Below are 144,179 nucleotides of genomic sequence, written 5' to 3'. Positions count from 1 at the left end.
GCTACTTTTTCTCATTTTCAGTCATGCCATGTCAACCACAGAAGCTCCCCAAAGCTCTCCTACATCCACATCATTACTGTTGATTGTACTTTGAGGATTTAGTACTTCTTCAGTGTTATTTCATTGCCATTAAACTCGAGGGGTGCATGTTCCAGAAGTAGATCACCGGGTCTTCCTCCCAGTCCTTGTTTCTGGAGATTCTACTAAGACCTGTACACCATGGGTGGTCCTGCTTGTGTTTGAAACACTGGGTGGCAGTGCTTCTGGCATCACAGCAACATGCAAGCTACCACAGGACAACACTGAAAGATGGGTGGTGTCAGCTAGAATACAGGCTCCAGAAACATAACCAATATGTTTCTGTACCATAGTACCTTTCATATATACCTGTAAAAATAGTTTTCTCCCAAGTAGAACATTCTACATTTTTCACATTCCCAACTTTGTCTAGTACTTAGTTGTCTTTCATTAATGATTGATGAAATGAATACATCTGACCTCTAGCAACTGGAATTAGCAAGCCTTATCACATCTGTGGTCTATTGGTCTCGATGTCTCCCTTCTATTATGTTTGTTGTACATTTTCATGCCCCTCTTTATGCAAATACCAAATCTGTGCTCATTCATCACTTTCATATCCAACCTGATTTCTACAATAACTTTACTCTTTGGATTGTTTACACTGTTGTATTACTTCCAATGGGAAATAAACATTAAGCATAGTGTTTTATTCATATAAGAGGGTTGTCACTAAAGATCTACTTTGTATCAATGCATATTTTAAGAGACCCGTTGTCAATCAAAATGTTGAAAAGAGTCCATGTTCTTTTCTTTTATAGAAATCCACAAAGATGATGATCATTTGCTTGAGCACTTGCAATGTGAAAGATGCATAGACAGAACGGAACGGTGTTATAAATTTAATACATTGGAAATTATTGTTTCTCAACACCAAAATAATTTTCCTCCAAAGGAAAATGATGAGATGTTTGGCTTACATGAAAAAATCATAAAATCAGATTTAATCATTCCTGAATTAAATCAGAATAGAAGCAATAAAATACAGAAGTCAGTTGTGCTCAGTGAAGATGAGGAAACTTTTCTCCATGTTGAACAAGAGCAATATTGTACTGAAAAGAAATTCCCTGAGTGTGAACAATCCAGGCTCATGAAGTCACAATGCCATCAGCATCAGAAATCTGATGAAATTGAGAAACCACATACAGGTGATAAATGTGGGACAACCTTCATCGAGGAGTCTGTGCTCTATGAGCACCGGATCACTGATACACTAGATAAGAACTATGAATGCAGTCAGTGTGGGCAAAAATTCAAGAAAGTGTTCAAAATCAATGAACATCAAAAAGCCCATGAAGGACAAAAGCTAGGTAAATGCTTGCAATGTGGCAAAGCTTATCACAGTAAATCCTACCTCAAGGGCTATCAGGAAACTCTTGTGGCAGGGATGCCCTATATATGCAGTGAATGTGGGAAAGGCTTCACCAGGAAGACTGATCTTACTGCTCATCTGCGAACTCATACTGCAGAGAAACCCCATGTATGTGGTCAATGTGCAAAAGCCTTTATCAGGAAGATGGACCTCACTATTCAACAGCAAAGTCATACTGGAGAGAAACCCCATGTCTGTGGTGAAGGTGGCAAAGGTTTCAGTCGGAAAGCCCATCTCAAAAGTCATCTACAAATTCATGCAGGAGAAAAACCCTATGTACTTGGTGAGTGTGGTAAAGCTTTCAACCAGAAGCAGCACCTTAGAGCACATCAGATAATTCACACAGGAGATAAACCCCATGTATGTGGTGAATGTGGCAAAGCTTTTATCGGGAAGAACGTCACTGTTCATCAGCGAACTCATACTGGAGTGAAACCACATGTGTGTGGTGAATGGGGAAAAGCCTTTATCAGGAAGACTGCTCTCACTGTTCATCAGCGAACTCATACTGGAGAGAAACCCCATGTACGTGGTGAATGTGGAAAATCCTTTACTAAGAAGAACAAGCTCAGTGTTCGTCAGCAAACTCATACAGTAGAGAAACCCCATGTATGTGGTGAATGTGGAAAAGGCTTCATTCAGAAAACACAGCTCAAAACTCATCTACTAACTCATACAGGAGAGAAACCCCATGTATGTGGTGAATGTGGAAAAGGCTTTATCAAGAAGACTTCTCTCAGTGATCATCAGCGAACTCATACTGGAGAGAAACCCCATGTATGTGGTGAATGTGGAAAAGGCTTTATCAGGAAGGCTTCTCTCAGTGATCATCAGCGAACTCATACTGGAGAGAAACCCCATGTGTGTGATGAGTGTGGAAAAGGTTTTATCTTGAAGACTGTGCTCTCTAATCATCAGCTAACTCACACTGGAGAGAAACCCCACGTATGTGGTGAATGTGGCAAAGGTTTCAACCGGAAAGCACATCTTAAAACTCATCTACGAACTCATACTGGAGAGAAACCCTATGTATGTGGTGAAGGTGGCAAAGGCTAAATGAGGAAGACTGCTCTCACTGTTCATCAGCGAACTCGTACTGGACAGAAACCCCATGCATGTGGGGAATGTGGAAAAGCCTTTACCTGGATGGCTTTTCTCACTGATAATCAGCAGACTCATACTCGATAGAAACCGTACATATGTGGTGAATATGGAAAAGGTTTTATCTGTCCCATCCCGTGGGACATCAACAACGTGGGAACCTGAAAGAGGGACTGGGAATGAAGATGGGTAAGGGCGCGGAGAGATGGAAGCACGACAGGAATCTGATCAAGCCTCGTTTATTGAGTTGAGAGCAGAGGTTTAAATAGCCAGCGAAGGGCGGGCACCATTATGTCACATGTAAAGTAAGGTACAACTGAGGTAGCCAATAGTCGTGCATTGCCAAATAAGGAAGAAATGGCCGGCAACTGATCGAACAGGTAAGTATGCTAATGAAGCATACCTGGTGCCTGGGAGGTGGATGCCATCAGTCATATATTGACCAATGAACATAGCAGCAGCTAGTGAAAGAGCACCAATCCTAGCAAGGGTCAAGGCAGCCACCCTCTGGCGGGAATGGAACAAAGGGCAGTAAAATCTCAGGGCAGTTTGTATGGCAGAAAACTGAGAGTAAATTCATAAAGGTCGTACATGGCTTAAATCCAGGGTGGGGGGGACACACAGTTCCCTACATTTATCAGATAGAAGGACCTCAGTGTTCATCAGGGAACTCATACTGGAGAGAAACCCCATGTGTGTAGTGAATGTGGCAAAAGCTTCCTTCAGGAAGGAAATCTCAAAACTCAGCTACAAATTCACAGGAGAAAACCGCTATGTATGTGGTGAGTGTGGTAAAGCTTTCAGCCAGAAAACATACCTTATAGCACATCAGAAACTTCACACAGACGCTAAACCCCATGTATGTGGTGAATGTGGAAAGCCTTTTTCAGGAAGAATAAGCTCATCGTTTATCAGAAAACTCGTGCAGAGAGAGAAACTCCATGTATGTAGTGAATGTAGCAAAGGCTTCATTCAGAAAGCACATCTCATAACTCATCTATGAATTCTTCGTGGAGAAAAGCCTTAATATGTGTTGAGTGTGGTAAAGCTTTCAGCCAGACGTGATGCCTTACAGCACATCAGAAATTTCACAAAGGAAAGAAGCCCTTTGCATGAATTAAATGTAGAAAATCTTATATGTGGAAGTCAGGTTTCCTTAAACATTAGACAATTTCCAAGAAGAAAACCTTTCATTGGAGTTAGTGTAACAAAGCTTTCAAAACAGAGGAAGAGGTGCTAGAGTTTGGCCTGGGCAAGCGTGGAAACAGACAATTGTGACCATATGGGGATCCATGTTCTGCATTGCTGTCCCTCTACTGGCATGACCACCCTTGTGGGGAGAAGACCTTCCAGACTTCCACAGAGTTCATAGGTACCTCATTGCTCTTCCAACTTTCAGTACCCAAAAGGGAACTGAACCTGGTGTTTCTGGATCACAGCTATACCAAGCAGAGTGCCCACCAGATGACACGTGTACCTGCCCCACCTGCATGCACTTTGTTAGCTACCGGAGACAGCACAGAAGTACCATAAAATAAGAATAAAGAGAATAGAAGATGTATGGGGACAATTATTCCAAAGGAAGAATGGAACACAGTGAACCTCAGACTCCACAACCGTGAGACCAGAAGAACTAGATGGTGCTCACCTTCCACTGCTAATTACTCTGAAAGGAATCACAAAAGAGAGTCCTGAGTCGAGTGGGGAAGAAAGTGGAACAAACCAAAACCATAAAATAGATCAGGCTTACTGGTCTGCTGGAAACTTGGAATCTACAGATTGTGGCCTTTAGCGATGTTTCACTCTTGGACCTGTACTCACTCCTCTGCCTCAGCTTTCAGCCCAACAATATATAGACTTGGAGGGGAAGAATAACATACACTCCCTGGAAAATCAACCATACAAAATCAAAAGAAAAGCATTTGCTTATGGCTAAAAACACATAAAAGCTAGAAGAAACATGAACGAAGGATGTATAGTATAAAAGGACAGGGAGGGGGCAGAAGTGCGAAGAAGGCTGGTACATCTTGGGGACTGCAATCAATGTATGAACTGATGAATAGAAAACCAATTTATTCTGTTAAGTTTTAAATCATAAAAAAAACATTTAAAAAAATTTAAACGCTTATGTCTCATCAATGATTTCAGGTAGGATAGTTACCATGAAACTGCATTGAATGTGGGTAAAACTTTTACCTGTGCTTCTAAGTTTTCTTCACAGAAACACACAAAACTGAAAACATACAAAATTCACTCAAGATAGGAAACTACAGGAAGTCATGTGACATCTCATACCAGTGATCTCAATAAGAAGGAAAGCTCTGGCAATATAGTGACTTTGCAAATACCCTCTTTGGTTTCTCTCAGTGTGTCACTAGACTACATTGGGATTTTAACGAATGTAGTTCTGATTGGCTGGCCTTTAGCCCGAAAGGAGTCATGTGACAATAGAGGATTTGTACAGCAGAGAAACCATATGAATACAGGGCATGTGGCAGTGCGTATGCATTTAGTGATTGGCAGTTACTGCAGTATCCAATTATATTTTCTTTGATGTTCCCCAAAGCTCATAGGATAAACTGACGCAGTGATTGGACAGAAGGGCTGAACAAAATGTCTGTCACAGTGTATGACTGCAATGTAAATCCTGCAGGAAATCATGAATACAGCTACTGGGAAAGCCTGATAGACTCATCCTGTGTGCATATGTACCTTGATACCAAGACCAATATTTCATTTTACATTTGATCATTCCTTTGACCCATATTAACTACATTAACTGGAGAAATACTGTGACCATAGAACAGGAATGTGAATGGCCTTGCTCCCATGCAGAATTCTTTGGAAGGTGGATTATTCAGATGCAGTTAAGTTAAAATATGACCCTTTATCTTTTGAGAACCTTTTTCACCCATTTTAAATCTTGCAGTTTTAAACATTCCTCTTATTTTCAACTGAGCTTTACCTCTGTTTTAGTATGTTGTTTTTAAAAATATATTGCTTTGTGTATGAATTCCATGGTGTCTAATTGTGGTATTGTTGGATCAAATGGGACTTCAAGCTTTGGTTATTTTAAGTAGTGCCACATTGATTTCCACAGTGGCTGTATGTATCTCTAAGTCCACCGCCAGTATATATGAATCCCAATCCCTCCATATCCTCTCCAGCATTTGTTGTTTTGCTTCTTTGTTTTGGGCTTGCATTGCAGGGGTTAAGTACTATCTCATTGTGGTTTGAATTTGCTTCTGAAGGCTAGTGAGCATGAGCATTTTTTATATGTTTGTTAACCATCTGTATTTCATTTTTGGTGAAGTTAATCATGTGAACTTCATTTGCTTATCATTATTAATCATTTGTACTTCAATTTTTTTCATATCTTTTCCCCATTTTTTTATTTGGTTTCTTGTTATTTTCTTATTGAGATATAGAGTTCTGTATTTTTTTGTAATTATTCCTTTGGCTGATGTGTCATTGATTTTAAAAAAATTCCCTGTCCATGGGCTCTCATTTTACTCTTCTCATGCAGTCTTCTGATGTGCATAAGTAATGCAATTTTTATTTATGTCCAAATTGGGAGTCTTTATTCTAGGTGGTGGCCTTTGGGAGGATTCAAATCTCGGTTAAATTACTCAAAGCTGAAAATTATATTCAGGTGGGTCTATAAGGGCAAAAACCGCTGCTGGTTTGGCGATCAGGAGTGGTTGAGGCTATTACAAAGCTTTCAGTGTGTAAGCAGGGAAGGTTGGAGGTTTCACATTCCTTTCAGCACGCAGTTTACAGACACTAAGATAAGCGTAAATTTTTAACTTTGTGAGGCAGAGTGGAATGGGGTATGGAAAATGTGCACATTCTGAGAACAGGAAGATATTGACATTTGAATAATAAAACATTGCGATGGCGCAAAACTGGGTGTGGTAGACAAAGAGGTTACATACTTTAGTGATGAAAGAGGCCAGAACAGCATTTTAAAAATTCTAAAATGGGGCATGAGTTAAGCTTAAGAGTTCTTTACATCAATTATGTAAAGCACATTTGTACATTCATTTCCCTCATCATTCTCAAAGCATTTGCTCTTCACTTAAGCCCCTGGCATCAGTTCCTCATTTTACCCCTCACTCTGCACTCCCCCTTACTCATGAACCCTTTACAATTTATAAATTATTGTCATTTATTACACAGTCCGATGTCTCCACCCACTTTTCTGTTGTCCCTGCCCCAGGGAGGAGGTTATATGTAGATCCTTGTAATCGATCCCCATTCCCACCCTCACTCCTGCCACTCTCCACCCTCCTGGTATTGCCACTCTCACCACTGGTCCTGAAGGAATCTTCCGCCCTGGATTCCCCGTGTTTCCAGTTCCTATCTGTACCAGTGTACATCTTTTGGTCTAGCCAGATTTGTAAGGTAGAATAGTGATCATGATAGTGGGTGGGGAGGAAGCATTTAGGAACTAGAGGAAAGTTGTATCATCTTTCCTACCCTGCACCCTGACTGACTGATCTCCCCGCGATCCTTCTCTAAGGGGTTGATGTCCAATTGCCTACAGGTGGGCTTTGGGTCCCCACTCTGCACTCCCCCTCATTCACAATGACATGATTTTTTTGGTTTGGAGGAGAAAACAATGGGACTGACAGTTCCAGGGGGACATGGGAGAGGGGGAGGTTGGGGGAAAAGAAGTGGTGTTAACAAACCCAGGGACAAGGGAACAAGTGATCCAAATCGGTGAAGAGGGTGTAGGAGGCCTGGTAGGGCATGACCAAGGATAGTAACAGAGAGGAATTACTGAAACCAAAATGAAGGCTGAACATGATGATCGTTGGATAAGAAGAATGTAAAAGGAAATAGATGAAAGAGCTAGGAGGCAAAGGGCATATAGATTGGTCTAAATAAAAGCATGTACATATGTAATTATATGTATGAGTATGTGGAGATAGATCTGTGTGCATATATGTATAGGTTTAGTATTAAGGTAGCAGATGGGCATTGGGCCTCCGCTCAAGCACTCCCTCAATGCAAGAATACTTTGTTCTATTAAACTGGCATTCCATGATGCTCACCTTCCCGACACAATAGCTGAAGACAAAGCAGGTGCATAAGCAAATGTGAACAAAGCTTATGGTGCCCGGCTATCAAAAGCTATAATGAGTTCATTCTCAAAGGTCTTAGCCTTTCAAATGGGAATGCAGTTCTACACTGCACAACGGGACACAGTGAATCAGAATCACCTCTATGGAATCCAAAACAGTTCTAGATTGGTTTTGTTTTGTTAAATTGTTATGAGCATATAGAAACCCTGGGTGCACGGTGGGTAAGGCATTGACCACCTGAAATCCAGCATCTGGGAAGAATGATTAAAGGGTCTGCCTCCAAAAAATGTACAATCCAGACTCTACAATGCCCCTGAGTTAGAATTGACTCGGTGATTGTGTTTGTGGCCTAATTGTATGATTTGAGTCTAGAGAATGTTTCCTCCAATTTTGTGGAGCTGGTTTAACAGCCCAAAACTGAAACGATTTTCAGGAAATAAAAGCTTTTTTTCACAAAGCTTTAACCACTAAGTGAAAGAAGGAGGGGAAAGGACAGCAAATGAATTGTCAACGTCATTCCCTCTGTCCTGGGTGTGTGGCATTTTCAGGATGTGAGTTTTCATTGTTTCCTGCATAGTCATAGGTGACCGTGTCCTCAGACTACAGTTTGATAGATGGATGTGTTGACGGAAATGACCATGAAGGAGACATTTCCTTCTCTCAAGTCCTCAAGGAAGTGCATTGATACAGTGACTGCAATACCAGTCTCAAACATAGCAAATGTTTTGATAATCCTTTGTAATTGTTAGGGGTCCTGTAGTCAGTTCTGATTCCCTGTGAACCTGCATAGAACATTCATAAACGCTGCTTGGAGTTAGATTTGGTCAGTAATCCTCAAGGTGCACTAAACCTCCCAATATTCTGAAATGTGGAAATTGTTACGGAGTCGCGCCCAACATAGACCACTGACCCACAAGCAACTGCAAAGTAACAAAGCAAAATATTATTACAGAAAGACAAAAATACAAATAGACAAATCCGGATTTGGGCTACAGCATGGCCACACAGGGTCCAAAGCTGAAGCGTCCGGCAAAATTTTTCTTTCCCTTTTATACACTTAAAACCAGCAAGGCGAGGGGGGTAGAGCAAGGAATGGGAAAGGGTGTGTACACAAGATAAGAGGGATGTGGGTAGTTCCACACGTCCTGCTCAGCTACCTTAGACCAGATGATCTTGCAAAACTTTTTGCTTATATTTACAAACGAATATAAGCAAGGTCACAGTGACTTGCTTTTCTAAAATAACATATCTCTCTTAGAATGGGGGATGGCACTTAAGCTTTTCAAAATGGAATAACTTATTTTACTCTATTAAGCCTTAACATTCCCTCCTCTTCTAGTAACTAAATCAAATCCTTCATTCCCTAACTTTTTTATTTGCTAAAACCTGATAATTGGTTTTAACAACCATCAACTTGATATCTTGTAGCGAGTTCCGATTAACTTGAGAAGGACGTTGAACACAAACAGGCCCACAGTGAGGGCAAGTACGAACAGAATAAGGGGCCCAGCAATGGCACTAAGTAAAGATGTGAGCCAGGGATAGGCTGAAAACATTCGTTGCTACCAGTTTTCTTGACTGGTTAGGGCCTTTTCTCTATCTTGCAGTCGTTTTCGGAGGTGACTTATACTTTTTCTAATTACACCGGAGTGATTTACATAAAACAGCATGCTTCTCCTAATGCCATACACAAACCCCCTTGTTTATGAAACAGCAAGTCTAGGCCTCTTCTATTTTGTAGCACCACTTCGGCTAGGGAGCTTAGGGAGGTTTTAAGAGCAGTTACTGACTTTTCTAGAGCCTGGAGATCATGATTAACTTGCAGGCTGAGGGAAGTAAAGTCAGCCCCTTCTTTAGTCTGGGGTGATGAATCCAATGCTGCTTTCCAGCAACCTTTGACGCAGTCGGGGTACTCAGGGCAACAGGGTAGGGTCCTTCCCAGCATGGTTCTAGTTTACTTAATGCATCTCAGAACTTGGGAAAGCATAAAGACACAGTATCTTCAGAGAGTTACCAATATACTTCAGTTAAAACTCAGTGATTTTCTATAATTCCCCCCTTTTTATTTTCTAGCTAACACTGAAGAGTTTAAAGGCAGCTATCTGCTGAAGCTGTAGTTTTTCCCAAAAGCTGCAGGGCACAGAAGCGGTTAAGCTGAACTTTATGCAAGGTTGGGATCATCCTGCTTTTTATGTTTGTTTCTTTTGCAAACCTAGAACAGTTTTACCCAGAACAATCGCACCTTGCTTACCACCTAGAACATTCTCAGTTTCGTTATCACTCAGAATAATTTCAACTCCTTTATTACCTTCTCCATCACATCACATCCTCATCCCATGCTCTTCACATCCTTATCACATACTCTTTACATTCTTATCACATACTTTATCATTCTTTACTGGTCTGGGGGCATACTCAGTTTTTCTGACTCAGTTTGACTTGACCTTGCACAAACTTTAACTTTTTCCTTATTTCTGCTTGGATTTTCCTAACAATTTTAGTTTTGTTTGCAATAAAAGTAACCTTAGGCCTAGTCGGTGGGTTTTAGAAATAGGGAACTGCCGTCGGTTGGGGTTGAAGAGGGGCTTTCGGCTTTCCTTGTCACGGGCTGGAGTCTGGTCGGACGGCACGTTGTTTCTGATTGCAAGGCCTGTAATGACTTAACCATGTTATGCAATTTGATTTCGCTTAACACTTCACTTCCAATCTTAGGTAACAATGAGGGTGGAAACCCATACATTATTTCAAATGGAGAATAACCATGCTTTTGAGGTGTACATCTCACCTGAAGCAAGGCAAAAGGTAGGAGGCTAACCCAATCTCCGCCAGGTTCTAACTTTAATTTAGTGAGAACTTCCTTAATTGTTCTATTTGCTCTTTCTACCTGTCCAGAGCTTTGTGGTCGGTAACTACAATGCAACTTCCAATTGGTTTTTAGCACCCCAGTTAGTAATTTTGTTAACAGGGCGGTGAACGCCGGGCCATTGTCAGATCCTATGAACATGGGGAGTCCAAATCTGGGAATAATTTCAAAGACTAACTTTTTAACTGCAATGAGGGCAGTCTCTCTCTTTGTTGGATAGGCCTCTGTACAGCCAGAAAAAAGTGTCCACAAAAACAAGGAGATACCTGTAGTTGCCTGGTGCTCGTGGGACTTCAGTAAAATCTACTTTCCAGTGTTCACCTGGAGCTTTTCCTCGGTATCTTTGTCCTGGGTGATGAACTGGGACAGGATTAGCATTTACCTGGGCACAAACGGGCACCTTGCAGCTTCACTTCTGGTTAGCTGGTACAGTCCTTTAATTACATAATCCTTGTGCAGGAGCTCTGCTAATTTTGGCCAGTTCTTGTTCAGCTTGTGAGTAATGGGGAGGCTCGAGGCTGTTAGAGGGTTCTAGCAGAGGCAGGATGGTTTCGGAGCTGGCTGCTTGGCACGCAGCCTGATCAGCCAGTCTGTTGCTGTTAGATACTTGGTACTGGGTGATTCTGGAATTTGAGAGCCATCTGTCTTGAGGAGCCCGGAGGAGTTGCTCTACATTGTGAGGAGCAGTGATGACGAGGTTCTGGTCAAAAGTGTGCTTTGAGGCTTCTTTCACCAGCAGGGCGGTGGTTGCAATTGCCCTCAAGCAGTTAGGCCATCCAACAGCCTCTGGTTCGAGTCTTTTGGAGAGGTACGCTAAGGGCCGTTTTCAGGGCCTGAGAGCCTGTACCAACACATCTTTTGCTACTCCATTTGCTTCTGCAACAAAAAGGTGAAAGGGCTTTTCGAGGTTAGAAAGGGCTAGGGCAGGAGCACTTACCAGTGCAGTCTTCAGCTTCTGGAAAGCTTTTTCTTCTACCTCTGTTCATATTAGTTCAGCCTTTGCTCCTCCAGTAGCTGCATAGAGTGGTTTGGCTATTTCTGCAAAACCCAGGATCCACAGGCGGCAGTATCCTACTGCTCCTAGAAATTCACGTACCTGTTTTTTTGGTGGTGGGTTTGGGTAGAGCTTGGATGGCCTGGATTCTGCTATTGGACAAAGTCCGATTGCCATCCTTTAACTCATACCCTAGGTAGGTGACGATTTTTGCACACAGCTGGGCCTTTTTGGCAGAAACCTTATAGCCTAGTTGGCTTATTGGGTATTGTTTTTCTCGAATTGGAGTGGCAGAGCTCTGTAATTGAACTACAATGGGTGCCCGATGTTTAGCCAGCCCCGGGGGGTTTGTTTCTGCCCACACATTACAGATTGTGGCTTTCCATCTTTCCAGGAGTCCCCCAGGGTCTTGGTATTTCTTTTCGGCGTCTGCTGCAAGGAAGAGGCGAGACTCTTCTTCAATTGGAAACGAAACCAGCAGAGCCCTGACCCCGTTTGTACCTGCATGGAGTCTTCTTTGAAGGAAATAGTGGCCTTCAGCTTGCTGAGCAAGGTCTTGTCCCAGGAGGGGGGTAGGGCATTCTGGAATGACTAAGAAAGAGTGAGTCACAGTTCCTTTTCCCAGGTTAGAAATTCTAGCTGACGACCATGGGTATGTCTTCACTTTTCCCGTGGCTCCAATAATTTTAGCAGTGTCCTTGGAATGGGTTGCTCCGGTGTCTACTAAAAAATTGATTGGTTTGTTTTCCACCATGAGAGTTACCCTGGGTTTAGGTGGGGGGATGCTGAACCCCGGTCCCGTCACTCCAGCTCCTCCACTAAGACAGGGGTGGAGGGTTTCTTGGGTTTCCTTTGTCCTCGGTTAGGGCACTCGTTTTTCCAGTGTCCTTCTTCCTTGCACACAGCACACTGATCCTTTCCTAAACGCGACTGGGTGGGCTTTCGCTATCTTTGGCCGAAATCTCTTTTTTTTTTTTTTTTTGGTGGGGCGAGGCTCCAGGGGCGGCGGACCCCAACTTCTGTGGCTAGAAGCACCTTTGCCATTTTTTGAGTAAGAGCTCGGGATGCCTCAGCTGGATCTTCTCTGTTGTCAAAAACTTTTTGGGACACCGCCAGGAGCTCAGAGAGAGATTTACCCTCAAAGCCTTCTAATTTTTGTAACTTTTTTCTAATATCAGGAGCTGACTGTGCTACAAATTGCATAACTAGAGCCGCCTGATTAGCCGGGGCGCTGGGGTCTATGGGTGTGTACACCCTGTAAGCCTCTTGCAGCCTTTCAGGAAAGGCAGTAGGGCTTTCTTTAGGCCCCTGTTTAACCTCAGTGACTTTAGACAAATTGGTAGGCTTTTTCCCTGCACCTTTCAGATCCTTTAATAGAGTTGAGCGGTATTGGGTGAGGCTCCTATCTCCTGCAGAGGTATTAGGGTCCCAATCTGGTCTCGTTCTGGGGAACACTTCCTCTGGCCAAATATATTTCACACAATAGTCAACATTTTATCAGTCAGATAGCATTCTGCAGTGAAGAGGTCCACCAGCCTTTTTCACTATCCTGTGAATAAGTCCACCACCACTGATCTACTCTGTAAAGATTTCACAACACCTCATCGCCTCTTTCCATACGCAGTATTTGCTGGTATTGAAAACCAAGGCAAATCAAGTTCACTTCCCCTCAAACCTTCTACAACTTACCACATCCCCTCAAGTTGAGCTTTACTATCGTTCACATTCTGGCACAACCAGACATTCTACTTTAAGACAAAACTACTCTCTTTTCCCCTCTTTTAAAACAAAACAAAACAAAAAACCTATTACCAATCATCCTGTTTTCCCCCTTGCTTTTCAACCCATGCTACGACTTTCAACTCAGTTCTTAAAATGGTTTTCGTTCAGTAGTCTAGAATATACTAAGTCATTTAGAGACTTAGGTGTCCTGGGTTTCAGAACGAAAAGGTTCTGGGGAGGCAAAGGCAAACGTTTAAAACCACAGGGTGTTGGGATGCAGGTAGTTCGGCAAGTCCTGCTCAGCTTATCTTGAACCAGATGATCTTGCAAAACTTTTTGCTTACATTTACAAGCGAATATAAGCAAGTTTCTAAAATAACATACCTCTCTTAGAACGGGGGATGGCACTTAAGCTTTTCAAAATGGAGTAACTTAAGACAACTTATTTTACTCTATCAAGCCTTAACATAAATGATGGCAGAAAATATGATTCCAAGGAAAATACAATCCAATTGGATGCAGTTGTGTTCTGTTAATTGGCAAACAAGAATAAAAGTTTGCAGGATAAAATTCTAACTACTGTGTTAGTTTGGTTTTTCTGATCTTAACTAGTGCCTGATTGAAAAGCTCTACAGATGAATAGAGCCTTTTCTTCCAAGGTTGCTTTGTTTTAAGTCTGGCATGCTGTCCTGACTGTAATCTAGGAATGCATACAGGGCTGAGGGCCAGGACCTTGATCTAGAACCTGAATCTCTCCTTTGGACTGAGATTCCACCCAACATGGTCCCTGAGTGTTTCCTGAAAGTCATGAGATAAAGAAAGTGAAAGTTATATTAAAAGTTACTGATTTAAATTAAAATTATGAAATAAAATTATTTCGGTTAACATGGTCTACAACAGTGGTTCTCAACTTGTGAGTCACAACCCTTTTGGGGGTCGAACAACCCTTTCACAGGGATCTCATGATTCATAACAGTAGTAAAATTACAGTTATGAACTAGTAACTAAAACAAGTTGAACTGTGTTAAAGGTTTGCGGCATTAGGCAGGTTGAGAACCACTGCTCTAAGCGATGTGTAATGACAATGCAATTCTGAACAAGATTCCAGCATCCATCGTTAAGGACATGGAAATTATCAAGTTTAAAAAGAGAAATCAAATAGACCCAGGATAAGCAAGGTCACAACAAGCATTAAAGGATCCATGGGTCTTTGAATCTGCTGTAACCCCCTGCATCTGCCTGCCACTGACCTGATGGGAGACCCAGCACCATCAGGAGGACGAGAAAGGAGGCAGACATTTCTGTATCAAAGACTCTGACTCAGAAGTCTCTGGGATCCCCTGATTGCAGGGTGGTGAAGGTGGTGGCCTCATTTAAGTAACAAACTACAACAGGCATTTGCCTATGAGTGTTCCTGGCTGTGATACGAGTGAGGGACTATGAACAGTGTGCTAATGCGCAGGCACCACAGCTCCACCAGAAAGTGTCTCCAGAGCTGGTTGTTGAAACAAGTTGGGTGACAGAGATGGGAGTGATGTGACCCACAGGCATGCCTTGAATTAGTAGGCTCCATAGAGTCCAGTATTTTCAATTAGAAAATTATATGTTTGGTAAAGTGGAGGGGCAGTGAAAAAAAAGAATCCCTCTCTTAAATGGATTAAAAAAGTGACGGCAACAATGGGTTCATTCTAAATTGTGAGGATGGCACAGGAGAGTGCAGTGTTTTGTTCTGTTGTGTGCTCGGTTCCTGTCGGGTAGGGCTGACTCAATGACAGCTAACATGACAACAGCCTTAGAAGCCACGAGTAAACACTAAACACAAGCGTTTTTATTTTATTAAAAAAGGGAAGAGGTTTCTTAAAAGTTAAAAAAAAAAAAACTCAGAACAGACAAAAGTGTCAACAAGATCACTGAGGAATTCCTACCCCTCATTTTTTTTTTACATTTTATTAGAGGCTCATATAACTCTTGTCACAATCCATACCTACCCCTCATTTTATCGTTCTTTTGGAGGTGAGCTGGAGGGAATTCTGTAAGGTCCACACAGCATGCCATATGGCAGAGTACTATCACGAATGTGGACTCTAGTATAAGAGAAACACACTCAATTGTGCGTGGCCTTTTGTCTTTCAAGGAAGTGAAAATCATCTAGTTCTCTACACTGAGAGCTCAGCTGGAAGATCACAGAGGATCCAACAGAGCAAGGCATTGATGACAGTTGAGTGGGTTTCAGACTACTTTGAAGGTCTATAATCGATTGAATGAAAATAAAATTTCATGAGATAGATGAAAACTAAAAATAAAATTTCATGAGAGAGGATGAATAAACACCTTTTTACTGTTCTGTTGTTTAAATTCAAGTTATTGGGTTCAAACGTAACAATAGGGGTCCCAAGGAGGCTGAAGCTAAGGCTCAGAGGAAGCACAGCAAGAAATGCCAGTGCAGCAGCAAGGAGACCTGACTCCGTGTGTGTGTACAAGGTGCTCAAGTAGGTCCACCTGGACTCCAGCATCTCGTCCAGGGCCATGGGCACCGTGAACTTGCTGCTCAACAACCCACTGGAGCGCATCACCTGCCAGGCATCTCAACTGGCACATTCCAAACAGCACTCCACCATCATCACTGCCCAGCACATCCAGGGGGTCGTGCACCGACTGCTGCCTGGCCAACTGGCCAAGAATGTAGTGGCCAAAGGCCACCAGCTCCAAATAAACTGTCCTTCAGCCACATAGTACTCAAAACCCACTTCTGTTTTCATGCCACAGAAAGGTCGAAAAATTTGGCACTATCTAGTTTTGGGTTTGTTTGTTTCAGTTTGGTTGTTTGACTCTTTGGCACACAGTTTATTTAGTTAGTTTTTGTGATGGAGATCTTTTCTCTTTGAACACATTTTGGGGCACTTGATCCATACATTCCACAATTGAACAGTTCAAACAAAAATTGTACAATCATTAGAATTATTTCATACCATTGTCTTCTTTCCCACCACGATTAAATCGCCTTTCAAATGACCTGTGTAGTCACCTTCTGTTCTAGTGCTCAGTTCCCTCCTTCCCTCATTCTTTACTCCCCAAATCCCCTCCTCCTCCCCAACTCAGCAACCCCATCCCCACCCCACAGCTGACATGCCTATAAGCCCTCCCATCATTTCTTATCTGTAGGCATCCACTCCTTCGGTGCTCCACCAACTGATAAACCCAACAGAAACTAACGAAAAGAAACAGTGTGGGAAGGATAAAACCATAGTAATGTACCGACAAAAATACAACCAGTAAAAATAGGGCCACCCTCAACATCTTAAAAGCCAGGGAAGACGTCTTTGTCATAATAGATCTTGCACCTAGAACAGACTCTGGTCGGGTCCAGAGGGAGGTCACAGAAGCAAGACCCCGGGGCTCACCTCTGAGAGAAAAAGAGGTGCCAGGAATCTCAGGGAGGAGGCGGCGCGGTGTGGAAAGGAAACAATGGGTGGGGTTAGGAGACCCGCAAAGCGACGAATCTGGGAACCCCGAAACCCAAAATCCCAGACTGGGATTTTCTCCTTTCTCCAACAGGGATTCCCACCATGAACCCCAAGCAACCCAAAAGCTGACAAATAGGACCGGCCTCGGGGACACCGCCCACCTCTGCCCATGAGCGGGGCGCAGGCAGCGGTTGGGGGGAGGAGACAAAGGGTCCTCGCAGACCGCTATGTGCAGCAGGGTCACCCTAAAATGGCCTACGCCCACACGCACGTCCCCGGAACCCCCTACCTGGGAGGGCTGGCAACAGGGTGCTCAGGCCGTGGGCGCTTCTCGGCACCACGTGCAGCATCCAGGTCAGCAGAATCTGCGATGTGAGCTGCAGTCCCGGCGAGGACACTGCCACTTCAGGCCCTGTCTGGGCATAACCCGGGGTGGGAGGAGCTTGCAGGGTCAGGAAGGAGTAGGGTCTCCGCCTTCACTTCCTCTCAAGGCAGCTCTTGTCCCGCCCATTTCTACCGCTGCACAAACCCCAGTGCCTGGCGAGGGGTGGGCGGGGCCGGGCCGGGCGGGGCGCGGCGCCAAGGTGAGGAGGTCCAGCGCAAATGGGCTCAAGGCAGCACCCAGGGGTCGGAAACGAGAGATCTACATTTGTTTTATGAAAAATAAAATTAACCAAATATGTAGGAATTATCAACTAATTAAATTAATACCACATGCAAGTAAAATTTTGCAGAAGATAATTTAATAATGATTGCAGCAGTACATCAACAAGGAGCCTCCAGAAATGCAGTGTGGATTCACAAGAGAATGTGAAACAAGATATCATTGCTGACATCAGGTGGGTATTGACTGAAAGCTACCAGTTTTATTGTTGGGTTTTGTTGACTACGCAAAAGCATTTGACTGTGTGGGTCTCTGACAGGTATACTTATGTCACTTAAATCTGTCATAGATTTATGTCAACTTGAAGGTGTATGAAAATATAGTGGTGGAATACAACCCGTCGATCAGGTCACAGCCTGGTGATGCCTCCTGGGGGGTGTGCCCTTCTAATAATTAGAGAAACTTGGAACGTCCCTCTCTGCCACTCCATCTTCCTGCCAGATAGAACTCTGCCCCCCCCCACACACAGGGTGGCCCCACGTGGGCTGCTCAGCCTGAGAGCTATTTGTTTGATAAAGTGCTATCATGCCTTAGATCATTCACCTTCATGTCTTTTTATTCCTATCCTTAGTAATTAACATATCTAAAGTGCACAAGTATATGTATATAGTTCAATAAATTTTAGCTCTGTATACACATAAGTTTTCTATTGTTATGAAGAGTTACAGTTTTGGAAATTCACAGGGACAGTTCAACCTTGTCTCATAGGGTCACTATGAGACAAAACTGACTTGATGACAGTAATTCTTTTTTTGTGTACACATGTATGTATCATACAGTTCAGCACACCAAGTCCCCATGCATGTTTGAGCACTCTCCACAACCCCTCCCCATATTGATTATCGTCATCTGATAATGGTGTTATTCTGGGTTGCCTAGAGAAACAAATTCAGAGACTCATGTGTATAAGAGCTTTATGCAATGGAGATCCCCTCATAGAGGGGTTTAGGAGAGGAGACGGGTTAAATAGGGTGCGAGGTAGTACCGATGAAGAACACAGCTTTCCCCCAGATCCTGGATGCTTCCTCCCCCCAACTACCATGATCTGAAATCTACCTTGCAGGGCTGGATAGGGCAGAGGTTGTACACTGGTGCATATGGGAGCTGGAGACACAGGGAATCCAGGGTGGATGATACCTTCAGGACCAAGGGTGTGAGGGGCGACGCTGGGAGAATGGAGGGTGAGTGGGTTGGAAAGGGGGAACTGATTACAAGGATCCACGTGACCTCTTCCCTGGGAGAGGGACAGCAGAGAAGGGGGCGAGGGGAGACTCCGGATAGGGCAAGATATGACAAAATAACGATGTATATATTACCAAGGGCACATGAGGGAGGGGGGAGAGGGGAGGGAGGGGAAAAAAAAAGAGGACCTGATGCAATGGGCTTAAGTGGAGAGCAAATGCTTTGAGAATGATTGGGGCAGGGAATGTATGGGTGTGCTTTATACAATTGATGTATGTATATGTGTGGATTGTGATAAGAGTTGTATGAGCCCCTAATAAATTGTTTAAAAAAAGAGCTTTATGTACTATACAATTTGTATATTAAGAAAACATTCCAGCCCCATGCAAATGAAGACCATAAGTCCGATATTAGCCCGTATGTCCAGTAGCAGACTGTAAATTCCTCTTTAGACTCATGCAAAGCATGGAATGACGCTGAGTGCAAGAAGATTACAGGCCAGTGGGTTGAAAGTCTCCGAGATCCATGTCAGTGGAAGCATCTCAACGTTGGAACATGGCTCCTCCAGCTCCCAGACTCTACAGTAGGTCCATATGTCCTGTCAGTAGGAAAGTCTAGCAGGAATTGGGTGTGTGCCCCACTTCCAGTGAGCTATTTATCTCTAGCTCCTCCAAATGAGGTCATCAAGCTGCGACCCTTCACTCTTTAAGAGTCTCAAGTTGACAACAGATTAGGTAACTACCACACGCATTAATCAAGCTCAAGGTGGAGTTACCTCACCTTACCACCTGTGGCAATGACAAGGTCACAGTCCATGTATGAATGATCTATACAAGCATCCCCAGCTGTCCACACCATAGTATCCCTTTTACCTTGTGAACAGAAGACAAAACAGTAACAAAGCTAGAAAAACTAACCCAGCAAGTTGAAACATGAGTGCTAGTTCTTCAAACACCTGTGAGTAGAGCTCAGGGTGAGATCAACACAAACATCTCATTCAGAAGGGGCAAGTCTGCAGGGTGCACAGGATGGTTGAAACATACGAACCAACCCAGTCGAAGTAGCAGAGGGCAAGATCGTTATTGATAGTTCACTGAACTTGGAGTTATTCCCAGAAAGCAAGTATTAACATAGATTTATTTCCTATTTATTTCTGGAGTTTTCTTAACTTTTAACCAATAAGCTTTCATTACAACTTTATTAAGACATCATGCTTCCACCAGTAGACTGTTGTTAGCTTTCATTGAACGGGTTGCGAATCATAGAGACTCTACGTACAATAGAATGAAACAGTGCCTTGTCCTGCACCATCCTCAGTCTTTACAATGTCTGATACCATTGTTATAATCACAGGGTTCGTCCACCTTGGTGACCCTGTACTTCAACATCTATGAGGTCCTTTTCCCAAGAATAGTCCCTCCTGATATTGTGTCCAAAGTCTGTGTGAAAGAACCTTGTCTCTTAACTCCCAATGAGAATTCTGGATGTCCTGCTTCTGCAACAAGTCTTTTTGAAGATATTATTATTATTTATTTTAAGAGGGACACCACTAACTTCCCTTTCAATCTCTCCATTCAGGAACATTATTACTTAACATGATCACTGTTTTTTATCCATCTTAACATACAGTTTGGTGGCACTTTTGAAGACATCAGAGAAGACCACATTTTATTTAGTCTGTTAATCCAAAGACGACAAATCTGGGATGATTCCCACGTTCAGCCCCTTCGAACGCCTTGTGAATAATTGCCAGCCTGCCTTTAGGAACACAAGTAAGGGATGATTCTGGTAGTATATATATTGAGCTTGTATTCAGTTAGTTTAACTAGTAAAATTCGGAATCATGAAAGGTCATCATGTGCTTCAGTATTCCCAATATTTATTCAATTCATGCTTGTCTCATTCATATGCAATCCTTTTATGAATATCCTCTGTGAGGCCTTTGTATGAATTTGTGTAAGTATGTTTTGCAGGATAGAAGTATCAATGGATGTTGGTTTCAGCACATTGTGTTTGTTAGTCCAGGTAGATTAGAGAAACAAATTCATAGACACACATATGTGTATAAGAAAAAGCTTTATATACAAAACCAATTGGGTATTAAAGAAACATTCCAGCCCAGTCCAGATCAAGTCCATACACCCAATATTAACCCAGATGTCCAATACTAGTCCATAAATTTTTCATTACACTCATGCAGCTTAGCAATAATGCTGAATACAGGAAGATCACAAGCCAGTGGGTGGAAAGTCTTGTGGATCCAGTGGCGGTAGAAGCACCTCGGTGCTGGCAAGGGTCTCTACATGGCTCCTACATCTCCCAGGCCTCTGGCTCCATCAGCCTCTCTCCAAGGGGCTTGTCAAAAGTGAAGTCTAGCAGGAAGTGTGTGTGTTCCACCCCCAGTGAGCTATTTATCTCTTTAGTGCCTACAAATGAGGTCATGAAGCTGCGACCTGATTGACAGGCTAACCTCCACCCCTTCACTCTTAAGTCTAAAATTGACAACAGATTATGTAACTACCACATTGAGTGTGCTTTTTTGGGTTAGGTCTGTTTATTCATTTCCAACTTGTAACAACCCTGTATACAAAAGAACAAAAATAATGTACATTATTGAGCCATCTTCAATATAATTCCTAAGTTTGAGCCCATTATTGAAGCTACTGTGTCAGTTCATCTCCTCATGGGCCTTACTCTATTTGACTGTCCTCTACTTTGCCAAGGATGATACCCTTTTCCAAGTACTGGTCTCTCTTGATATCATGTTAAAAAAAATGTGAGAGGAAGTACCATCATCTTGTTTCTAAGGAATATTCTGGATGTACTATTCCAAGAAAGATTTGCTTGTTCCTTTGGCCAAACCAAAACCACTAGCATTAAGTCAGTGCTGACTCATAGCGACCGCCCTGTGCGTTTCCAGGACTGTAAAGGTTTACAGGAGTAGAAAGCCCAGTCTTTCTCCTGAAGAGCGTCTGCTGCTGGTGGTTCATCAGTTAACCTTTACTCTGCGATCCTCATGGTTGGTTCCTTTGACAGTCCATGGTAATTCCAATATTCCTCAATAGCACCACAATTCACATGCAATGATTCTTTACTATTCTTTACTCAATGCTCAACTTTCACAAGCACATGAAGCAATTGAAAATACCATCACTTGAGTTAAACTTGGTATGAAGACATATGGCAGTACATTTGATTTAAGTAAAGACATGGTTACCCAATTTAGCAATATTTTTGGTCATTTGTATGTTGTCTGGCCACACTAGAACATTCCATTGTTTAAATATAGACTAATGTAGGTGTCATGAATCAGAAGAGATATGGCCCTGGTTTGTGGTGAATATTTTCATTTCTTATCTATTTACATAGCCATTTATCCTCCTTTCTGTTTGCCTGTTTGTTTCTCTCTCTAGTGATGTCTCTACCTATCACTGGGAATAAAAATGTCCTCGATCTGTGGCTGCATATACCTCCCAGAACAGACTACACTCTTGTGTGGATTAAGAGAACGGGGCAGTGGATAAAGAGAAGACTTCAGAAAAACTCTGGATTATCCTAAAGGCACTGCCAGCAGCATTGAGTGGGAGGAGCACACCCAGGGTCCTCACTTCATCCTGTCCACCTTGATGAACAAATGCGCCTCCAACATGCTAATTCCTCTTTGGCAGCCAGATGAAGCCACAGCACACATATGCTTAACAATGCGCAGTCCTCGTCAGCCCGGAGAGCATTTTTTGGGTGGCATGAATCTTATCCACAAGAACATGAAGCATGTGCGGATTTTCCTCGTTCTAGTGGCAACTCTGGGTGGTGAGTGCTTCTGGGATTCCAACATCAAGTCTGTGGATGCAGCATCTGAGCACATGACTCACGGTGTTTCTCTTTATCCCCAGGTGTCCTGGCCCAGGTGCAGCTACAAGAGTCAGGCTCTGGACTGGTGAAGCCCTCACAGACCCGGTCTCTCACCTGTGCTGTCTCTGGATTCTTTTTAACTGGCTATTATGTGCACTGGATTGGCCAGGCTCCAGGAAAGGTCCTGGGGTGGGGCAGGGTATTAGCTTATGATGGGAAAACATACTATATATAATCCGTCTCTCCAGTCAAGAGTCAGCATCACCAAGAACACCTCCAAGAGCCAAGTTTATTTAAAACTGAGCTCTGTGAATCCCGAGAACACAGCCATGTATTACTGTGCTAGAGACACAGTGATGGGAAGTCAGTGTGAGCCCAGACACAAACCTCCCTGCATCAGGCCATGGTTCCAGGCCACGCAAGAGAGGAGTCAGGGATGCTTTCCGTTCAGAAGCTGCAGTTTCCCCCACATTTTCAGCACATCTCTAGGGATTATCATGTATACACTCTGGGGAAACTTCATGCATCTGAATGTCTTTTCATTGGAATGGGCTTTGTCTGTCTTTGACCATATATACAACAGAGTTCACAGTTATATGTCTTGATAAGATATGTCTGCAATTGACTGTACTAACTAGTATTTGTTGTCAAAGCCAGAGACATTCCAAAACACCAAACACCACCAGAGTCTATGCCAACTTACAGTGATGCTATTGTGAGTTTCCGAGACTATAACTGTTTACAGGAGTAAAAAGCCATGGAACGTCTGGTTGTTTTAAACTGTGTACGTGCAGATCTCAGCCCAAAGCATAACTACTTTACACAAGAGGGATCCTTAAAGAAACTTTAATGCTGGAAAAATCTCTCTTGTGAGTCCCAAATTTTCTCTAAGCAATCGGATGTATTCATTCATATATGCTCACACATGTATATTTATGCAATAATTTTAACTTACAGTGACCTGGATAATATTGTATGTGTTGATAGTCTTAGGTATGCTTGAATTGGCTTCAACTCACAGAGATCCTATGTGCAACACAATGAAATGCTGCCCGGACGTGCACTATGCGCACAATCATTCCTCTGTTTGGACTGATCACTGCAGCCATTGTGATAATCATCTCATTGATAGTCTCTCTCGTTTTCATTGACTTCACCAAGCACAAGATCATTCTCCGGGGACTAGTTCCTCCTGATGACATGACCAAATGAGTGCAATGAAGTCTTGCTCGAATGCTTCCAAGAAATATTCAAGATGTTTGGACAACAGAAAAGTGGATAAAGGGAGATGTCAGTGTAAAATATAACAAAATAATCTACAAATTATTAAGGGTTCATGACGGAGGGCGGGAGCAGGGTTGGAGGGGAAAAAATGAGGAGCTGATACCAAGGGCTCAAGTAGAAAGCAATGATCAAGACAGTGTGTTCTGTTACAAATTTCCCGTTGTTGTGTTTCCCCACATAAAACATCTCCCCTTTCCCCCGGCATTGTTATCCGACCTGAGAAGAACCTTGTGTTTTGATTTGTTATTGTTTTGTTTTTGATGCTGTTAAATGCCAGAGTGCATTCCAATTCTACGTGAGTCAATGGACAACAGAACTAAAGAATGCCTAGTTCAGCACAACAATCACAAGGACTCTTTTTGAGCCCATCATTACAGCCACCGTGTCAATCCAGCTCATGATGTAGCTTCTTCTTCACTGATCCCCTACTTTATCATGGAGGAGGTCTTTCTCAAGGGACTGGGAGGGATCATGATAATGTTGCACGAAACAAAGTCTCACTCTCCTTGATTCTAAGGAACTCTCTGGCTGTATTTCACTCGAAACAGATGTTTCTTTTATTGAAAGTCTGTCCACGGTACTTTCATCATTCTTTTCAACACCATAAGTCAAAGGTCATCATTTTTATGGCCTTCCTTATTCATATAATAATATTTAAAATTTTAACTTGGCTTCTAAAAGGGACATTTAAGAAGTCCTGTAATATGAGTCCTGTAATATAAAAAGGGCTATGGTGGTGCTGTGGGATAAGATTTGTTTGCTCACTACAAGGTCAGGGATTCAAACCAGCCAACGGTTCCCCGAGTAAGATGACATTGTTTATTGCTGTAAATAATTACAGTCAGAGAAAGCCTAATGAGTACTTCTTAGTCCTCTAAGGTTCCTATGAGGCAGAAAAGATGAAATCACAGTGGTTTGGTTTTAGAGAAAGAGCTTGTTCGTTTCCTAGCTCAGCTGCTTGCTCTATTGGTTTTCCCTCAATGCAGAAGAATGTCTGGGGTGTTTATAGCGCTCAGACCTCAGAAAGAATGAATTAATGCATACATTAGTGGATGCATATATTCAAACCAAACAATAATGCTGCACTGGAACTCATAATTTTCTAATTGCAAATGTGGAATCTATGGAGCCTACTAATTCAAGGTATGCCTGTGGGTCACATCACTCCCATCTCTGTCACCCAACTTGTTTCAACAACCAGCTCTGGAGACACTTTCTGGTGGAGCTGTGGTGCCTGCGCATTAGCAAACTGTTCATAGTCCCTCACTCGTATCACAGCCAGGAACACTCATAGGCAAATGCCTGTTGTGGTTTGTTACTTAAATGAGGCCACCACCTTCACCACCCTGAAATCAGGGGATCCCAGAGACTTCTGAGTCAGTCTTTGATACAGAAATGTCTACCTCCTTTCTACTCCTCCTGATGTAGCTGGGTCTCCCATCAGGTCAGAGACTGGCAGATGCAGGTGGCCACAGCAGATTCAAAGACCCATGGATCCTTTAATGCTTGTTGTGACCTTGCTTATCCTGGGTCTATTTGATTTCTGTTTTTAAACTTGATAATTTCCATGTCCTTAAGGATGGATGCTGGAATCTTGTTCAGAATTGCATTGTCATTACACATCGCTTAGAGCAGTGGTTCTCAACCTGCCTAATGCCGCAAACCTTTAACACAGTTCAAGTTGTTTTTGTTGCTAGTTCATAACTGTAATTTTACTAGTTATGAATTATGAGATCCCTGTGAAAGGGTTGTTCAACCCCCAAAAGGGTTGTGACCCACAAGTTGAGAACCACTGTTGTAGACCACATTAACCGAAATAATTTTATTTCATAATTTTAATTTAAATCAGTAACTTTTAATATAACTTTCAATTTCTCTCGTGACTTTCAGGAAACACTCAGGGATCATGTTGGGTGGAATCTCAGTCCAAAGGAGAGATTCAGGTTCTAGATCAAGGTCCTGGCCCTCAGCCTGTATGCATTCCTAGATTACAGCCAGGACAGCATGCCAGACTTAAGACAAAGCCATCTTGGGAGAAAAGGCTCCATTCATCTGTAGAGATTTTCAATCAGGCACTAGATAAGATCAGAAAAACCAAACAATAACATAGTAGTTAGAATTTTATCCTGTAAACTTTTATTCTTGTTTGCCAATTAACAGAACACAACTGCATCCAATTGGATTGTATTATCCTTGGAATCATATTTTCTGCCATCATTTCCACATTTCAGAATATTGGGAGGTTTAGTGCACCTTGAGGATGACTGACCAAATCTAACTCCAAGCAGCATTTATGACTGTTCTATGCAGGTTCACAGGGAATCAGAACTGACTACAGGACCCTAACAATTACAAAGGATCATCAAAACATTATTTGCTATGTTTGAGACTGGTATTGCAGTCACTGTATCAATGCACCTCCTTGAGGGCTTGAGAGAAGGAAATGTCTCCTCCATGGTCATTTCAGTCAACACATCCTATCTTCAGATTATCAGACTGTAGTCTGAGGACACTGTCACCTATGACTATGCAAGAAACAATGAAAACTCACATCCTGAAAATGCCAGACACCCAGGACAAAGTGAATGACTGACAATTCATTTGCTGTCCTTTTTCCCCCTTCTTTCACTTAGTGGTTAAAGCTTTGTGAAAAAAAGCTTTTATTTCCTGAAAATAGTTTCAGTTTTGGGCTGTTAAACCAGCTCCACAAAATTGGAGGAAACATTCTCTAGGACTCAAATCATACAATTATGCCATAAACAAAATCAAAGTCAATTCTAACTCATAGGAACATTGTAGACTCTGGATTGTACATTTTTTTGGAGGTAGACCCTTTAATCATGCTTCCCAGATGCTGGATTTCAGGTGGTCAATGCCCTACCCACCGTGCACCCAGGGTTTCTATATGCTCATAACAATTTAACAAAACAAAACCAATCTAGAACTGTTTTGGATTCCATGGAGGTGATTCTGATTCACTGTGTCCCGTTGTGCACAGAGTAGATTTGCATTCCCATTTGAAAGGCTAAGACCTTTGAGAACGAACTCACTATACCTTTTGATAGCTGGGCACCATAAGCTTTGTTCACATTTGCTTATGCACCTGCTTTGTCTTCAGCTATTGTGTCAGGAAGGCGAGCATCATGGAATGCCAGTTTAATAGAAGAAATTATTCTTTCATTGAGGGAGTGCTTGAGTGGAGGCCCAATGTCTATCTGGTACCTTAATACTAAACCTATCCATATATGTACACAGATCTATCTCCACATACTCATACATATATTTACATACATACATGCCTTTATTTAGACCTCTCCATATGCCCTTTACCTCCTAGCTCCTTCCTCTATTTCCTTTTGCTTTCTTCTTATTCAACGATCATATTCAGCCTTCATTTTGGTTTCAGTAATTCTTCTCTGTTACAGTACCCTTGGTCATGCCCTACCAGGCCTCCTACACCCTCTTCACCACCGATTTGGATCACTTGTTCCCTTCTCCCTGAGTTTGTTAACACCACTTTCTTTCCCCCAACCTCCCCCTCTCCCATGTCCCCCTGGAACTGTCAGTCCCATTTGTTCCTCCAAACCAAAAAAATCATGTCATTGTGAATGAGGGGGAGTGCAGAATGGGGACCCAAAGCCCACTTGTAGGCAATTGGACATCCATCCCCTTAGAGAAGGGTCGCGGGGAGATCAGCCAGTCATGGTGCAGTGTAGTAAAAATGAAACATACAACTTTCCTCTAGTTCCTAAATGTTTCCTCCCCACCCACTATCAGGACCACTATTCTACCTTACAAATCTGGCTAGACCAAAAGATATACACTGGTACAGGTAGGAACTGGAAACACAGGGAATCCAGGGTGGAAGATTCCTTCAGGACCAGTGGTGAGAGCGGCAATACCAGGAGGGTGGAGGGTGGCAGGGGTGAGGGTGGGAATGGGGATCGTTTACAAGGATCTACATATAACCTCCTCCCTGGGGCAGGGACAACAGAAAAGTGGGTGGAGACATCGGACTGTGTAATAAATGACAAAATAATAATTTATAAATTGTCAAGGGTTCATGAGGAAGGGGGAGTGCAGAGTGAGGGGTAAAATGAGGAACTGATGCCATGGCCTTAAGTGAAGAGCAAATGCTTTGAGAATGATGAGGGAAATGAATGTACAAATGTGCTTTACATAATTGATGTAAAGAACTTCTCTTAAGTTTGACTCATGCCCCATTTTAGAATTTTTAAAATGCTGTTCTGGTCTCTTTCATCACTAAAGTATGTAACCTCTTTGTCTACCACACCCAGTTTTGCGCCATCGCAATGTTTTATTATTCAAATGTCAATATCCTCCTGTTCTCAGAATGTGCCCATTTTCCATACCCCATTCCACCCTGCCTCACAAAGTTAAAAAGATTACGCTTATCTTAGCTTCTGTAAACTGCTTGCTGAAAGGAATGTGGAATCCCCCAACCTTCCCTACATACACACTGAAAGCTTTATAATAGCTTCAACCACTCCTAATCGCCAAACCAACAGCGGTTTTTGCCCTTATAAACTCACCTGAATATAATTTTCAGCTTTGAGTAATTTAGCCGAGATTTGAATCCTCCCAAAGGCCACCAGCTATAATAAAGACTCCCAATTTGGACATAAATAAAAATTGCATTACTAATGCACATTAGAAGACTACATGAGAAAAGTAAAATGAGAGCCCGTGGACAGGGAATTTTTTTTTTTTAATCAATGGCACATCAGCCAAAGGGACAATTACAAATACATACAGAACTCTATATCTCAATAAGAAAATAACAAGAGACCAAGTCAAAAAATGGGGAAAAGATATGAACAAAAATGAAGTACAAATAATTAACTTCACCAAAAATGAAATACAGATGGTTAACAAACATATAAAAAATGCTCATGCTCACTAGCTTCAGATGCAAATACAAACCACAATGAGATAGTACTTAACCCCTGCAATGCAAGCCCAAAACAAAGAAGCAAAACAACAAATGCTGGAGAGGATATGGAGGGATTGGGATTCATATATACTGGCGGTGGACTTAGAGATACATACAGCCACTGTGGAAATCAATGTGGCACTACTTAAAATAACCAAAGCTTGAAGTCCCATATGATCCAACAATACCACAATTAGACACCATGGAATTCATACACAAAGCAATATATTTTTAAAAACAACATACTAAAACAGAGGTAAAGCTCAGTTGAAAATAAGAGGAATGTTTAAAACTGCAAGATTTAAAATGGGTGAAAAAGGTTCTCAAAAGATAAAGGGTCATATTTTAACTTAACTGCATCTGAATAATCCACCTTCCAAAGAATTCTGCATGGGAGCAAGGCCATTCACATTCCTGTTCTATGGTCACAGTATTTCTCCAGTTAATGTAGTTAATATGGGTCAAAGGAATGATCAAATGTAAAATGAAATATTGGTCTTGGTATCAAGGTACATATGCACACAGGATGAGTCTATCAGGCTTTCCCAGTAGCTGTATTCATGATTTCCTGCAGGATTTACATTGCAGTCATACACTGTGACAGACATTTTGTTCAGCCCTTCTGTCCAATCACTGCGTCAGTTTATCCTATGAGCTTTGGGGAACATCAAAGAAAATATAATTGGATACTGCAGTAACTGCCAATCACTAAATGCAACGCACTGCCACATGCCCTGTATTCATATGGTTTCTCTGCTGTACAAATCCTCTATTGTCACATGACTCCTTTCGGGCTAAAGGCCAGCAAATCAGAACTACATTCGTTAACATCCCAATGTAGTCTAGTGACACACTGAGAGAAACCAAAGAGGGTATTTGCAAAGTCACTATATTGCCAGCGCTTTCCTTCTTATTGAGATCACTGGTATGAGATGTCACATGACTTCCTGTAGTTTCCTATCTTGAGTGAATTTTGTATGTTTTCAGTTTTGTGTGTTTCTGTGAAGAAAACTTAGAAGCACAGGTAAAAGTTTTACCCACATTCAATGCAGTTTCATGGTAACTATCCTACCTGAAATCATTGATGAGACATAAGCGTTTAAATTTTTTTAATGTTTTTTTTATGATTTAAAACTTAACAGAGTAAATTGGTTTTCTATTCAACAGTTCATACATTGATTGCAGTCCCCAAGATGTACCAGCCTTCTTCCCACTTCTGCCCCCTCCCTGTGCTTTTATACTATTCATCCTTCTTTCATGTTTCTTCTAGCTTTTATGTGTCTTTAGCCATAAGCAAATGCTTTTCTTTTGAGTTTGTATGGTTGATTTTCCAGGGAGTGTATGTTATTCTTGGATGTTATTCTTCCCCTCCAAGTCTATATATTGTTGGGCTGAAAGCTGAGTCAGAGGAGTGAGTACAGGTCCAACAGTGAAACATCGCTAAAGGCCACAATCTGTAGATTCCAAGTTTCCAGCAGACCAGTAAGCCTGATATATTTTATGGTTTTGGTTTGTTCCACTTTCTTCCCCACTCGACACAGGACTCTCTTTTGTGACCCTTTTCAGAGTAATTAGCACTGGAAGCCGAGCACCATCTAGTTCTTCTGGTTTCACGGTTGTGGAGTCTGAGGTTCACTGTGTTCCATTCATCCTTTGGAATAATTGTCCCCATACATCTTCTATTCTCTTTATTCTTATTTTATGGTACTTCTGTGCTGTCTCTGGTGGCTAACAAAGAGCATGCAGGTGGGGCAGGTACAAGTGTCATCTGGGTGGGCACTCTACTGCTTGATATAGCTGTGGATCCAGAAACACTAGATTCTGTTCTCTTTCGGGTACTGAAAACTGGAAGAGCAATGAGGTACCTCTGCACTCTGTGGAAGTCTGGAGGGTCTTCTCCCCACAAGGGTGGTCATGCCAATAGAGGGACAGCAATGCAGAACATGGATCCCCATATGGTCACAATTGTCTGTTCCCACGCTTGGCCCAGGCCAAACTCTAGCACCTCATCCTCTCTTTTGAAAGCTTTGTTACACTAACTCCAATGAAAGGTTTTCTTCTTGGAAACTGTCTAATGTTTAAGGAAACCTGACTTCCACATATAAGATTTTTTACATTTAACTCATGCAAAGAGCTTCTTTCCTTTGTGAAATCTCTGATGTGCTGTAAGGCATCACGTCTGGCTGAAAGCTTTACCACACTCAACACCTATTAAGGTTTTTCTCCACAAAGAATTCATAGATGAGTTATGAGATGTGCTTTCTGAATGAAGCCTTTGACACATTCACTACAAACAGGGTTTCTCTCTCTGCATGGTGAGTTTTCTGATGAACGATGAGCTTATTCTTCCTGAAAAAGGCTTACCACATTCACCACATACATGGGGTTTAGCTTCTGTGTGAAGTTTTGATATGCTATAAGCTATGTTTTCTGGCTGAAAGCTTTACCACACTCACCACATACATAGCGGTTTTCTCCTGTGAATTTGTAGATGAGTTTTGAGATTTCCTTCCTGAATGAAGCTTTTGCCACATTCACTACACACATGGGGTTTCTCTCCAGTATGAGTTCCCTGATGAACACTGAGGTCCTTCTATCTGATAAAACCTTTTCCACATATACCACATATGTACAGTTTCTATCGAGTATGAGTCTGCTGGTGAACAGTGAGAGAAATCATCCAGGTAAAAGCCTTTCCACATTCACCACACACATAGGGTTTCTCTAGTATGAGTTCACTGATAAACCGTGAGAGCAGTCTTCCTGATATAGCCTTTGCAATAGTCACCACATACATAGGGTTTCTCTCCAGTATGAATTCGCTGATGAACAGTGAGAGAAGTCATCCAGGTAAAGGCTTTTCCACATTCACCACATATATGGGGTTTCTCTCTTGTATGAGTTAGTAGATGAGTTTTGAGATATGTTTTCCGAGTGAAGCCTTTTCCACATTCACCACACACATGTGGTTTCACTCCAGTATGAGTTACTTGATGAGTTTTGAGCTGTTTTTTGAGAATGAAGCCTTTTCCACATTCATCACATACATGGGGTTTCTCGCCAGTGTGAATTCGTAGATGAGTTTTGAGATGTGTTTTCCAGATAAAACCTTTGCCACATTCACCACATACATGGGGTTTCTCTCCTGTATGAGTTAGTAGATGAGTTTTGAGATTTGTTTTCCGAATGAAGCCTTTTCCACATTCACCACATACATGGGGTTTCCGCCCAGTATGAGTTCGCTGATGAACAGTGAGAGAAGTCTTCTTGATAAAGCCTTTTCCACATTCACCACACACATGGGGTTTCTCTCCAGTATGAGTTCGCTGATGAACAGTGACCTCAATCTTCTTGAATGTGTGCCCACACTGAGTACATTCATAGGTCTTACCTAGTGTATCAGTGATCCGGTGCTCATAGAACACAGACTCCTCGATGAAGGTTGTCCCACATTTATCACCTGTGTGCGGTTTCTCAATTTCATCAGATTTCTGATGCTGATGGCATTGTGACTTCATGAGCCTAGATTGTTCACACTCAGGGAATTCTTTTTCAGTACAACATTGCTCTTGTTCAACATGGAGAAAAGTTTCCTCATCTTCACTGAGCACAACTGACTTCTGTATTTTATTGCTTCTATTCTGATTTAATTCCAGGATGATTAAATCTGATTTTATGATTTTTTCATGTAAGCCAAACATCTCATCATTTTCCTTTGGAGGAAAATTATTTTTGTGCTGAGAAACAATACTTTCCAATGCATTAAATTTATAACACCGTTCTGTTCTGTCTATGCAACTTTCATATTGCGAGTGCTCAAGCAAATGATCATCATCTTTGTGGATTTCTGTAAAGCAAAAGAACATTGACTCTTTTCACCATCTTGATTGACAACAGGTCTCTTAAAATATGCATTGATACAAAGTAGATCTTTAGTGACAACCCTTTTATATGAATAAAACACTATGCTTAATGTTTATTGCCCATTGGAGGTAACACAACAGTGCAAACAATCTAAATAGTTAACTTATTGTAGAAATCAGGTTGGCTATGAAAGTGATGAATGGACACAGATTTGGTATTTGCCTAAGAAGGAAGAAATTGAGACCAATAGACCACAGATGTGATAAGGCTTGCCAATTATTCAACTAAATAGACTGATACTGGCTCTTTTTAATTAGATAATCAAGTGGTTTATAAAGCTGAGATTGACAAATTAAAGAAGACTAAAATCATATTCATCATCAAAAAGTATATGGGAAGATCTTCCCTTAAGTGTAATTCTGTCAGCAGATGGTTAATATTCATATGCCTGCAAGTAAGACCAGTTACCAAAAGCGTTATTTAGATTTGTGCACCAACTGTTTAGCAAACAAAGTGTGGGGTCCAGTCCCAGAGTCAAAAGGCCCGTAGGAATAGCATGTGCAAGTAAGAAAGATAAAGCAGACAGCAAAAACGGGGTAGAGTGGCTTCATCTCCGATGCTGTAATAAGATAGTGAGGTCATTTACCAGTGAGTTTATATTGCAGCGAGGTGTGCGAGCCTCCAGAAAGCATGGACAACAGAACAGACAGATGTGAATATGGGAATATGTTGAACTCTTTTAGAACACTTCATGATAAGTATCAGGCTGTGGGAAACAAGATCAAGAAGAGATTGGAGGCAGACCAATTCTTTATTCTCAGAATGAAAGATAGAATTAAAGATTACAAGGCCAGGTATCTGGTTGGAGGGAAGCATTCACATTTGTAAGTTGGAGAAGAGCCCCAATTACATTCTCCTAATTAAAAATCATCCCCACAATATCCTTTCATTACAGTGCTACCTTAATGATACCTCATACAACACATGACTATTACCATCTGCGAGCAGCTTTAACTATAAGAGCAGATATGTTGTTATTGTTCTCCCTGCTCAGTGGATAGTTACTTCCCTCACTTGCCCTCAGCCTCAGCACTGGTCTTTAGTTGCTCACCCAATTACTTCAGGGACCTTCAGGGTAAAGCCACTGCCTACCTTGTTAAGTAGGTAGGCATCACTGTGAGTAAGGAGTGGGGGCGGGGCTGCATGCCCTGACACTATAAAAATTGGTGAAAGAATACAAAGCCTTTTTATGTCTGCCCTTCAATTATACAACCATCCCTTAAGACCCATCCAGAGGGAATTTAAGAGACAAAGTGATAATTGATTGCTTGAGTGATAGTAACAAAGGGAACCTGATTGCTTTTAAAGCTAGGCATCTTTTAGCTGAGTAGCAAGAAGTCAGGTCCCTGTAGGAGCTATATTCTAACATCTTACTGGAGAGCAGTTGTGGAGACCACTCTATCTGGAGATTGTGCATTTCAGCTCTAGCTTTATCCTTGGGGCTTGGAGGATTTCTTCTAACACTAGTACTGATCTCCCAAGCCATGAAGTCAGGAGTATAGAGGTAAGGTTGCTTACACTTTCATCCAGGTTCTGTTTTCCACGATAACGAAATTGAGGGTGGGAGAGGGAGGGAATACGGGCAGGTGATATCAAGGAATTCAAGAAGAAAATATTTTGAAACCATGGTAGTATCAATACAATTAACTAAATAAATATATATACTTTAGAAAATTTTGCATACCTTTTGCAGCCTGACATTGATCAACCATACATACAATCATGTACACAGATGAATGTAAAATTTGGGAACAATATAAGTAATTGGAAAATGCAGCCTTAGTGACAGAAATGACACACAAGTTTACCGATAAAATTTTGAGACTAATGATGAATTCAAAGCAAATTTTTATTAAACAAAAGAAATGGAAACTATACATATGGATGAACAAACAAAAATCAATTCCACCATATCCATAGAAAGAAATGGTGGAGAAGCTCATTAGTCAAAACACACCCAAGGGTTAACTGTGGAACAGATCATCAATTGCTCAAATCCAAGTAGAAGTTAGGAAAAGTAGCTAGATCACAGAGCTGAGAGACTATGTAAAGAATAAACTTGAGGAATAAAAGACTGCTGACAGATCCAGCGCGCTGGCTTCCCTCACAGTGGTCACCGAGTTCGGGCGCATCGCGGTGGAATTCCTGCGGTGAGCAAACCCCAAGATCGACGAAGGCGCCGCGAGGAAACTCAACGTGAGTAGGGACACCTTCCAGCATATTGTGGAAGGGTTAACATATCTCCTCAATGAGAGCTCGAAGCTCATGACTTCCGAACTGGATTTCCAGGACTCTGTGTTTGTTCTGGGATTCTCTGAAGAACTGAACAGATTGTTGCTTCAGCTTTACCTGGACAACCGAAAGGAGATCTGCGATTCTGAGCGAATTGGCACCAAGGCTCCCCAGTTACCACAGCCTTGAATGGAGATTAGATGCACAGCTCGCAAGCAGAAGTCTCAGGCAACAGATTAAGTCATCAGTGACGATAAAGCTACACCTCATCAGAATGGAGATCACACCACCAGAGTTCTGCAGACTGTACCAAGTGACCCTGTTCCATTTGGTGCAGCAGCTGGAACAAGCACTGGGAGAGATGAAAACAAAGCACTGTCGGAGGGTTGTCCGAAACATCAAGTAGCACCATCAAGCTGAAGACACGGATCCCTCTGCATCGTCGGGGAATTGGGGATGACAGTAATTACTCTCCAGATTTTTTTTTAATTGTTGATGGTAATACATATCGATTAGATGAGATTTCTTTCTGTGCCAAGATACTGAGGACGTGGTAATGAACTAAAGTTCCTTTCCTGGTGCAAATTGTGTAAGATCCTTGACCAATTAAACTCTGTTTTGTATTTTAAATGTGTAAATAGGATTAAATCAAGTGGAAATGAATCTATACTGTTTATATCTTCTGTATATTTGAATGACTATCCTGTTTTTGATACTTCTGTTGACTGGTTGATTTTCTTTATTATTTACATCCTCACTGACCAAAATTGAAAATAAATTCTGGGGATTTTTCTATTACTAAAAAAATAAAAAGACTGCTGAAAGAAGACTAATGACTGAGAAGAGATGAGATGTGGGACAACACGAAAGACATCTTACATATGAAAACCAAAAGGCTACTCAAAAGACAGAAGAGAGAGAGCAATATTGAATATACTATGCATTGTTTGAATAACAACAAAAAAAATCTGTTGGAACATACAGAAAAAATGTTCTTTAGAAGCATCAAAAGTCATCTTTCGGGGTTTCGACCTGTTAAGAAGGGGTGGGCCTAAGGAAGGCACACTGCACAGTAAGGAATATATAGTAGATATGTGTTTAATGAAGAAACCAACAACTCAGGATGTTAAAATGTCCTTTCCACTTAAAAATTATTGGAGGAACAAAAATGTTTTTAAAATCTTACAAGTAGATACTATGCTCATACTTATGATCACACTTGCTCCAATCCTTTTATCTTTAGTAGTTTGAGTTATTAATTTTAGGATGGTGTGATAAGTGTCTGCAGTGAATAAACCGAGCATTCGAAAATGTAAAAAAATAAAATAAAATCTTCCAAGTAGAACAAAATTGGAGGTAGAGAGCTAAAGTATATCCTAAGCTGATAACAATTTTCTTGTTAGAAAGGTGATTTTAAAGACCTGAAAATAACAGAAGCCATAAACGTGTTTCACTAACAGGAGCAAAATATGGAGAAACATGTCTGTTGAAGAATTCCAACAGAGAAGGCAATTTGACCATCTCTATAGGAAAATAGAAAGAATTTATTTCACCAGAATGAAGAAAACTTTAAAGGAACAGGAAAACAAATGAGAAAATGGACACTAAAACCTTTAGAGAAACTCCAAGGGGGAAGCTAAGGAAGCCCAAAGGAGAAGGACTCATTCATGGTGGGAGTTCAAGAACCTAGACTGTGTTGCGAACAACAAAAGGGCAAGCCATTCTTACTCAGTAGGGGAGGAATGTGCTGTATTCCGAGGCCAGTTACAAAATCAGAGTTCTCTGGAGAGAGGCTTGCAAGATGGATTTTCATAGTAAGATAGAAGCATATAAAAAAGGGTAGGTTTTGAGAATCTTAAAGACAGAAAATTAGGGAAGCAAACAAACAGTACTATAAATCAAATAAATGGAAATCTAATCTCAAGAGCTACAGGAGTACTTCTCTCAACTTCTAGGAAAAGTGAGTGCTCCTATTCAAAGAAGTACACACTTTTATGCATTTTCCGACACCTGTCTTGGATGTGAGGCCTTCTACTACTTGAATCAACGCCCCCAGCCAATTCCCCTTAAGGTATTTTGACCATGCACCTGAAAAAAATCCCACTACAGCTTGTTTCTAATACCGACCACAGTTCTCTTGTTCCATTTGAGAGAACGTTTCTTGGGTGACAACTAGATAACCTGTTCATGAGAAATTACAGAATCTTAGACACAGCAAAATTAACCTAAAGTTTGTAAAGCGTGCAGAATACAGTATTTCTACAAAAATCATGTTCAAGGGAACAAAGCAAAGGGTGTTCTCTCAAGCATAGGAGACATTACCTACTAACTTAGAACCAGAGAATGCAACAAGAATCTCCCTCTTTGAGAACACCACAGACACTACAAAGATTTGAACACATAAGCTAGCAAAAGCCAATGACTTTAGAATTCTCCTCACTGATGGAAACCAGATTGTGATAGTTCTCCAACATCACATCCTGATATAGGGTCTTCTGAGCAGGGTTCAGGAGCTGCCATTCCTCCCAGGTGAACTTTACAGCCACATCGTTGAATGCCAGTGATTCCTACAGTAAGAGGAGTCGATTTAATGGTGTACTTTCCATTTGAAGATTTTTTTAAACTATCTTACAGTAAAGAAAGCAAAACAGTAGTAAAAACTGTATATTCCATAATGTGTGGCAAACTGAGGACTTGGCAGAAAGTATTTAACTTTATTTCTACATTCGCAATTATGGGACGGAAAACTAGCCCTATTTTCAGAAAGATCTCCATTGTTCTGATAAATATTTTCAAATACACATTCTCCAGGCCAAATAATGTGCCCCACCCCCACCCCCTACAATAGCTCTCCATTAAGGAGCAGTCTTAAAGGAGATCCCATAGTAGATGAATCATTTCTGTGCCTGGCTACTTCACTGTGCCTGAAGGTTCTCTGTAGATCAGAGCAATCAGGTTCTGTAGCCAACCCACCATAAATGTAGCAAATGCCTGGGGAGGGCACAGGGTGGGTTTCAAGTCAACTAGCACTAGGTCAAGATGGTGAATCACAGTCTTGCTTATTATGTTACCCACTTATGATATTATTACCCATTGACTATGTATACACTAATTGCATGGCATGTACGCCTTATGGAAAGATCTGTAAACTCCAGTACATATACCCACTGGAAAATACATTCACTTTCTCAGTCCTGACATAGGATGAGGAGCCCCATGCCCCACTGGTCTGTCTTTAATATTTGCCACAATTGCAATGTCACTCCTGAGGATCACCGTTCAAGTCTTGGGGACCTCCATGCCCCAAAATAATGCACCCACTCATAAAATTAGAATTTTGAATACCAGTGAAATTATCTGAATGTGCTAGAAATAGCTGAGATTTATATTCACACAAAGTAGATTTATATTCACACACTTGTTTATATTAACAAACAAGTTTACAATACATTGTGAAATGGAATTGGGAATTCTAGCAGTATCACCATTATAAAAGGCTCAGTATCTCCAGTGGCAATGATTATCAGGAACAGTTCAGATGGGGGTGGTCGAACACACCTCAGTTCACCAATATTTTTAGTCAACTCTTACCCAAGTCAATCCTCCCACAACACTCTTTGTCTCACTTCTGGGTTTCAAAATCTGTTGCTATGGCCACACAAAACTAAATAGCTCAAAGGGGTCTATTAATGAACAGGTACACCTTGGGATCAGAAACAAGAAGCTCTATCTCCGAACCAAGAGCAGAATGTTCAGAGGCAATATCTCCCTTCCTGAATGCAGAATGACTTTCTAAGTTCTTAAGTTCTTAAGAGGAGCACAAGCTCCTCTTGACAACCTTAGGACAAATTCTTCTGAGTCACCTTCACACAGTTTTGCCTTAACTTTAATTGCAAGGTCCTCTTGGACCTGCCATCTTTCACCACATGCTCTCCCTTGCAGTTCTCTTCCACTGGCTTGACCTCTGCAGCTCTCCTAACCTTGCCTAGGCAGGGAAGGCGCTAGGTTGACCCAAGAAGCCATCATGTCAAGAGAGAGAGAGAACTGCCTGCAGGCATGGTTTGAGAAGAGACAGAGACATTGGCCTGTCATTTGATCTGTTGATTTGGTTTTGTTAGCCCCTACAGTCTCGGAGTTCAGAATGAACCCTTGGATTAGAGATTTGCCAGCTTCCAGAAATACATGAGCCATTTCCTTGAATGGCAACTGCAAGCTGCCTATGTGACCTGACTTGAGAGCTCCCTCAACTCTATGAGCCAACAGCCTGCTGCCTGACATTCCCATTTGGATTCCTCAGCCGCTACAACTTATTATCTGACCAGATTCAATAACTTCACTTTGTGAGGCAGTGGACTGAGTTCTGCCCTGATGATCTGGTTCATCATCCATGGCAAGCACATGAATGAGGAGAACACTACAGACTGATCCCTGACCTCTATACAGATATGGGACTCACCAGCTTCCACATCCTGAAGAGTTATTTACTTGATGGCTATTTAGTTTTCTGAGATACTGCAGGGAAAATCATAGAACAGCTTAAACCTCTACCTCCTAGGGACTGGTCTACTGCTGCTCCTGCAAAATGAACTGTATTATGCATGGGTCAAGAGCTGTACCAATGCAGATACTGATCAGGGCAGAAAAGACACAGCAACGGAGCCAATGGTGGCAGGTCCAGAACAGATTTTCAGCCAACATAGTGGGGCAGGCAGGCAAGATGAAGAGGAGGATATCCTCAAGGAGCTGAGAGGAGCCTATACAGATGGAAGTAAGAAATGAGCCTAACTTCAGGGGGTAAAATGTCTGAGAGGGACAGAGAGAACACACCTACCCTGAAGAAGATCAAATTTGCCTACATGGCTCTGTAATATGAATCCCAATGTGTAGCCTATTGATTCTGACACCAAATTATATTCTGGTACTGAATAAAACATGTACCTGTGACTCTGAGCTGCAATTAGGCCATGACCACTGGAAAAAATTAATGAGTAGAAGAGGGCTGTGGCAAAGATACTGGTGTCAGAACTGGAAAACCACTGGAGAGTACAGGTATGTTTAAGCTCTCCCATATAGGAATCAGAGCTGCTGCTGATGGTTGATCCTCTCTCCTGCAGGTATAGTTACAGGAGGTGAGAAGGTGTAAGCCAATTTTAAACCAGTATCGCTACAAGGCCCATTTTAGATGAATTAATGAGAATGCTGCTGTTCAGGAAAATATGTAAATATCACCTTCAAAGAGAAGCGTTAAAGACACTTAATCAGACAAAAATCCGATGGAATAGGGAATTCTCCTAAAGACGTGGTTTTATTTCACCTTAAAAACTACGTACAGCATATCATTTGAAAGCTTCTCATGAGCTGGCCACAGAATGATGCATTATGAGTTGGAAGATAGTGTCATCCAAAGAATCGTCATTGATGTATTAATCCTATGATCAAAATATTCTCAATCTTCTCCATCCAAATGTTGAAGTCAGAGTCAAAGTTTATCTCTAATTTCAAATTTTGACTTTCCCACTGAGCTGAATCAGTATTATCCAGGCTTCTACAATCCTAGTAGTTAATACAGAAAAAGATAAAACACATCAGAATCACCTGGGCCTTGGTCATCTTCTTAGGTCCTTAGGACACTGCCGGCAACTGGGATGCTTTATGTTTGTCCCATCTGATCAGCTTCAATTATGTTCACAAATTACAATCTCTTATGAGGATCTCCCCAAAATAATAACATCTGAATCAGGCATTTCTTCCTCCTTTCTCTATGCTCCTGGTGATGCACAATCTGCCAGCTGATGAGAGAATACAATGTGAGTAATACATAACCTGTAGGTCCAGATGCAGTTACTTTTTTGTCCCTCTCCTTACACCAAGTCCCCAATAATGTTAATGATGCCCTTATTGAGTGATGGAAAGCATGCTTATAACATGAGGCATGGGTCCTCAAACTTTTAAAACAGTTCACTGTCCCTCAGACCATTGGAAGGCCGGACTATAGTTTTAAAAAAACTTTGAACAAATTCCTATGCACACTGGGAGAGTCAGCTGCTAAGCAGGATAGGCAGTGGCAGCAAAAACACCTGGCGGGCCGGAAAAATGTCCTTGGCAGGCACATGTGGCCCACAGGCTGTAGTGTGAGGACCCCTGAATGAGCAATAAATGTAAAACTCAAAATTTTCAAACATGTGAATATAAGATGACTTTATAACAAATAGAGATTGGGCAATCAAATATAAATGTCAAAAAGGAAGAAACCAAAAAGTTGGATACCTACCTCACCCCATACAGAACTACCAATTCCTTACTGTGTGACTCTCCAGGAGAATAACAAATCAATGAACTTTGAAGATGACTATGTTAAGTAAAGTATCTGGAAACATTTAAAATGGGATATATAAAGAGCTATTATAAATGAAAGATTATTTCATAGAAGAACTATAAATTGTAAAATCACTTTAGAAACACTTTAAAACTAACCATCAAGTAGAGTTAGACATATAATCTGCAGATAGGGCCCAGGCTTCCGAGACTCTAAAGCCAGGATAGGAAGCTAATGGCTGTGTACCTCTGACCTTGAGGATAGCAGTCCAACTGTTAACACATGTCAAAGCCAAGGCTCCATAATAAACACATGACATGTTAGACTGAAATTTATGTATATGTTTTGAAATAAAGAAGTATACTTCCAGGACTTCCGGGAAGATGGCGACGGAGTGACACACACCAGAGGGACTCCGCAGAATCCAGCCCAGGAGAGTTGCTCAGAGTGAAATTCAACGCCACTGGATCACAGGAGGTGCATCATAAAGATAAGTAGGCACAGATCCACGGGGTTTTGAGGGGCTGGGGGCTTTTGGCTTACCTCAGTGGAAGCCGGCTGGGGCTCGACCCTAGTCCAGTTGCCGGATCTGCCCAAGCAGGGACCATTTGGAGCCTGTAGCAGGGCTTGGTCTCAGCACAGCCACAGTTTTTCCCTATCTGCCTCAGGGCAGGAACAGGACTCTTGCGGCTCCACCGGCAGGGATCGGGGTTCATCTACATTGTTGCTTCTGTTTGCCTCTCTGCTTTATATTCCCACACAGCCTTGGAGGGCTGCACAGGGGCTTTTTCAAGGCACAGCCGCAGCCGCAGCCGCACCGCGTGGTCTGAGCAGGGAATAAACCCAAACCCCCACAGTTCCATAGGCAGGGATCAAGCTTCAGCTACACGGCGGCGTCTGTTAACATCTCTGCTCTCTATCCCCCCATTTCTCTGGGGGCAGCTCAGCAGTTTTCTTGCGACCCTTCTTGGGGCTCAGCTGCGAACTACCGCTGGGGCTTGGGGCAGGGAGTAAGCCCTTGTAGATCCACAGGCAGGGAGTGGGACTCAGCTACATAGTTTCTTTTGCTTCACTCGCTTCCCTGTACCCCTGCACAGTCTAGTCTCACTTTTTGATTTTTCTCACCCCCCTTGTTCCTGCCCTGCTCTCTCACACTCCATTGCGGACTTACAGGGCACTCCCATTGCCCTAGGGCATTTGCGCCTGGGTCACACCCAGCTAGGTGAGCTCCACCCTGCATAGATAGCCCAAGGCTAGGGTAAGGCCTGCTTGCTCTCCAGGGGATACTCCTCAGACTTCTCACCAGGGAGTTCCTGCCTGTGTATCTGGGGACATAAGGCAGCTCAGCCAACACTTATCAATATTCAAACCAATAGCGGGAACTTCAGCCCAGCCTCTGCAACACTGGTGCAGGCAGTCGATCTGCCATCTGGGGCACTCCCCTAATAGGGAAGCCACAGGAAGATAAAGTGGTAGGTTAATCCCATAGCAAAATCAGCTGTAGGCAGAGCGAAGAAGAATTCCTATAAGTTTTCCAGAGAGAGACTAGAAAATGGCACCTGGTCCCTCAAAAACAACTCAACGCAAACAGCCATCACCCCCAATGACCTCAACGAAAAAACAGGAGAAACAAAAGGCAAAGGAAGAAGATGTCCTGAACATAACAACATACATAGAAGAAGCAGACATTGAGATGCCATACAAAGAAGCTCTCAGAATGGTGCTTGGAGCGATGCAGAATATGAGGGAAACACTACAGAAAAAGGATGAAATGATAGAGGAGATCAAAGACATATACCAAAGGAAAATACAGGCGCTTGAGGAGCAGGTAACGAAAAACAATAGCAGAATCATGTTCCTTGAGAATCGATTGGAGGAATCAGAGAACCGCATCAGTGGCGTGGAGGACAGCCAAGCAGACTTTAATAAACGTGAACAAAAATCTAATAAGAGCATCAGAGAAGCCGAAGAAAACCTAAGAGCTATGTCTGATGCTATGAAGCAGAACAACATTAGAATTATTGGCCTACCGGAGGAAGACACAACAAAGAAGTCATCTGCAACAATAGCTGGAGAATTCTTGGAGGAAAAATTCCCCAGCCTAATGAATGAAAACCAAGCAACCATCCAGGAGGCTGAAAGAACACCAGCACGACGGGACCCCAAGAAGAAATCACCAAGGCACATAATAGTTAAACTTTCAAACTTTGAGGAAAAGGAGAAAATCATGAGAGCAGCTAGGGAAAAGCAAGCAATCACATATAAAGGTTCCCACATAAGGATATGCTCAGACCTATCAGCAGAAACTATGAAAAAAAGGAGAGAGTGGAGTAACATATTCCAAAAATTGAAAGAAAACAACGCAAATCCAAGAATACTCTACCCAGCCAAATTATCGATCAAGATCGATGGAGAAGTAAAAGTCTTCCCAGACAAGGAAAAACTAAAAAAATACGTTACAACAAACCCAGCATTACAAAAGATCCTCGCCGACTCAGTATGGGCAGAAGAACAACACTCACCAAGCACAAATAAGACACCAGCACATAGAACAACCTCACCCAGAGCACAACAAAGAGAAAACAGACCCCAAGATAGCAATGACTTAAGGATGGAAAGAAGTCAAGAATGATACACACACAAAACACACACTAATGAGAAAGGAAAGTAGGAAAACTCCCAACACAAAAAGTATAAAATGGCATCACAGAGTCCGCACATGGAGATAATAACCCTGAATATCAATGGCCTGAACTCAGGCATTAAAAGTCTGAGACTTGCAGAATGGCTTAGAAAACACAACCCATCAATTTGCTGCCTACAGGAGACACACCTCAAGGCTACAGACAAAAATAGGCTGAGAATCAAAGGCTGGATAAGGACCTACCAAGCAAACAGCAATACAAAAAAAGCAGGGGTTGCAATCCTTATCTCGGATAAAATTGACCTCAAAGTGCAAACCATAAAAAGAGATAAGGAGGGACACTATATAATGCTCAAGGGAATGATAGACAATGAACCACTAAGCATTGTAAACATATATTCCCCGAATGAGAGACCAGCTCAATACGTGAACCAAACACTCCAAAAGATTAAGAAAGAAATCACAGACTCGACAATTATAGTGGGTGACTTCAACACACCACTCACTGAGAAAGATAGATCACAGGGAAAGAAACTCAACAAGGAGACTAGAGAGCTAAACTCCACAATTAGACAATTTGACCTAATAGATATTTACAGAGCTTTTCATCCAAATACAAAAGATTTCACATTCTTTTCAAGTCCTCATGGCACATATTCGAAGATAGACCACATACTGGGGCATAAGGCAAATCTACATAAATTTAAGCAAATTGAAATAATACAGACCTCTCTCTCTGACCACTGTGCCATAAGACTGGAAATCAACAAAAGGAAGACAAAGAAAATAAGAGCAAATAATTGGAGGATGAATAACTCTCTACTGCAAAAGGAGTGCATACTGGTGCAGATCCGAGACGAAATCAGGAAATTTCTCGAAACCAACGAAAATGAGCACACGACGTACCAAAACTTATGGGACACAGCAAAGGCAGTCATCAGAGGAAGGTTCATAGCAATACAAGCACACCTGAGAAAGGAAGAGAGACTCATGACGGATACGCTGACACAAAATTTACAAAAACTAGAGCTGAGTCAGCAGGACAACCCTACTAATAGCAAAAGAAAAGAAATTATAAAAATCAGGGCTGAGATTCAGGAGAGGGAAAATAAAAAAACTATGGAAAAAGTTAATATCGCTAAAAGTTGGTTCTTTGAAAAGATAAACAGGATCGATAGACCATTGGCAAACTTAACCAAAGAAAGGAGGGAACAAATCTCAATAGCAAGAATAAGGGATGAAAGAGGGGTCATTACAACAGACCCTAATGAAATCAAAAGGATAGTTACTCAATACTATGAAGGATTGTACTCCAATGAATTCAACAATTTGGAAGACATGGACAAATTCCTGGAAAAAACAATCCCTCCCTAGACTATCCTCGGTGGACATCAAAAATCTCAACAGACCCATCGCAATAGAAGAAATAGAAAAGGTTATCAAGGGATTACCAACAAAAAACTCCCCTGGACCAGATGGATACACTGGAGAATTCTACCAAGCATTCAGGGAAGAATTAATACCAATCCTACACAAAATTTTCCAGAACATAGAAAAAGATGGCAAACTCCCAAACTCCTTCTATGAAGCTAGTATAACTCTGATACCCAAACCGGGCAAGGATCCCACAAGAATCGAGAACTACAGACCGATATCCCTAATGAACATTGATGCAAAAATCCTTAACAAAATACTAGCCAACAGAATACAAAAGTATATAAAACAAATAATTCATCATGACCAAGTGGGATTCATACCAGGGATGCAGGGATGGTTCAACATACGAAAGACCATTAGTATTATTCGTCACATTGACATGAAAAAGTATAAGAATCACATGATAATATCAATAGACGCAGAAAAAGCATTCGACAACATCCAACACCAATTCCTGTTTAAGACACTAGCGAAAATAGGAATGGAAGGAAAGTTCCTCAAGACAATACAAGCTATATATGAAAAACCAACAGCCAAAGTGGTAGTCAATGGAGAAAAGACTAACACAATCCCACTGAAAAAGGGGACCAGACAAGGATGCCCCTTGTCTCCACTCCTATTTAATATCGTGCTGGAGGTTTTAGTTAACAGCATAAGGCAAAGAAGTGACATCAAAGGTATTCGTCTGGGGAAGGAAGAGGTGAAACTATCGTTATTTGCAGATGATATGATTTTATATATGGAAAATCGCAAAAGTTCCACAAGGGGAGTACTGGAAGCAATAGAAGAGTTTGGCAGAGTGGCAGGATACAAGATCAAAAAACAGAAGTCCATCGGACTGTTATACACATCAGATAAGACCACAGAAGAAGAGATCAAAAAGGTGGTACCCTTCACAATAGCCAAACACAAACTGAAATATCTAGGGATACACTTGACTGAAAAAAAACAAAAGATCTATACAGGGAAAACTATGGAACACTATTACAAGAAACCAAGAGCGACCTCAACAAATGGAAGAATATTCCTTGCTCTTGGATTGGGAAACTTAATATAGTTAAGATGTCAGTTCTGCCAAAGGCACTATATAAGTTTAATGCTATCCCGATACAATTACCATCATCTTTCTTCAAAGAAATGGAAAAACTGATTACCAACTTCATATGGAGAGGGAAGAAGCCCAGAATTAGCAGAGAACTCCTCAAGAAGAAGGACACCATGGGAGGGCTTGCTTTACCTGACTTTGGCACATACTATACAGCCACAGTTCTCAAAACTGCATGGTATTGGTACAATGACAGATACTCAGACCAATGGAAAAGAACTGAAAACCCAGAAATAAAAGCATCAGCATACACACAGCTGATCTTTGACAAGGGCCCCAAAAAGATCAAATGGGAAGCAGATGCCCTCTTTAACAAGTGGTGCTGAAAAAAATGGATATCAACATGCAGAAAAATGAAGCAAGACCCTTATCTCACTCCATGCACAAGAATAAACTCAAGGTGGATCACAGACCTTGAAGTTAAACCCCAAACTATTAGGGCCATCAATGAGGGAATTGGGACCAACTTGAGAACTTTGGCGCAGGGAATACACAGGCTATCAGAAATAGGGAAGGACACAAACACAGAGGAGGCACAAATCGACAAATGGGATATACTGAAGATAAAACACTTGTGTACATCTAAGGAATTCACCAAGAGAGTAATAAGAGAGTCCACAGACTGGGAAAACATCTTTAGCAATGACACATCAGACAAAGGCCTTATTACTAAAATCTACAGTACTCTGCTAGCTTCCAAAAAGAAAAAAACCAATAGCCCACTTGAAAGGTGGGCAAAGGACTTAAAGAGAAGTTTCACAGGGGCAGAAATCCGAATGGCCAACAAACATATGAGAAAAGGTTCCCGATCTTTAGCCATAAGAGAAATGCATATTAAAACAACAATGAGGTACCACCTGACACCCTCAAAGGTAGCCCAATTCAAAAAATCAGAAAGCAACAAGTGTTGGAGGGGCTGTGGGGAGACAGGAACTCTCATCCACTGCTGGTGGGACTGTAAGTACGTACAGCCACTATGGAAATCAATCTGGCGATACCTAAAACAGATGGAAATAGTTACCATATGACCCAGCAATCCCCCTACTGGGCATATACCCAGAAGAGGCAAGAAACAAACCAAGACCAGACATCTGTGCTCCAATGTTCATTGCGGCACAGTTCACAATTGCAAGGAGTTGGAAGCAACCCAAATTTCCATCAACTGACGATTGGATTAAAAAACTGTGGTATATACACACAATGGAATACTACGCATCACTAAAGAGCAGTGATGAACGTATGAGGCACATAGCGGCATGGGAAGAACTGGAGGAAATCATGCTAAGCGAAGTAAGTCAGGCACAAAAGGACAAGTACAACATGAGTCCGCTGAGGTAAGAATTTAAAAAAATTTTTTTTAAAAAAAAAAGCAAAAGTGGCATAGGGAAAAAAGCTACTGTATACAAACATTTCAGGGGTGAAGACGGGGTAGTATGGAAGAGACCAGACCAAAACCAGGGATGTACATGGTAGACAATGGTGGAGGAGGTGGGGAAAGGAAAACAAAAGGATGAATACAAGGAAGAAAAGGGTAGTGGGGTCATGGGGCATTAATCCACCCAAGGGGAGGGTATTGTTTATATCTCCACAGGGAAAGTGGGACCAGACTTCAACCCAGTGTCGCAAGGTGTGAATGCAATATCCCGGTGTGGAGGAGGGAACCGGTGGAGAGGTCTGGGAGGCTGGCCCCAGCACCATAAATTAAGTGGATTCCTGCCCCTCCCCTGAAAAGAATTTGTTCCAAAGGACGACATTGACTCTGCAGCTCTGGGAGATGGACATATTTGATCAGAGCACACGGGAGCAGATGAAGGGGCAGGAGGAGAGAGTGGAGCACAGCCTGGCCCACCAGGCCGTGATGATGATGTTCCTGAGTAGAGCAGCCAGTCCACAGAGAGAAGAACATGGTTGGCCCCACTATGAGACATGATGCCCCTCAGTGACTAAGGGCGATACAGGGGACAGCACCGGAGACACAGAGTGGGAATTGCACCTGACCTGATCCCACCACACCGAGGCAAATCACTGGGGGAGTGCAGCGGAACAGCAAGGGAATGGAGTGGCAAGGTGACCAGGGATTGCTGAAAGTGGACTTTGGGGCCAGTGCGTGGTGCCACAACAGACTGGACTGGAAAACGCTCCTAAGGGCCAGCAAACGATCCCTGAACTAACTACAAGCTTTTCTCTTGTGAACTGTTTTATTCTGTTCTTTGTCAGTGGTTTGTTTTTGTTGTTTTGTTGTCTGGTTGTATACTGTTGCTTTGTTTTCCTCTGTCTAGTTTTCGTGCATGTTAGTGACTCCACAGGTCTGTCTGAATAGGACAGGCTGGATGAACTATCTGGAGGAAAAACAACGGGACCGACAGTTCTGGGGGGACTTGGGGTGGGGGGGTAGGGGGGGTAAGGAAGTGGTGTTAACAAACCCAGGGACAAGGGAAAAACATGGGACCCCAAATGGTAGAGAAGGGGGAGTGGCAGGCCTGGTGGGAAACGATCAAGGGTAAGGTTGCTTAGAGAAGAGGTATACTCTAGCCCAGGTGGCGATGAAGCATGGTAGTAGGGCAGGAGGAAAGTCACGGGAGATGGAGGAAAGAGCTAGGAGTCAAAGGGCATTCATGGAGGTCTAGACAAAGACATGTACATGCAAATATATATAGGAGGATGGGGAAATAGATCTATGTGTCTATATTTATAGGTCAAGTATTAAGGTGGCGGAAGGACCTTGGGCCTCTACTCAAACACTCCCTCAATGCATGAATACCTTCTTTTATTAAATTGGAACTCTATGATGCTCACTCTCCCGACACAACAGCTGGAGCCAAAGTGGGTGAACAAGTAAATGTGGTGAAGAAAGCTGATGGTGCCCGGCTATCAAAAGAGATAGTGACTGGGGTCTTAAAGGCTTGAAGATAAACAAGCGGCCATCTAGCTCAGAAGCAACAAAGTCCACATGGAAGAACACACCAGCCTGTGTGATCGAGTGGTCCCAAAGGGATCAGTTACCAGGCATCAAAGAACAAAAAATCATATCATTGACTGCACACCTCCATGATAGGATCCCTGAAGACAAATGGGTGCATAAGCAAATGTGGTGAAGAAAGCTGATGGTGCCCGGCTATCAAAAGAGATAGTGTCTGTGGTCTTAAAGTCTTGAAGGTGAACAAGCGGCCATCTAGCTCATAAGCAAATAAGCCCACATGGAGGAAGCACACCGGCCAGTGCGATCACGAGGTGCCCAAGGGACCAGGTATAAGGCATCATGCAAAAAAAAAAAAAAGATATAAGTGTGTGTATGCATGTGTATATATGTGTATATGTATATATGTATGTATATATATGTATATATATATCATATTAAATGAAGGGGGAAGTGCAGAGTGGAGACCCAAGGCCCAAGTGTCGACCAATGGAGATCCCCTCATAGAGGGGTTTAGGAGAGGAGATGGGTTAATTAGGGTGTGAGGTAGTATCGATGAAGAACACAGCTTTCCCCCGGATCCTGGATGCTTCCTCCCCCCAACTACCATGATCCGAATTCTATCTTGCAGGGCTGGATAGGACAGAGGCTGTACACTGGTGCATATGAGGGTTGGAGGTACAGGGAATTCAGAGTGGATGATACCTTCAGGACCAAGGGTGTGAGGGACGATGCTGGGAGAGTGGAGGGTGAGTGGGTTGGAAAGGGGGAACTGATTACAAGGATCCACATGTGACCTCTTCCCTGGGAGAGGGACAGCAGAGAAGGGGGGAAGGGAGACTCCGGATAGGGCAAGATATGACAAAACAACGATGTATAAATTACCAAGGGCATATGAGGGAGGGGGTAATGGGGAGGGAGGGGGGGGGGGAAAGAGGACCTGATGCAAGGGGCTTAAGTGGAGAGCAAATGCCTTGAGAATGATTGGGGCGGGGAATGTATGGATGTGCTTTATACAATTGATGTATGTATATGTATGGATTGTGGTAAGAGTTGTATGAGTCCCTAATAAAATTTAAAAGAAGAAAAGAGAAAAAAATGATTAGGGCAAAGACTGTACAGATGTGCTTTATACAACTGATGTATGTATATGCATGAACTGTGAAAAGAATTGTATGAGCCCCAATAAATTGTTAAAATTAAAAAAAAAAGAAGTATACTTCCCCCAATAGTAAGTATACTTTGAATCCCAATAGAGATCAACGTTTTTAATGTAGCATTATTTGTAGTTCCTAATGCAGTGAGATCAGCGGTTCTGAACCTGCGGGTACAGACTGCTTTGGGGGTGGAACGACTGTTTCACAGGGGTCGCCTGATTCATAATAGTGGCAAACTTAGTTATGAAGTAGCAACAGAAATAATTTTATTGTTGGAGGGTCACAACATGAGGAACTACATTAAAGGGGCACGGCATTAGGAAGGCTGAAAATCACTGAGTTAGACAGTTGGCCTATACAAGTATACAGTCTTTCTAGCTATGTCCCCTTAACTTCCTCCAAAGAAGCCCTGGTGGCATAGTGGTGACTGTCGGGCTGCCAACTGCAAGGTAGCAGTTGGAAACCACCAATTTCTCCTCGAAAGCAGGATGGGGCTTCCTTCTACCATGAGTGACATGGCTTTCTACTCCGCTACAGGGTTACAGTCTTGGAAACTCATGGGGGCTATTCGACCCTGTCCTATAGGCTTGCTATGAGTCAGTGTTAACTTGATGGCAGTGAGTTTGTTTGGTTTTTTTTGCTTTAAGAGGACTGGCCAGCTTACCCAACAATATATTGGTACCTTTGTACCTTGTGGTTATGTAAATAAACTGTCTGAAACCAAACCTGAGGATTAGTCACACTGGAAATCATGTTAGGACTAATTGAGTCATTTCAGAGACAGAAACTGGGATCTCACTACCATCTAAAAAGAAGAAGCAGAAAAAATAAATAAATATATAAAAAGAAGAAGCAGAAGTAGGAGCCTTTGTATCCTAGATTCTTGCATAGAAATTCTTCAATTCAGAAGACAGGGAGCTGGGGCACAAGAGAGGAAGTGATGGGGAGAAGCAGCAACAGACACATGGTGGCAGCAGAACCAAGAGACGAAACAGAGCAGTGCAATTCCCAGGCCACAGAAGAAACCCGAGTGCCTTTGGGCAGGAGGTTAGGAGGTGAACTGGGGGTACATCCGAGTACTTATCTGGGCAACTAGATTTGCCAACCCACATAGAGATGAGTGTGTTTGGTGTAAGGCCAATGTGCAGAGTGAGCATTTATCCGCAGAACGAAAAGACCTTTGTAACATATGCCCATTCAGGACAGAAGCCAGGGGGTTGCAGGGCCTGACCTCACCTGCAGGGTGGCTGTCAAGATGCTGTCTCAAAGAACTGTACCTTGAGCCACTAATGACTAAATTGTGCTTTAGGGTAGAAAAGTAACCCCTTTGTCAAATATAATTTAAGGAGAACATTTACTAAACTTTAAGAGACAACAAAAGAAACACACACATACATCATATGGATAAGGGAGGCCATAAGCAGTTCAAAAGCAACTGAGGATTCAGTCGAGACCCTGGATAAACAGGGCACAGAACAAAAGACCATGTCACAGATCATGATTGGTGGCAGATCAATACATCACAGCTACAGGCGGAGCAGTAGCAGCAGGAATGGGACCATAATTGGGACATGCACATTATTAGATAGAAGGACTTAAAAGATTGGTCCAGGGCCTTCAAACTGAGGCAATCAAGGCCAGACTCATAACAACAGCCCCTGTGCTGTCCTCAGTAAGGTGAGCTCCATCAAGGGTACATCTAGGCAGGCCCTGGGAAGGAACTGGCTGGAGAGGAGTGCAGACAATCTATTTTCTAAGGCATTCTCCCCAAGGGGAAGATGATCAACATTCTTGGTTAATGATCAGAAAGAATTCAATGGAGGTTGAATCAAAGTGGGGATGCAGCAAATGGACAGAGTTGTCACTGTCATCAGCAACAAAAACCTTAAGCCCAACTCAGTTCCAGCGAGTGGATTCTGATTACAGCGACCCTTTAAAAGGAGGTGTAACGTCTCCTTGTGGATTTCTGAGACTGTGACTCTTTACAAGATTGGAAACTCTGCCTTTCTCCCCAGGGTGACTTGTAATTCTGAACCGCTAACCTTGGAGTTAGCAGGGAAACAGGGCAAAAAAAAAAAAAAAAGGGAAAGGGGCAAGAGTGAAAGGTAACAATAAAATATAGATATCACCTGTACACTGGAAACACAGGGAATCCAGGGCAGATGATCCATTCAGGATCAGTGGTGAGAGTCGAGATACCCGGAGGGTGGGGTGGAAATGGGGAACCGATTACAAGGATCTACATGTGACCTCCTCACTGGGGGAAGGACAACAGAAAAGGGGGTGAAGGGAGACTTCGGGCAGTGTAAGATGCCAAGGGTTTAAGTGGAGAGCAAATGTTTTGAGATTGAAGAGGGCAATGAATGTACAAATGTGCTTTACACATATGTTGTATGTATGGATTGTGATAAGAGTTCTATGAGCCCCTAATATACAGATTTTTTTTTAAAAAAAGAATCTCAACAAAAAGAATAAGTATCCTCCAAGTTTTCCCACTCTGAGACACAAAGCTACTGTCATGTAATTATTATGGACTGCTGCCCTCAAAAAACACTGGACATACACATAAATATACTCCAAGCTCACAGGATATACTGACAAAAGAGGACAATCTATGAAATATCATAATAGCATGTCCTTCTTTTTGCTGATTTGGAAAATATAGTTCGATTCCAATTTTCGTATAAGTAGACTGAACTTCAATGCATTTGACTGGTAAACTGTCATAGGATCCTAGTACTCACACACCAGGCTTTGAGATGTTTTCACATTTTAGATTTTTTAAAGACTTTTTCACATTTGCAGGTCATGGAAGGCAGACTAGCTGAACATGATGACCACTAGCATTCTCTCAGCTGTGGGACTGGCCTCTTTGACTTGTCAGACTTTTGTTCCCACACTTTTTAAGGATAGACCAGTCCCTGGAGAAGGCCATCATGCTTGGTAAGGGAGAGAGAAGCAAAGAAGAGAAAGGACTTCAACAAAATGGATCGACACAGGGGCTGTCACAATGGGCTCAAACGTGGGTACATTTGTGAAGATGGTGCAGGACAGGACAGTGTTTCATGCTGTTAAATAGAGGGTTTTAGGGGTTGGAATGGACATGATGCCACCTAAAAACAACATAGAAAAGCTTTCACTTTCATGATAAAATTTCACTGCATCGCCAACTAGCTATAACATAAAGTCACATGACCTGCCCCCGTCACTCTACAATTCTGCTACAACAGTGTAACCTAATGTCGATCCAATGAGCCTTTCAAAATCTCATCCACAGCAGTGCATCAGGTGCCATGTTTTAAAGCCTTCCCATTCCTTCATGATGAACCAAACCAAATGTAGTGCTGTCGAGTACATTCTAACTCATTTTGACCATTTAACAGGGAGTGAAACTGCTCGTTAGTGTTTCCCAGTCTGTACGTCATGCAGCCTCATTGTCTTATATTGATGCGCCCTGTATGCTGGAGCCACAGAGGGTATGGCCTTCAACCAATCAATTCAACCAATGAACCACTAGAGTCTCTTCCACACAACATGTTCATGATAAAACACTGCATTTATTCCGCAACCACGATTTTGAAGCAATTTCCCCCAAAATATGGCCACATTGGCTCATTTAGTCTCTGGTCTCTTTTAAGTAGATGTTGCTTCCAATGGGATATAGCTGAAGAAAGTCACGAACCATTAAGTACATGTTCAGTACTGCTCAAATGGTAAGTTGTTGAAACGAGTCAGCATACAAGTTCCCATGTCTACCTACCACTAAGTGCCTGGCAACTACATTTCTGTTCATACACCGACAGTTTGTTATTCCGTCAGTCATCGGTTACAGAGATGATCTAGAGATCTGTGTAGTACGACGAGGAGATGAAGAAAACATTGTATTCAGTTCAGATAACTGGAACTCATTTTCCTGTAAAAGCCATGAGTCTCAGACAATACTGCTTACCTCAGGCCCATATAACTGGCTCTTGCATTTAGTCAACTGATTGAAGAAATGTAACACCCAGGCAGAGGAGGCACAGCATTGAGCAAATCAAAGCAAACCATGACCAATCATGATCACTTTAGGAAACTAGCCAGTGAACCTTGGCATGATGAGGAAATTCTAACAATGTAGGGGGGTTCTGTGATGAGTTTGCAAATACTTAGCTTGATTTCCTTTCTCAAACGTATAAGCAAAGGCGTCTCAGAGCACCCAGGTCTTCATGGCCAGGAGAGGGAAGTTCCATGATCACCCACCAAATGAAAAGCTCATTAGCAATAAGTATTCTTGGAAATCCCACACAGGAAAAATAAATGGAGCATGAAGAAGCACTAGCAAGAAAGTAAAACAAAAGAGGCGTTATTACAAGAAATGCAAATGAGGACTTTCAGGTTCATGACAAAATTGTGATGAGCCCAAAGTCACCATTTCCGTCTCAGAGAAAAAGGCTGACCATGTTGAACTCAGAGTACGGAGGTCACAGGGCATGTTTTCTGTTGTTTTGTTTTTCTGTTGTACATTAAAAATAAAAATCACTGTCATTGAGTCAATTTGGACTCAAAATATTCCCATAGGGCAGTGTACAACAGGCCCGGTGCGTTTCTGAAACTGCGAGTCTTTAAGGGAGTAGAAAGTCTCATCTTTCTACTGTGGACCAGTTACAGTTTTGAATGGCTGAACATGTGGGTACCAACCCAACACATAGCACACTACACCACCATGGGTGCACAAGTTGAAAACAGAGGGGGGTTGAACATAGGCACTCTCTCAGCTGATTTCCATTCTGAAATCATTCTGCATACCTGCCTATCGGGCCCTTTTGTTTAGTGGTGGTTTTCGTTATCTGCCCTCAGTAGTCTAATTGATTGAATTCATTGAAAACAGTGATTTGAAGGATGTGATGGGAATTAACTAATGGATAGCCCAAAAGAGTTTGTTCCTAGAGGAGAAAATACCAGACCACAGGCTATCAGGAAGGAAAGTACTTATTTTGTTTTAAGGATAGTCAAACCCCAGGCAGATCTAATAAATTTAAATAAGGATAAAGGACGCCAGAAAGGTGTGTCATTGAGACTTCAATGAAGAAATAAAAAAAGACTGAAATAAATAAAAAAGTAGCATGTTCCAAAAAAATCATACCATTATGTGCTCATCTTCCCAATACGATCACTGAAGACAAATCGATACATCATTAAAAGTGATTAAGAAAGTTAATGGTGCCCAGCTATCTAAAGATACAGCATATGGAGTCTTAAAGGCTTGAAGGTAAACAAGTGGCCATCTAGCTCAGAAGCAACAAAGCCCCAAATTTGGAAGAAGCATACCAACCTGCGAAATCACGAGCTGTAGAAGGGATTAGCAATCAGGCATCATCGGAACAAAAAAATAAAATCATTGTGAATGAGGGTGAATGCAGATTGGGAACCAAGACCCATCTGTAGGGAACTGGACATCCCCGTACAGAAGAATTTCAGGGAGATGAGTCAGTCACAGTGCAGTGTAGTAACGATGAGACATACAACTTACCTCCAGTTCCTAAATGCTTCCTCTCCCCACCCCCACTATCATGATCCCAATTCTACTTTACAAATCTGGCTAGACCTGAGGATGTACACAGGTACAGATAGGAACCAGAAACACAGGGAATCCAGGACAGATGATGCCTTCAGGACCAGTGCTGAGAGTGGCAAAACTGGGAGGGTGGAGGGACGCTGGGGCGAAAAGGGGAACCAATTACATATATATTTATATCTAACCTTCTCCCTGGGGGATGGACAACAGAAAAGTGGGTGAAGGGAGACCTCGGACCAATGGATGTATGTATGGATTGTGATGAGTTGTATGAGCCCACAGTAAATGATTTTTTTAAAAATAGCATATTCCACAACAACTATTCTTCACCAATAGATCAGTTCCCAAAACTGTCACCAAAAATTTTTTTTCGCACTTCACAACAGTCCACCAAAGGTGAATCTAATTGCATTTAGCCTCAAATAGCTAATAAGTGGTCAAGAACAAGGCCTGGCGCTGTCCACACATAACCCTCCCACCACATCCGGCCAACTCACAGCAGAGCTATCAGACAGTGTAGAACTCCCTGTAGGACTCCCACACCTGCCCATCTTTACTGCAGCAGGCAGACTCATCTTCTTCTGCACATTTTGGGTGAGTCTGCACAGCTGCCCTTGCAGTCAGCAGCCCAATATTTAACCCACTGTGACAAAAAAGTTCCCTTGTTCATATATCCCACATACAATAAAGTATCATTACAGGAACACATAAAAGACCAACAGAAAAAGAAAAACAGCCCCAGAAAAGGCCCACCAATCTGTAAGGGACGTTAATTCCTGACACAACACAGGGCTCTGACAGCAAGCACTCACACTTCAAGATGTAGGTCCTTAAAGGAGGTCCCTGAGTAGTGGGAACAACTGAGCGCTCAGCTACCAAATAAAATATTGGAGAATGAAGGCAACCTTAGAAGAAATCGACCAACTTCTGAAGTTAGCCAACGAAAATCTTACGGAGTATAGTTTTACTCTGAAACCACATACAGTCACCATATGAAATCCAATGATAGGCAAATGGTATTTATCAAGTATTATCTAATTGAGATTCAAGGAGCTCATTGGTAGCCAATCCTTTATGCCATGAATGCACAAGGGGCTTTCAAAAAGGTCAAGGAAAAATGGAATAAAAATGGACTTTATCCATGAACCTTTTAAGCCACTGCATATCTGTTCTTAATAGATTATGCTACATAGTACAGGATCATGCTAAATAGAATAATGTAATACATTTTTAATTCCTCAAATATTGTACATCTTAAAAATCTTTAGGATACCTGTTCATCTTCCATGAAAACTCAGGAAGAATATTAAGCTATTTACATATACCATCTCTCTTGAAGATCTATTAAAGTTGATATTGATTTTATTATCTAGCTATGGTAAAGAGATCAGTTAGGTTACAGTATATCTGTACAATTCACATAAAAACTTGATAGCCGAAAATTAACGGAATGACTTTTTCTGGGTCCTGCAAATTTTACAAATTCAACTGTGTGGTTTCTCATGTTATAGTTAGAAATTCAACCTCATTTTATAGTTTTTATAGTCTGAGTTTTCCTTCTCTGAAAGATTTCCAACTTATATAGGTTCTGGCTTTTCTAAGTGTGTGTATTTGCACACGTGTCCCTTGCTTAGTTTTTGGTGTCCCTGAGCATTACAGATGGTTAACATGGATAGGTGTTCAAGAAGAGATTGGAAGTTTGTGTCTACTCAGGGTCTCCAGGGAAGAAAGCCTGAGTAATGCACTTTGAGAAACCAGTCACACAAACCCCTCTGCAACATCCCTGCACTCTGACTCACATGGAGTCTGCAGGAGCTGGTGTGGGTTTCAGGGCATCTGCTTGATTTGGTTCATTTCTAGGGGGGAAAATGAATGCTGGCTTCATTTGCTACCCTCAAAGCTGGCAGTTCAACCACACCAGCACATCTGCAAGAGGAAAATGAGGCTGGTTGCTTCTGTACAGATTTTGATCTCGCACACCTACAAAGGAACACTATGAGTGAGAATTGACTTTGGGGCAGTGTGTTTATTTTGGCGGGTTAGGGACAATGAAAGTTTCTAGGTGGCACAAATAGCTTGCACTAGACTGTTCCACTGAGGTTTGATGGGGTAAACAGCCCGCATTACTGTGGAAGCACAGGAGATCTGCTTCCACAAATATGATGCTCCAGAAACACTATGGAACTCACATGACATAGCCACGAGATGGAATTAACTTCATGGCACCTAACCAAAGGGGAAATTGAACATGATGATCGCATATTCATGTCTATGTATGCACATGGATAGTGTGTTGGAAATAGGACTAAATCAGAATAACAAACATAATTCCCATTAAGAATCGCCATGTCTATAATGAAAAACATGTCAGCGTGGCCCATCTAAATTAGTCTGTGAAGAAGCCATCTTGCTCCAGTGGTTAGAGGACTGGCAGCTCCATGAAATGAAAGCAGTTGTGTTCCATGAGGTGGCCATTGGTAACACATGGACTATAGCCTAGAAACCCTAAGGAGGAGTGTAAGGTGCTATGGCATCTCTCACAGAACCCACTGTAGCGCAGTGGACAAAACAAGCCTCTTATCAAGAAGACGTGGATAAAAGGCTAGAACATTCAAGCACTACCATGCAGTGGGGCACAGAGAAAATTGTAGATTTTAAATAAGATCCTTTCTTACTATATATGAGTTATATATATATATTTGGATGTTGCCTTTTATTAGAAATGATTATGACACAATTTTTAAAATGAGCTGCTATTAATAGGGCACAGTTCTTGCACAGTAAATTCAAAGAAAATGAAAAAAAACAGTTAACATATGAAAAAATCCAACAGGATAAAAATCATTTACATACTTAGAATTTGGTCCCAAGAAACGGTTCTATGGAGGTCTGAGGATTAATCAGGACCACTCCGAAAAGGATCGAATGAAAAGTTTTACTGGAGCTGGCCGCACTCCAAAAACACTCTCCAAAGCCCTCTGTGACACTGTGCCCTGTAACAATAACAGGCAGGCCACCCCGGCCTAGTCAAGAATGGGTGTCATGTAACACTAACAGGCAGGACACCCCCCTCCCCTGTCAGAAATGGAAAATCTTTAAAGTGCAGCCTGCCCAGGATGTTTACGCTCCAAGAAGCAGCCTAGCCTACCTACAGTATCGTTTGGCAGACCACTGGGGACAAACTGACCTTAAATGTAAACTTACTTTGTTACACTTAAAAACTGTTTTGTTTCACTTTTCTGAGAATGCTTTGCCAGTTTCACACAAGAACTGGCCTTCCCCCTCCCCTTGCTTGGCAAGACGCCCCACAAGGAAGTATAATAACTTCCCTTTGAAGCTGTTCGGGGCTCTCCCCTTACAGACTGAGCCTGCCTCAGTTGCTGGTGAGAGCCCAGATTCAAATTTGTCTGAATAAAGCCTTACCCTTTCCATCTCTGTTTCAGTGAGTGGACTGGGGAGGGTCTCGCTAGCTAAAACCCTCTGCCTGAGGGTCAAGTTACCTACAACTTTGCTTCCTGGTCAGAAGGCATTCAATGAGGTTTACTCTACATGGGACTCTGCAATTCCAGTGAGGACTCAGTCTGTGTGGGGATCTGGGGCCGTCACTGCTAGGGTACCGTTTTTCAAAGAAAGGTGCTGAGAAGTTAAGCTCTAACACAGACCTCGGTCAGCAGTGGAGAGGCCTGATGACTGCAAGGCTGGCCTCTCCTTTCGGTAAAGGCCATTCCGGGGTCCCCTGCTCTCGTGCCCAAGACCTGACGTGGAGGGAAAGGGCCCAGGCAAGAACCCGCCCCAATCGCACCTTTCTGGAGCCAGGGGTGAGGGTGCAGGAGGAGCTCTGAGCAAGAAAAGCGACCAGCGGTCTCCAGACCCAAGTGAGGCCTGCACCCAATTCAGAAAGGGTTTCACCGGAAATGTCCCAGGGGGTCGCGGCGACCTAATACACTGACCGACAGAGTGCAGGAAGCGTAAAGTCCGCGGGAAGCCGGACACAGCTGGGGACGCCAGGCCTTGCGGGGATTCCGCGCCCGGGATCCGCACAGAAACGCAGAAACTCACCCACTGGTAGAAACTCCTGGGGCGCTCACTGGGCTCCTTCTCAGGCAGAGGAAGTGGGGTCAGCAGGAAATTGCATCACCTGGAAGGGGGTGGGGTGGTGTCTGAGCGAAGGGGCGTGGCCTGGAGATAATGAGGGCGACCTGGAGGGAGGGGCCTGGAGGTGAGGCTCAGGGCCTGGAGTGGCAATGGATTCCTTCTCAGTGGTTTCCTCTTAGTCTGGAAACCCTGCTGAAACGTGTTCTCTTTGGGTGACCCTACTTGCATTTGAAGCGCGTTTGCGTGTGTTTTGTGAGTTTGAGCAGGGCTCTGTAGACCGTTGTTGGACATAAAGGCTAATGTCGGACTTATGGGCTTGGACTGACCTGGGTAGGGATACTTTCTTAATGTACACTTAACTCTTATATAAAACTCTCTCTTATATACATATGAGTTTATGAGGATTTGTTTCTCTAGTCTACCCAGACTAACACAGTGCTCTCCTGTCAGGTCTGATTCACTGACCTTATGCTCACAGATTGACACACTGCCAAGTCCTGCATCATCCCGAACATTGTGGCTCAGTCTGAGCCTATTGTTGTAGCCAATGTGTCCATTCATCTTCTTGGGGGTTTTCCTCTTTGAGTTGCTTTACAGCTTTTCCGTCCATGTTGTCCTTTTCCAGGGACTTTCTCTCTCAAGAGCATGTCCAAGGTACATAAGACAAAGTCTTGCCATCCTTGAACCCAAAGAGCATCTGTTTGTTATTCTGGAAATCCATAGTACTAGCAGCATCTTTTACTAGTACCTTCATTCACCTGAGCATAATGAGCCCACTAAATTCAGTTTGAATCTCCATGCTTTCAGCCTTGATGGCTTATTTCTGACCCCTGACCTGCAATGTAAAAAAGGTCATGTAAATTTCTGAAGGGTGTTGGTGAGTCTCTTCTGAATGGAAGAGGAGAGACTTACTCATTATAGCACTTTCTCTGGAGCTTACGTATCCTGGATTGCGTTTGACAGATATTGGAGTAGTAGGCTAACATTTAATGATTCACATCTGGAAAAGAGAAGGTTGTGATTCAATCCTGTTGGGTTTTAAAATTTCATTGTTGTCCCCATCCTAATCATGGTCCTTTGCTTCCTCTGGAAGTCAAACCTGAGGCCGTGTTTAGTTAACCTGCCACCAGCCATGATTTTGTGAGCCCCCTCTCCCCATCAACACTTTATTTTTCCTTGTTAAGAGAGCAAAAGAGCTCTCTTCAAACAAGGAAAGGCTTTTACAAAAGATGCAGGCAAGTTTCCAACTCTTTTTTAGTTATATACGATTACTGTTTATTTTGAACTGAGTGTTTAAATCAGCATAGCTCAGGAAACCTCCAGTCATCCTCCTTCCTTCCTCCCAGTTACTCTCACAACAGCAGTGAGGAAGAGCATTCATTCTCACCCCCAATATTAAAAAACAAAATAAATTAAAACGTTTCAAAGTACTCAATCTTTTTTCTAAAGTAATAAATATCAAACAATTGGAGTTTTCTTGGAAGTGTCAGGATCTTTTGGAATTTAAACTCTGAAAAAGTTCTTCACTGCAGTACTTTGTGGATCCTTACAATTATTATTGTCCATTCCAGGATTGCGTGGTTCCTGCAATAAACTGTTTGATTATTAACTCAAACTCCAGTTTTGTCTTTGGAAGGAGGAAGAGAAAAAGGAAATACTATGTACATTTCTTGAGAAATGATATTTACCAATCACTGCCAAATTCCTTAAAAAAAAGAAAGAACGAGAGGGAGAAAAGGAACAATAACAATGGACTTACCATCTCTGGGAAAAGTTATCTTTATGCCTTCAATAACTAAATTTTTGTGGCAAGATTCTATTTGTTGTAAATATAATAAATAGCTAGAGGGAATCTGACAACAGAGGAAGAACAACCATGAACATTGAACAATCTATTTGAGCCCATTCCCCAACCTGCTTAACTTTGTGTAAAAGTGCAGATCCCACAGTTTGTCGAGCTTCCCCTTGAATATGGGATGTTGTCACAGAATGTCGGAATACCTCATTTATTGCCTAGAATTATTCTGCATTTTCTTTCCTGAGACTCTGCCTCTGTTGAGTCCTTTCCTCAGAAAAATATCCCTTTACACCACATACATATCAGTTTTCACTATCCCTGGCCAGGCTAGCATGTCCACCTTCAGGTCACAGATCACATGGAAGAGAAGAACTTTGTTCAAGGAACCAAAAGTCACCATAGATACGTCACCAGACCAAATAAGACAACATTTGGAACCAAGAACTACAAAGACCCTATCTTGTAAAGAATCATAACCCCACCCTAATTTGTATTCACTGACCATCCCTGTGAAATGTGTTAAACATTCATCATCCTATACGTTACATCCTATAAATACCAATTTATTGGTATAGTTGCCTAAAACTGTAAACTTGGTCCACTGTCTTCTTCGGGAGCTTACCTTGGGGAATCTTCCTGCTCAGTCCTTGCTCGCTCCAAGGAAAGCAGACCCCTGTCACTGTCATGCAGCTCCTGTCTTTGTTTCTCAGCAAGAGTCAGGTTGGTACCATGTCACACATTTCTTTTTTAAAAAAATTGTTTTATCAGGGGCTCCTACAACTCTTATCACAATCCATATATACATCAGTTGTGTAAAGTACATTTGTACAGTCATTGTCCTCATCATTCTCACAACACTTGCTCTCCTCCTAAGCCCCTGACATCAGCTCCTCATTTTTCCCCTCCCTACCCACCACCTTCCCTCATGAACCCTTGATAATTTATAAATTATTATTTTGTCATATCTTTCCCTGTCTGACTTCTCCCTTCACCCACTTTTCTGTCGTCCATCCCCCAGGGAGGATGTCACATGTAGATCCTTGTATTCGGCTCCCCCTTTCCTGCATGCTTTTCACACATTTCTTTTTCCTGAGTGCTTTTCAACATAAAATTATAATTTATCTTCTAGAGTCGCTATGAGTCAGAATCAGCTGTATGGCAGTGAACTTCACGTTGGTTTTATCCCAAAGAAGATGATGGGGTCATCCTTTCGCTTTTCAGTGTCTGAGAAGGCTAGGAACATCTGTACTTTATTCCATGGGCTTCTAATATGCAAAGTACCTCATCCATTTCCAGGTGAAATTTCAAGCATAGTGAAAAATGTTACATCACGAGCAGAGTTCTGTAGGATCCCTGACCTTGTCCATAAGTCATGAATTTCCTGTGGAAAGTCTTGTGCCTAGTGGTCACTTCTCACTAGTCGTGTCAAGATTCCAAAAATAGGTTGCCATAGGATTCCATTACTTGTCATCAGTGATTATTTTCCCTTTTCCCGGTTGTCCAAGATTTGGACCCAGGAGTGATGAATCCCTCACAGATCCTCTCCCTAAGCTTCACGGTGCCTGATGACTCCATGTTGCCAGAGCTGGAACTCCCAAAACCTGCAGAAGAGGTTTTAGTAGTTTGTGAGCGATATATTCTAGTAGAAGAAACCCCACCCATCCATAAGGAAGTGATGCTCAAGCTCCAGAATGCCCACCAAGCAGTTCTCGCTGCAGCTGAGCACAATGACCCCGAGGCCACAGCGGTCCATTGCTGTGTGAGAGCAACAGTGAGAGGACTCAGTGCCGTCACAAACACAATGTCCCTGACATAATGACAGTGATCTATAGGGATCACATGGTTTTAGAAAACACAGGGATAAGACTTCTGGAGCCAGAGCAATGGGGAGGCACAGGACCATCTTGCCAACCTCTAGGGTTTCCGTTCCCTCCAAAATATTTGCTCCAATAATGACCTCTTCCTTAATATTTATAAAAAACCCCAAAGATATTGTAATTTTCATTAATTTGTAGATTTTATTCATACACTAAATCACATGTGTGCAAGTATACCTTTTTTATGTATAAATGCTGTTTGCCTCATTGGTAGCTATGGCATGTATTTAAGGATTTTATATCCTGGATTGGTGTATGGGACTGAATGAACATGAAAGCACCCAATTCATAGAAACCCTATAAGACCCTGTGGATTGCCAAGATTGTAATAGTTTAAGCTGCAAAGAACTATGCCTGATTTCTCTACAACAGTAGAAAACTGGATAATTTTAATTGCCCTTTCATGGGCCCATATTTTTCTATAATTTCCAAGTTCCACAAATTTGAAAGTTCTGTGGGTACATTGATTAAATTACTGACCAAATATCACTTCATGATTTGGAGCAGTGGGACAAAAAGAAAAACAACATATCGTGGATTATAGAGCCCAAGCCAAGTTTTTTTTTCAATGTGGAAGGAAACTGCCAACTTATATGGATAATTTGCAGCACGTGATTAAAAACGTCGTCTACAAAGGGATACTCCAGGAGTTATATAATCATTTACCAATTTGAGGATTAAGAATGTAGGAGTGGAGTCTAGCCTGTCAATCAGATCATAGCCAATGAGGCTTCTGTGTGGGCATGGCCTTCTCATGGGAATTCTGGGAAATCCAGTATTTCCTCCTTTGAGGCAGGAAAGACTCTCTCTCACTACTTCACACTTTGGGAGACATAGCAGCTGAGAGGACACATGAACCCATCCTGTGCAGCCCTGGGCACTGGGGAAGTCATTGGGAGACCCCTGCCAGAGCTGAGATGTTTCCAATGACACTGGATGCAAACACTTGCTACCCACTGGCCTGTGATCTTCTACGTTCGGCATCATTGCATGTGTTTCGTGAGTCTAAAGAGACTTTATAGATTGCTGTTGGACATATAGGCTAATATCAGACTTATGGACTTGATCTGGACTGGGCTGGGCCATTTTCTCAATGTTCAATTGTTCTTGTATATAAATCTACTTCTTATACACACAGAGATGAAAGTGACCTGGACTGAAAAAAAGAAAAGAAAGAAAGTGACCTGGACTAATGTGCAGAGATACACGCAGTCAGAATCTTATGTTGTTCAGACACCCACCAACCCCAGATGCCATGAGATGACAGGCAGTCTGCTGCAGTGACCAGGATCAAAAGATTACATTCCAGCCTACATGGGAGAAAATACTCAATTCAGTGATCTCCAACTGGCAACTGGGAGACTGTCCTGTGCTTGAATCTCTGGATATTGACTAAACCTCTGTGTTGTTTTTGTAACCTTGCCATTACTTATCCCTTCAGCAGAATCTTCTCAAAAGAAGCCATTTGAGTACCACTCTTTAATTGTATTTCAACCTTAAAAAATTAGAATATATTAGAGATTATACTGTGGTTACAAGTAAGAAGGAAAATACATGAGGTCAACTCTTAGTCTGGAACTTTTTGCAAACACTGATATGAGGGATAGACATGAAGGAGAAATCTAAATGGGAAATAAGCTTTAAAATGGCACTTTCAGAGATAGTGTCACTGCTTGCATTGTCAAAACTATGAATAATTTTCCAAACTGGATCAATCTGTGAGCTTGGTTAATTAATTCAAGGTGAGTTCTCTGAGCAGTTATTCAGTGGCCATGCACAGACCACAACTCGAGAGACTGAGCAGGAATATTCAGACTTCACAAGCACCCATTTCACCTGGGGTAAGGCCACTTCAGTGGCCATGACAAGCCCTAAATGTGGAGGTAACATTCCACCCTTGGTCTGTGAAAGCCAGCACATCTTCAGGCAGTGCTGTAACTCCTCTGCAAAAGCAGAGTTGTGGTCAAAGACGCTATTGCTCTGTGTTCTCCTGTGCCTGGTGACAGTTCACCAAGGTGAGGGTCTCAGATATCAAAGCTGGTTTATGGGGCCTGTGGTGAGTGCATGTGACTGACAGGGACTTATTCTCTTTATTTCTAGGTGTACTGTCCCAGGTGCTGCTTCAGGAGTCTTTTCTAGGTCTGGTCAAGCACAGCCTATTGTTCTCCCTCACCTGTATGGTCTCTGGTTACTCCATCACCAGTAGCTACTGCTGGAGCTGGCCCTTGGGGAAGAGTCTGCAGTGGTGGGGCCCCATATGCTATGGTGGTGATACATAGTATCACTCATCCTTCAGAAGTCCACTCTCTAATCACCAAAGACAATTACAAGAACCAGTTCTCCCTTTTGCTGAGTTCCCTGACTGTACATAACACAGCCCTGTGTTATTGTGCAAGGTACACATCCATTGTGGGGACTCAATGTGAGCCCAGACACAAACTTCCCCTGAAAGGGAGGCAAAGAGCAGCAGGAGGCACTAAAGACCCAAAACATCACAGGTCCCCACCCTAGACAGGCACCGAAGAGCGGTCGGGAGGATTTCCTGTTGGAGTCTGCATGTTCTCTAACTGGCTCTCAGCAACTCCAGGGACAGATTTCACTATTCATTTCTTCCCTACATTTTCTAATCATCACTGCTAACTTGAAAGTAGGAACTAGTAAACTCTGTTTGCAGTAGAAATATTAACATGACTCTGACCCTTAATTATCTTTCTATATGACCCATTTTATTTTTATTTTTGACAAGCAGATTATCTTTCTCATTCTCATCCTACATGTCACGTAAAAACGTCTAACAATGAATGGAAACACAGGCAGGTAAACACTCATGAGTGCAATGCATTGTTTAAAATTACTTGAGCTTAAAGGGTGACATTGATCTAAAGTGTTTATATTCCAGACCTGTTGTGAAGGCATTGTTTATTTGTTTTTGCCATTATTTTTGGACTTGTATGTAAGAATAGATGTTTTTCTTTTCTTAAAAATCATTTTATTGGGGGCTTGTACAACCCTTATCACAATCTGAACATCCATCTATTGTGTCAAGCACATTTTTATATTTGTTGCCATCATCATTTTCAAAATCTTTTCTTTCTACTTGAGGCCGTGGTATCAGCTTCTCATTTCCCCCTCTCACTCCGCCAACCCCCTCCCTCATGAACCCTTAATAATTTATAAATTATTATTACTTTGACATGTCTTACACTGACTGATGTTTCCCTTTACTCACTTTTCTCTTGTTAGTCCCCTGGGAGGGGGTTATAGGTAGATCATTGTGATTGGTTCCCCGTCTCTTCCTACCTTCACCTTCCCCTCTTAGTATGGCTACTCTCAATATTGATCTGTGGGGTTTATCTGCCCTGGATTCTCTGTGTTTCCAGCTCTTACCTGTACCCATGTACTTGCTCTGGTCAAGCCAGATTTGTAAGGTAGAATTGGGGTCATCATATGGCGGAGGGGGGAAGAGAGAAAAATTTTTATGTTTCATTGGTGCTATACTGCACCCTGACTGGCTTGTCTGCTCCCAGCGACCCTTCTGTAAGGGGTTGTCCAGTTGGCTAGAGATGGGCTTTGGGTTTCTACTTTGCACTCCACCGCAGTCACAATGATATGATTTTTGTTCTTTGATGCCTGATACCTGATCCCTTTGACACCTTGTGATCACACAGGCTGGTGTGCTTCTTCCATGTGGACTTTGTTGCTTCTCATCTAGATGGTCACTTGCTTATCTTCAGGCCTTCAAGATCTCAGATGCTATATCTTTTGATAGCCAGGCAACATCTGCTCTCTTCACCACCTTTGCTTATGCACCCGATTTGTCTTCAGCAATCATGTTGGGAAGGTGAGCATCATGGAATGCCAATTTAATAGAACAAAGTGTTCTTACATTGAGGGAGTACTTGAGTAGAGCTCCAATGTCCATCTGCTACCTTAATACTAAACCTATAAATATACGTACATAGATCTATTTCCCTATCATCATAAATATATTTACATATGTACATGCCTGTATTTAGACATCTATAAATGACCTTTGCCTCCTAGCCCTTTCTTCTATTTCCTTTTACTTTCCTCTTGTCCCACTATCATGCTCAGCCTTCATTTGGGTTTCAGTAATTCTTCTCGGTTACATTGCTTGATCAAGCCCTACACCCTCAATGCCATCGATTTTAGATAACTTCTTGTTCCTTTGTCCCTGGCATTGATAACACCCATTTTCAATCCCTATGTCCCTCCTTATGTCCCTCCCTATGTCCCTCCCCTGGTATCATCGTTCCTGTTGTTTTCTCCTCCAGATTAGATGGTTTTCCTTAAAAAGTATAATTCAGTGCCACTTCACTTATGGGTAATGTTTCTTTAATAAACACTACATACACAAAATTTTGTATCTTATTTCTTCTTACGTGAACTTCTGGTAGTTTTTTTACCTTGCGGCATTGCATTTAATTTGAACTATAAATTTACTAGTAAACATTTGTGTAATACTCTTTTTAAAATTAAACGTATTAGGACAAATTAACATAAGTACGTTCTTTTTATCTGTTTTTCCCACCCATCAGTCAGTTCTAGTATTGTTATGAAAACATTCCTTAGTTTTTTCTGGTGACTTGAATACTGCTTTGATTCTGGAAGTTATAATATTGTTGAATATTGGAGAATTTTAATGGCTTTCCTTTAGTAAGACAGTCTAGGAAGAACTCATGATGATTTCTCTTCAAAAATTAGCTAATGGAAACTTTATGGGTAGCAATAGAACATTATCCAGTATGCTGCTGGAAGTTGAGCCACAAGTTCAGAATATTTTCAAAATATAACCTGGAAAGTGCTGATTCCTCAAGGTAAAGACATCCTTGGTGACATGGATGGAGAAACGGTTTCAGGACTTTCATTGCTGATGTGATAGGACTAAAGTGAGAAGCTGTAGTATGCATGACAAAATTATGGGCATTCCGTAGGCTTAGAGAAATACCAGAAAGAATGACCCACTCAGGGATCAGTCTCTGGGACATCAAGGTTAGTTGGCACAAAGAAGTCCACAGAGACAATGAGGTAAATTCTACATTATTGAACAGTGATAGAAGTCTTCAGAACTTGTGAGGATTCTTTTAAGGTGCAGCCATTCACCTGTCTCTTCCCCCGAACAAATAAGAGTCGAGGTGACCACAGACTAAATCCAATGGAATAGCGTGGAAACACTAAATCCAATGAAATAATGCGCCATACAGAAATCAGCCTACAAAATCCTGAGGCCAGAAGAAGATGCCATCTGCCTACCATTATCGACCAATCTAAGAGGGGTCATGAGAAATAAATAAATAAGCAAAGGGGTATAGGTTCTACCATCACATTAGTGATGGGTTAAGTAAATGTTTGGTCAATTATAGCAGGCTAATTTTTAAGTTAATCATATTTTATGGCCCACAAATAATGTCATAAATATAAAAATGGCCCTTGGAAGGATAAAACAAAATCAACATTTCCCTACCCTTACCTTAGGAGGCCTGGATAAAGTGGTGAAATATGTAGAACACCATTTTAAAAAGACAGGGCTTACTGGTTGGATAGAGACTAGTGGAATCCGTGAGCGATTAGACTTCAGTAACCCTTCAGGCTTGGGACAATACTTATTCCAGTTGTTCAATGTTTCACTGAACTGTAGATAGCATGGTGAGAAAAAAAAACACAAGGGAGCACACACTCAGGATGATTGACCATTTGAAAAAAAATGGCAGCATTTATCCAAGTACAAAATACTCTGCCAGAAGAAGTAGTAAAAACAAAGTAATACAAATTGGAAACCAGGGGGTAAGTGGGAGAAGTGCTATTGTATTATGGGGATTGCAATCCATGACATATAAGAAAATGGGTATGGATTGTTGAGAGGAAAGCAGATTTGCTCTGTTAACATTCATCCAAGTCAAGGTAAAAACTAAATAACATAAGATGCTAAAGAAATTAATGTCTATAAAATAAGACTATGGAATTATGAAGTATGCTTCCAATACACTTGGAATTTTCATAAATCACTAGAATGCTGAATATTGATATCTTGAGTATGCAAAACTTTAAATGGATTGATGTTTTGGGAATCCATAAATCTATGGTTTACTGTTTCTGGAATGAAAAATTGAAGAAAAAATGATCTTGTAGTCATTGTCCAAATCATTTCATCCTGAAATACAACGTTCAAAGTCAGTGAAAGGTTAATATCCATAGACTGCCAAAGAAGACTAATTTAAAGTTTACTGAAGTTTAAGATGAAAAAATGAAAATTTTTAATGAACTGCTGCATTCTAATATTTAATCACATGAAAAATCAGGAGTCACTATAATTTCCATTAGTGATTGAAATACAAAGTTTTAAAAAAGTTGTCACAAAGATTCAAAAGTTTCAAAATGCAACTTTGTTGATTGAATTTTAGGGATTGCATGATAGATAGAATTCTTCATGACAAGTAATTTATTAATCACAAGCCTTACTTTTAAATACTCCACCACATGAATATGCAAATAATCAGAGATCTACTAGATCAAATATGAGTATGTTGTGTTTCCCGAAGGATCATTTAACTAGCATACCCTCCCCGACAGAAACTCTGAGGAGACAGCTCTCACACCATGGACTGGATCTTGAGAATCCTCTTCTTGGTGGTGGCAGCTACCGGGCAAGAAGTCACCGGTCTCAGGGAGGAGGAAGTGGTTGTAGCTACTCTAGATTGATTTTGTCCACCTGTCTTCACTCAACAGGCAGTGACTCTGAGGTCCAGCTGGTCCAATCTGGTGCTGGATTGAAGAAGCGGGGTGCTTCAGTGAAGATCTCCTGCAAAAATTCTGGACACTCACTCACCAGTTACCTTATTGGCTGCGTGAGGCAGACCCCTGGACACAGGTTTGAGTGGATGGGAGAGATCTTCACTAGTAATGATGGAACAAGATACCCACCAAAGTTCCAGGGCAGAGTCACCATGACCAGGGAAACAGTCATAAGCACAGCCTGCATGGAGCTGAATGGTCTGAGTTCTGAGTTCTGAGTATTGTATGAAGGCACTCAGTGAGATAACCCAGTGAGACAGCTGTGCTGGGCTCACAGAAGATAGTCCACCAAGGTACAGGCTGCCAAATTTTTCAGTTGGGTAATCAAGAGGACAAAAAGAAAAAACAAACATGTATTTACTTAAGTTGTTTGAGACAGTTCCCAATGCATGTCGCCCAAAATAAAAATTTAGGGAGGCGGGAGGGGGACAAAGGTCCCTTACAGATTTATTTATTTTCCCATTGGGAAGAAGAGCCTAGGATCCAGTTGGAGCCAGTGAGCTTGGTAGCAAAGCAGATTCTGTATGCAAGGGTTTATTCCAAATAAAATGTATACGCATATGATTGGTTAATCAGTGGATTGCTGCAAACAAGTTCTCTAAGCAATACAGTTGTCTTAGTTTCCTTAGAGAGTCTTTAAAAAGAAAGAAAGAATGAAAAGCACGGTCTGTGTTTTGTACTGTGTGGAAGAAAAGTATTTTGAACCGAAGGCTATTATCGCGTATTTAAGAAACTCAAGGGGACATGAAACTTTGGCTGCTCGATATAAAATGGTGGTTTTTAGATGAATTGAGCATTTTAAGGAAGGTCTTGAAGATCTCAAAGATAGATTCCAAGTAGAGGTCAGATCAGAAGTTTATGGATAATGGTGGGACTGCTTTTATTTTTGTTTGTTTACTTATTGTTGTACAGGTTTTATATTGTGTCATTTCTGGGTGGGCATATGGTTGTCATGGGGCTAAGGATTAATCCTGCTAAGAAAACTGAAAATTGCATTGGTAAGAAAAATGTCAATGATGATTGACTTTACATAACAACACAAAACATGTCAATGCTTTGAGAGTAGTAAAGGTTATCCTAGGAAATTTTATTGTAAAAGACTCTGCCATGTTGGGTGAGTTGAAAACTGTCCAAATACCTATTATTAGGAGACTGGATAAATAAACTCTGATACATACACATAGTGGAATATCATGCATTTCTGAAAAACAGGGATGGATGGCATTATGAAACACCACATGATGTGAAGGGACTTGGAAACCATTATGCTGAATGCAATTAGTTGATCACAAAAGGACAAATATAGTATGTGTCCACTATTGTTTGCTAAACACCAAGATGAAGGAAGGCTTTTACCCTCAGGCTGTGCAATATTCTGAGCTGGTCTCCCAAGCAACAAGGTAGAGAGCCTGCCAAGTGCTCATGGAACATAAATCACCTGCTTTATATGTACGTGTTAAAAATCTCTCTGACAGAGGATATTTAATCTAAACTGGGGTCAGATTTTTAAGCAGGGGCTAGAAGAACATTCAGTTGCTGCCATACAACATTGTACTAAGGTCACTCAGAATCAGTAGACACATCTACAATACTGGATTGAGACTATACTTGTGTAGTCTTGGGATCCAATCCCAGTAGCCACAAAGTCAAGGGAACAGAAAACAATATTGGCTAAATGTGTGTTAGAAACATCTGCAACTTAAATGGTCTTGAATAGAAATTATATGACTTTGACTACAAAGGATTATCTTCTGAAGTGACTGCTGGCATTGGAGCCTCTGCTCATTTGGTTAACTTTGCAGTGGTTCTCAACCTGTGGATCATGACCTCTTTGGCGGATCGAACGACCCTTTCACAGGGGTCACTTAAGACCATCGGAAAACACGTTATGATTTACATTATGATTCATAACAGTAGCAAAATTACAGTGATGATGTAGCAACAAAATAATTTTATGGTTGGGGTCAGCAACATCATGAGGAACTGTATTAAAGGTCGTGGCATTAGGAAGGTTGTGAACCACTGCTTTACAGGAGCACATCAAGTAGTGGGAATTTCTTTAAATAAAAAATACTATGGAACAAAAGGTCCTGTTCCAGGCTATTCTGTTCCAGCAGTAGTACATAGCTTTATAACAGCGTGGGGGAAAGACCATGAAAAAGATGCATTAAAAATCAGAGTAACGCAGTTTTCATCAGTGCCTGTATTTGCGGTCGGCGATAGCTATGACATTTTTAATGCATGTCAGAAAATATGGGGTGACGATTTCAGACATGTAATAATATCAAGAAGTACAGATGTGCCACTAAAAATCAGACCTGACTCTGGAAATCCTTTGACATTGTATTGAAGGTTTGGGATATTTAATTTCGTTCCATGTTATAGAGAATTCAAAGGGTTACAAGTTACTGCCACCTTACCTAAGAGTTATTTAAGAGAATGGAATAGATATTAATACCTTTTTTTTTTCCTCTTTTCTTTTTTTACATTTTATTAGGGACTCATACAACTCTTATTACAATGCATACATATACATACATCAATTGTATAAAGCACATCCATATAGATAGTATATTTCTTTTAACATAATTTTTTTTAACAATTTATTGGGGCTGATACAATTCTTTTCACAGTTCATACATATACATACATCAATTGTATAAAGCACATCTGTACAGTCTTTGGCCTAATCATTTTTTTCTCTTTTCTTCTTTTACATTTTATTAGGGACTCCAACAGCTCTTACCACAATCCATACATATACATACATCAATTGTATAAAGCACATCCATACATTCCCTGCCCCAATCATTCTCAAGGCATTTGCTCTCCACTTAAGCCCCTTGCATCAGGTCCTCTTTTTTCCCCCCCCTCCCTCCCCTTTCCCCCCTCCCTCATATGACCTTGGTAATTTATACCTCGTTATTTTGTCATATCTTGCCCTATTCGGGGTCTCCCTACCCCCCTTCTCTTCTGTCCCTCTCCCAGGGAAGAGGTCACATGTGGCTCCTTGTAATCAGTTCCCCCTTTCCAACCCACTCACCCTCCACTCTCCCAGCATCGTCCCTCACGCCCTTGGTCCTGAAGGTATCATCCACCCTGGATTCCCTGTACCTCCAACCCTCATATGTACCAGTGTACAGCCTCTGTCCTATCCAGCCCTGCAAGGTAGAATTCGGATCATGGTAGTTGGGGGGAGGAAGCATCCAGGATCTGGGGGAAAGCTGTGTTCTTCATCGATACTACCTCACACCCTAATTAACCCATCTCCTCTCCTAAGCCCCTCTATGAGGGGATCTCCATTGGCCGACACTTGGGCCTTGGGTCTCCACTCTGCACTTCCCCCTTCATTTAATATAATATATATATACACATACATATATACATATACACATATATACACATACATACACACACTTATATCTTTTTTTTTTTTTTGCATGATGCCTTATATCTGGTCCCTTGGGCACCTCGTGATCGCACTGGCCGGTGCGCTTCTTCCATGTGGGCTTATTTGTTTCTGAGCGAGATGGCCGCTTGTTCACCTTCAAGCCTTTAAGACCCCAGACACTATCTCTTTTGATAGCCGGGCACCATCAGCTTTCTTCACCACATTTGCTTGTGCACCCATTTGTCTTCAGCGATCCTATCATGGAGGTGTGTAGTCTATGATATGATTTTTTGTTCTTTGATGCCTGGTAACTGATCCCTTTGGGACCACTTGATCACACAGGCTGGTGTGTTCATCCATGTGGACTTTGTTGCTTCTGAGCTAGATGGCCGCTTGTTTATCTTCAAGCCTTTAAGACCCCAGTCACTATCTCTTTTGATAGCCGGGCACCATCAGCTTTCTTCACCACATTTACTTGTTCACCCACTTTGGCTCCAGCCGTTGTGTCGGGAGAGTGAGCATCATAGAGTTCCAATTTAATAAAAGAAGGTATTCATGCATAGAGGGAGTGTTTGAGTAGAGGCCCAAGGTCCTTCCGCCACCTTAATACTTGACCTATAAATATCGACACAAAGATCTATTTCCCCAACCTCCTATATATATTTGCATGTACATGTCTTTGTCTAGACCTCCATGAATGCCCTTTGACTCCTAGCTCTTTCCTCCATCTCCCTTGACCTTCCTCCTGCCCTACTACCATGCTTCATCGCCACCTGGGCTAGAGTATACCTCACCACATGCACAAGATATTAATACCTTATAAGCAAATTGTATAAGGGGTGAAAGGAAAAAAGGGGAGTATTGAAAATATTTCCTTTGTTTCTGGTGGAACTTTGCTACAGAAGTTAACAAGAAATCTCTTAAAATATTCCTTCAAGTGTAGTTATGTGGCAGCTTATGTATTTAAATCTATAGTTCTATTGGATCAAACATAATTGTACAATTACTGCTATTATCAACTTCGATACCTTCATATCAGCTCCCCCTATCCACTCCCGCCCCAACCCTGGAACCACCCCCCCTGCAGAACCCTCAATATCTATCTATCTATCTATCTATCTATCTATTTTTTGCTGTAACTTCCACCACCCCTTGCATCCTATCACCTGAAATTCTGATGTTTGTTCCCTTTGAGTGGTCTCATACAGTCACCATTGCTGTTAGTTTCTCCCTCCCCCAACTCCACACTTCCCCAGAAAAGACCTGCATGGGACTTCAATGAACCAGAAGGTAGGGAGAGGCTCCGAATTTATCGCCAGGTTCTCAAGGCTGGTTTCTGAGTGGCAGCAAAAAAGCCGCCTAATTTGGCCAAGGTAGGTAATGTAAGGCAAGGTCCCCAGGAAAGTCCAGCTGCATTCTTAGAACGCATCATGGAAGCTTTTAGGCTGTATACCCCCATAAATCTGACATCAGAGGAAAGTAGGGCTGCAGTAATAATGGCTTTTATTAATCAAGGTGCATCAGATATCAAAAGAAAGTATAAAGGCTGGGAGAAAAACTTTGAAGGATTTGTTGGAAAGAAAGACAGCGGATGGAAGATCGATGGATCCAGGCAGGAGAAACTAGGAAGATGACTAGGGAAATTGCCCAAGTATTAGTGGCAGCTACTGCAAGTGAAGAGGGAGAACAAGGGAAGGCATTAATAGAAATGGGAGGCTAGACTAGGAAAAGATCAGTGCAGTTACTGCGAGGAAATAGAGTACTGGGCCAGAGATTGACTCAAAAAAGAGCTTTTGAAAGGAATGATATGGTGCTGGCATTGCCAGGAGGATGGACACCAGTTTGACAGGTGCCGCAATCTTCATAAGACAGCATGTCCCCTATTTTTATGCGGGGGAAAAAAAGGCAGAACCTAGAATGAGGAACTCGGGGTTCAGAATCCCTCCCTGAGCCTAGGGTACCATGATTGGTGGAGGGGAAAATGGTTGATTTCTTGGTTGACACAGAGGCAAAACACTCGGTCCTCACCCACGACAATGAAAAACTGTCGTCTCGTACCACCTGGGTGCAAGGTGTCACGGAGACCACCTGTTACCGATGGACTTCTACGCACAAAATGGACCTCAGAGTGGGTCAAGTAAGTCACTCGTTCATGCTCATCCCAAAGTGCCCAATGCCCCTGCTAGGAAGAGACATTTTAACCTAGTTAAATGCCCAAATATACTTTAAAACGAACAAGTCTGCTTGACGGATTCAAAAAGACACCTTTTAACTACTCCACACCACCAACCAGGATGAATATCAGTACTCACAGTAAAAAGAAAGATTCATAACTGCTAAAAGAAAAGAAATAAAGAATAAGACTGAGGTGATGCAGCCACTGGAAGCTGTAACACTGCCAAAAGCGGTGGCAGCTGTGCACACACCCGGCCATCAACAAGGAGACTCCATGGAAGCTAAGGGCAATCGTGCTGCAGACAAGGAGGTGCAAAAGGCTGCGGTCCAAGAAAAGGAAGGAGATGGACCTGGAGAACCAGGTGGGCAGGTATGCCTTGTTCCATTTTCTCTTCCAGGAAAGGGGTCCATTCCAATGTGCCTGGCTACACAGCTGAAGAACTGTGGGTCAAACAAGAGCTGTAAGCCCTAATAGAAGAGGGCTCGCCATGGCTAAAGGCCCAGGACAATCTTATCTTCCCCGCTGAGGTGGGACGCGAGATGCTGTACAATTTACATTGTACTACCCATTTAGGGGAAAAAAGATGCTACAATTGTTGCAAACTACAGTTCAAAGGCCAAGGACTGACTGCAGAACAGCTGGTGATCCCATGCCTTGTCTGCCAAGAATTGAAACCAGGTAAAATTATAAATATGCATCAAGGGGCTAGAGAAAGAAGTAAGCAACCTGGGCTACATTGGGGGGTGGATCTCACTGAGATCAAGCCAGGCAAATATGGTTACAAGTACTTGTTAGTCCTCGTTGAGACTTTTTCAGGTTGGGTAGAAGCTTTCCCAACTAAAAGAGAGACAGCCCTGATAATAGCAAAAAAAGGTGTTAAAAGAAATAGCTCCAAAATATGGAATGCCTCAAACAATTGAATCTGATAATGGGCCTGCTTTTGTAACTGAGGTCGTTCAAAATTTAGCTCAGGCTCTGGGGACAAATTGAAAACTGCATTGTGCATACAACCCAAAAAGCTCTGGGCAAGTAGAGAGAATGAACAGAACTTTAAAGTAGACTTTGACCAAATCAGCCTACGAGACTGGCGAAAACTAGGTGACTCTCCTGCCGTTTGCTATATTCCGTGTGCGGAATTCCCCCATGCTTGAATTAACACCTTTTAAAATTGTGTATGGTAAACCACCTCCCATTATCCCTAGAGCGTTCAATCCACCCTATGCAGGCCTCCTGAGATATTAGGGGCTATACAAGCCTTGCAGGCGATACAGGCCAATGTTTGACCCACCATTCAGGCTGTTTACCAAAATGCCATTGAGCAGGCAAATGCAGCTGCAAGTCAACATCAGCATTTGCCTGGAGATTGGGTCTGGGTTCGAAGGTTCCGTAGCAAAAATCTAGAAATCAAATGGAAGGGGCCTTATCAGGTTGTTTTAACCTCTCCTACAGCCTTAAAGGTGGAGGACAGGATAGCTGCCTGGTTTCACAAAAGCCATACCCGCCTAGTGGAGCCTCCGGAAAAGGTGTGGACGGTAACTCAGCATCCCACCAACCCCCTTTGGGTGTGCCTCAGTAGACCATCATGATCCTGTGGCTGGCAGCCCTCTGGGTGTTCCTCTCTGCGATTATCAAGGTAAACTGCGATTATAACCAACATGAACCTTGGATTCACACCTGGACTCTAAAAAATTTAGTCACCGGAGACATTCTGGCAACAGTAAGTAAGACACATCCAATATTTGCAATGCAGTATCCTGAAATATTTTTCAGCCTTGAACAGCTCTGGCAAGAAAGAAGGATTGGTCCCAGCCCCCGAGTGGCATGGCATGTCGGGTATAGCACACCTTTAAATAATAAACTGGTCATGAGGAAACAGGGGTTTCATGTGTGCCCTACGACCTGGCCTGAGGGCACTGACAGAGGAAAGTTGTGGGGACGTAGCCTGCAGCAGTTGTGGGGACGTAGCCAGGAAAGCATGATGGCCCTATTGTTCTGAATGGGCTTGTGTAACCACCAATGATGGTGACTGGAAATGGAGTTCTAAAGAAGACTCTGTGTCAATGAAATTTGTGTCAAGTAATAGTCCTGATGCCAATAATACCATAAAAATCACCATCCAGAGCCGGCATCATCACTGGGAGACCTTGATCCGAGGAATAACGTGGGCCTTCTGAAATAATAGCCACCCCAGTCCTAAAAGTCCTACATGCTGTAACATCAACGGCTGGTCCAGAACACACGCAGAACAGGGTTCATCTCAGTTCTCCTTTGTTTGATTTAATAGTATCAACGTATAATGCTTTAAACAGTACTAACCCAAATGCTACCAAAAGTTGTTGGCTTTGTTATAGTATAGAACCCCCATATTATGATGCCTTAGCTATAAACAGAACTTTGGTTCAGGAGGCCAATGCAAGGTGCGACTGGAATAGCCGTAAGAAAAAAAGTTTCACAATAGAAAATGTTCAAGGAATTGGAGCGTGTGTGGGAAAAACTCCAAAAAAATTATGAGGCCTCATGTATACATATCAATTCTCAGGTCAGCCAAAGCAATAAGTGGATAATTCCTACTAAAGGTAGTTTGTGGATATGCTCAAATTCCTACCCTTCCCCTTGCCTGTATACCAAGTTGTTACACTCCACTAATGCTACAGAATTCTGTGTAAATATAATTCTTTTCCCGTGGGTTATTTACCATTCGTGGGAAGATGGATGCTTACAATGGTCAAACCAGCACTACCAGAAGGTTAAAAGAGAACCTGTCGCTGATTTTTTTTAAACATTTTATTAGGGACTCATACAACTCTTATCACAATCCATACATATACATACATCAATTGTATAAAGCACATCCGCACATTCCCTGCCCCAATCATTCTCAAAGTATTTGCTCTCCACTTAAGCCCTTTGCATCAGGTCCTCTTTTCCTGTCACTGTTTTAACTGTCGCTCTGTTACTTGGAGTTAGCGCTGCTGGAACGGGCACAGAAATAGCTGCTCTAAGCAACCAAAATAATGGACTGACCCATCTCTAGAGTTTAACCAATGAGGATTTAGCCAGACTAGAAGATGCAATAACGCATCTAGAAAAATCTGTAAGCTCTCTTTCTGAGGTAGTCCTACAAAATCGTAGAGGGTTAGATATAATTTTTCTACAGCAAGGAGCAGTGACCACCCCCCACCGATTGACCAGTCAAGAAAACACATGCGAAACTGCTTGCCAACCACCACTGGACAATGCTGGCACCAGAAGTTTTCTCTAATCAATTTAAAGAACAGCAACACTGGACTGCCCCCTGGCCCTGGCCCCATAAAAGCCCAGTGAACAAAGAACTCAGGGCTGATTCCCTTTGGCTGCTGGGTCCCCACTGTGTTGGGCAGTGGAGGGAGGGAAGCCCTAGCTTGAGCTAGCAAATAAACTCCTTTTGCAGCTTTTGCATCTCAACTGGTCACAATTCTTCCATGCGCCAATGGTGAGCTCGCGTTCCCTCCCCCAATCCAACACTAGAGGATGAGAATTATATTACAGTTGAGTCTCAAGTACAGTTTACTCAACAGATAATAGGATAGATACGTGAGGTTTGCTTGAGTGCCTGGGAAAAGATAATTCCATCAGGAGAGAGAAAGCCGATTTGCATGGCTATAAGACAGCGGATTGATGAATCCTATGCTGACTTTGTGTTCCAAAAGTTCTATTTCCAAATATGTAAAGAATGTCCAGGCAGTAAGAGACTTAGTGCATAAGCTATCTTATGATTTCTCCAATAAACACTGTAAAAATACCTTCCACTGGGAACAGGGCACTCTGCTACATTATCTCAGGATATGCAGGAATGTAGAGACAGAGGAATACAAGACCGACCTCATGGCATCTGCACTGGCAAATTATATCAGACCTAGAAAAAAGTGTTTTAGTTGTGGGAAGACAGGTCATCTTCACAGAGAGTGTAGGCAGAGCAGGCTGCGGCCTATGTCAGAGCATGGGCCAGGGCCATCAAGATCGGGTTTAATGGAACCTGAACTCTGCCCCGCTGTAGGAAGGGAACTCATTAGCCAAGCCTTCCCAGCGGGAAAATATTGGAAGGAGCTTGATACAGACCCTGCCAAGCAAAGCGTGGGAGGCAAGGTGTCTGCCTGCCAGAGCAAAGAAGAGAGAAACTGCAGGTATCACCCAGCTTCACAGCAGGAGACCAGACCTAACCAATCTTGCAAAAGCCCAGCCTCTGTTCTCCCTGCAGTTGTTTTGACTAGCCAAGAGATGGCTCTCAGAAGCACTCACAACAGTTTGCTGATTCTAGAAGCAGGAACCTCTTATGGAAAAAGTAATACAATTTTTATCAGGAAGTTTTAACCTAAGTACTGAAGAAATTCGAATTGATACTGGAGTTGATAAAAGTTGGGAGGAAAAGCTGTGATTAAATTAGAAATTATTAAGAGCTGTAATTGGTGTTCACTACCAAAGAACTAATTGTGATTGTTAGCCTAAATAGAACCATTTTATTATTTTTTTTAACAATGTATTGGGTCTCATACAATTCTTTTCACAGTTCATACATATACATACATCAATTGTATAAAGCACATCTGTACAGTCTTTGGCCTAATCATTTTTTTCTCTTTTCTTCTTTTACATTTTATTAGGGACTCATACAACTCTTACCACAATCCATACATATACATACATCAATTGTATAAAGCACATCCATACATTCCCTGCCCCAATCATTCTCAAGGCATTTGCTCTCCACTTAAGCCCCTTGCATCAGGTCCTCTTTTTTTTTTCTTCCTCCCTCCCCATTTCCCCTCCCTCATATGCCCTTGGTAATTTATACATCGTTGTTTTGTCATATCTTGCCCTATCCGGAGTCTCCCTTCCCCCCTTCTCTGCTGTCCCTCTCCCAGGGAAGAGGTCACATGTGGATCCTTGTAATCAGTTCCCCCTTTCCAACCCACTCACCCTCCACTCTCCCAGCATCGTCCCTCACACCCTTGGTCCTGAAGGTATCATCCACCCTGGATTCCCTGTACCTCCAACCCTCATATGCACCAGTGTACAGCCTCTGTCCTATCCAGCCCTGCAAGGTAGAATTCAGATCATGGTAGTTGGGGGGAGGAAGCATCCAGGATCCGGGGGAAAGCTGTGTTCTTCATCGATACTACCTCACACCCTAATTAACCCATCTCCTCTCCTAAACCCCTCTATGAGGGGATCTCCATTGTTCGACACTTGGGCCTTGGGTCTCCACTCTGCAATTCCCCCTTCATTTAATATGATATATATATACATATATACATATACACACATATACACATACATACACACACTTATATCTTTTTTTTTTTTGCATGATGCCTTATACCTGGTCCCTTGGGCAACTCGTGATCGCACTGGCCGGTGTGCTTCTTCCATGTGGGCTAATTTGTAGAACCATTATATATTAAGCAATCATTCTGCACCAGTCCTAAAGTGCAACCTCAGGCCTTATAACATTTTCAAAAAAAGAAAAGGCCGACTAGCCCCTTGTTCTTAAAAGCCAGCAAAAGGCTATCCTGTGCCAGGAAATTGTGCAACCTCAAAGTCTGCTTGCTCAGTTACGCTGCTTAACGGCCAGTTTTGCTTCCATACCAGCCTGCTTAGTCGCGCTGTTCAACCCCAATTTCTGCTTGTGTACCAGCCTGCTTGCACAGTATAGCAATCTAATGAAGCCTTATAAAAACCCAAGTCTGTAAGTGAAAGGGACCAGCCAATGGCCGCATTTTGTCTAGGGCTGGCTGGTCCCTGCGCAGGTTTCTTTTGTTATTAAAACTTTTATTTCTTTCAATCTCACATCTCAGTTATTCTTGTCTGGCTCATGTACAACAAATTAAGATGTTTATTAGGAAAGTCCAACCTAAATTCTCAAGGTGTTGCTGGAGTTATTGGTCAAGATTATAAAGAAGAAATAAAGGTAGTTATGAATTCTGATATACCATGGTTTGCAGAGTGAAGACCCAAAGCCCATATGTCAGCCACTGGAGATCCCCTATAGGGGAGGGTAGGAGCCAGTCAAGGTGCGGTGTAGCATCGATGAAAAACACAATTTTCCTCTAGTTCTTAAATGCTTTCTCCCCACCCCCCACATCATGATCTGAATTCTACCTTGCAAGTTTGGCTAGATCAGAGCATGTAGACTGGTACAGACAGGAACTGGAAGCACAGGGAATCCAGGGTGGATGATATCGTTAAGACCAGTGGTGTGAGTGGTGATACTGGGAGGGTAGAGGGAGAGTGGTTTGAAAAGAGGGAACTGATTACAAGGATCTACATGTGACCTCCTCCCTGGGGGACAGACAATGGGAAAGTAGGTGAAGGGAGACATCAGGCAGTGCAAGATATGACAAAATAATAATTTATAAGTCATCAAGGGCTCATGAGGGAGGGGATTAAGTGGAGAGCAAATGTATTAAGAATGATGAAGGCAATGAATGTAAAGATGTGCTTTACACAATTGATGTATATATGAATTGTGATAGGAGTTGTATGAGCCCCTAATAAAACAATTTTAAAATATTTCAAAACTATAAATTATAAAAATCTAGGATCAAAATATAATGGAGAGCCAAAAACTTTAAAAAAAGGGAAGATCGCTTAAGCTAATTTTTGCTTCCTTGCATTTCTAGAGTTAAAAGTTATGGTTGGCAGGAAAGAGTGCTTGAGAAATCTGACCATGGTTTAAATCAAGGGGTCTTCTGGAATGCTCTTGTGGTGAAACAATAGCGCCACCACATGGAATTAGAAATTGAAGCAAAAAGGCTTTTAAACTTTGGATGGGGGGTAATTTCTTTTTTTTTTTTTGCATGTGGGGTGCAGTGGGCTGAACCCCAAAGAATCACTTTGAAGGTCTGAAACAGAGGCAGGCATACAAGCCTTCACTCAACTGCAAATCACCACCCCATACACCCATGTACACACACGCTTCCTGCCCCATGGGGCGCCCCCCAGAGCCACATGTCCCCCACTGACTCATATACACGCTGTCCTGCTCCACGCACAGCTGATACCCGGGGATCATTTCTTTAGTGCAGTCAGGTGGGCCTAAAACTGTCCCATTAACTTCCCCTAAAGCCAGCGTGGAGGGAATGAGTGAAGTTAAGTAAGAGAGATGATTGCAAGATGGTAAAATCATACAGTGTGAGAAGCCTGAAGAGCAAAAGGCTTAATTAAGCCTGTAACCTTACCGGTAAACTTGGAGGAAAAAAAAGTCTGATTAGTAAGTTACTTCAGGAACAGCTGAATAAATTTATTGAGAATTTTTTCAGTCTTTGAAAGTATGGTAATTAGTCAGTTCTCTTAATTCTCTGAGGGCTGGGAGCCAGTATTTACATAACAACGAAGGCTGTCTAACTAGTTGTTTCACTGGTTCAAGACCAAGCAAGGTAACTGAGATTTCCAGCAATACTTTAAAAGCTGCATTGTTAAAACAGAAGGAGGAGAAGAGGAATCTTATGTGCAACAAATTTCATTTGGTCAATTTAACAAAAAAAGTTCTCCTTACTAAAAGCTTGAAACAAAGGTAGGGCAGAGAAACACATTTTCACTTCTACAGAGAAAACTGATCCTAAGAAATCCCAGGATGAAGGAAACCACGTTTGGGAACCGGGTCCATCTCTCACTGGGAGAAAGGGCAGTGCATTTATGTTTCTGTAGAATAAAGCTGATGGGCTTCCCTCAGAAGGACACAGCCACGTTGGGAGAAAGATGGACATGAAGGACACGAAGGAACCCCAAAAGCTTAATCATAATTCTTTCTCCAGGTCACTGACACCCTGAAGAGAGGGGCTATTTGTTTATATTTTCACAGGCCAAGGAGATCGGTGGATTTCTCTTCAGCCAGCAAGGCCCAGAAGAAAGCAGGGAATCTGGTGTGTGACCTCCCTGTCCTGTTACTGAAGTTATCCAAAATGTCAAGAAGACTTGGCAGATTCCTGAGAATGGCGATTGCTGACTGTTGAGACATTTTTTTCCATTGATGATGCTGTCTAAGAGAAACTCTGAGACTCTCATCAAAGAGGAACATTATATACAATAGTGACTGGACTATTACTCCAGACTGTTGTTTTGCTGAAAGATCAAGATTTTGGACTTGTGAATTAATGTTATAATGTGATTGGAATGTAACTGATTTCTGTGTAACTCCCTACCTATATAATGTAACATTGCGTGACAAGGATTTGATTAAGAAACACTAGCAAGGGTTTAAGGGAAACATTTCATTAGATGTTGATCAGCTTAAAGAGGATATTTTCTATACATTCAAAGACAGACTTGAGGCATCTCCTGACTCTGATGTGATTAAGCAGTTGGTGAGGGCATGGAAGGGTTGGATCCTCCATCTTGGGCTCAAAGTATCTCACATAGCTTAAGTTCCAGTCTGACTGTATTATTTACTCATCATATATTTTATGCTTGCAGTTTCGTGCTGCTTCTATAGGAAGCTAAGAGATATGAAGAGAGACCATGTTGCTCCCGTGACGCTATTAAATCTCAAACATAATGCAGACAGGGGAAATGTGGGATACTAGCACTGTAGGGAAATAAAACTGGGACTGTTAGGTTTCTCTCTCTGGGACTAGATCCCAACCTCAGTCCTTGGCTCCGCGCGAGAAAGATTTCACGCTGAAGCCGGGCTCGTGATCCAAGTGAATTTAATGAAAGTTCAAAGAAGCATCAGGTTTTACACGGCACCCATTAGGATTCCTTTGACCATGCGGCCAGGCAGAGACTGCCCCAAGTCACGCAAGAATCTCTCTCCTCCCACGAAGACCAGACCAAAATGCCCCTCTCCCTTCTGGTCCCTGCCTTTTCAAGGGTTCCCAGGGGAGGTGTGGTGAAAGATCCCAGGTTGATCCCATTGGCAGAATTGCAGTCACCTGGCCCAGGTGGGATGCTCCAGGTGTAACGCCCATGTGGGCCCATCGGCGGGAAAATCCAGCTTTTGTCCTTTGCTGGCTCTCTTGGGCATGCGTAAATGGACTTCCCAATTCCCTAGGCTAAGCTACCTAACAGGAATTACTCCCTGACTGGTGTGGAGGGAATCTGGAAGACTAGTATTCCATGGCTGGAAGACCGCCACTCGGGTAGTTGGAGATATGGTCCAGGTATACGTTCCTGCGGTTGTCTATCATTTCCATAGTTTCTCCCTTAAAGCTGTGCTGTCTTAAAGTGAGCACATGGTTGATTCATTCTCCCTATAGAAGCAGACATTCCTGTTTGCTCGTTTTCTTCCCGCCATGATATCCAGCCTCTATCATACCTTCCTCCAACAGCAGATGGGCATTAGGGGACATTATCCCCAGTGCCTGGATTCAAAATGTTAGGTGTAAGCCTGAATTTTTGGCTGCATCAATTGGACCATTAAGTTTTGTCTGGACAACTTTTAATGTATAGAAAATAACCATATAGCCCATGTGGCTTTTGAATTTTTTATATAAAACAAAGGGGGACTTGTGGAGGGAGGTCAGCTTCTAAGACATCCTCCCTGGAGGTAGACTGCTGTCTCCCCAAACCACAGGATGGGCCTGCTCCCTGCTGTAGGAGAAAATGGGTTACTTCTCCTTGAAGCTTACAACCATTAGCTTGGTTCCTCTAGGTGGGGTTTATACCCTACGGATAACGGTTCCTATGGAGATCCAGAGAACAGGTCAAATTTAAGCTGCCATCCTGACTCTAGGATCTGCCCATCTTGTCACATGTATAGTCCCCATCCCTCCTTTTCCTATTGCATGCATGCCCCTAGACCACCCCCTCCCATTACTGTATAACCTATAGTGCAGTCCCTTCCTGTGACGTATGTCTTTACCTGTAATCAAGGGGCTTGCATGCCTCCAAAAGTTATATAGGCCTGGGTTAGCTATAGAGAGCCATCTCTCTCTGGTCTCTCCCCACCTCTCTCCTCGGCTCCCTCTCCTCCCTTGTTTCCCTTTCCCCCTTTCCTCTTTACCTTCCCCCTCTTTCCACGTGGGCCACCAAGTGGGGCTGAGGTGAGCAATGTTACCATGAAATGTGTCTGACCCCTTGAGTGCAATATCCCCTATGCCTCTTCTATCTCATGCTCTCGATGACTTTATGTATTTATCTCAACCGTACAATTGTGCTTACTGAACCCACAACTAGTGGTGGGGGGCTGCCCCCCTACCTCATACTACACTCCTGGAGCCTTATTTTTTGCTAATATCTTCAGTACCCTTTGGATTTCTTCCTTCAGTACCACTGGTTCTTGATCATAAGCTACCTCTTGCTTTGTGTATTCCTTCCATCCTCTTTTGATACCTCCTGCATCATTTGAATTATTGTTTGGCGAAGAAGATTGAAAGAACTATGGACTTCAAGAAGAATTAACAAATCTGTCTCAGAAGAAGTACATCGAGAATGCTCCTGAAAAGTGAGCATGGTGAGATGTTTTCTCATGTGCTTTGGATGGGTTATCAGGAGAAACCAGTCCCTGGAAAAGCATATCGTGCTTGAGAAAGTAGAAGGGCAGTGAAAAAGAGGAAGACCCTTGTGAGAGATTGAATCATTGACTGCAACAATGAGCACAAACAGAAAAACTACTGTGAGATGGAGCAGGACTTGGCAGTGTGTCATTCTGTTGTACATGGGTTCTCTGGGAGCTGGAACCTAATTGAGGGAATCTATCAACAACAAGAGCACATGATCACTCATCTCAATCTCGTCAAGGCTTTCCTGTTTCTGTTCCTCCACATTTCCTAAATCTCTCCTTGGGTGTGTACTGTCCTTTTGATCTTAATTACATGGATGGTTAGTCTATCAACAGGGTGAGTTCAGTTCCGGACTGTGGGAAAATAAGACTTACAGAAATATGACCAGGACTATATTCCCTAAATCATCACAGAGGGAATCTGGAAAGCTAGTATTCCACAGTAGGAAAGTCACCACTTCGGTATGTTAGAGATTAATCCCAGGTACATTATCCTGCTTTAAATATCATTCTCACAGATTCTCCCCTAACAGCTATGCTGCCTTAAAGTGAGCTTCTATCTCTATATAGAAGTAAACATTCTTGATGTCTCCTCCCACTGCAGAACCCATCCCACCTCAGGCCTTTCCCCAGTGCAGGTATTAGGTTTCCTCACCTGTGAGCTCAGAGACTTTACTGTGGTTACCACCCACCTTGTGATGTATGTAAGTACTGAATATGCATGTATTATGGCTACCTACAAATATCCCAAGACAGTAAAGATTTACTCTCTCTTCCTCCCTTTCTCTGCGTAGACCTGGCTGCTGAGATCATGGCTGTCCCAGAGGAAAGCATGCTACCATAACATGTGTCTGAGTCCTTTATTTTATTTTCTCTCTCCTATCTTCTATGACTTTACTATGCTCTTTGTATATCATAGCCATACAATTTCAACTACAAACCCCGTGATTGTCACAGGCTTGTTTACACAAAGATTGGACTTGAAAGGTGACTAAAGACCATTATGTTGAGGGTCTCTTTGGTGATTTGACTTTTGGCCCACATTTTCCTCCTACTCTATCTATGATCTTCTAATGGGATTCCTTTTCGAGCCCTTGGTAGTGGTAGTTGGGCACATCTGGTTCTGATAAATCACTAACATTAGGTTAACAATTCAATGGAAAGTAGCTTGCATAACTGAGGGGACCTTTTGGACTCTACTTGCATGCTATCAGGGGTAGAGCTACATTGATAGATAAGAGGCCCTGTTTGTGTAGTGCTTACGAGTTGGGCTGCTAACTGTATGACTAGCACCATTCACGCCACAGGAAAAGATGGAGCTTTTTACTTCAGCAAAGATTTAGTCTTGGAAACTCACAGGGGGACTGTACCCTGTCCTACAGCATCACTGAGTTCACATTGACTTGACTGTAGTGGGTTGGTTTTTTGTTTGCTTGTTTTATTTATTTATTTATTTATTTATAAAATTCATGATTTATCCATGGGGGAAAAAATAATAGTCTTATGGTCTTCATCTGGGCTGGGCTGGTATGTTTTCTTGATATCCAATTACTCTTTGATATAAAGCTCCTCCTTACACATTGAGTGTCCCTGCATTTGTTTCTCTAGCCTACCCAGTGTAACAGGGCAGGTATTTTAAGAGAAGTCCCCTTTTAGTTGCAAAATCTAGCCTCTGTTTCCCAAGACCTAAGGATAAGGTGGCTCCACCAGAACTGGGAACATAAATCAGTTTAATTCTGTAAATATTTGTTGATAAATGACACAGAGTTTTCCGTATCGTCTGTGGAACTATCTGACCATATTGGAAAATGTAATAAAATGTTGCAATTATCATATCTCCATTTTCAAAAGCAACTTTGGAATCTGACTAGAACTTTCATAAAGGAATTTTCTAATGTATCAGACATAAAAGAAGCATAATCCTTATGATTGCAAATTCATAGGGAAACACTTCACTTTGAGCTGTCCCATCAGCACTTGTTCTGAGAGACCCACCCGCCAAGAGTTACTTGGAGGAAGTAAATTTAAATTCCACACCTCTCAATTTGGAAGAGTCTCTATGAACATTGTGCCCATGCACTTGAAACCATTAGATTGATAGAACCTCTTTTGAGTGATAAATTAGCAGAGTGTAGAAATCATGATAAGCATCATTGAACTGAACTATCATGTTTAACTGCCTCAATAGCATTCAAGCAAAATAAAACAAGATCAAAATACAAACTCCAACTCTAAGAATAGTCAAGCTTAACAACCAACACCCCCCCCCTCTCCCATCACTTTTTAGGGTACCTATCCTGCTTAAGTTTCATTTTTAAATTTTGTTACGCAGACATAATTTACCTAGACCATATGATGCCAGTTACTTCTCTTTTCCTAAAGGCAGTCATATATGTCAGTACTTTGAGCCGCAGAGTGGTCCTTCGCCTCAAAGGTCATTAGTTTCGGTTCTTGCGTCAGCCCCATTAACACTGTGGCAGGGTTGGATGGCTGGATGGTTCCCGTTAGTTAAGAGGATGCCCCACCCGGGGAGTCTGATCACAAGCTCACACAAGTACATTGTACGTCATTTTATGTCCCCCACGAACGCTCTCGGCGCTGGGGAAAGTACCGTTTCTGCCCGCACCTGCCTCAGCCATCATTACCTGAGCTTTCGCAGCTGCAGCCTTAGCCAGGGCTGAGGGCCCATTGTTGCCTGACCTCCCTCTCCCTTCCTCCTTCCCGCGCTGCCCCAGGCTCCGCCCCCGGCCCAAACAGCACCGCCACCTCATAGATGCCACCTCAAAGATGAAAAGAAGACAGACACCCTAACCCCGCCGGCTCCTCCCACCCCGGGCCGCTTTGAAAGGGGGCAGAAGTGTTGGTGTCTTAGCCGGAACTGCGGCTCATTGGGCGAGTCCTACTTACTGTGCATTGCAAGTGGGTGCAGAGAAGCGGCCGCAACCTGAGCACCATGTAGCCAGTGCTCCCAGGTGAAGGGCGCTCTTCTCCAGGGACTTGTTTGTGGCCAGCGGCCACTTTGGAGCACCCTGGTGCACCCAGCACCCCTGCTGGGGTGCATGCCCCCTTTCTCTCCTCCTCCCCTTCTCCCATGCGGCACCCTACTCGTGGTGAAAGGTTTGTGGGTGCTCCAGGAGGCTGATCCCATCCCCCAGCTTTTGGATTGATTTGGGCTCATGGTAGGAATCCCTGTTGGAGAAGGGGTAAACCCAGGCTGGGTGTTCTTGTCTTCGGGGTTCCCAGGTTAGTTTTTTTGAGGGTTTCTGCTAACCCCTCCATTGTTTCATTTCCACCCAGCGGTGCCTTCTCCCGGAGACACCTTGTACCTCGTCAGCTCAAAGGTGAGCCCCGAGTCTGTTGTTTCTCTCACTACGAAGAAGAGTGGCTGTAGCTGGTGCACAAATGTTAGGGCTTCCTCCGGAGATTTGCTAAGTCTTGTCAGCTGTGTGCTGGGAGCCAGGGAGGGTGAGAACCCCAGGTCAAGGTCTAGAACCTCCCTGGCTCTTCGTGTCAGCTGGTGTGTGGCCTGACAGCTGGAAAGTCAAAGAAGAGACAGGCCCAGCTTTAGAAAGATGAGGTTCAACCTTGAACTCAGCCAAAGGGATGTCCAGTCTTTCTTTGGGAAAGCTTACAGGTCTCTGTGGAAGAGCGAGACCCCCTTCTAGGGTCTGTTGGAAGCATTTACTAAGGATATCATAGATGTTTCTTCTTTACAAAGCTAACTCTGCCCATCTTCCTGTCCAATTAAGAGATGTGAGCCCACAGAAGCCAGCATCCAGCCCATTGGAGTTATCCACATCAACCAGAAAGATGTGGGGGAACCCTCCTGTCTAAGCATTAGAGACATCCCACAGAGTTAAATACCTGAATTGATACTTTGCTCGCTTGGACTGGGCACCTTCTACCCTCTGGCTACTCTGACTTATCTTGCCTCTCACCACCCCCACCCCTCTCTACCCCTAAGTCTGGCTCTCCCTCCCACTTACACTCTTTCTGCTGGTTCTGCAGCAGACATTAGAGCTGTGTAACCCCTTCCTCGACAAATTCTGCTTTAGTTCGTGGGTCTTTATTAAACCTGATGTTCCCTTCCTTTATGAAATAGCAGGTCTAATGGACTTTACACCTTTTAATTTACCCTATATACTTGAGTATCAGCCGACCTGAATATAAACTTAGGCACGTAATTTTTCCACAAAAACTGGGAAAACTTCTTGACTCCAGTATAACCCTAGGCTAGGAAATGCAACAGTTACTGATAAATTCCAAAATAAAAATACATGCCAATAAAATCAATTGAGGCATCAGCAGGTTAAATATTTTTGAATATTTCAAAGAAAAATAGTAAACCAGCTCTAAGTGGAAAAGAGGGTGAATAAAAACCATATGTTATGAGTAATAACTGTACACGCTGAGTTACTGCATGCGCTGCAGTACTGCATGTACATAAGGCAGCTTGTAAGGCTTAAGGCCTAAGGCAGACAGATGATCTTCCAGAATAAGATGACATGACTGTTTTCATACAGCAGCCTGTGTTAGGGTTCATAATAAACACCATTGTGTATGCCCTGTGTTACTGCATGTGCTGTGATACTACACAGCGTCGCCCCCTAGGCATGGGAAGTGCTAATGCACCACATGCAGTAACACAGTGCGTACACAATGCAGCGTGTATATTATGAGCCCCACCACCGGCTGCTCTATGCGAGCATAGTCAACCCTTGGTCCAGATAGGGGTTAATAAGAAAGTAAAAAATAAAATAAGTACTGTAAATAAACATAGTGTATACCCAAGACCAGAGAGCTTCCAGTATTTGTAGTCAGCAATGCTTGGGTGGAGCAAAGGGGCGTGACAAAGCACGGGTAAGACTGTAAAGGCTACATCATTGGTCAAGCCCTGGAGAAGAGTGGGAGAAGAAGAGCGGCCATATCCAGCATTCATATGACAAGGATGCAGTGCGCCTCTGGTATCAGCACACAGAAGTGGGCAGGTTCATGCCCAGTATGGCACAGAAAACACAGGCTTCTGGCATGCAGGAGAAAAGAACTGTGATATTCACAGTCATGGACCACCCACAGAGGCTGTAGGCACTCTCAGATGAGCGGGAGAAATCAGGTTGCACCGGAGAATAGGTAAGTGGGACCCTCACTTCAGTATAAGCTGGGGGGGGGGGGGGAGGAGGCTTTGTCAGCATAAAAAATGTGCCGAGAAACTCGGCTTATACATGAGTATATACTCGTGTGGCTAATTCTCTGCTTTAGATGAAGGGCCAGCTCTAACCTTTCTTAATCTTACTATCCTTAACCCCTTTCACCTATTTTCCTTTGATATCCTGTTCCCTACAAACCTAAACTCCCTCAATAAATCTAAAATTAAAGGTCTTTGTCTCTTGTCTCCCTAAGACCTAATACATGATGGCCGGTACAAAGAGTCTGTCTATGTTAGACTGGAGTGGCACTTTCCTTTCCTTAGCCACTAAAGTCCCCAGCAGCCTTTCTGGACCTCTTCGAGCGAGCCTAGCAAAGAGATCTCCACTTCTTTGGCTAAAGACCCTCTGACAATGCATCGGTGAGGGTGAATGTTAAATCCAAAGCTCCCTACTCCATGGCCATCTGTTCATTTTCCCATGGCTGTCTGAAAATGTCCACATACAAGTAGTCTTGCTAAGTCAGATGGCCTTTTCACCCCAGGGGCTTAGGTGGTAATTTTTCAGTGGAAGGATGCTCTCCTGTTTTACTACCTCATTTAAGAGAGCTCAAATTTTCTCTCAGCCTTTTAAAATGGGTTGTAAGAATTCTAAGTATGTTAGTCCAGGTAGGCTCGAGAAACAAATCCATAGAAATTCATATGTGTATAAGAGAGAGATTTATATAAAGGGTAATTGTACATTAAGAAAGCATCCCACCAAATACAATCCAATCCCCTAAATCTGATATTAGCCCATATGTCCAATACACATGCAGTGACGCTGAATGCAGGATGATCACAGGCCAGTGCATAGAGAGTAATTGGATCCAGTGGTGGGGTAAGCATCTCAGCATAGGCAGGGGTTTACATGTGGCTTTTCCAGTTCCCAGGGCATGGGGTCTATCAGCGTAGTGCCAAGTTTCTGGTCAGTAGAGCGTCTCCAAGGGAGTGAGTTGAAATAGAGAGAGAGAGAGAGAGAGAGAGAGAGAGAGAGAGAGAGAGAGAGAGAGAGAGAGAGTCTGTCTCCTGCCTCCAAAGAGGGAATTCCTGGAATTGTCAGGAGAAGGCCATGCATACACAAAGGCCATTGGTTCTATCATGATTGACCAACTGGACTCCACCTCTTCACTTTTACTTGACAAATTGACAACTGATTATATAACTACCACAGTAAGCAATGGGCATAACACACCTCTAGTTTGTTTACTAGCAAGCCTCAATATTCTGGGTCTTAAATCAGTTATTCAAAGGGGAAATCTTATTTTCCTCTATAGTAATGTGTGGCCAGAGCACAAATTGGACAATAACTCAGGATGGCCACCAGGTAGTATATTTGATTTAAAATTACTCAAGTTCTCAATAATTTCTTTTTAATCTACAAAATATATTCTCATTTTCCATATATCCAAGTTTTCTCTCTCCATGCTTAACCTCATTTATGTCAGAATTGTTCCATTATGAAAATCCTTCTGGTTCAGGAAATTGTTCCTCTCTCAGACTAAGAATCAGTCATTGATCCATCTGATCTCGCTTTGCTGCCAATTTCAGTGCCTATTGTCTCTGAGAAAACTGCTTCTGTGCCTTCTTTCTCCCCCACCCCTGGCAAACCCCTTCATGTCCCTCCAACCACCCGTGGACACTGCTGCATTCTCCCAGTTGCCAGAGTGTAAACCTATATCTCCTACTATAGTGTCCCATTCTTCTTCAGCCTACCTCTTCACCACCACTCCCACTCCTGCCTTGTCTCAACCTGGTCCCACCACCTCCAAGCCTACCCCTCCCCTATTATATCATATAATTTCTACCCAAACTTCTCCCTTGCCCATACCATGATGGTCTACTACCACTACCCTATTACTACCCCACCCTATTACATCATATAATTTCTACCCAATCTTCTCCCTTGCCCATACCATGATTGTCTATTCCTCCCACCTCTCCTCTGTCACCAGTTCCCTCCCACAGTTGCCATGTTCTAAGACATCTTATACCTGTCCCCTTCTGCCAGCACCATCTTCTCCTCCCAGCCTCTTGTGTTCAGCTCTCTCCACCACAAAGACAGCTCCATGAAACCCAAAGGATCCATTCCTAAATCCTGCCACCCTCATCCCCCTCTTTGAAGTCGCAGGAGAAGAAAGGCTAGTAAAGGTTCATATCCCTTTCTTGTTAAATTATATATCAGTCTTAGGGAAATGTCTTGGATGTTATACATCAGAGCCAGACACTTATATTAAAGAATTTAAATAACTCACTCACACATATGTTACCCCTCATGTCGGCCATAGGATGTTAACAACTACCTTGACCTCTGAAGAAAGGGAGATAATCTGGAGAGCTGCATAAAGAGAGGTGATGAAGGGCATGCCCAGAACTGGGATAAGCCCATGGACTTCAAGGCAGTCCCCAGAAGAAACCTAATTGGAATTATCAGACGGTCATGAGGACTGTATTCTTCAAGGTTATTTTATTTGTATCTCATTGAGGGCTTGCCAAAAGCCTCAACTAAGGCAGTCAGTTATGACAAAGTTAAGGAAATCTTTCAGGAACCAAAAGAAAATTCTGCCACATTTCTCTCACATCTTTCAGGAGGTTTAAATGTACCAAAGTACATCCTACTACACCAGAAGGGATGATTGTATTTCACTCAAATTTCATCTCACTATCAGCTCCAGATATTAAAAGACCATTTAAAAGGTTAGACTATGGACCCCAGACTTCACAGCAAGATCTTCTCAGTGCAGCATTCAAAGTTTTCAACAATAGGGAGGATCAGGACAAGTTATATAAGTTACAAAGAGATAAGGTTGAATGTCAAATGTTAGTCAGTGCCCTCCAGGTCAGAGTGGGTGTGTCTAAACTAGGTATTGGGCCACATATGAGTGTGCCATGATGACCCTGCTTCAAATGCTCCCAATTGGGGCAGTGCGCAAATAAATGTATGCCCTAATCTGTGACCTCCAAGAAAGCCATACTATGAACAGAAAGGTCCCTGGGGAAATGACTGTCCCACTCACAGAGTGGGAGGGATAGTTTATCCCATTAGACCTCCAGAGCAACTTGCTCAAGATGCCTCCGTGTTAGGGCTGCTTCGCTTGGCCTTGGAGAATCGATACCCAGGGTGTAAGGCCCCACTGAAGATCACCCATCTCAAGAGAGCCTTTCTTTCCTTTTAGACTTAGGGGTCACTTACTCTTACCCGAACAAGCAGGTAAATATAATTAGCATGCACCACTATTGTGGGAGTCTTTGGTACAACTCCACAACCACTTATCACACAACCACTTTTATGTAGTCTGTATAATGTGCAATTTACACATCAATTTCTAGTCCTCCAAAATTGTCCTATTTCTTTACTGGGAAAAGATATTCTTGCTAAAATTAAGAGCAGTAGTAAGTTTGCTTTTACCAGATGCCCCACCAGCCCCAGACCTATTGCTTCTCTTACAAGCAGTGCCAGACACTTGCCTGCCTTCACTTCCTCCCTAAGTGACTCTAGTGTCACCACACCCCCTGCTGGGTCTTTCCCTTTACCACCTGATCTAGTTTACTCACAAGTATTGGATGTCACTCATCCTTCAGTTGCTAGGCATCATCAGCCTGTTTACATCAAGTTAAAAGACCCTTCAAAATTTCCTAATGTGCCCCATTATCTAGTATCCTCCGACACTTACAAGGCCTCAAAACTATAATCTCAAAACTACTTACAGCAGGCCTGTTAAGGCCAACCCACTCTCTTTACCACATGCCTATCCTGCCAGTTATTAAACCCAATGGAAGTTACAGATTTATCCAAGACCTTAGGGCCATTAATCCTGCTGCCCTGCTTATTCATTCCCTCATGCCCAACCCATAACACTCTGTTCTCTACCACTCCGTGTAATACTAAACATACACGGTTGCCTCCTTTACTATCCCTCTGATGAAAGGTCCCAAGACCTCTTCACCTTTACCTGGGCAGTTAATTCTTACATTCTCAACAACTCTGTTGGGGTGTTTTGCTCCAGGGTTATTTAAATAGGAGCCACTTATTTAGTCAAACCCTGACGATTTACTTCCTGTCCCTAGACCTTTTCCCCAGCTTCATCCTCCACTATGTAGGTGACAGGCATCAGAAGATTCTTAACATACAACTTTCCTCTAATTCTTTAATGCCCCCCCTATCAATGACCCCAATTCTACCTTACAAATCTAGCCAGAGCATCTGTATACAGGTACAGACAAGAGCTGGAAACACTATTGAGAATAGTCATACCAGGAGGGGGAAGGGAAGGGGAAGGTGACGGGAGATACGGGAACTGATCACAATGATCTACCTATAATTTACTCCCAAGGTGATGGACAACAGAAAAGTGGGTGAAGGAAGATATCAGTTAGTGTAAGCTATGAAAAAATAATAATTTATATATTATCAAAGGTTCATGAGGGAGGGGAAATGGGAGAAACTGATACCAAGGGCTCATGTAGAAAAATGTTTTGAAAATGATGGCAACAAATGTAGAAATAAGCTTGACACAATGGATGGATGGATTGTGATAGGAGTTGTACGAGCCCCCAATAACATGAATAAAAAGAGTCATAACAAACAACACATTGTTGATGTCCTTCCCTTTCAGATTCCCCAAATCACACCAACGGTCTTTTAAACTTCCTGGCAGATAAGGAGTACCTAGTGTCTCCCACCAAGGTACAGCTTTCTCTCACCTCTGCAATGTATCTGGAAGTCCGACTCAGAAAGAATTCCATAGATAATACAGTTGATAGAAAACAGCTTCTTCCTCATCTCCCAACTCCCTCTACTGAAATGCTCTCCTTTCTAGGCTTGATTGATTCACAGCCAAGGCTGTGGATTCCCAGTTTTAGTGGGTTAGCCAAACCTCTATGAAGCAGCTAAGGGACAAGCCCTGAACCTTTAGAAACAACAACATTCATTGATAAACCATACAAAGCACTTAAATGTGCCTAGTTATCAGCTCCTGCACTTTTCCCTCCTGGTTTAACCCCTTCATTCTACATGTTCATGAAACTGGTGGCTGTGGGAGTCCAAGGCCAGGAAATAGGACCTACGTTTGCTCCAGCAGCCTATTTATGTAAACAGTTAGATCCAGAAGTACAGGGGTGGCCTCCAAGCTTATGGGCCATGGCAGAAGCTGCTCCCCTAGCCCAAGAAAGCTCAAAAATTACTTTTGGCCAGAACATGCATATTAAATCCCCTCATCATTTATGGGACCTGCTCTCCCACCGTGCTATATCAGCCCTGACACGCTATCCTCTACAACTCTTTCATCTTAACTTTTTTTTTAATTGAAAGAATTCTATTGGGGGCTCTGACAACTTTTATTACAATCCATACATCAATTGGATTAGGCATATTTGTACATATGTTGACTTCATTCTTTTTTAAACATTTACTTCCTATTGAGCCCTTGGTATAAGCTCCTCTTGTTTTACATCCCTCTTGCCACCCTTGTGGCCCATTGATAGATTATAAATTTTTATTATTTTCATATCTCACACCCATCGTTGTCTTCCTTCCCCAATGGTTTCTGCTGTTATTCTTCCTGGAGGGGTATGTGTGCTATGTGCCAGTCATCACGATTGGTCCTTCCATCCTTCCCTCCTCTCCCCACCTTCCCCCTACCCTTTTGGTATTGCTATTCTCATCCCATGTGTCATGAACTTTATCTCTTATCAACACCTGTGTACATGCCCCAGTCCAGTGCAGAGTGAGAAACAGCAGTAGGGTCATGACAGTGGGGAGTGAGGAAGCCTTGAGGAAGACTTAAGGAACCAGAAGAATATTATGTGATCCATTGGTGCTCTACTGCACCCTGGTTGACTCATGCCTTCCCTGTGACCCCTCTGGGGCTGGGATGCTTCATTGTTTACAGATACCTATGGGTCTCTGCTCCAACCTCTCTCATTCTCAACAATGTGTTTTTGTTTGTTTGTTATGAATCTTCTGATACCTGTTACAGTCCTGATGACACCTCATGATAACCCCGGCTGGGGTACTTCTCCCATGTGGGTTTGTTTCTTCACTGTTGCATGATTGCTTGCTTAACTTCAAGTCTTTAAGAGACCCCCAGACGCTGTATCTTTTAATAGCTGGGAACCATCTTTCTGCACCACATTTGCTTGTGCACCCATTTAGCCTTCAACAATTTTGTGGGTGTTTGTGTTTGTGTGTGTGTGTGTTTGTGTTTGTGGGGTGAGCATCAGCAAATGCTAGTTTGTTAGAACAAAGTATTTTTGTGTTAGGGTGTGTGTGAGCTGAGCTCCAAGGTCTGTCCACAGTGTATTGCCTTATAAATATGTGTGCATAGGCCAATCCCTCTATTGTTATGGATTAATGTATTTACCTAAGTATATAACTCTGCCTATACCTCTATTGATAGCTTTGCTTTCCAGAGTCTTCCTCTGTTTCCTTTTGTCTTCCTCCTGCCCCACCATCACATTCCCCCTTCTTCCAACTCTTAGTACTTCCTCTCAGATTGCTGTTGCTCCAACATCCATAGAATCTCTATGTTGTTGTTGGTTTTAATTCTATAGTTGTTCCCCTATCTGTGGAGTTGTTTGCTCACCAAACCCTCTGTCTTTCTTCTTGCGGACTTCTCTGCTAATGTTGGGCTTCTGCCCTCTCCATATAAAATTTGTGGCCAGTTCTTTGAATAAGGTTATTGGTATTTTAATCAGGATAGCATTAAACTTATAAAGTGCTTTGGGTAAGATTGACATCTTCCGTGTGTTGAGTTTTCCAGTCCACAAACATGGAATGTTCTTCCATTTGTGGAGGTCATTCTTGGTTTCTTGTAGTAGGGTCTTGTAGTTTTCCTTGTATGACTTCAGATTATTTTTGGTTAAACATATTCCTAGATATTTCAATGTGCTCTTGACTATTGTGAAGGGTACTGCCTTCTTGATCTTCTCTTCCATGGTCCTGTCGAATGTATATAGCAAACCAATAGACTTCTGTTTGTTGACCTCGTATCCTGTCACTCTTCCATATTCTGCTATTGCTGTCAGTTATTTTGGGATTTAAAATATACACAATCGGGTTGTCTGCAAAAAGAGAGAGTTTTACCTCTTTCTGTCTCACTTGGACACCTTTAATGTTCTTCCACTGTCTTACGTTGTTTGCTAAAGCCTCATGTACGATATTGAATACAATTAGGGAGAAAGGGCATCCTTGTCTGTCTCCTTTTTCATTGGGATCATTTTCCTCTCTCCTTCATAGGCTATAATGTGGCTGTTGGCTTTTCATAGGTAGTTTGTATTAACTTGAGGAATCTTCCTTCTGTTCCTATATCTTCATGAGTGTCTTAATTAGGAAGGGGTGTTGGATGTTGTCAAATGCTTTTTCTGCATGTATCAATATTATTATGTGGCTCTTATACTTTTTCTTATCAACATGGGGTATAATATAGATGGATCTTTGAATGATAAATCATTCCTGCATCCCTGGGATGATTCCTACCTGATAATGGTGAATGATGTTTTATATACTTGTGTATTCTCTTGGCCTATAAATATCTTGTTAAGGATTTTTGCATCTGTGTTCATTACAGATATCACGTCAGAGGAAACCAGCCTCTCTCTAACAACTGAAGGGTCCATAGGTGCAGTTGCACGGTGATAATATATAAACATATAGTAACGTCGTAGAAGATAGGAGAAATAGGAGTGTGAGTAAAATAAAGGAGTCAGATACATTTCCTGATAGCATGCTCACCTTAGCCTCTCGTGGTTGCCCATGTGGAGGTGAGAGAAGACAGAGCAATTGTTTACTGTCTCGAGATATTACTATGTAGTAATATATTATACTTATTTTATTTCCAAATAAAAGTCCTATGGTTTCTTTAGTTAGCAGTCCCAACATTGTGGTTTTAATAATTTCTGGCGGGATGTCTTGAACAAGCTGGAATTCCTCTTGGCTGTTTAAATCTATCGAAAATCTTCACCCAGCAGTGTGATTGTCTGATAAAGCTGGCTGGACTCTGGTGCATTTCTTGCTTGGCTTATTAGCAACAGATTCCCTCAGGCTCTCTTGGGTGGGGCTTGGAGCATGCCCCCTTAGAGGGTTCCAGACTGGGAAGTGCTTACCAACTGGATTCCTTCACTGTTGGCTCTTGAGTGACATTGATTTATTCAATGATCTCCCCTTTTGCAATGGGGGATGGTCCAGGTTCTCTGTAACCCACCTCTTTCCCCGGTACCTGTCTGCTGTGAGTTGCCCTGTTTCTTCATGAAAATTGCAGGCATTATCTTTTAAAATTTACCTCTTCCCCACCTATAAAGCACTTCCCCTTATACCTGGTGTAGTTTGCCAAGGGAGCTGCCATAGATTACTTCTGTATTCATCTGTTCCTACATTCCTGCATATTCTGAAATAATCAGAGTGAGCTCTGTTCCTTGAATGGGTGGATCACAGATTGACATGATGGGTTCAAATTTTTAAAATCTAATATAAGAATGAGATTATCAGCAGCCCCTGAGTCAGCCACATTTTTGCAAACCGCATCCTGCAATCTGGAGATAAAGTCTAGATAAGGCTCATCATTTTTTTGATTCACTGACTGCAGTGTAATTGGGCCATCTGCCTCCTAATAGTGCTGTTTTCTCCCTGTCCCTTGGGCGAACCTAGTGTACCTGTGAGAATGACTGTCCAGAAAACTAGTTGTGACTCAACTGTGATATAATTCTTATCCCCTAGCAACTGATGAATTCCAGTATCTATTCCATCCTCAGTAATTTTGAGATCTTGTGCATGCACTGCTTCATTCCACAATATCTGATCTCGTAGGAATTATGAAGGAGAGAGGCACACTTTTTGTCAAAGCTCTCCAGTCAACAGGGATCCTGTGTTCAGACTGACAAAGACTTTAATCATGCTAACTACAGAAGAGGAGCTGGGCCACAACTAGAAACCACTTTCTTGAAATCTTTTAGTAGTTTAAAGGAGAAGGAATTATGTTGATGTTCTTGAACTCTCTGTGGGTGTTGTGAGTCAGGCTGTGTGTTAATGATGCAAAAAGGAAAAGCCATACATGGGTATGCTCTGTCCTTCCCTGTGAACGTTTCTTAGGTTATTAGCTACCATGTCCCAGATCTCCATATCAAAGGCTCCTGACTCTGGAAAACAAGGTTTACATTTCTTTACATCTTCTTTACTTGAAGAAATGCCTTTTTAAAAAAATTTGTTGGCACCACATTTTGTTTATTTAAGGGGTGGCTAAGAGTGATATGGTACTCTGTATCTTTGCTCTTCACCTGACCCATATCTCAGTCATTCTAAAAATACTGAAATTTCTCTGATTTAACCTCTCTGTCTGAAGAGGTTGTACAATTGTTACACAGGGTATAACTCAAAAGAATTATTTTCCTACATCCCCATGTTAGGCATCACTGGTCAGAAGAAACCAGCCTCTAACAACCAAAGGGTCCATTGGCACAATTGTACAGTGATAATATGTAAAGGTTGTAGTAAAGTTATAGAAGATAGGAGAGAGAGTAAAATAAAGGGGTCAGACACATTTTATAGTAGCATGCTCAGCTCATCCCCTCTTGGTGGTTTATGTGGCGGTAGGAGAAGAGAGAGTGAGTATTTATAGTTTTGGGATATTTATAGGTATCCTTAAAACATGCACATTCAGTAGTTACATAATTCACAAGGTGGGTAGTAACCACATTAAGGTACCTGAACTCACAGGTGAGGAAACAATTCCTGCATTGGAGGAAGGTATGAGGGTTATGGGTTACTTGATGGGAGGAGTAACAAAAGAATGTCCATTTCTATAGGGAGATAGGATCAACCATGTGCTCACTTTAAGGCAGCATAGCTGTTAGGGGAGAATCTGTGGGAATGATATTGAAAGTAGGATAATGTACCAGGACTTTATCTCTAATGTACCAAAGTGGTATCTTTCCTATCGTGGAATACTAGCTTTCCAAATTCCCTCTGTTATAAGTTAGGGATTATAGTCCTAGTCATATTTCCCTCAGTGTCAGTTTCCCTAGTCCTGTGGGATCATTACCCTATTTGGATAACAAAGTTAGACTGCCTTCGTAGAATGAGTTTGGAAGTTTTCAAGTTTGCCATCCTTTTCTATCCTCTGGAATAATTTGTTGATGATAGGTGAGAGCCCTTCAATGAATGCTTGATAGAATTCCCTTGTGAAGCTCTCTGGGCGGGGGCCTCTTTTGTTGGTAGATTCTTGATAACCAGATCTATTTCTTTTCTTATGGGAAAGTTTCCTGAGGTTCTTGAACTCTATTTGGGATAATCTAGGGAAGGATGGTTTTTCCACCTATTTGTCCATGTCATTCACATTTTTTAATTCGTTAAGATACAGTCTTTCATAATACTTTGTGATTATCCTTTTAATCTCATTGGGGTCTGTTGTGATTTCCCCTATTTCATCCCTCAGCAGGTCTTCTCTAAGCAGCTTGTAAGGATGATCAGCAACATCTTTTGAGGAAGATCAGAGCAGGTGTTCTCACAGAATCTTGCAAGGAACATCAGCAACATCTAGCATGGATAATCAGAGCAGGTCTTCTATCAGCACCTTGCAGGGAAGATCATTGGTGTTTTGAAGGAAGGGCAGGTCCAATTGATCCTATCTCACAAGAAATATCCCATCACTTGTGGGTGAGGGAGTGGTGCTGGGAATGTTTTTCAGAGAGACCGTGTTAATTCGCTTTGCATGTCATCACACGCAGCTGCTGTTTCTAAGTCTGTATTACCAACATGTTGTGCCTACCATTCGATTTTGCTATGTTTTGCCGCACCACCTGAGTTTGTGTGTCTGCCTGTGGATTAGGAACTCCCTGGTTGTGAATCATCTGTCTTTTTCAATTTCATACCTTACACTCACACTCACAGACACACACACATCATCATTTATGCAAGCCCAACAAGATTATTTTCCAGTATCTTTAAAATACATTCTTCAATATAATTTTCTGATTTTTAAATTCATAATAAAAAACTACACATTTAAGAAATGAAACCAGCACACAGAACTATACCACAGTAGGAGGAGGTAAAGTTGTTAGCCAGAGAGGAGCCAGAGCTAGTTGACAGCATGTAGAGCTCCTGTGAACAGGGAGAGTTCAACAAACATACATAAATAGGCACATAAGAAGGTACCACAGGGTTTGCTTGATCTAGACCACGGTTCGACTGACCCCCGAAGTGTTTAGTAAAATCCACCCTTCACAAACAGGCATGTATGATGTGCAAACACACACACACACACACACACACACACACATACACGCACACAAAAAAAACTCAGGGGCCCTCAACAACTATGCTTCTGTACAGGCACAGCGGGCTGCATATGCCAGGGTCTTGATGTACATTTATGAAATACAGATAAAAGTCCTATTTTTCCTGCAAACCTTTTGAAACAGTCATAAGAATAGAAAAAAAAAAATAGAAGTGAACCTAACCAATATCTATCCAAAAGTTTGCCAGAGAGGAGGAGGGAAAGTTATTTGACCCATCTGTGGGCCTGCTGAGGCCAGTCCTGGGCTCAAACCCACTGTGAGCAGAGGTGCATGTGCTTATCGGAACAACTCCAACAGGTTGTCCTCAGTATCTGGCAAGGATGATCAGCAGTCACTTAAAAGGTAGATCAGAGCAGGTGTTCTATCTTGCCAAGCAGATCAGCAACATCTTGCGAGGATGATCAGGGCAGGTCTTCTATCAGCATCTTCCAAGGAAAATCAGCAACATCTTGGAAGGAAGAGAAGACCAGGTCTTCTCACAGCATCTTGTAAGGAAGATCAGCGACTTCTTGGCAAGGGAGAGAAGAGTAGGTCTTCAATCACCATCTTGCAAGGCACACTGGAAGCATCTTGCAAGAAGATCTTCTCTCAACCCCTTTTAATGAAACCAGGGATATCTTGCAAGGAAGATCAGAGCAGGTCTTCTGGCTGCATCTTCCAAAGAATATCACCGACATTTTTCAAGGCAGATAAGAGCAGGTCTTCTTCCAGCACCCTTTAAGGAAGATCTGGGATATCTTGCAAGGAAGATCAGAGCAGGTCTTCTGTCAGCATCTTGCAAGACAGAATAGAAGCATCTTGCAAAGAAGATCAGACCAGGTCTTCTCTCAGCACCTTTTAAGGAAGACCAGGGATCTCTTGCACGGAAGATCAAAACAGGTCTTGTATTAGCATCTAGCAAGGAAGATCAGCAAACTCTTGCATGGAAAATCAGAGCAGGTCTTCTATAAGCATCTTGCAAGGCAGAAAAGGAAGCATCTTGCAAGGAAGATCAGGGCAGGTCTTCTCTCAGCATCTTGCAGGGAAGATCAGTGGCATTTTCAAGGAAGGGCAGATCCGATTGATCCCATCTCACAAGGAAGATCCTATCACTCATGGCTTAGGAAGTGGTGCTGGCAACATTTTTCAGAGAGTACTGTGTTAAGTTGCTTTGCATGTCATCTCATGCAGCAGCTGTTTCCAGGTCTGTATTATCAGCATGTTTTGCCTACCATCAGATTTTACTATGTTTTGTCGCACTACCTGAGTTTGTGTGTCTGCCTGTGGGTTAGGCCCTGCCTGGTCGTGACTCATCTGTCTTTTCCTTGTTCACACCATACACTCACACACAAACACACACACTCACACAGTTACCATTTATGTAAGCCCAGCAAGATCATCTGTCAGTATTTTAAAATTACAATGTTCAATACATAAATTCGATTTTAAAGTTCATATGTTTAAAAATGACACATTTGAGAAATTAAACCATCACCCAGAACTATTCCACAGTAGGAGGAGGTAAAGTTGTTAGCCAGAGAGGAGCCACTGCTGATTGACAGCATACAGAGCTACAAGCAGGGTGAGTTTGACAAATATACATAAATAGTCACATGAGAAAACACCAGTGCTTGCCTGATCTAGACCACTGGTCGACTGACCTTAAGGTGTTTGGTAAAACCCACCCTACAGAAACAGGCGTGTATGATGGGCAAACACACACATTCAACCTACCTGTGGACCTGCTGAGGCGAGACCTGGGCTCATACCTGCTGTCAGTGGAGGTGCATGCGCACATTGGAACATCTCCACCAGGTTGCCCTCAGCATCTTGCAAGGATGACCAGCAGTTCACTTACTAGGGAGATCAGAGCAGGTGTTCTATTTTGCCAGGCACGTCAGCGACATTCTTGCAAGGATGATTAGAGCAGGACTACTATCAGCATCTTCAAAGTAAGATCAGCAACATCTTGGAAGGAAAAAAAAGACCAGGTCTTCTCACAGGATCTTTCAAGGAAGATCAGCGACATCTTGGCAAGGAAGACCAGAGCAGGTCTTCAATCAGCATCTTCAAAGGAAGATCAGCAACATCTTGCAAGGAAGGTCAGACCAGGTCTCCTGTCTGCATCTTCCAAGTAAGATCAGCAGCATCTTGCAAGGAAGATCAGAGCCTGTCTTCTGTCAGCATCTTGCAAGGCAAATCAGAAGCATCTTGAACGGAAGATCAGAGCAAGTCTTTTCTTAGCATTTTTAAAGGAAACCAGGGATATCTTGCAAGGGAGATCTGCATCATCTTGCAAGGAAGGTCATGGCAGGTCTTCTGTCAGCATCTTGCAAGGCACATCAGGGAAGATCAGAGTAGAACTTTTGTCAACACCCTTTAAAGAATATCAGCGACAGCTTGCGAGACAGATCAGAGCAGGTTTTCCCAGCATCTTGCAAGGAAGATTAGCGACATCTTACAAGGAAGACCCTAGCAGGTCTTCTATCACAAGCTTGCCAGGCAGATCAAGGACATCTTTCAAGAAATTTCTGGGCAGTTCTTCTTTCAGCATCTTTCAAGATAGATCAGCAAAATCTTGCAAGGCAGATCAGAGCAGGTCTTCTCTCAGCAGCTTGCAAAGATGATCAGCAACATCTTTCGAGGAAGATCAGGGCAGATGGTCTCACAGAATCTTGCAAGCAAGGTCAACAACATATTGTCAAGGAAGATCAGAGCAGGTCTTCTATCAACATCTTGCAGAGAACATCAGTGACATTTTCAAGGAAGGGCAGATCCGATTGATCCCATCTCACAAGGAAGAGCCTATTAGTTGTGGGTTAGGGTGTGATGCTGAGAACATATTTTAGAGAGAGTACCATGTTAAGTCACTTGGCATGTCATCACATGCAGCTGTTGCTTCTAAGTCTGTATTATCAGCATGTTGTTCCCACCATCAGGTTTTGCTATGTTTTGTCGCACCATCTGAGTTTGTGTGCCTGCCTGTGGGTTAGGCCCTGCCTGGTTCTGACTCATCTGTCTTTTTAAATTTCATACTTACACTTACACATAGACACACATATGTCACCATTTATGTGTGACCGACAAAATCATCTTCCAGTATCTTTAAATTATATTCTTCACTATAAATATCCAATTTTAAAATTCATAATACAATTATACATTTGAGAAATGAAAACCAGTATCGAGAACTATTCCACAGTAGGAAGAGGTGAAGTTGTTAGCCAGCGAGGAGCCAGAGCTGTTCGACAGCATGCAGAGCTCCTACAAGCAAGGCGAGTTTGACAAACATACATAAATAGGCACATGAGAAGATACCAGTGTTTGCCTGACCTAGACCACTGATCGACTGAACCCTGAGTTGTTTGGTAAAACCCACCCTACACAAACAGGTGTGTATGATGTACACACACACACACACACACACAAATTCAGGACCCTCAACGACTATGACTCTACAGGTGAGTCATGCTGCATATGACAAGGTCTTGATGTACAAATATGTGATGGAGTCCAGCTCCGGGAGGGTTAAACTGGATACTTCAAGGAGGTGTGGAGTCAGCGAACACAGACAAGATAGACATGAGAGATGTTCTGGTGGAAGTATTCTCTGCTGAGTTCTTCCAAACAGCTGTACTTATAGCATAAAAAGTGTTGCAGACCACTACATAAAAACAATGCTTTATGATTAATTCCAATATCACCCTTATTGTTTCTACTGAAACCTGATAAAAGACCATTATGAGGTCTGTACTTTTTTCTATCACTTTCTGTCATCTACCTGGTTCTTTCTGTACTGCTTGTCTTATAAGTCACATACTATTTTTGATTGAGGTGTTCAGAAAATTTGGTTAGGCTCATGTCCTACTCACTGCCCTATTTTTTTCTCACAGTATTCCTTTCCTGGTTGGCTAACAATGAAACTACCTCATGTGCTACTTCAAAGCCTAATATCTAAAAACATAGTTAAATGCTTCTCAGTGTTACATATTTTGCTTTATCAACTTTCCCATGGTAACTGTTTCATTGTCTACCTATGTTTTCTTTTGTTTTTTATACTCCTGGGGCACCAAAGAGCCAACCCATCTGATTCTTTGCCAAAGACTTAATATTTCCCTTTTATGTGTTTCCTATTAATGTTAACCATTCTTTCTCCTTCTATCTAAGCCCCTGTCCAAGGTGTCCAAGATATAGGGTCATCAATTGGTCCTCTATATCTGGGAGGGCAAAGACTCCCCCACTACTTAATCTGGATGGAATCCAGGGTTTTTTTGATGGGTTTTATTTCTCCTCTAACCTCAACTTTTGGGTTTCTTCCTCACTCAATTCCCACATATCTTTCTCAGAATTCCCAAAGATGTCTTGTTGTGTAAGCCTCTCAATGCCTCAGGTGAGGAAAGCACCATCATATTGAAGCAAGTTTTAGATCTAATTTCATTCATACTTCTCAAGACTGCCCTCGCATTGGTTCTAGGTGCGGTAAACATGACAATGCACAAAATTCTCAAGAATGGATTTAACAACAGCAAATATTTGAGGGATGTTGGAAACCCTCTCTGAGAACCTCTGCTCTGCAGAAGCTTCTTCCACCAGGCTGTACCTTTGCTAGACAGCATGGCTGGGATGGCTCCCAACAATTATGAAATACAGATAAAAGTCCTATTTTTCCTACAAACCTTTTGAAACATAAGAATAGAGAAAAGAGAAGTGAACCCAACCCATATCTTCCCAAAAGTTGCCAGAGAGGAGGAGGGAGAAATATTTGACCCACCCATTGGCCTGCTGAGGCTAGACCTGAGCTCAAACACCTTGTAAGTAGATGTGCATGTGCACAGCGGAACATTTCTAACAGACTGTCCTCAGCATCTTGCAAGGATGATCAGCATTTCACTTACAAGGGGTATCAGAGCAGGTGTTCTCTCTTGCAAAGCAGATCAGCAACATCTTGCAAGGAATATCAGCAACATCTTGGAAGGAAGATTAGATCAGGTCTTCTCACAACATCTTGCAAGGAAGATCAGCGACATCTTAGCAAAGAAGACCACAGCATGTCTTCCATCAGCATCTTCCAAAGAATATCAGCAACATCTTGCAAGGAAGATCAGAGCAGGACTTCTATATTGCAAAGCAGATCAACGTATTTCAAGTCAGACCAGAACAGATTTTCTAATCACCATCTTGCAAGGCAGATTAGAATTATCTTGTAAGAAGAACAGAACAGGTCTTAGCACCTTTTAAGGAAGACCAAGGATACCTGGAAGGCAGATCAGAGAGCAGGTCTTCTTTCACCACCTTGCAAAGCACATCAGAAGCATCTTGCAAGAAAATCAGAGCAGGTCTTCTCTCAGCTCCTTTGAAGGAAGATCAGGGGTGTCTTGCAAGGCAGATCAGAGGAGGTCTTCTGTCTGCATCTTCTATGGAAAAAAAGCGGTATTTTGGCAAGGAGCACCAGAGCAGTTCTTTAATCAGCATCTTCCAAGGAAGATCAGCAGCATCTTTCAAGGAAGATCACCACAGGTTTTCTATCTTGCAAAGCATATCAGTGACGTCTTGGAAGGAAGATAAGATGAGGTCTTCTAAGAGCATCTTGCAAGGAAGATCAGCAACATCTTGGCAAAGGAAGACCAGAGCAGGTCTTCAATCACCATCTTTTTTTTAAAAAAACATTTTATTAGGGGCCAATAACCATATTTCAAGGGTCACCAGAAGCATCTTGCCAGAAGATTAGAGCAGTTCTTCTCTCAGCACCTTCTAAGGAAGACCAGGGACATCTTGCAAGGAAGGCCAGAGCAGGTCTTCAATCAGCATCTTGAAAGGCAGTTCGCAGCATCTTGAAAGGAAGATCAGATAAGGTCTCTAAGCATCTTTTAAGGAAGACCAGGGATACCTTTAAAGGCAGATCAGAGCAGGTCTTTTGTCAGCATCTTGCATGGCAGATCAGTGACAACTTGCAAGAAAGATCTGGGCAGGTCTTCTGTCACCATCTTGCAAGGCACATCAGAAGCATCTTGAGAGGAAGATCAGCAAAATTTTGCAAGGCAGATCAGAGCAGGTCTTCTCTCGTAATTGCATGGAAGATCGTGGCAGGGCTTCTGTCAGCATCTTGCAAGGCACATCAGGGAAGATCAGAGTAGGTCTTCTGTCAACACCTTTTAAAGAATATCAGTGACAGCTTGCAAGATAGATCAGTGCAGATTTTCCCAGCATCTTGTGAGGAAGATTAGCTACATCTTATAAGGAAGACCCTAGTAGGTCTATCGCCATCTTGCCAGGCACATCAAGGACATCCTTCAAGGAAGATCTGGGCAGGTCTCCCAGCATCTTACAAGGTAGATCAGCAAAATCTTGCAAGGCAGATCAGAGCAGCTCTTCTCTCAGGAGCTTGCAAGGTTGTTCGGCGACATCTTTCAAGGAAGATCAGACAGGTGTTCTCACAGAATCTAGCAAGCAAGGTCAGCAACATATTGTCAACGAAGATCAAAGCAGGTATTCTATCTATATCGTGCAGGACGACCATTGTACCAGAGGTCAATGTCTGTCCTTATGTAACTCTTCCCTGCTTCCCCCCCCCGCAATCATTTAATTGGGGGCTCATACAACTCTTATCACACTCTTTATCTACATCCATGTATCAAGCACATTTGTACACTCGTTGTCATCATCATTCTCAAAACGTTTGCTTTCTACTTGAGTCCTTGGTCTCAGCTCATTGTTTTAAAAATCATTTTATTAGGGGCTCATACAACTCCTATCAAAATCCATATATACATCAATTGTGTAAAGCATATTTGTACATTCTTTGCCCTCATAATTTTCAAAGCATTTGCTCTCCACTTTAGCCGTTTGCATCAGGTCCTCTTTTTCTCCGCCTCCCTCCCCAGTGCCCCCTCCCTCATGAGCCCTTGATAATTTATAAATTATTATTTTGTCATATCTTGGCCTGTTTGATGTCTCCCTTCACCCACTTTTATGTTGTATGTCCCCCAGGGAGGAGGTCACATATAGCTCCTTGAAATATGTTTCCCCTTTCCAACCCACCCTCCTTTTGCCCTACAAGTATCTCCACTCACACCACTGGTCCTGAGAGCATCATCCACCTGGCTTCCTTGTGTTTCCAGTTCCCATCTGTACCAGTGTACATCATCTGGTCTAGTCAGACTTGCAAGGTAGGATTCGGATCATGACAGTGGGCGTGCGGTGAGGGGAGGAAGCATTTAGGAACTAGAGGAAAGTTGTATATTTCATCGTTGCTACATCGCACCCTGACTGGTTCATCTCCTCCCCAAAACCCTTCTTTAAGGGAATGTCCAGTGGCCTACAAATGTGCTTTGGGTCTCCATTACACACTCCCCCGCTCATTCACTATGGTGAGATATTTTTGTTCTGATGATACCTGATCCCTTGACACCTTGTGTTTTCACAGGCTGGTGTGCTTCCTTCATGTCGGCTTTGTTGCTTCTGAGCTAGGTGGCCGCTTGTTTACCTCCAAGCTTTAAGACCCCAGATGCTATATCTTTTGATAGCTGGGCACCATCAGCTTTCTTTACCACATTTGCTTATACACCCTTTTGTCTTCAGCAGCTGTGTCAGGGCGGTGAGAATACAATATGATGTTTTGTTCTTTGAAGCCTGATAACTGATGCCTTCAGCACCTCCTGATCACACAGGCTGGTGTGCTTCTACAATGTGAGCTTTATTGCTTCTGACCCAGATGGCCGCTTGTTTAACTTCAAGTCTTTAAGACACCAGACACTATCTCTTTTGACAGCTGGGCACCATCAATTTTCTTCCCCACATTTAGTTGTTTATCCACTTTGTCTTCAGCGGCTGTGCCGGGAACGTGAACATCATAGAATGCCAATTTAATAGAAGAAAGTATTCTTGCATTGAGGGTGTGCTTGAGTGGAGGCCCAATGTCCTTCTGCTACCTTAATACTAAACCTATAAATAAGGCACATAGATATATTTCCCCATCCTCATGTATAAATATTTTTGCATATGTACATGCCTTTATCTAGACCTCTATAAATGCCCTCTGCCTCCCAGCGCTTTCCTCGGTTTCCTTTGACTTCCCTCCTGTCCCACTATCATGCTGTCCCACCCAGAATTTCAGCCATTCCTCTTAGTTACATTACCCTTGGTCCCAGCCTACCAGATCTCCTACACCCTCCTCACCACTGATTTGGATAGCTTGTTGTTCCCTTGAACATGGGTATATTAATACCACTACCTTTCCCCCCACCTCCCCTTCTCCCATGTCCCCTCGTAACTATCGGTCCCTTTGTTTTCTCCTGCAATTGTTCATCCAGCCTATCTTATTTAGACAGACCTGCAGAGATAGTAACTTTCACAAAAACAAGACAGAGCACAACCAAGCAACAGTATACAACAAAACAACAAACCGATGACAAAAACAAAATGCAAGAAAGAAAAGCTTGTAGTTAGTTCCAGGATTGTTTGTTAGCCTTTAGGAGTGTTTTACATTCCAGTATTTTGGGGCACCATGCCCTGGGCCCAAAGTCCACCTTCAGCATTCCCTGGGGACCTTGCTGCTCCATTCCCTTGCTGTTCTATTGCACCCCTTAATGTTTTTCCTCGGTGTGGCGGGATCCAATTGGGTGCCATTACTTCGCTGTATCTCTGGTATTGTCATCGGTAGGGCTATGGGTCAGTGAGGTACTTCATGTCTCATAGTGAGGATGGCCATGTGGTCCTCTCTGTCGACTGGCTGTTCTATTTGGGAACATCGACCTCCTGGCCTGGTGGGCCATGATGTGCTCCACTCTCTCCTCTTCCCCCTCCATCTACTCCCATGTGCTCCGATCAGATATGTCCCTCTTCCAGAACTTTAGATTCAGTGCCATCCTTTGATATACATTCTTCTGAGGGGAAAATGTCCCCTTAGTAGTTGGGGTTGGGGCCGGCCCCCCAGACCTCTTCACTGATTTCTCACTCTAGGCGGGCATGTTGGATTCACATCTTGCAGCATCGGCTTGAAATCTGGTCCCTCTTTTAATTTGTGGCCCCAGGCACACAGGCAGGAATTCCCCAGGAAGAAGTTGAGCAGAAAAAAAAAAATTTGAGCAGAGTATTCCCTTGTGGGGGTCAGCAGGCCTTTTCCCAGCCTCCCTAGCTACAAAGGGTGGAGCTCACCTAGCTGGGTGTGGCACAGGTGTAAATGCCCTAGGCTAAGGGGAGTGGTCTGGAGGTTAGCAATAGCTTGTGAGTGACCAAGAAAGAGGCAAAGAGGAGGAAAAAATGTTAAAAAGCAAACTCTGGGTGCATGGGAGCAGGGGGAGGGTATACACTGAAGAGATGGAAACAAAGCAACAATGTAGCTGAGTTAGATCCCTGCCAGTGTGGAGCTGCAAGGGTTTAGTCCCTGCTCCGAGGCAGCCTGAGGCAAGCTGTGGCTGTGTTGAGAAGAGGCCCCCTCCCTGGGCAGCCTTCCAAGATCTAGGCGGGGGACAGAGAGGAGCCCCATGGGTTTAGTCCCTGCCCTGAGGCTGGTGGTGAAAAACTGTGGCTGTGTTGAGACCAAGCCTCCCTACAGGCTCCAAATGGTCCCGGCTCCAGCAGTGACAGTGGCGGGACCAAGGTGAAGCCCCAGCGACCTCCACTGAGGTAAGCCAAAAAGCCCCCAGCCCCTCAAAACCCCATCGGTCTGTGCCTACTTATCTTTATGACACTCCTCCTGCATTCCAGCAGTGTTTAATTTCCCTGTGGAGTCCCTCTGGTATGTGTTACACCATCGCCATCTTGCTGGAAGTCTATTCCCTGCTTTTCTGGGTTGTAGTTCACCATGACTCTACCAATGTGAGTAGAAGTCTCTCTTTTCTGTATTAAAGGGGAACAAGCTCTTTTATGTGGAAATGCTAGACTTGAGACCATGAGTCACTCAAAGGTAGGAGTCAGCAACCTAGGTCCTTCGGGATTGACTGGACCTGTTCTTTCAGAAAATTCCACTAAAAATCAGTCACACAGGGGAAATTCTTAGTTATAATGAAAGTAAAGAGAGGTGAGGAATAGCTGGCCACCCGTCAAAGCCACACCTGTCAAAGAACAATACCAAAAGCATTAATTATTCTATGATTCTCTTATATTTCATTCTTAAATATATTTAAAATGTAAGCTTTTTAATAAAAAGTCAAGAAACGTTTATTTAGCCTAATGGACTAGAATGAAATCATAGAGTGAGACTTGCAATCAGGCACACATGCAGACATACACAAGTTAGGAAGTGTGAATTAACTGTATCCTAGTGTTCTTTGTGAAGTTGTTTTGTTTTGTTTTTTTAGTCATGTTACTGTGGGCTCGTACAACTCTTATCACAATCCATACATCATTGTGTGAAGCACATTTGTACATTTGTTGCCATCATCATTCTCAAAACATTTCTTTCTACTTGAGCCCTTGTTATCATCTCAGTTTTCCCCTCTTTCACTCTCCCTCCCTCACGAACCCTTGTTAATTTATAGATTATTCTTGTTTTGTCATATCTTGAACTGCCAGATGTCTCCCTTCACCCACTTTTCTGTTGTCCGACCCCCAGGGAGAGGATTATATGTAGATCATTGTGTTCGGTCCCCCTTTCTACTCCACCTTCCCCCTTCCCCTCCTGGTATAGCTACTCTCATTATTGGTCCTCAGGGATTTATAGATGAAGGCTTTTGATGTGCATTAATGTATTTTTAGTAGCTCCCAGTTCTTTATTTTGTCTTCTATAATGTGAATATTTTTATTATGTCCATAGTGTGTTTATATCTTGTATAACTGCCGTCAAATTTGTCCCTAAATTTTTATTGTCTGGATGTATGGTCTAGGGTTTATATGTAGGTATTGGATTTATCATGCGTTCATTTTTGTATGTGGCATGAGGTATGGACTTTATTCCATTCTTTTGCAGGTGGAAATCCAGTTTTTCCAATATCATTTGTTGAAAAGGATATCTCCTGTCCACTTAATGTGTTTTAGTCCTTTATCAAAGATTAGGTTGTCTATACGTACCTGGTTGTATATCTAGGTTATCAATTCTAATTCACTGCTATTCATATATACCGTTGTACCAGGTTGCTTTAAGTTTCTTGACTATATAACACGTTATTAAAGTCTTGTTTGACTTTTAAATGGTGTTTTATTTATCCTGTGTTTCTTTCCTTTCTATATTAACCTTACTGATTTCATAGGCTGATATTTATTCCCCAGGGATACAGTGGCAGAAAACCACATCAAACACCTTGAAAGAAGCCTGACTAGGATAGTTTGCTGAAAGTTCCACCAGCAATGCAAGTGGAGGGCACAATAAAGAGTTTTGGGGCTTATTGGTCAATCTAAAATCTAGTAAGAATCGTTTAAAGAGCTGATTCCAATGACAACAGCAGTAGGACTCTGAGAATGAAGAACATTTTGTGTTTGACCAATGTTACTTAGTAATTCAGGAATAAAACATATAACTTTAAAAACAAAGATACTAGATCTTTCTAATGATGTGTTTCTTCTAAACGCAGTCCATGCAGATAATGCTAATAGAGAGATCATGTATCTGAAAATTATCTGAACTATTTGTCAAGATAGAATTTATTATTCTAATTTGCTGTTGTTGGTCTTAACCTAAGACCCACACAGCATGTCATTTTCAATACATTTGAATGTTTTTTTATGTCCCATGTAACTTGGACTACGGTGAATTATAAATCCTTGTGCCTAAAGATGGTTGTTAGTTTGAAACAAACTAAATAATACATACCTAAAAACACCCATATGTGCTTAAGTTTTACTTTTTCTCCTTTTGTAATCACTCAGTCATGTTTTGATTTTATGAATAAGAAATATGGGGATTTTCAAAGGTGAATTTTCTGTTAACGCTTTTGATTAAGCAATCGGGGAGGGGGTGGTGGTAGGAGACTGATACCTGTAGATTTTTTTTAAAGAATCCTCCAAGTAAGGAAAAATGAGTCACACTATGTTCCATGTCTGGCTCTCTGGTGCTAATCTTTCTGGCTGCCCACCTGAAAACACGTTTTTAATACTAGTGTTGAAGAGAAAATGCCAAAGGGGTAGCTAGAGTTTCTGGGAAATGTAGTCCCAAGTTAATGCTGATATGTGATTTAATTGAAAGGTTACTATAGGAGTAGTTTCAGTTCAGCAATTATATGGGGACTCTGGGCAGTAGCTCTGCCCATTGTTTGACTTTTTTATGTTTTTCTGTGTGTTGTTTTGTTCTGCAATTTTCTTCCATTCCCTCAGGAACTCTCTACTCTGTGTACAAGGACAGAATGTTTGGTGGGCTCATCAGGTCCTATTTACTTCTTATACGCTCTGGCTATGTAATGAGTCACTTTGTTTTTGACATATCTCTTATAGTAGTTACATTTTCAAAATGTGTTTTAAGGTTCTTTATTTTCTTTCAGATACACACTAAGAACAATGAAATTAATAAACATAAATAGATATCCCTGATTCCCAAAGAGTAACATACTTCATTAGTTCAAAGTCCAGTTTTTCCATGAGCAATTGTTTGGTTGGTCGTTTGAAGGATGGCCACATCAGAATTATCAGAGTGTGCTAAAAAGGCTTGGATTTCATTAGAAGGTGTGTGTGCCAACTGCTGAAGCCAAAGTGGGTGAGCAAGTAAATGTGGTGAAAAAAAGCTGATGGTGCCCGGCTATCAAAAGAGATAGTGACTGGGGTCTTAAAGGCTTGAAGATAAACAAGCGGCCATCTAGCTCAGAAGAAACAAAGCCCACATGGAAGTACACACCAGCCTGAGTGAGCGAGTGATCCCAAAGGGATCAGTTATCAGGCATCAAAGAACAAAAAATTATCATATCATTGGCTGCACACCTCCATGATAGGATCGCTGAAGACAAATGGGTGCATAAGCAAATGTGGCGAAGAAAGCTGATGGTGCCCGGCTATCAAAAGAGATAGTGTCTGGGGTCTTAAAGGCTTGAAGATAAACAAGCGGCCATCTAGCTCAGAAGCAAAAAAGCCCACATGGAAGAAGCACACCAGCCAGTGCGATCACGAGGTGCCCAAGGGACCAGGTATAAGGCATGCAAAAAAAAAGAATATGTGTATGTATATATATATATATATATAGATGTAGATATATATATATATATATATATATATATATATATATATATATATATACCATATTGAATGAAGTGCAGAGTGGAGACCCAAGGCCCAAGTGTCGGTCACTGGAGATCCTCTCATAGAGGGGTTTAGGAGAGGAGATGGGTCAGTCAGGGTGCGAGGTAGTACCGATGAAGCACACAGCTTTCCCCCAGATCCTGGATGCTTCCTCCCCCCAACTACCATGATCCGAATTCTACCTTGCAGGGCTGGATAGGGCAGAGGTTGTACACTGGTACATATGAGGGCTGGAGACACAGGGAATCCAGGGTGGATGATACCTTCAGGACCAAGGGTGTGAGGGGCGATGCTGGGAGAGTGGAGGGTGAGTGGGTTGGAAAGGGGAAACTGATTACAGGGATTCACATGTGACCTCCTCCCTGGGAGAGGGACGGCAGGGAAGTGGGGGAGGGAGACTCCGGATAGAGCAGGATATGACAAAATATCGATGTATAAATTGCGAAGGGCACATGAGGGAGGGGGAGCGGAGAGGGAGGGGAAAAAAAGGAGAAGCTGATGCAGGGGGCTTGGGTGGACAGCAAATGCTCTGAGAATGATTGGGGCGGGGAGTGTATGGATATGCTTTATACAATTGATGTATGTATATGTATGGATTGTGATGGGAGTTGTATGAATCCCTAATAAAATGTAAAAAAAGAAAAGGAAAAAAAAAGAAAGAAAAGAAAATGATTAGGGCAAAGAGTGTGCACATGTGCTTTATACAATTGATGTATGTATATGTTTGGACTGTGATGGGAGTTGTATGAGCCCCTAATAAAACGTTTAATAAAAAAAGGTGTGTGTTCACTGATAGAAGACTGGCTCAGCACTTCAGAAGTGCAGATGGATTAAGAATCTCAGATTCTGAGAATCATCCAATGTTGGCTTACATTTTTGTGAGGGCTAAAGTTTGGCAGTTTGAATCCACCTTCTGCGTTATCAAATAAAGACTTGGGAATGGGCCTCCTTAATTATTACCAGCAAATCAAACTTTAAAACAGTGGTTCTTGATCACTGAGGTTACCACGCGGTGAGATAGATGAGAAAGCAATGGGTTTAAAGCTATCTGGGCAGGGTAGTTCTTTTCAAGGACAGATCCCAAGCCTAGGAAGAGACAAGGCACACATATATTTCCAGGTGGTCTGAGAGTTCTTAGAACACACTATCATTGTCATAGGGTTTGGGAGCCAATAGTCCAAGCAAATATCAAGCAGCCTATCAATATGCTACTTCTGAGGAGGTAAACAGGTCATCACAGGTGATTACAATTCCCTCGTTGAAGATTGGCTAGGTGCTTTTCCTGAGGCTGGGAGAGTCCAAGGAACAATCACATTTGACAAGAAATTCAATTTAGCTGAATCCACAGCAAGAACACCTTTGCGGGTGACAGCCTTTCAGGATTTAGGAAGTGAAGCTCCATTGAATATGTCCCCAGGGTTCATAGTAGATTTGGAGAACCTCATCTGAGGGCAGAATTTTAGAATCATAAGAGTGGTCCATAGCAATAGTTTTGAAGAGGTTCCCAGGGGCCTTACTGTGCACAGCTGGAGAATATTCTAGAAGGCAAACACTCATTGGGAGGACTCAGCACAAGCATGTGTGGGAACTTCTCTGAGATGTTGTCTAGGGACAGAAGGGAGGGGCCAGGGTGCATTGGAGAATCAGGATTCAGTGGGGGTCCCATTGTCTGAAGATCGGGGTTACAGCAGCACCCCGAAGCTTTAGCAGGATGCTGGATCTCAAAACTCAAAGGGGCAAGGTCATCTGTTGATTGTCAATCATCATGCAGTGACTGAGTGGGCAGGTGTACAAGTGTGCTTGCTGTGTGCCTCTTGGTCCTGAACTTCACAGACTGCTGGTGGGCATCCGAGTCCCGAGGACACCTAGTGCGAGTCCCCTTTGATGAGGGCTGGAAATACTGGGCAGATGGAACTGAGGTGGGAAGTGAGGAGACACTGGATCCTGCAGGACTGCTGCCCATGATGGTAGGGACCTCAGGCTGCACAGTAGAGCTGCCTGCTCAGGAGCGGTGTGTGGGATGAGGAAACACTAGGACACAGCCCCCCAAGCCCACTGTCTGTAGCCAGCGTTTGAGAGTGATGCCTGGCCTTGCGGGGCTTAAAGGACCGCAGACTCTGCCTGTTCATTGCATGTGCCCGGGCTTCCTTCCAGGCAGTCCACTCCGGGCTGGTCAGTGCTGTGGGCTCCACGTGGTCCACGAAGGTGTAGTTCCTGCCCTATTTCGACAGCTCATAGCACTCGGGTTGCAGAATGCGCACGAAGGCGTCCATGGGAAATGTGACTCTGGATTCCCCGCAGCTGCACTGAGCAGCAGTGTTACCATAATTAACCCAGAGCAGGGTGGCAAAATTGATGGATTCCACAAAGTTGAAACCGTGATTGAAGCCAGCATATTAGCCATAGAGGAATGTGACCGTGAATTCGCCTGCTCCCTGGGTGATCCGAACAAAGGGAATGCCATTCTCCCTGGGTGAGATGAGGGCCACCTTGTGCCACAGTAAGTTTATGCAACCACTGGAACTGCCAGGGAAAAGCTCCCTGGCCAGTCTCTGCAGGCAGGCTCCGTGCTCAGGGGGCACCACATACCACATTTTTGGCTCCCTGAAATGCAGGTAGTTGAAGCTGTACAGGTCCATGTCCTCTGTGAGCCAAGCGGAGGTGGTCTCCCACAGGACACAGTACAGGAGGGAAGTGTGGATGCCTATGATGACAATTCCACACTCCTCCAAAAGATCCTGGATCATTCCCAGGTGTCTGAGCTTCCAAAGCTCAGTGTTTTCACCAAATAAGGAGCCACATACCCCAGCCCCATAAATGGGAGAATCGTGCAAGCGGCTCTTCCAATATGTTCGCTCCAAATCCTCAACATCCCGGTGTGTGATATCTGTCGGTGTTGGCCAAGTGGTGATACTCCTTTACGGTTATGGATTTCTTTGTTTTATGATCTAGCAAAAAGACACCTGTCTGCCCCGTAGCTACCTGCTGCACAGGACTGGCTATCAGGATATCATCCATATCGTCATAGTTCTGTCTGGCTGTCCACTGCTCGGATGGGATTATTTTAGCCAGGACTGCAGGTGGGCACCTTGGCATTCCATATAAACAATGTATTTGTTGAAATCCTTAAATTCCTCCATGATAGGTTGGAAAGTAATGATTTTAAGACTTGGGTTCTGGCTTTGATAGTCGTGGTAATTCATGGCTGCAAAATAGAGTTAGAAAACCCCGTTCTCATGGATGTTCCATGTATCTTGGAATGCTGTGCTTTTGTTTCTTTATCTCTCTGAAAATCTCTTCCAGTTAATTGATTTCTCTGTGAGAGCAAATGCACTCTCTCCAGGCATGTTGGTTCACCAAGAGAATTCTACTAAGGCGGACAGCTATTGTTTCCCCCAGAGAGAACAGAATTTGTCCACATGGAGTGGGTTTTCTCAGATTGCTCTTGGCTCAGTATGCTGTTCTGGAAGTTTACTTAGTTGGAAGGGTATCTCTATCTGTTGATACTTAGCTCCTGTTGCAATCCTGGGCAATTTCCAATTCCACTAACAAGTTGTGCCTCAAGGAATTTTTAAAAAGTAAATCTAAAGACAGTAATTCAGAAACATTCCACATAAATGAATGTTTCCTGAAATGCTAGTAAAGAATCAGGTAAAGAAAAAATAGCACAAAAATGCTAATATCAAAAATAACATTTATTGTAAAATATGAACCAAGACAACTAACCAAACAAACTCCCTGACATCAGTTCGACCCTGTAGGACATGATGAGATGCCTTTGTTTTTTTTCCCCTCAGGCTTTGTTTTTTTCCCCCTCATGCTCTTTTTTCTCGTGCAAAGCCTTCTTCTCCATGAAGGGCCTGGTTAAGCAACTGATGGATTGGCAGCCAATGGGGCTCCACCAGGGCTCTAAAAAGGACAGAAAAAGTAAAGATTTCACTGAACTTAATAGGAAAAATAAAATTGATGTAGAATGACTTCAACAGTCAACTTAAATCTGGATGAATTATGTTACAAAAAATTAAGCAACACAAAACAGAGAATTCATCAAGCTCTTCCATCCTGATTAACGCTAAAAGCTGAACCTTGGAAAAGCCAGTAGAAGTACACAAAACATTAGCTATGAAAGATGTTTGTGTAACCCTATGTGTTAGACATAAACCTTAAAGTAGTGAAAGCTCCCAAATATTGTGTTACCAGGGGGATGATTTCATCTTAAGAACATAGTATTTAGAAATAATGACCAGCAGATTTGAAATTCAGTATTAACCATCATAGGCAATCCTATCTAGTTCCGGCTTTCTCATCCTGCCCCCTGCCCCCCCCCGGGCGATACAAGTAAAAGCAACAACAACAAAAATTGGGTAAAACAAAACAATTCAGAAGTTGTGAAATCTGCATCATTTTATAATTTGAGTCAAGTTCCTAAGTTATACAATCTTCAGAGACATTTTAGGATTAAAACATATATATCCAATTCTCTTCATAAAAGTGAAAGCATAGCTTAAGGAGCCGTGAATGGGGTCGAGGTTAATGATCCACAGCTTCATATCTAACACAGAACCCAGCAGTTCAAACTCAGCGTACATCACATTATTGAAAAATATACCCTCAGACTTTTTTGAAATGCAGTTAAAAACTGTATCAAAGAAATAAAAAATGTGTTTAAGAAGAACATATTTGGCATTTAAAAGTGCTAACACGTTTTGGATTTTTCTTTATCTAATCTGACTTAATAGCAACAGTAGGATTCACCATGTTTTAGTTTTACATAAACCTCACCCTAGCAAACTAATGAAAGTAGAGAGCTTGCTTTTCATGCAGAGAGGCCCTTCCAGTTGCAGTACTAGAGACTATTAAAAGATCAGATCACTTAAATCAGCTGGTTAGTTTGGTACCTGAGCTGCTTTAAAGGTACTTTTCCCCATTGAATTGTCTACTATTTCTCATTTGCCATATTTCCCTTGAAAATTAATAACTAGTTTGAATAAAATGTAAACTGAACATGGAATGTGCCAAACATGGTTTAAATCTTACAGCCCATGCTTTCAAATAATCCTTTTACATGATGGCTATGAATTACAGTTTTAACCATATTAACTACATGCAAAAATTTTGAAAATTTAAAGACGCTTTTGGGCCATGATACTTTAGTTCTTATGCATTTATCTTCTCCACAAACTTATGTCTCTTCTTGGGTGTCATAATGTGGAAGACGTTCCATTCAATTCCATTTCATGATGCCCCAATGAAAGGTTATGCCTGTTTCCATCAGCTTTTGTGAAACAAAATTTGCATTTTTCATAGTACTATAGAGAATAATTTTTCCACTAGAATTATGGTCACGGTCACTGTTAATATTGAAAGTCAGCGGTCATGGGTGTGATTCATGATGTAGTTCTGGTAGACCTCTGTCATCCTTCACAAATGAAGCAGCTTTCCTTCCATTCTTCTGAACATGATCTTCATTCATTTTCTCCAAAGCTTCTATGTCAGCTGAGAAATCAGCTTCATTATCTGCTGAGATGTTTAAGCCTGCAACAGCATTAAGGAGTTCTCATTCATTGAGAGCTCCATAACTCCTCCTTTCTGGAAAGTCTGGGAGACATTCTTACAGTTCCGGAAGAGGAATTCCAGGCCATGACGTTGGTTCTACAGACTGGCTGACATCACTCAACCAGATCTTTCCAGCATGCCACAGCTTGTTATACTCACTGATGTCAGGATGGATCAGTGGACATTCATTATGTAACCGCTGCATCATATCAAGACTTTGATACTGGGCATCTTTCAATTCACTACTGAGCTTTACTTCTTTTAATTTAGGAGTGGGAACATTGTGGCCATAAAAGACATAACTGAAATGTGTTTCTTGAGCATGACAACTGTTGGACAAGGAATTCCAACGCTCTGCATTCTTGAGAAACAGTGCATTTTTTTTTCTGCGCTCATGTGGATGATCTTAGGTGGATTTTGTTTACTGAAGCAGTCTTTATACCTTTAATCATCTTTAATATATGTTCATGATTCTGGAACTCAATAAGGGTTGTTTTAAATACCTTCATAGCACATTGGGTTGGTACAACTTTACTATCCTTTTCATTCTCCATGCTCCCTGCATATGCATGAAAGACAAGAGATTATTTTCTTGTACTAATACAGCCAGTGATTGTCTCCAATACTCCAGAGTGGATCATTTTATACACAAGTAAACACGTCTTAGAATCAACTGCTTTTTCAGCGAATGCTCTTTTTTCTCATGTGAAGCCTGGTCTATTTTATGATTTTGGATTTTGTTCCACTTTGTTCTCCCACTTCACTCTGGACTTTCTTTTGTGATACCTTTCAGAGTAAATTAGCAGTGGTAGCTGGGCACGATATAATTCTTCTGGTCTCAGATACATGGAAGCTGAGGATGACTGTGGTCCATTCTTCCTCTGGACTAATTGTTTCCATATGTCTTCTAATATCTTCACTCGTATTTTATGGTACTTTTGTGCTGTCTTCAGTGGGGTGAATGTGGGGAGGGGGCGGGTAACAAAGAGAATGGAGGTGGGGTAGGGACTACTAGCATCTGGGTGGGCTCCCTATTGCTTGGCATAGCTATGTTCCAGAAACACAAGGTCCAGTTCTTTGGGGAATTGAAAGCTTGAAGAGCAAGAAGGGAACTATGCACCATATGGAAGACTGGAAGTCCCTCTGTCCACCCCTGTGGACCATGTCAGAAAAGTGACAGCAGTTCTGAGTATGGAAAGCCACATGGTAAGTTACCATTATCTGGCCCTGCAATCAGCCCAGACCACACCCTAGTACCTTTATTTTGAAAGCTTTGTTACTTTAACCTCATTGAAAGGTTTTCTTGCTAACAATTTTCTCGTGTTGAATGACACTTGAATTCGAAATATAAGATATTCCACATTTACTACATGCAAACAGTTTCTTTCCTGTGTGAATTATATAATGTGATGTAAGGGAGTGCTTTCGGCTAAAAGCTTTACCACACTCACAGCATACATAAGGTGTTTTTCTACAGCATGAATTCACTGATGAACAGCGAAATGATGCTTCCTGATGAAGGCTTTTCCACATTCGCCACATACATGAGGTTTCTTTCCAGTATGAGTTCGCTGATGAACAGTGATGTTACTGTTCCAGGAAAAGGTTTTTCCACATTCACCACATACATAGGGTTTCTCTCCAGTATGAGTTTGCTGATGATCAGTAAAAACATTCTTCCTTACAAAGGTTTTTCCACATTCATCAGAGACAGTTTCTCTCCAGTATGAATTCACTGATGATCAGTAAAAACATTCTTCCTGCCAAGGGCTTTTCCACATTCATCACATACATAGGGTTTCTCTCCAGTATGAATTCACTGATGAACAGTAAGGTTTGTCTTCCTGATAAAGGTTTTTCCACATTCACCACATACATGGGGTTTCTTTACTGTGTGAAATGTCTGATGCAATGGTGGAGGAGAGGGGTAAAGGAAAACAAAGGATGAATATAAGGAAGAAAAGGGTAGTGGGTGCATGGGGCACTAATCCACCCATGGGGAGGGTATTGTTTATATCTCCACAGGAAAAGTGGGAGCAGACTTCAACCCAGTGCCGCAAGGTGTGAATGCAATATCCCGGCGTGGAGTAGGGAACCAGTGGAGAGGTCTGGGAGGCTGGCCCCAGCACCATAAATTAAGTGGATTCCTGCCCCTCCCCCAAAAAGAATTTGTTCCAAAGGACGACATTGACTCTGCAGCTCCGGGTGATGGACATATCTGATCAGAGCACACGGGCGCAGATGAAGGGGCAGGAGGAGAGAGTGGAGCACAGCCTAGCCCACCAGGCCGTGAGGATGATGTTCCTGAGTAGAGCAGGCAGTCCACAGACCGAACAACATGATTGGCCCCACTGTGAGAAATGATGCCAATCAGTGACTAAGAGCGATACAGGGGACAGCACCGGAGACACAGTATGGGAATTTCACCTGATCTGATCCCACTACACCGAGGCAAATCACAGGGGACTGCAGCAGAACAGCAAGGGAATGGAGTGGCAAGGTCCCAGGGAATGCTGAAAGTGGACTTTGGGGCCAGGGCATGGTGCCCCAACAGACTGGACTGGAAAATGCTCCAAAGGGACAGCAAACGATCCCAGAACTAACTACAAGCTTTTCTCTTGTGAAGTGTTTTGTTTTGTTCTTTGTCAGTGGTTTGTTTTTGTTGTTTTGTTGTCTTGTTGTCTGGTTGTATACTGTTGCTTTGTTTTCCTCTGTCTTGCTTTCATGCATGTTAGTGTCTCCACAGGTCTGTCTGAATAGGACAGGCTGGATGAACTATCTGGAGGAAAAACAATGAGACCGACAGTTCCGGGAGGACTTGGAGTGGCGGGGTAGGGGGGTAAGGAAGTGGTGTTAACAAACACAAGGACAAGATAACAACATGGGACCCAAAATCGTAGAGAGGGGGGAGTGGCAGGCCTGGTGGGAAATGATCAAGTGTAAGGTTGCTTAGAGAAGAGGTATACTCTAGCCCAGGTGGCGACGAAGCATGGTAGTAGGGCAGGAGGAAAGTCAAGGGAGATGGAGGAAAGAGCTAGGAGTCAAAGGGCATTTATGGGGGTCTAGACAAAGACATGTACATGCAAATATATACAGGAGGATGGGGAAATAGATCTATGTGTCTATATTTATAGGTTAAGTATTAATGTGGCGGAAGGACCTTGGGCTTCTACTCAAACACTCCCTCAATGCATGAATACTTTCTTTTATTAAATTGGAACTCTATGATGCTCACTCTCCCGACACAACTGCTGAAGCCAAAGTGGGTGAACGAGTAAATGTGGTGAAGAAAGCTTATGGTGCCCGGCTATCAAAAGAGATAGTGACTGGGGTCTTAAAGGCTTGAAGATAAACAAGCGGCCATCTAGCCAGAAGCAACAAAGTCCACATGAAAGAACACACAAGCCTGTGTGATCAAGTGGTCCCGAAGGGATCAGTTATCAGGCATCAAAGAACAAAAAAACCATATCATTGACTGCATGCCTACATGATAGGATCGCTGAAGACAAATGGGTGCATAAACAAATGTGGTGAGGAAAGCTGATGGTGCCCGGCTATCAAAAGAGATAGTGTGTGGGGTCTTAAAGGCTTGAAGGTGAACAAGCAGCCATCTAGCTCAGAAGCAAAAAAAACCCACATGGAAGGAGAACACCGGCCAGTGTGATCAAGAGGTGCCAAAGGGAGCAGGTATAAGGCATCATGCAAAAAAAAAGATATATGTGTGTGTGTGTGTGTGTGTGTGTGTGTATATATGTATATATATATATATATATATATATATATATATATATATACCATATTGAATGAAGGGGGAAGTGCAGAGTGGAGACCCAAGGCCCAAGTGTCGGCCAATGGAGATCCCCTCATAGAGGGGCTTAGGAGAGGAGATGGGTTAATTAGGGTGCGAGGTAGTACCGATGAAGCACACAGCTTTCCCCCAGATCCTGGATGCTTCCTCCCCCCAACTACCATGATCCGAATTCTACCTTGCAGGGCTGGATAGGGCAGAGGTTGTACACTGGTACATATGAGGGCTGGAGGCACAGGGAATCCAGGGTGGATGATACCTTCAGGACCAAGGGTGTGAGGGGCGATGCTGAGAGAGTGGAGGGTGAGTAGGTTGGAAAGGGGGAACTGATTACAAGGATCCACATGTGACCTTCTCCCTGGGAGAGGGACGCCAGAGAATGGGGGCAAGGGAGACTCTGGATAGGGCAAGATATGACAAAATAACGATGTATAAATTACCAAGGGCACATGAGCAAGGGGGAGCAGGGAGTGAGGGAAAAAAAAGACGACCTGACAAAGGGCTTAAGTGGAGAGCAAATGTTTTGAGAATGATTGGGGCAGGGAATGTATGGATATGCTTTATACAATTGATGTATGTATATGTATGGATTGTGATAAGAGTTGTATGAGTCCCTAACAAAATGTAAAAAAAGAAAAGAGAAAAAAAAGAAAATGATTGGGGCAAAGAATGTACAGATGTGCTTTATACAATTGGTGTATGTATATGTATGGACTGTGAGAAGAGTTGTATGAGCCCCTAATAAATTGTTTTAAAAAAAAAAAGAAATGTCTGATGTGCTGTAAGGTATTATTTCTGACTGATAGCTTTACCACACTCATCGCATATATTAGGTTTTTCTCCAGTAGGCGTTCACTGATGATCAGTGAGGTTCTTCTTCCAGATAAAGGTTTTTTCACATTCACCACAGACATGGGGTTTCTTTCCAGTATGAGTTCGCTGATGAACAGTAAGTTTGGTCTTCCTAATAAAGGTGTTTCCACACTCACCACAGATATGCAGTTTCTTTCCTGTGTGAAATGTCTGATGTGATGTTAGGCATTGCTTCTGACTGAAAGCTTTGCCACACTCACTGCATACATAAGGAGTTTCTACAGTATGACTTCGTAGATGAATTTTGAGATGTGCTATCTGAATGAAACCTTTGCCACAATCATGACATACATAGGGTTTCTCTCCAGTAGGAGTTTGCTGATGAGCAGTGAGATCACTGTTCCTGTTAAATCCTTCCCCACATTCACTGCATACACAGGGGGTACCTACCACATGAGTTTTCTAATGTTCCTCGCAATATGTATTACTGTGGTAAACTTTGCCATATTCCAACCCTGTGTATGGGTTTTGTCCTTTATGTGCTGTTTGATAATGTACAGTGAGTTTGAATGATTTGTCGAACCCTTGCCCACCCTGAATGCATTCATAAGTCTTATCAAGAATTTGACTGTAGTGGTGCTCACAGAGGAAAGACTCCTTGAAGAAGATTCTCCCACATTTATCACCTATGCGTGGTTTCTCAGTTTTGTCAGATTCCTGATGCTGAATGCATTGTGACTTCATACTACTGGATTTTTCACAATCAGGGAATTTCATTCCAGTATAAAATTGTTCCTGTTCAATATCAAGAAAAGTTCTCTCGTCTCATTGAAAACTACTGACTTCTTTATTTTAGAATTGCGTAAACAATCCAAATGGTAAACACAGTTATTATAGAAATCAGTTTGGGTGTGAAAATAATGAATGAACACAGATTTGGTAGTTGCTTAATAGGACCGTGAAAATATAAAAAGAATATAAATACAAGCAAGACACAGACCCACAAGGGTGGTAAGGCCTGCTAATTTCAGGTGCTTGAGATCAGATGTATTCATTCCATCAATCTTTCCTGAAAGACAACTAAGTACTAGACAAACGAAATGTGAAAAATGCAGAATGTTCAACTTCGGAGAACACAATTTTACAGGTATATATGAGACTTATGGAAAGCCTACAGTCTAGCTTACAAAACTCATCTTCCAGTGTTTTCCTGTGGGGGTGTGCAGATTGCTGTGACATCGAAAACACTGCCACCAGTATTTAAAATATCATCAGGATCACACATGGTGCACAGGTCTAAGTGGAAATTCCAGAAATACAGACTAGGAGGAAGAACTGGTGATTAACTTCTAGAACATTAGCCCCTCAGGTTTAATGGCACTTAAATAACACTTTAGAAGTACTAAGTTCTCAAAGTACAGTCAACAGTAATGATGTGGATGGAGTAACGCTTTGAGGATCTTCACTGGGTGACATGGCATGAGAAAAAATAGCTGCCTACAAACATGTACTAATAATTGGAAGACAAAATATATGAAGCACTATCAAGAAAAATGGCAAGTTGTCAAAATGATATGTTTAAAAACTGATATTGTATATGTTATTGTACCTTAAGCACTAGTTATTTTTAGATTTAAGTGGTTTATAAGGCTGAGACTGACAAATTCATGAAGATTGGTGTCATGCTCATCATCAAAAACAAGTGCATTGCAAGATCTCTCCTGAGTTACAATGTTGCCATGGGTGGGTTAATTTTCACATGCCTGCAAGTAAAAACAATAACTACAAGTGTTATTAAAGTTTTGTACCAACTCTTAAAGCAGACATAAACTGTGGGATCCAGCCTCACAGTTAAATGGGTCCGTAGAAGTAGCATGTGACATAAAGGAAGATAAAGCAGACAGCAAAAAATAGGGTATAGCAGTCTGATCTGTAATGCTGATGAGTGATCGATGTCATTTAGCAGTGTTTATATAGGAGTGAGACATGCAAGTCTCTAGCAGCCAAATACACAACAGAATGGGCAAAGTGTGAATCTGGGACAGCCTGAATGTTTTAAAACACTTCATGGTAAGTATCAGGCTGTGAAGTTGATGACCAGGAAGAGAACATTTGCAGATAAATTCTCTATTGTCTGCATTAAAGAAGCCTGCAAGGCCAGGATTCTGGGTGGAGGGAGGCCTTCATATTTGTATGTTAGAGAAGAGTCCCAGTCATATGGTCCTAATGAAAATTCATCCCCATCATCCCCACAATATCCTCCCATTGTAGTGATACCTTAATGATACCTCATAGGAGCAAATGGCTAATCTCTAACAGCCACCAGCTTTATGTATAGAAGCAGACACACTCATATTATATTCCCAGTCAGGGGACAAGTTACTCCCCTCTAACTGCCCTCAGCACTGGTGTTAAGTTACTCAACCAATGAACTAAGGGACCTCCAGCGTAAAGAAACTTCCCACCTCATTATGTAGGTAGGTGTCTGTGTGTGTGTGTGTGTGTGTGTGTGTGTGTGTTGTGGGGTGGGGATGGGTTTGCATGCCTGGAGTTAATATAAATCGGTGAGTGTATATATTCTCTCTATCCAGCTCAGACCTGACATCATGGATGAGGTGACCGCAGAAATACTTTTCTCTCCCTTTTTATTTCTGCCCCTCAGTTACACAACTGTCTCTTAGGACCCATCCAGAAGGCATGTAAGAGACAAAGGAATAGTTGACTCCTTGATAGCAACAAAGAGAACCTTATTGCTCTTAAAGCTAGGCATCTTTTAGATGAGTAGCAAAAGTTGGATGTCTTTAGGAGACAGTTTTATACTTTCATCTAACGGAAAGCAGTGTAGAGAAAACTCTTTGTACCTGGAGGATTGTGTGTTATCACCTTTATCTATATCCTCTGGACTCTGGACAATTTCCTCTAGCATTAGCCCTTGTCTTCTAAGCCCTGCTGGTAAGAAGTATAGAGAAGAGGCTGCTTACACTTTTATGAAGGTTCTGTTTTCCACAATAAAGAGATTGAAGAGAGGGAATAAAGGGGAGCTGATATCAAGGAGTTCTAAAATAAAGAAAATGTTTGGAAACATTGTGGTAGCAATTGTTTAATTGTGTTTCATGTGATAGAACTATGGAATGTTATGATATCTGTAAGACTCACAATAGAATAATTAAAACTATATATGTATTGAAAATTTAACCAAGGACTTCTGGGAAGATGGCGGATCAGGAGACCAGCATACTCTGAGAGTACTTTCAAACAAGGCGGGTTTACTGTCCAGGTAGCCGAGTGGAAGGAGTCTGATGAGTGAAATATCCACCGGGACAGCACCCCACCCCACACATTTGTCCTGAGCCAGGGCCTCGGTAATCCAGGATCCGATTTGTGGGACATATCGTGTCATTAAGCTCCCGCCACCGCAGCTCTGTCTAGCTATAGTCTCACTCCATCCCCAGACCGGGACCCCGTGCTCCGAGTTGCTTGACTGCTCTGCCGAAACAGGCACAGTGGTGGTGGGACCCCCTACAGCAACTGCCCACTCGAGGGACCCCACCTGGAGAGAATCTTCCCTTTCCTGTGGTTCCCCTCTCCCCAGATGGCACGGATCTGCCCTTGGGCCGCATCCCTCACTCCATTCAACCAAGGCCTGGGTAATTGGTCTACAGGCTACTAGTGGCTGCCTGGGCAACCCCCACGGGGGACCATCCACCCCCATTGGTGCAGGGGACCTCTCCACTGCCACCTCGTATGCCTGACCCCCAAACCCCCCCCCCCACCACCTTCCGTCAGCCTAGCTCCCGCTTCACTTCCCACCAGCAAGGGCCTTCACCCGGAGCCCAAACCGCTTCTGTCCCTGATGCTGCATTTACGCAGGAGCTACTGCAGGCTGACTTGCACCACCGCAGAGTCCAGTGCCCGCAGCCCGGGGAGCGCTAAAGCCACCTGACTCGGGGCGTTCCTTCCAGCGTTGACATCCCTGGGCATAACAGTGGGTGCTCCTGCCAGTTAGGAATGCGAGCAAAAGGGCTTTGTGGCCCCGCTGGAGCAGCTTTGCCTTCCCCGGTGTGCTGCGCGGTTTCCAGCAGCCTGTGGCTGAGTACTGAGCCTGTTCTGGCGCGTTCCTCCCAGGGTGGAGGGCAGACTCACCGCCCTCTGATCCAGCTCGGAACACGACACTAAGGAGCCTGCGCTGCTCCCTGCCTGCAAGGAGCCGAGGTCGTGGCTCTGCGGTCCCCACCAGTACTGTTTGTATGCTCCAGCTGGCTTTCACCAGTGCAGTGCACTGCGGGAACCCTAGCACCAGTTTCTAAGCCTACCCCAACCCTTTCCAGCTGGTACAGGAGGCGAGCCCTGCGGCCTTTGCCTCCCTCAGCACCCCTTGTGGCCCCAGTCTTTTCCTGCCAGTGCAGGAAGCTTACCCCTCTGGGGCTTCTCCCGCCTTGGTAGCCTCTGCCCACAGGCTTAACTCTACAGGACTGCAGGGACCTGGGAGTGCTGGTTGATCGGAGGAGCATTTTTCGCTCACATAGCCCTGCTCCAGAGCCCAGATCAGCAACATGTCCTGTGGTAGTGAGGACTGGCCCACCTCCGCCTTCTATAAGGCATTTCTAACTTGGAGGGAAAAGAATGGGGGAATTTAAATATATATATATGTATATATATATATATATATATATATATATATATATATATATATATATATATATAATTTCATGCTTGTTTTCTTTTTTCTTTCACTTTCTGTGTTTTCTCTCTTTTACTTCCTCCTTTTCATTATTACTATTACTTCTCTTCTGTCCATTTTCTATCTTTTTTTGCTCCTTCCACTTCACTTATCACTTCTTATCTCCTCTTTTATAGCTTCTCCTTCTCTGTCTTTATTTTTCCTCCCAATTTTTAAAAAAATTATTTTTTAATTTTGAACTTTTCCCGTTTTTATTACTAAAAAAAGGGGGGGTGCTAAGGGTATCCTGACAGAAAAGGTCAAAGCAGCCCGGGGGCACTCACTGAGGCTTCAGCCTCCACACCAGTCGCTGAAACATCTCACCACTGCTTTTCACTAAGCCTTCTGGGAATTCTGCCTACACAGCAGTCGGACCCATCTTTAGAATAGGTCATAGGCATCGCCTGAAAGAATTCTTAACAATAACACAGATAAGGGCCCCCTGGCCTCCCAGAAACATGGGGGCCTAAGATAGGATCGAGGAAAAATCAACAGACCACATCACACCCAACAAAAAAAGAGAAAACATAGTAGCAGAGCTAACGTCTCTCATAGAATAAACAGATACAGATCTTCCCCAGAAGGAAATCTTCAGACGTCTGCTGGCAATACTACAGGAATTGAGGGAAGCAACCCAGAATAAGTATACAATGATAGAGAAGTTGAAGTCCATAATAGAGGGGATGAAATCAACCCACAAAAGGGAACCGCAGGAGCTAACAAAGGAGGTAGGAGAAGCCACACACAAAGTCATTGAATTAAGATTAGGCTTGAGGAGGCAGAGAACCGTATCAGTGATCTTGAGGACACCCAAACAGACCTAAGCAAGTGAGAAAGACAGGAAAATTAAACAAGCAGAAGATAACCTGGAATCAATTACAGATGAAGAGGAATAATATTCAAATAATTGGTCTACTAGAGAACAATACAACACACAAGTCGACAGTCAAGATAGTAAAGGAATTTCTGGAAGAAAACTTTCCTACCCTAACAAGGAGAAGCAGGCACTCCTGGGAAGCAGAAAGGATGCCAGCTAGATTAGACCCCAAGAACACACCAAGACATATAATAGTAAAAGTATCCAATTTAGAAGGAAAAGAAAATTTTAAGAGCAGCAAGAGAAAGGAAGACAGTCACATACAAAGGAGAGCAGGTAAGAATATGCTTAGACCTATCAGCAGATTTCATGAAGAGGAGGAGAGAATAGAGCAAGATCTTCCAAAAGCTGAAAAAAAAACCTCTCCCAGAATCCTGTACTCTACCAAGATATCCATTAAGGTAGATGGTGAGATAAGGGTCTTCCAGGACAAGGAAAGACTCAAAGGATATGGTGCAAGACACCCGACCCTGCAGAAGATACTGGCTGACTCACTATGATCAGAGGATCAATCTCCACCAAGAACTAACAGGAGACCACCATATAGCCCATCTCCATCTAGAAGCCAACATACCAGCAACAATTACCTGGACAACAGGGTCTCAGATGGAAAAGAAGACAAGATAGAAACTCTCCACTCAAACACAGTACACTGATATGAAGTTAACCAAAACACAAAACAGGATATGACAACTATGAATCCAGAGATAGTGATAATAACTCTGAATTCAAATGGACTCCACTGGTCCATTAAAAGAAAAAGACTCAAGGACTCATTCACAAAACATAATCCATCAGTCTGCTGCCTGCAAGAGACACATCTTAAGGCATAGCCATTAATATGCTAAGAATAGAGGGCTGGCAGAAAGTTTACCAATCCAATGGTAACTCAAAAAAAGGCAGGGGTGGCTATTTTAATCTCTGACAAAATGGACTTCAAGATCCAAACCATAAAAAGAAACAAAGAGCGGCATTGCCTAATGCTCAAATGTTAAGTAAACCAAGAAACACTTAGCATATTGAATATTTATGCTCCTAATAATGGTGTGGCAAATTTTGTCAAACTAGTAAAAGGATGAAAAGAGAAATCACAGACTGAGCAATCATAGTAGGTGACTATAACACTCCACTATCAGATCAAGACAGATCACTGGGAAAAAGCTCAGTAAAGAGGCGATAGAGCTAAGCAATGTAATTAGGCATCAGTGCCTGATAGACATTTATAAAGCTTTCCATGCACATGCAAAAGACTTCACATGAATCTTTTATAAGAATAGACCACATGCTGGGACACAAGTCCAGCCTGAGTAAATTCAAACACAGATATATTCAGACATCCTTCTCATATCACTGTGCCATAAAACTGGAGATTAACAAGAGGACGTCCAGAAAAGCAAGGGCAACCAATTGGAGAATGAACAATGATCTCCTGTGACATGAATGGGTACAGGCCCAGATCAGAGAGGATATTAGGAAGTTTCTAGAAACTAACGAGAACAAGAACACAACATATCAAAACATATAGGACTCTCCGAAGGCAGTTATCAGAGGTAGCTTGATATCATGAAATGCATATATGAAAAAAACGAGATGCACATGACAGATACATTAACACAAAACCTCCAACAACTAGTACAGAATCAGCAGAACAACCCCTCTAATAGCAAGAGAAAAGAAATAATGAAAATCAGGGAGGAGTTAAACCAGTGGGAAGACAAGAGAACAATGCAAAAGATAAATGCAGCTAAGAGCTGGTTCTATGAAATAATTAACAAAATTGACAGTCCTCTGGCAAAGCTTACCAAGGACAGAAAGGAGGAAACATCAATAGCCAGGATGAGGGATGAAAGGGCAATAACAACAGATCCCAATGAGATTCAAAGGATAATCACAAAGTACTATGAAGGTTTGTACTCTAATGTATTCAGAAACATGGAAGACATGGATAAATATTTGGAAAAACAGTCTGTCCCTAGATTATTTCAGAGATCAAGAACCTCAACAAACCCATAGTGAAAGAAGAAATAGGGTCATCAAGAACCTACCAACACAAAAAGCCCCAAGGCCAGATGGCTTCACAGCAGAATTCGACCAAGCATTCAGGGAAGAGTTGACAGCGTTCCTCCACAAAGTATTCCATATCATAGAAGAGGATGGCAAACTCCCAAACTCATTTTACGAAGCAAGCATTACTTTGATACCCAAACAGGTCAAAGATGCCACAGGTATAGAGAATTACTGACCAATATCTATCTTTAATGAACATAGATTCAAAAATCCTTAACAAAATTTTGGCCAATAGAATAAAAAGTATATAAAACACATCATCCACTATGACCAGGGAGGATTCATCCAAGGGATGCAGGGATGGTTGAACATCCATCAATATTATACGCCACATCGAGAAGAACAAGGATAAAAACCATATGGTAATATCCATAGACATAGACAAAGATTTGAAAACATCCAACACCCATTTCTAATTAAGACACTCATTGAGATAGGATTGGAAGGTATGTTCCTCTAGCTGATACAAGCTATCTATGAAAGGCCAACAGCCAACATCATAGTCAATGGAGAAAAGACAAAAACAATCCCACTGAAAAAGGGTATAAGACAAGGATACCTCCTGTCCCCACTTCTATTCAATATTGTTCTGGAGGTTCTGGCAAAAACCATAAGACAGCGGAAGGACATCTAAGGTATCCAAATGTGGGAGGAGGAGGTGTAGCTATTGCTATTTGCAGACAACATGATCCTGTACATTGGAAACCCCAAAAGCTCGACAGCTGGAGTACTTACAGCGATAGAGGAATAGGGAAGATCAATAAACAGAAGTCGGTAGGTTTTCTACACACATCAGACAGAACCTTGACAGAGGGGATTAAGAACGAAGTACCCTTTACAGTAGTTAAGAACAAACTGAAATACCTAGAAATATAACAAAAAATGCTAAAGACCTAAATAAAGAAAACTATAAGACCCTAGTACAGGAAACCAAAATCGACCTCCACAAATGGAATAACATCTCCTGCTCTTGGACTGGAAGGCGTAACATAATAAAGATGACAGTCCTACCTAAAGCACTTTACAAGTTCAATGCTATACAATTGAAAATACCATCAACCTTCTTCAAAGAAATGGACAAACTGACCACCATTTTCTTATGGAGAGGGAAGAAACCCAGAATTAGCCGAGAACTCCTCAAGAAGGACACAGTTGGAGGACTTGCCTTACCCAATTTTAATGCCTATTACACAGCTACAGTTGTCAAAACAGCATGGTAATGGCACAATGACAGACACTCAGACCAGTGGAAAAGGATACCCCCAAAATAAAACCATCAGCATATAGACAACTGATCTTCGATAAGGATCCCCAAACCATCAAGTGGGAAGCGATGCCCTTTTTAACAAGTGGTGCTGGGAACAATGGATTCCTACATGTAGAAAGATGAAGCAAGACGTTTACCTCACCTCATGCCCAAGAATAAATTCAAGGTGGATCACAGACCTAGAAGTTAAACTCCAAACCATAAGGACCATCAAGGAAGGAATTGGGAGTAACCTCAGAGCACTGACCCAGGGAACTCATAGGCTCACTGCAATAGAGAAGGGTACACACACAGGTGAACTGGAAATCAACAAATGGGATTTAATAAGAATAAAGTACCTGTGCACTTCGAAAGACTTCACCAAGAGGGTGACAAGACAACCAACAGACTAGGCGAGGATTTTTAGTAATGACACATCGGACAAAGGGCTCATTACTAAAATCTACAACACCATCATGACCTGCAAAAAGAGGAAAACAGTTAACCCCCTAAGGAAATGGGCAAAAGAACTGAAATGAACTTTCACTAGGGAGAAGACCCATATGGCCAATAAGAATATGAGAAAGTGTTCCAGGTCATTAGCCATAAGAGAAATGCATATCAAAACAACCATGAGATACCACCTAACACCCCTGAGGCTAGCCCAAATCAGAGAGCAACAAGTGTTGGAGGGGCTGTGGTGAAGTAGGAACCCTCCTCCACTGCTGGTGGTTGTGTAGATTTGTACAGCCACTGTGGAAAGCGATCTGGAGATACTTAAAGAAAATGGAAATTGATCTACCTTAAGACCCAGTCATCCGTCTACTGGACATATACCCAGTGGAAGCAACAAATAAAACACGATCAGTCATCTGTGCTTCAGTGTTTATTATGGCACAATTCACAATCTCAAAGACTTGGAAACAGCCTGAGTTTCCATCAATAGATGAATGGATTAGTAAACTCTGGCACATACACACAATGGAGTACTATGCAGCACTGAAAATTATGGATGATCACGTGAAACATGTCGTTTCATGGGAAGAGCTGCAAGGAATCATATTAAGCGAGGTAAACCAAATTCAAAAGGCCAGGTATAACATGAGTTCCCTGAGGTAAGTACAATTAGAATGCCAGGAATAGAAGAATAAGCACTTATCTCGCAATAAACAGGTGGAAGCATTGATAGTTGGATGGAGAGCAGGCCACACCTAGGGAGGTACATTAGAATCCAACATAAATAAGGGAAGGGAGAATTGGAGTGGGGAGAAACTGAGTTCATGGCACAGGGGAAACAGGGCACTAACTCACCCAGGGGGAGAGTATTGGTTGTGTCTCCACAGAACTAGAAAGTGCATACAGACCCCACCATGACGTGCCAGACCAGGAGGGCAATGTAACGCACAGAGGAATCCACAAAAACACCCCTATGCCGGCCCTAACCAGAATCAGCCTGACCCCCATCTTGGAAGGGAGTGCCACAGAAAATGAAAATAGATCATCTAGTGTGGGAAAGGAACTGACCACACCCATAAGGAAGCTGAAGCCAAGGAAGGAGGAAGAATGGGGTGGAGCAGACCTGGGCCCACCAAGCTCAGAGGAAGATAGCCCGGCTCGGAGGGTCCAATGTACAGAGAGGATCATATACCTGGCCCCATTGTGAGATGCGACATCCTGCACTGACACATGGCCCTACACAGGACAACACTGGAGACATAGTGTGGGATATATGACTGAACTGACCCCACCACACTGAGGCAAAACACTGGGGGCGTGCAATGTAGCAGTGGGGGAAGCAGAGCAAGGAGGTCCCGAGGGAGTATAAAGGATGGACTTTGGGGCCAGGACATTGCACCCCATCAGACTCATCTGGAAAACACCCTTGGAGGTAAACAAACAGATCTTAAACTATTAACAGGCTTCCCCTCCGCCCCGGATTTAATTAATTAATTTATTTATCTATCTGTCTATTTATTTATTGTCTTTTTCTCCTTTTAAATTTTGTATGTCAGTGGCTTGTTTGTTAGCTTGTTGGTGTTGTTACTGTCATTGCCATGTTCTTATGTGCCACTTTGTTTGGTGCTGTCAAAGCCGTCTGCAATTTTATGCACATAGTTCAGAATGAACCCATGGTTTGGGGATTTGCCAACTTCCAGAAATACATTAACCATTTCCTTGACATCCCTGCAATTGAGGGGCCACATGTGTGACCTGATTTGAGAGTTTCCACCACTATAAGCCAACAATGTTGTGTGACCTTCCCATTTGGGTTCCTCACCATCCCCTAACTTGTCTGACCAGATTCAACAACTTCAACTTGTGAGGCAGTGGACTATTGTCTACCTGAGGATCTGGTTCATCACCATTTACAAACACATTAATGAGGAGAACCCTCCAGACTGATACATGAACTATGGATTTGGCACTCACCAGTTTCCACAACCTGAAGAGTTATTTACTTGATAGCTATTTACTTTTGTGAGATACTGCAGAGCAAATCACAGAACAGCTTAAACCTCTACCTCATAGGGACTAGTCTGATGTTCCTGCAAAATGAACTGTACTATTCATGTGTCAAGAGCTGTACCAATGGATATAATGACAATGGGAGAAAAGACACAGCAACAGAGCTAATGGGGACAGGTCCATAAAGGGCTTTTCAGCCAAGATAGTGGGGCAGGCAGGCAAGATCAAGAGGAAGATATCCTCAAGGAGCTAAGAGGAGCCTATACAGATGGAAGTAAGGAATGAGCCTATCTTTAGAAGGGAAAATGTCTGATAGCAGAAAGAGAAAACTGGCCTGCCCTGAACAAGAGCAAATTTTGCCTCCATGTTTCCTTAGTAGGAATCCCAATGTGTAGCGCATTGATTCTGATACCAAGTTACATTCTGTTGTTTAATAAAACTTGAACCTATGACTCCATACTATAATTGGTATGTGGCCACTGGAAAGAATTCTGAAACTTAGAAGGAGAAAACTAAGGTAGAGATAACTGCTGTCAGAACTGGAAAACCATTGGAGGGGATAGGTATGTTTAAGCTGATGCTGATGGTTGATTCGCTCTCCTACATCTATAGTTAGAGGATGTTAGAAACTGTCAGCCATTTTTAAACCACTATTGCTACAAGGCCCATTTTAGATGCATTAAAGAGAATGTTGATATTTGGGAAATCACATAACACATCACCTTCAGAAAGAAACATGAAAGAAACTCAGGCAAAAATCCCATGGAATACTGAACTCTCCAAAAGACGTGATCTTATTTCTCACTAAAAACAAGGAATAGCATTTAATTTGAATGATTCTCATGGGTTGGCCACAGAATAATGAATTGAAAGATACCATCATCCAAAAATCCTTAGCGACATATTATGCTCAATGTAAATAGTTTAGTGTTATCCCTATGATCAATATATTCATAATCTTCTCCAGCCCAATGTTGAAATCAGAATAAAAGTTCATCTCTAACTTCTATTTCAGATTTCCACTTTTCCAATGAACTGAATCAATAATACACAGGCTCCTGCAATTCCAGTAGGACATACAGAAAAGGATAAAATACATCAGAATCACCTGAGCATTGGTCATTTTCTTTGGTCCTTAGAACTGCCAGCAAATGAGATGCTCTTATTTTTGTCTTATCTGGATCAGCTCTAATGATGTTCACAAATTTGAATCTCTCATGATGCCACCCCAGAAATAATAATAGTCAAACAAAGGACTTCTTCCTCTTTCCTCTAAGATGCTGGTGATGCACAATCTGGAGACTGATGGGAGAATACAATGTAATGCATAACACGTAGGTCCAGATGCTGTTACTGTTCTTAGCACTTCTTAACACACAAAATCCCCAATACTGGTAATGGTCTCTTTATTGAGTGACAGAAAATATGCTTTTACCCTGAGCAATAAAATTTAAAATTCACAATTTTCAGACATGTGAATATAAGATGTCTTTATAACAAATGGAGATTGGACAATCAAATATACATGTCAAAAGGAAGAAACAAAAGAGCTTGATCGCTACCTCACAGAATACACAATTATCAATTCCTTACTGTGTGACTCAAGGAGAATGACAAGTCATTGAACTTTAAAGATGATTGTTAATTAAAGCATCTGGAAGCATTTCAAATGAGCTATATAAAAAGCTGTTATAAATTTAAAATTATTTTCTAGGGGAACTATAAATTACAACATCACTTTAGAAACCCTTTAAAACACACTATCAAGTAGAGTTAGACATGTCAGCACCCTTTAGGACACTATAAAACTGCTGTGCAGAGTTTCTGCACCTCTAGAGCCACAACAGGCAGCTAATGGGATTTTTGCCTCTGACCATGAGGTTAGAAGTACAACTCTTACTACATGTCAAAGCCAGGGCACCAAAATAAGCACTTATGTATCATATTAGATTGAAACCTATGTGCGTGTGTGTGTATATATATATATATATATATATATATATATATATATATATATATATATATGTTTGTTTTTTAAATGAAGTATACATTTGCCCATAATGAGTGCATTTTTCAATCCCAAGGTAAACAATGTTTTTAATGTAGCATTATTTGTAGTACTTAATGTAATTTGTTATTTGGCCTATGCAAGTATACAGTTTTTCTAGCTATGGCCCCTTAAATCCTTCCAAATATTTACGTGGGTTTGGCATCCGCCAAAGTGTATGAAAGAAATGAGTTCTGGTGGCACAGTGGTTACTGTTGGGCTGCTAACCCCAAGGTCAACAGTTGGAACCCACATATTTCTCCTAAAAAGAAAGATGGCACTTTCTCCTCCCTAGAGTGACACGGCTCTCTACCCTGCTAAAGAGAAACAGTCTTTGAAACCTACAGAGGCAGTTCTACCCTGTCCTATAAGTTCTCTATAAGTCAGTGTTAACTTGATAGTATTGAGGTTGGATTTTCTGGTTTAACAGGAGTGGGCAGCTTGCCCAACAATAGATTGGTACCCTTGTAGCTATGCAAATACGATGTCTAAAAACCCAACCTGGCAATTAGTCACATTGGACATCACGTTAGGCTTAATTGAGCCATTTCAGAAACAAATTAGGATCTCACTACCATCTAGAAAGAATAGCTAAAAATAGGGGCCTTTGCAAAGTAGATTCTTGTATTGATACTCTTCAACTCAGAAGACAGAGAACTGTGACACAAGAGAGAAAGCGTTGGGAAGAAGCAGAAGCAGACATGGTGGCAGTGGTATCACGACACTGAGACAGAGCAGTGGAATTGCCAGGCCACAGAACAAGAAAACTCAGTGCCTTTGTGCAGAAGGTTAGTAGGAGAAGTGGTGTAAATATGAGAACTTATCTGGGGAACTAGATTTGGCAACCTATACAGAGTTGAGTGTATTTTGTCTGAGGCTAGGGGGTAGAATGAGCATTTATCTGCAGAGTAAAAAACCTTTGTAACATTTGCCCATTCAAGATAGAAACCAGGAGGCTGCAGGGCTTTACTTTACCTGCATTTATTTCTGTCAAGATTCTGTCTGAAAGAACAGTAGCTTGATTCATTTATGATCCTAAATTGTGTATTAAGGTACAAAAGTGACCCTTATGCCATTATTATTTAAGGGGAACATCTATTAAACTTAAGAGATAGCAAAAGAAACAGGCACACACACATACACATCATATATTTTAGGGAGGCCATTAGCATGAGGTCAAAAGAACAACTGAGAATTCAGTTGGGACCCTGAGTAAATGGCATAGAACAAAAGGCATGTCACAGATCAGGATTGGTGGCAGATTAATACATGACAGGTACAAATGGGTCTGCAGCAGCAGGAATTGGACCATGATTAGAACATGCACATTATTAGATAGAGGCACTTACAAGATAGGTTCAGAGCGTTCACACAAAGCCAGTTGAGGCAAGACTCATGGCAATGGCCCCTGTCCTGTCCTCAGAAAGTTGACCTCCATCAAGGATAACACCTAGGCAGTCAAGTGGAAAGGGGCTGGCTGGAAAGGAGTGCAGGCAATCTACTTCAAAGGCATTCTCCTCCAGGGGGAAGATGATGTACGTGTTGGTTAATGATCAGAGAGTATTTAATGGCAGCTTAATCAAAGTTGTGACACAGCAAATAGACACTGAGTTTGTCACTGTTATCAGCAACCAAAACCTAAAGCCGCACTCAATGCCATCGAATGGCTTCCGATTATAGTGATCCTTTAGGAGAGGATGGAACTGCCCTTTGTGGTTCTCAAAGACTAACTCTTTACAAGAGTAGACACCCTGTCTTTCACCACAGGTGTGACATACTTCTGCTCCACTGACCTTGCAGTTAACAGCCCAATCTGTAACCACTACTCCATGAGCCTTTTGTAAGTTGGAGTGCTCAGAACTTAACTTCAAATACAATTATATCAGTTACTTACCCAGTGAATTCTATCATTCAGGGACATGAGCAAAGACCTCGGAACCTGGCCATCAGGACAGCCTGGGCCCTTGTACACTGGAGCTCTCCTAGGGTCAGACTTCAGGAAACACAGATCCCTCCTGTTTCCCCTCTAGCTCCTCAGCCGGGGCTGTCCCCAGGAACTCCAGAGGGGCTGACCCTGTTTGGAGTCAGGTGAATGGATTTGGGTCATATACCAGTCGGAAGATGAAATCCTTCCTTGTGATGCCTCACTGTGCAAGACAGTAGTAAGAGTTTTCTAACTCCCTAGACTAGACCATATTTCTTTTTTCTGAACCAGAAGAGGAGTCAATGTTGAGAAAGGCATGTCAGGTTCTTGGCCTGCACTTCTTGTGCTAAGTAGTGACCAACCCCACCCCTTGGGATCAAAACCATGCTCCAATATGAGGGTATTTGCATTAAACAAGAGCCCACTCTATCTTTACAGAGCAAGTTTACTAATTTATCATATCATTTTCAACTTTGGATCCACATCCTATCTATACAATATTTATTTTAGAATAAAGTAGATTTAAGGCATCAAAATTTTCAAGCTCCATTGAAGGTAAATATCATCTTTTCACCAGCAATCTAAATGAAGAAAGGAATATTTTATGAAGAACGTTCATTACAAGCCCTTAAAGCACCTCAGACCATAATCCTTAACATATCTGGGGAAAGTGATCAAGCTGAATCATGCTCAAATATGCCACTCCAACCCAGGCTGAGCTTTTCATCAAATTTAACCTGCCTTAATCCTTTTGCATCCTGCGTATTCATTACAATATGTATTGTACATGAAGAAATGCCTATCGTTGGGTAGTCCATGTATTCACAATAGTGTGGTACCTAGAGAAAGTTGTACAGGTGGACAACAAGAGACAGAGAGACACCAATAGGACATCCTAGAGGTACCTTGGCCAAAACAGAGATATTCTATACAAGGAAACAAGCCAGGGGAATACTTATTTCCTACTCTTTAAAGCTCTTATGTTTATGGACGTTCAATTTTAACGCCTTTGTGAAAGACTGCAGCCTATAGTCAAGGAATATCAAGGGGTAGGTAAATGGGTCATGACAAGAGCCAAAGTGAGGGCTGAAGCTTAAAAATACAAGATGGATCCAGGAAAGAGATGACTGATCAAGCCTTGTGTCATCTTGGCCTAGATTCTGGATTCCAAACTCTAGGTAATGCTGACAGATGTCAGACAACACACACCATAGGAGAGGGCTTATTAGCTTGGGTTTTGGGATGTGCCATCCATAGTCTTGGTCTTCTAGGGAAAGGGCAAAAACTAGTGCCTAGGCTTGAGCTTGTGAAACATGTTCCACCAGGAAGCTAGTTTGGCAGGAACACAAAATTCATGTGCTGGGAAGAGGCTGTGCTGTGATAAAATAGGGCTACATTAGCCTGAGTGGCTAGTTGGATATCATTGTCACTGCCCTTTTGCAACCCCCATGGTGTCTCTGAAGGCAGGGCTGTGTGAGGTTGCAGTTATAGGATAAGGGGTGTAGACTAGTGCTCCTCTAAAACTAATCAGAAAGTCAGGCTACAGAGAGAAGCACAATTTGTTTTAGACTCTCTCATGTATACCAGTCATCAAGCATACCTTGAATATAAGGCTCACTGTCTTAAAAACAGGCTTAAACTCAGGGCTCTTACATTGGTTGGTTCCGGAGTAAAGTTGGTTTCCAGACCCCGCCTAGAGCAATATTCTTAATTTATGCTTGACTAAATTTTAACTCCTTCCAGAAATACTGTTAGCTTTTGAAAAAATATGCAAAAAACCCAGAATGGTGATAGTAACAGCCAAGAGATCAATAGACACATTTTATTGGATAGATATGCCTTATTAGGCTTGTTTAGAGTGTTGGAGACCAGGGATCTTACTGTGATCACTAGGTTCACCTCACCCAAACTATAGCATTTTCAATTGTTTCATATGTATGTGGAAGTTGAACACTGAATAAGGAAGACTGAAGAAGAATCAATTTGTTTGAATTGTAATTCCGGTGAAGGGTACTGAAATAACATTGGTCTCCAAAGGAACAAACCAATCTGTCTTTGAAGAAGTAAGCTCAGAGTGCTAGTTAGAGGTAAAGATAGTGAGATTCATATTATGTACTTTGGACAATGTTGTCAAAAGGGAGCAGTCCCTAGTGTATGTGGCAAAGTAGAAGGGCAGGGACAAATAGGAATCCCCAACTAAATGGACTGACACAATGATGGCAACAATGGGTTCATCCTAAATTTTGAGTCTGGCAGAGGAGAAGGCAGTGTTACCTTCTGTTGTGTATTGGATCCCCATGATGTGGAATCAACTCAATGATATCTAACAGAAACAACAACAACCTCAGAAACCACTAATCAGTACCCCAGACATGCACAAAATACCAGCGTGTTAGTTATGTTTACAGAAGTTATTTCCATGGTAACAGACAACAAACCTTTCATGTGACATTTGGTGGAACATAAGTTCTCTTACTAAAAAGAAGGAATGAGTTTCCTCTGTGTGTCTGT

The 144,179-nt window shown here is 42.4% G+C and overlaps 3 pseudogenes; 2 read left to right on the top strand and 1 right to left on the bottom strand.

The window, feature by feature from the left end:
* Positions 1-15,743: 15,743 nt before the first annotated feature.
* LOC142427525 (COMM domain-containing protein 2 pseudogene) lies at positions 15,744-35,179 on the top strand (annotated as a pseudogene).
* Positions 35,180-63,372: 28,193 nt separating this feature from the next.
* Positions 63,373-118,621, top strand: LOC142427524 (nicotinamide phosphoribosyltransferase-like; annotated as a pseudogene).
* A 2,897-nt stretch (positions 118,622-121,518) lies between these two features.
* On the bottom strand, positions 121,519-124,040 carry LOC142427523 (serine/threonine-protein kinase RIO3 pseudogene; annotated as a pseudogene).
* Positions 124,041-144,179: the final 20,139 nt, after the last annotated feature.

Source organism: Tenrec ecaudatus, chromosome 15 (assembly GCF_050624435.1).
Source record: "Tenrec ecaudatus isolate mTenEca1 chromosome 15, mTenEca1.hap1, whole genome shotgun sequence".
In the NCBI taxonomy this organism is placed as follows: Eukaryota; Metazoa; Chordata; class Mammalia; order Afrosoricida; family Tenrecidae; genus Tenrec; species Tenrec ecaudatus.
Note: the sequence above shows the minus strand (reverse complement) of the source record. Positions and strands in the feature narration are given on the sequence as shown.